Source organism: Notamacropus eugenii, chromosome 2 (assembly GCF_028372415.1).
Source record: "Notamacropus eugenii isolate mMacEug1 chromosome 2, mMacEug1.pri_v2, whole genome shotgun sequence".
Classification (NCBI taxonomy): Eukaryota; Metazoa; Chordata; class Mammalia; order Diprotodontia; family Macropodidae; genus Notamacropus; species Notamacropus eugenii.
In genome coordinates this window covers 288,665,373-288,809,551 of record NC_092873.1, presented here as the reverse complement: position 1 = coordinate 288,809,551, position 144,179 = coordinate 288,665,373, and the positions used below count along the sequence as shown (strand labels likewise).

The window sequence follows — 144,179 nt, the reverse complement described above, 5'->3', positions numbered from 1 at the left end:
GGTCAGGTCAGTCAGGCCTACACTCTAGTCCCTGGACACAGAACAGGCCTTTTACTTATTTTGTCCCACTCCTGATGTCTCAGTGGAACCCTGTGATAGCTGTTGTCATTGTCACATGGGGTCAGAAACAACCCCCAAATCCTCTGTAGGGGCACAGTAAGAGCTGGAGAGGAGCTGCTATAAGTATAGGCAGACTGAGTGGGCACCTATGTGCTTTAATAGCAGAGGCTCTAATATGACACCTGCCAAAGCACATACCTTTCTACCCAGGTGCCAGTGGTGCCTGAAATTTCATCATTAGAAAGTCATTCCTTTTGGCTAAGTATTTCCGTCTTTTAAAATGCTCATGCCCCTGGGAATTGATTCACTAAGACTAAGTGTTAATTTTTGTAAGATGTTAGGGATGGAAGGGACCATGATGGTCTAGTCTAACTGTGTTTCAGATAGGAAAACTTAAACACATGCCCAGGACTGCAAAGCCAGTCTATGGCAGAGCCAGTATTAGAATCCTGGTCTCCTGACTCAAAAAAGGAGCCTTCCCATTATACCGCACTGCCTCTAATCACCTACAGCTTAGGAGGTCCAGGTAAAATTAAAACCATTGGGTGCTTGGGAGAGGTGTGCAGGGATGACAGGAGAAAAAGACTGGAGAAAGGGGAAGTAGGAAGTACCAAGGACAAATTGGACCACCTTCACAATTTGGACAGGACTAGTCTGTTCCAATGACCTTCCACTGATCTGCTATGGATGCTAGTGGGCACCACAGTGCACAGGGAACTGGGTCTGGAGTCTGGAAGAGTCGAGTTCAAATCTATCCTCAAATCCTTATAAGCTGTGTGACCCTGGGCAAGTCACTTAACTTCTGTTGGCTTCAGTTTCCTCATCTGTAAAATGACAATAGTGATAGCACCTATCTCCCAGGATCACTGTGAGCATCAATAATTGTCAAAGCACTCAGTATAGGGGCTGGCACATAGTAGGTACAGTCATTGTTTGTTCTTTGTGCTAGAAGAGGACCCAAATGACATCATGATGTGTCAGGATCCATGCACAGTGTGTCTGGCTGTGGCTGATCATACTGATACAAGCTCGGAAGGCTCTACCACAGGTTGGGCACAAATAGTTTGTATGACCATTTGGGAGGGAGATGTCTCTAAATCTGTGCAGCTCATGTTTCTTTTGAGCTGGCAAGTGCTATCTAAATATTAGCTGCTTCTGCTACTCTGTATGACTTTGGCAGATCATTTAAACTTTGACCTCAGGTTTATCATCTATAAAGATAAATTTGAGAATAATAACCGCCAAACCGATGATCTCACAGCATTATCTTAAGGGTCACATTAGAGGGTTACTATGAAAGCAACTGGAAGAATGTCAAGAATTATATAGCTGGTTTGCCCATAAAAGTGGCCTTATCTTGGCCTGATCTGTGTTTTGCATACCACGGTCCATGGTGCCTAAAACTCTACCAGTAGAGACTTATTCCTTTGGGTCAAACACTGGGGAAGAGGGAGGCAACATACAGTTACTTGCATCTTAGTATAAATGAGTGTTTCAGACCCCCTGTCTGAGAAGGGGCAGCATAAGAACCCAGACACCTGGGGCTTAGAATGATTCAGGTGGATTAAAAGTTCCAGAAATAGCCCCCCTCAGTCCAGCCCATCTGGTATATCTGCTGGAAAGAATACAGAAAATTCTTGGTGCAGAAGCAACTCAGGATCTGTATCATCAGAGGTTGCAAAGCAATCTCTGGCCTGAATGAGAGGGTTGCTAGAGAGAAGGTCTGCACAGACTTGGGCTGCATCTTTCCCTGGTGAAGGAGTGAGACTATCTACTTCTAAAGAATACAACCAATGAAATCCACAAAGCATTCCTGCATGGCATAAAATCTGGCACCCAAATGACAAAACCAGCTCAGTTTAGTTCAGTTGGTCAAGGTCAGATATTATGAGTCAGCCTGCTATCAAGAGAGGGCAGCTAGGTGGCATAGTGGATAGAGTGACAGGCCCAGAGTCAGGAAGACTATCTTCCTGACTTCAAATCTAGTTTCAGATGATTACTGGCTGGGTGACCCTGGACAAGTCACTTTACCTTGTTTGCCTCAGTTTCTTCATCTATAAAATGAGCTAGAGAAGGAAACGTCAAACTACTCCATTATCTTCGCCAAGAAAAACCCCAAACGTGATCACAAAAAATTGGACGCAACTGAGAACTACTGTTCAGCAACACTATCAACAGAAAAACAAAGGTATCATTATTTGTCCTAAGTAGTTTGCACATGGAGACTATATCTTAAGAATAGGTGGGGACCTATTGTATCTTTGTGTGTTTAACATTGTGTTAACAATGTACAAAGCTACTTAATATTGTGTTAACAATGTACAAAGCTACTTAAAAATATTGTGTTAACAATGTACAAAGCTACTTAAAAATATTTGCTTGACTTGTGAGGGTCTGCCATGCTTCTAGTCTGGGAGAGATAAGGAGATTCAGTCTTCAAATATATGTACACACATATATGTGTACATAATATAATAATTATCATAATATGCATATATATTTGGCATATAATTTGAGGTACTATAATATGATATGCATGTGTGTACATGCACACACACATACACACACACACATATATATACAGTGTGTGTGTCTGTGTGTGTATACAGACACACAAATATTTAAATGTCTGTTGAGAGAACGGGGGGAGGAGGATTAGATAGGATAGAAATTTAAGTATTATAAAGTGGTGAAGGTAACCTGGAAAAGAAAGGCAGCATAGACAGAGGGAAACAGATGTTAGAGGTAATCATAACAACAGTTCATACCTGCTTGTCCTTTGCTCTGTTGCGGAACCTTCTTCTATGTGTTGGCTCCTGCATTAGGATATAAACTCCTTGAAGACAAGAACAGTCCCATTTTTGCATCTGTATCCTCAGGACTTAGCACAGGGCTTGGCACATAGTAAGCACTTGATAAATTTTTCATTCATAATAACAAAAAAATCCTACACAATGTAAAAGGAGAATAGCCAACCCGATTCTTCCTTCCTTCCTTTGAATTTTCTCCTAATTTCCATTGAGAAGTACAGATTCCATATATATAATTCAGAGCATGAAAAAAATTGCAGAGCATGAAGATGAAACAAAACCCAAGTGATTCTATAGGGATATAAATGCATCCTGAGAAGATAAGATAGCAGAATCCACACTGCAGCCCTTTTGGACCTTCTTAAGTATGTATATAATATACATACATCGTTGTGTTGTTCAGTTGTGTCTGATTCTTCATTCCCCCATAGATCATAGCCTGCCAGCTGTCCATGGGGTTTTCTTGACAAAGATACGGGAGTGGTTTGCCATTTCCTTCTCCAGCAGATTAAGGCAAACAGAAATTAAGTGACTTGCCCAGGCTCACACAGCTGGTAAGTTTCCGAGGCCAGATTTAAAGTCAGGTCTTCCTGACTCCAAGCCCAATGCTCTATCCACGGAGCCACCTAGTTGCCTAACATAGATTTAGAATTGTCTAATTGCTGTTAGAGTAGCCCTTTGCCCCATGGTTGTAGTTATTATGTGTACTGACCTTTTGGTGGCAGCCTGATTCTTTTACCACCCAGGGAAGCCTTCCCTAACTGTTTTCAGCCTGTAAGGGGTATACTGGGAAATGCCCTACCACCAGCCAGGCTACCTACCTGTCCATCCACACCTCTGTGAATGACTTCCATCATATGGAGATGTGGAACCAGTCAGGTAAGGGAAACAGTTGGTGTTCAATGGCTGTATTGGTTATGTAAACAGAGGTTGTTGCTTTGTTTCCCCCTCAGGAGGCTGGATGACTTGCTTTGTTTGGAAAAGGATCAGAAAGCTGCACTGAACACTGGACAAGGGAAGCTAGGTGTTTAGAAGCAGCGAAAATGGCAAACAAAGCCTGGGGAAAAGTTTTAAAGTGAAAGAACATTTTGTTTTACAAAATAGACATATTTGTGAGGGGAGTCAGACTTCATCAAGTTTCATGTTACAGCCAGGGAAACTGAGACCAGAAAGATTAAGTAACTTGCTTGAAGAGTAAGTAGGAGAACTGGACAAGAATCCAGGTCACCTGACTACTGCAATGCACTTTCTACTTTGTTATAGCTTGTCTGTCTTTGGTGAAGACTTGCATTTGGAAAATGAACTAGAAGGGAGGACTGGGAACCAAGAAAAGAATCCTTTCTGCAAAGAATGTAGGGGAAAACAGTAGGAGCTGTCCCTAAAACTAGATTCTGTGCCCCAAATCTAGAGTCTGGAACTTGGAGTCAGAAAGACCTGGGTTTGAATCCCCCATTGAATATTTCCTATGTGAAACCTGAACTAGTCACAGTGCCTTAAACTGTGGCACCCACTGTGCCCCAAACAGAGCTCAGGGTTTTCCTCCTCCTTCAAACCTCCTACCCCATCGTTGAACATCCCTGTGTTTTTGGAGGTTGTCATCCAGGTTGGAAACCTCAAGGTCAGTGTTGGTTCTTCACTGTCTGTCCCTCAACCCTCATGTCCAATCATTTGCCAAGTCCTATTGATTCTATTTCCATGAATCTCCTGAATCTTTCTTCTTTCAACTCACGGAACTGGCTGCCTCTTTAGGTCAGGACCTCATTATTTCTCTCCTGGACTATTGGAACAGAATTCTAATTGGTCCCTCTGCTCCTTGTGTCTCCCCTCTCCAATCCACTCTATTCACAGATATCAAAATAATCTTTCCCAGGCCTGGGTCTGATCATTTCACTCCCCTAACACCCTGAGGAGGGACTACAAGCTTCTCAACCTTGACTTTGAAACCCTTTACAGTCTGATCCCAGAGTGTCCCCAAAGTCCTACTGCACTTTCAAGCTTTACTGGCTTAAAATTAGGAGAATTTTATTTACTGTGATAAAGTACTTTAGCACTCTAGTGACCTTGTATTTCACATAGTTCTAAACGGGCTTTTTGCTATTCCCCAACTCAGTGCCTTTTTGTGGATTGTCCGCCCCCCAACCCATGCTGGTAAAAATAGCCCCTCTTTTTTATTTTATTTTATTTATTAATTTACTTGTTTTCAGTTTTTTACAATCACTTCCGTAAGTCTTAGATCTTTCTCCCCCTCCTTTTCCCCTCCCTTCCTGAGATGGCATGCAATTTTATATGGGTTCTACACATATATTCTTATTAAACACATTTTCACATTAGTCATATTGCATAGAAGAATTAAAATAAATGGGAGAAACCACGAGAAAAGCCAAAACAAAAGAAAAAATATTCTATTTCATTCTGCGATCCAATTCCGTAGTTCTTTCTCTGGGGATACCCATCAATTGAGGAATGGGTGAACAAGTTGTGGTATATGAATGTAATAGAATACTATTGGGCTATAAGAAATGACGAACAGGAAGACTTCAGAGAAGCCTAGAAGGACTTATATGAGCTGATGCTGAGTGAAAGGAGCCGAACCAGGAGAACTTTGTACACAGCAACAACCACAGTGTGTGAGGAATTTTTCTGGTAGACTTAGCCCTTCACAACAATGCAAGGCCCTAAAATATTCCCAATGAACTCTTGAGGTAAAATGCCATCATCAACATCCATAAAAATAGTCCCTCTTCCGCTCACCTCTTACATTCTCTCTCTTCAAGATCCACTCAAATCCTACTTCTTTTGAGGAGTTTTTCTTACATGTCTCCTTCAACCCCCAATTGTTATTATCCTTTTCTTCCTCAAACTACCTTAAAATTTTTTTGTTTGTGTACATGATATATCCTCCAGTAGAACAAATGCTCCTTGAGGGTAGGAACTGTTAAACAGTTGGTCCACAGTAGCTGTCTCATAGCAGATGCTTTATAAGAGTTCCCATTCACATACACTTTGTGTATATTTTCTTGTTTTGATTTTATAGATGAAGAAATAGAGGTTCAGAGGGGCTGTGACTAGTGCAGGTTTCACTTGGGAAAAATCTGATGACGGATTCAAACCCAGGTCTTTCTGACTCCGAGTCCAGGACTTTATTTTTTTAGGCTAGGCTGGCTCCTTCTTTGTTGAATTGGGTTTTATGTTCTTGTGACAGCTTGACTTGTTCATAACCTATTCCTGCATTGACTTCAGAGACCATGGCTAAGTAGTTAGTCTGGCGCTCAGATAAATGGGATGTCCAGTTACTCAGAGGAGGCAAGCAGAAGATTGGGGGTTATTTTCCAATTAGCCATACATCATACAAGAGCTACTGCAAACACTAAGGTAGAAAAAGAGCCAGGGCCTTCCCTCTGTTGATTATCTCCAATGTATGCTGCTAAATCCTGCTTGTACATAGCTGTTTGCATGTGGTCTCCCCATTAATTCATGAGCCCCTCAAGAGCAGGGACTGTCTTTTTGCCTTTTTTTTGTATTCCCAGAGCTTAGCACAGTGCCTGGCATACAGTAGGTGCTTAATAAATGCTTATTGACTTGACAGGAAAGTCAGAGAACATACTTGCTTAGAATTACAACACCCGAAGCTCTCAGACACATTTTTATAATACTTTCTTCCTCCTTGGTCATCCTCTCCTCTGTTCACTAAGGTCAGTTACCTCTATTTCCACTCTCCACCTTTCTAGTCATATGCTGATGGATAGCAGTATATAACTGTTCACCTTTATAAATTCATATTGAGCTACATATGGCTGGCCTGGTAGAGTGCACCACATCTGAAATCAAAGAACTGGGGTGTGAATTCCACTTCCGTTACTTCTTACAAGTGTAACTTTGGTCAAGTCACTTGGCTTTTCAAGGCTTTGGTCTATAAAATGAAGGGATGGAACTGGATGGATGATGTTGAGAGCCATTTTCCTCCAATTCTATATAGTCCTTTAAGTTCTTCAATGAGCATTCCTTATATACACACTGGAAACTCAATACTACAGATATTCTTATCACTGTTTTGTGGAAAAAAAGAGGCTCAGAAAAAATTAAATGACTGTCTCAACGTCACACAGATAATGCGTGTAAGAGAGCCAAGACCAGAACTCAGATCCTCTGGTTTCTCTGGTCTTCTGGTCCTATGATTCCAGTGCTTTTTCTACCATAAAGGAGAACAATTTGGAATGAGTTGGGGATATTTCTCAGACAGACCAAAGTTACCCAACTACCAGTTAGGATACAAGTGTTAATTGTGGATTCAGAGACAAAGAGTCAGTTTAAGGAGGCAAATGTCAGCAGCATTCTGGACTAAAACCGCAAAGCACAGTTCTTGCAAAATGACTTCATTTTCCCCATTCACGGTTCTGACATCATCAGACTCCAACAGTCAGTCACCTCTGCCATGATTTCATAGAGTTACTAACCTCTGAATAAAGAAGAACCATTGAAGGAAGCCAACAGAATGGATCTGTCAAACAAAGAAGGATTTGTAAATGACAGGGGCATGTTGTTCCACCAAGGGAACATGGCCTTGCCCAAATGGGGGTACAATTATTTTCAGCTCCATCACAAGCACCTGCCCTTTCCCTTTTATTTTATTTTATTTTTGCTTTTCCACTGGGATTCAGTGAGTGATTGAGATAATTTACCATTTAATGTGGGCAGATGGCTTAATTAAGCTAAATGAGAAGGAATGCACAGTGGCAAGGCTATCTTGGTGATGAGACCACTGCATTAGATGGGGGCTGTTTCTACCAGAATGCAGGGGAGTAGAGTCCAAAGTGTCTTCCAGTCCAGCCTCATTAGCTTCAGCAGAGTCATCCCAACATTTTCACCTTGTTCTGTCTGTGCCAGGGAGATATTCTATGATGTTTTGAGCTGGGACAGAAAAGACAAGACAGCAACCTCTTATGGAATCATATGATCCAGATCAGTAGAGATCACCCTCTCATTTTACAGATGAGAAAACTAAGGCCCTGGAGATGAGGTTAATTGCCAGGCACAAAGGCATTTAGTGACAGAAGGTGGACTGGAACCTGCCTGCTTTGATTTCAATGTAATATTTTCTTTTTCACCTCACTCCACTGCCTCTCAAGGTCATTTGGTAGGCTCTGGGAGGCATTCAAGAATTTCCTCTTGGAGCGTGTGTGTGTGTGTGTGTGTGTGTGTGTGTGTGTGTGTGTGTGTGTGTGTGTGTGTGTGTGACAGAGAGAGAGAGAGAGAGAGAGAGAGAGAGAGAGAGAGAGAGAGAGAGAGAGAGAGAGAGAGAGAGAGAGAGAGAGAGAGAGAGACACTCTGGCTCATAGCTAAGAGCACCAAGGGTTGGTCCAGGATCGATCACTTAAAGACCTCTCATCAAAAAGTAAAATGTAGGAAAAAAGTGAGCTGCAGGAGACTTCAGCAGATGGATTCTTCCAGATGAACTTCCTGAGATGATAAATGAGAAAGGAGATTTCTGTTATCTGCCTGGAAGTGATGAGGAGAAAGAGAGGGAAAAGGATCTCCACTAATTCTCAGGCCAGCACCAGCCTGAAGAAAGCCTGACAACACTTACAACCCTACAGAGAGATGGGAATCTCAAATCTAAGGGAAGCCTGAGATCTGTAGTCCCCCTTCTCTCAGCTTTCTCAACTGTGCTGCTTGTCATCCCAGCTTTGGTAGGTTCAATGATATTAGGAGTAATAAGCAGTATGTCTGTCTTATCATTGGATATTTCCCAAGTGTTTTCACACATGTAATTTTATTTTATTCCTTCCACAGCAGAAATATTATCTCCATTTGATAGATGAAAAAATTGAGGCAGGAAGGCTAAATGAGCAAGGGAGAGAAAAAGTTGGGTCTAGAGCTCAAGTCTAGGTTCTAGACCAAAATGATTATACAATATTATAGTGTAAAGGGGACCTCAGAGGACATACTCATCCTGAAAGCATGAATTCCTTCTGTAACATTCTCAAAGAAATGGTTATCTTATTTTCATGTGAAGACTCCAAGTGATTAGGAAACCCATTACCAAATGTGGGAGCACATCCCACTTCCCGACAGATCTTTTTCAGAAGATTTTCCTTATTTTGAGTCAAAATTTTCCTTCCAATAACTTTTACTCTCTGGAGAAGGAAATGGCAAACTATTCCAGTGTCTTTGCCAAGAAAACCCCAAATGGGGTCATGAAGAGTCAGACATGACTGAAACAACTGAACGGCAAAAGAACCACTCATCAGTCCTAGTCTGGGTCCTCCTCTCTAGCACTAAGAATAAGCCCCTCTTCTCTAATGTGATCTTTCAAAATGTAATGACATGTTCCCTCTAACTCTCCTCTTCTCCAGGCTCAATACCATAAGATCTTTCAACTAATTCTCTAATGGCATGATGTGCTTCTTAAAATGTGGTATCTGGAACTGAATAGTTCAAGCCTTCAGCTCCTCTCACCTAGACACACAAGGAGATCTCAGCCTCTCTGTCTCTGTCTCTCTCTTTCTCCATCTCTGTCTCTGTCTCTCTCTTGTCTCTCTCTGTCTCTTTCTCTCTCTCTTCTCTCTCATACAGACTCTCCTGTGTCCCAGAAGTCCATCCCCTTTATATGTCTGTCAAAATTATATTCCTAAGGCACAAGGTCTGACCATAACACTTCCTTGCTCAAATATTTTCAACATTTCCCTATTGCCTCTAGAATAAAAACAAATTCTTTAGGCTGGCATTTAAGATTCTCCACAGTCTGGTTTCACTTTACCCTTTCAGTCTTATTTCACATTACTTCCTTTCATGAATTCTATGTTCCAGCCAAGCTAGATGATTGGGCATCAATCTTATCAGTTTAGGCAGGAGTATTTGCTTTTCTAAAATCAGAATTATTGATTGTTTACCTAATAGAAATCTTTGTAAACAGGCTCGCCACAATGTGAAATTTTCCTAACATTCTTATTTTTTTCCATCTTGCTTTTCTGGAGGATAATGAAAAAGTCTATGAAATTTCCCTGACGTTTATATTTTTTCAGCCTTGCTTTTCTGGAGGATATAACTCTAACCATCCTTTAGATGTATTTGTTATTCTTATTATTCTTTGTGCATTGTTCAAAAGGGACTTTTGGTCTTAATATCTTTTCCCACCATAGGAGACACCGCTGCCCCAGTGCTGAAACCCATAGTCATGCTTCATGATGGTGTGTGGTTGTCCTGTTCCCATTAAGACTACAGTTCTATTTAGGGTTCCCTACTTACATCCCACACTTTCCCATTCCTGTGCATTTATATAGACATATCCCATGTCTAGAATATGTTCTCTCCCCACCTAAAATGCTTCAAAGCTCATCTCAGGTGGCATCTCCTCCATGAAGTCTCCTCTTGTTCTATGAGCTGAAAATTATCTCTCTTTCCACAAAATTATCTGTTTGGCAACTGCCTCTCCTGAACCATTACTGCAGGAAAACCCCAGCCACCATGCCTGAGCACCAACACTTCACTCCCTTCTCCCCAGACATTACCTGTTTATCATCACCAACCACTTTGACACCCTGGAGAAACTTCTCTGTTCATTGGGACCAATACTCCCAGATCATCATTTCAAGAAAGATCCAGCCTCCATGCATCACTTCACCCCCTAATCTCCAACCATCAGCCAGTGGTCATTGGTCATCTCTTAGTAGACTGCAGCCATCTTCTTCCTCAAACTGCCAACCTCCTTGCCTCTCCACTCTGCCCCCCCGCCCAGTTTTGGAACCATAGAGGATGATCAAATCAATGAAAGTATTCCTCTGTGGTTGTTTTTTGTAGCCCCCGCCCCAACTCCTTATGATTGTCTCCCCCATTAGAATATAAACTCCTTGAGAGCAGGGACTCTCTTTTCTTCAAATGCTTTCTTATTTATTCAACCATTCCACGAGAAGGAATTTAATAAATTTTTGTTGAATTGGATTATGGATTGCTGAATCATACAGACATATGTAGTTCCCTTTACACTACACCTCTCTGCAGATTATATATGCAAGGGGATGGGACACGAATCAGCTGCTTTCTCATTTTTCCTTCCCTTCCCTGCCCCTTGGGGAACCTCCTCTTCTTTGCCAGTTCCATGGGTTTTCCTGCCAGAATACTGACCCCACTTCCCTATCAGACCCCTTCCCAATGCCCAGAACCCTTCCCTACTCCCCTCAAAGGAATAGACCCAGAGCACATTGGGAAAGCACCATGGGGGATTCCCAACTTCAGGACCCAAGTAAATTCTTAATTCTTAGTTCATTAGTCTATTTATTTGCTATTGGAAGGTAACAAAGAGAAAAAGACCCCTCCTCCATTTCCAATTCCCACCACCATCTCCTGGTCACCATATACCTACACCTCGAAAAATATTTGATTTGGTCTAAATTCAGGACATTGATGAAGTTTTCCAAACCACTAAGCAACACTTCTTAGCTCATTAGCCTAATTACTCTCCCAGCCCAGAAAACTCATCTCCATCCACCTCCACACCTATGCCCGGGGCCCATATCCTCCCAGTCTGATTGCCTGGCAAGGATTTGGCTCAAACTAAGGAAGGAAAGAGGTTTAGTGTCATATCAACACACAACAGCTGCTTATATTTGTGGGTCCTGGCCCTAATTAGGAAGGCTGAATCGCAGCCAGGACACCACAGTAAGGGATTGACTTAGCAGGTCCTGAGTATCCAGTTGGCTCAGAATTTGAAGGATAGTAGGGTTGTCCACCTATGCTCCATCCCCCATTCCCCTAGACCTCTAATAAACCTTCAGTCATGTGTATTTCCCTGGATGGGGTGTCTCTATCCCCAGTTCTGAAGGAACAGGTATTTCGGAACAGACAAGCCACACTGGAGTGAAAAGAACTCTGCAACCAGTTTGAAAACCCAAAATTGCTGCCTAGGTCTGCTGCTGTCTCAGGAGATAAGAGCTGACATTAACATCACTTTTTAAGGTTTCCACTTTAGAAACATTGTCAAAAGCCGTTTCACTCTCTGAGCCTCAGTTTCCTCATCTGTAAAATGAGGGGGTTGGGCTAGATGACTTCTAAGGGACCTTTCAATTCTAAATTTCATGATATTATTATATGTATGTAAGATTGTAGCTGTGGTCCTGACAAATGAAAGAAAGAAAGGAGAAGTGACTGATGCCTGGTCAGAGATACACTGGGTGAAGCCCAGGGTGGGGGGAAGGATGGGGCCATTGCGGAGACAGTGATAGACAAATGAAAATTCATTTCAGCATTTATTAAGTGCTCACTATATGCAAAGAGCTGCCAGAAAACAAAGATAGAAATCACACGGAATTTCCTCTCAAGGAATTTATAATCTAATGGATTTGGAAAAGTCATAATAGCTTGCTTGCATTTAGTGCTTTGGAGTTTGTGAAACACTTAACACATTCAAACAACAACCCTGGGAGATAGGTGCTATTATTATCCTCATTTTACAGATAGGAAAACTGAAGCAGACAAAAGTTAAGTGACTTGCCCAGGGTCACTCAGATAATAAGTGTCTGAGGCTCAAGTCTTCCTGAATGCAGCTATCTATTCAAAGCAACACCTCACTGCTGGAGGAAGAGAAGGATTTATGGAGGTGCCACTGCCAAAGTCTGGCCTTGAAAGAGGAGAGACACTTCAAAAGATAGAGATGGGGGAGGTGGCATGTCTGTTGTACCATGCATATAGAGATTGAGACAGGAGAGGGCAGTGTAAAAACAGGGGGTACTGCAATTGTGCTGGTATGTAGTGTATACAAAGGAAAGTCCTACAAAAGAAGGTTAGACACATTGGTTGGAATCAGAGTATGGAGAGCTTTGAATTCCAGAGAAAGGATGTATCCCTTTACCCAAGGTCCTCCTGACCAGGAATGCCATCCTTGTTGATAGGCTGCTGCCAAATGGTAGTAGTCAACAAGCATTTATAAAGTGCCTACTATGTGCTCAGTATTGTGCTAAGCACTAGGGTTACAAAAAAGGACAGAAACAAGTGATAACAGGTAAAAGTGGTACAATAGCAAGTGGTAGAGGACTCCAGGCCTACTGGCAATATTTATTGCTTATTTAGCTAGCATTTATGAGACAGCTTCTATGTGCCAAGTACTGTTCTAGGTGCCAGATAACACAGAGATAAAAAGTAACAGCCTTGCACTCAAGGAGCTTACATTCTGCTGGGGAAACTCTCTATTTATCCATCCATCCATCCATCCATCTATCTATGTATCTATCACCTACCTACTCTCTCTATTTGCACATTATAATTTTTATACATGGTTTTATATATGTATGTGTATGTATATATATCAGCTGTATATTTGTTTAGCTTTGGAAAATGTTAAGATGAATTGCTCCTCCCCTCTGCTCTCTCCCTGCCCTGAGAGCTCTGTGTCTGGGTTCCTTTGTACCCCTAAGTCCCATTCAAGCTCTTCTTTATCTTTACCTGTTAACTTCTGTACCCTGATGCAGCCAGGAGTTCCAATTGGCTTAGGCCAGAATGACACGTGATCCATAAGATTTAGGGCCAGAACTAGTCTTAGAGATCTCCTGGTCCCACCCCCTCTGTTTGCAGATGAGGAAACTTCTTGGCAGCCAAAAACACTAATTTAATTTTAGGATGCATTAAGAAATCCATCACATCCCAGGCCAGAGAAGTGCTCATCTCAATGTACTTTGCCGTGGTCAAATCCCATGTGGCACACTGTGTTTGGTTTTGGATGCTCCCTTTTAGGAAAGCCAGACAGGGTTGAACCAGAAAGAGAAGAACTTAGAGATCCTGCCACTTCTGAGCACTGGAGATACTTAGCCTGAAGGAAAGAAGACTGAGAAGGGAGAGGGGGTGGGAGGGAGCATGCTATCTGTCCTCAAGTAGCTGACAGATTGTAAGGTGGAAGAGCTATCTGGCTTGTTCTTCTTGGCCCTAGAGGGCCCTGACAAGGAATGATGGGTGCAGTTGTAGGCTTGAAATAAGGGGAAATTGTCAAATCACTACAATTATTCAAAAATGGAACAGGCTGTCGAGAGGGAGTGGGGTCCCTTCACCCTCACTCCAGGTCTTCAGGAAAAGCTAGAAGACCACTTGTTATGTATGGTATAGAGCAGTGGTGCCACATTCAAATAGAAATTAAAGTTTTGTGTCTATAGCTCTACCTACCTGTCTATCTATCTATCATCAATCTATCTATCTATCTGTCTGTCTGTGTTTGTCTATCTGGCTGTCTGTACTTATTAACATTGGGAATACATTGGGAAATTTGGGGATACATTTTTTGGTTCTAACCTCACTCATAGACTGCAATAAGATGATCAGGTCACTATTTGACTTCTCTGGAGTAGAGGAAATTTCTGGTTAGGTATAGGTTGAACTAAATGGACACTCAGCTCCCTTCCAAACTGAGATTCTGTGATTCTATGAAACTGGTAATAATAGCTAGCTTTTATATAACACTTTAAGCTTTATAAATATTACCTCATATTCTCTTCCCAACAACCCTGGGAGGCATGTGCTCCATTTTACAGATGAGGAAACTGAGACAGACAGAGGTTAAGTGATTTACCTATTGCTGGACATCTTGTAGGCTAGATTTGAAATCGGATCTTCCTGATTCCAGGTCTGACACTATTTGCTGTATCACCTAGCCGGCCTCTGTGAAGCCCACAGAAGGGAACATGATTTACTCAAGATGCTGTAGATAAGAAATAACTGAGGTGGAATTTGATTCCTGGTCTTGTGCTTTTTTCCTTGGGGTGGTCTCCTATATACTCAGGCTGCTTTAGCCTCAGCTACCCCTCAATAGCTCATTTCTCTCCTCTACTTAACAGAATCCTAGAGGTGGAAGGAACTTCAGAGGCCATCTACTCCAACCTGTATCTAAAAAGGAACTCCTCCCTGCTTCCTTGTTTTATCTATGACATTGAAATATCTGAGAGAAATGTCCATGAGCAAAAACCAGATTTTAGGGGATAAATATAGGCAATGTATGAAGACAGCCTATGCCATGATATCTGCCAACCTTCATAGGGGATACAGATAATACAATACCCCTTCAAGCTCTGTCTTCACAATTAAGCTCTAGGTCTCTCTCCAGCACAGAGCTTAGAGAATGAAATATCTTTAGAACCAAGTCATCAATGAAAAGGTGACAATGTTCTGGCACTTGAAAATGTTAACATGGAATGATGAACCAAAAGCTGAATCTGGAAGTCAGGAAGACATACCACCTTCTACATTTGTGAGCTCTGTCAATCTGGGACAAGTCATGGCATCCTTTCTGAGCCTCAGATCTGCAAATTGGGAACTCATGGTGCAATGGATGGAGAATTTGTCTCAGAGCCAGGAGGACCTGACTTTAAGTCTTACCTCTGGCACTACTTTTTGCGTGATGCTGGGTAAGTCATTCTACTTCTTAGTATTTTAGGCAGCTGCCTATCTGCATTGGCAGAGGGTTTGACCTCATCTTAGAGTTCTCTATACCGATGAAATCATCTGTCCAGTTCCTTTCCCTTCTCCCTAAAATGGGAATACTAATAGCCCCTACGCACAGAAAATCACATGAAATGTCATTTGTAATGCACTTTGCAAAGCCTCCAGCCCTGTGTCATGTAACATAAAGAAAGGCACATAAGCCTGTAATTCGTGGAAGACTGGGCTGTTTCCCTTGCATGTGGTTGGACCTGTGCAGAGTGTATGGGAGGGCAGAGCCCACTGTAGGCAGCAATTTCCCAGCAATAAAATTAGGCAGGCTTTGCTATCTCCACCATCTCCAGACCTTTCCTGTCCTGGCTGCTACCCGACAATTGCCTGAGTTACGGGACTCCAAGGCCCAGGAGCGCTGCTTGGCCTTGCATGACAGACACTGTAGTCCATGAAACAGGAAGGGGAGGAAAGGGTGAGGGTCTGTCTGCAACCCTTCCTTGGGTAATAACCACTCAGAGCTCCCTTAACAGATGAGCTATTTTAGGGACTGAGAAAGCAATGTAATAAGGAGAACCATGACAGGCTAGTTCACAAATGGTTTCTAATTTTCTTTTTTTCTTTCTTAAAAAGAACAGCCCACAGCTAATTTGCTTGTACTCAGTTGCCCACGGCATAGGAAGGGGAACTGGGAGGGTGTAACATTACAGGTTCTATTAACTCCCCGATGCCAGTCAGAACCTGCCCTGGCCAAACTCTCTCACGTTTCAAGCTAAAAGTAAGCAATTTCAAAGACATTCTGCTGGCCCTTGGGAATGTTTTTTAATGATGTGTGTTCTTTGTTGCCTTCCCTTATAATATCACCCTTATCAAGCGAGCCTGAGTTGCTTTGATACTCAGAATACATGCAGAAAAGAGGCTAAAGTTAGAATGGGGGGTAGGGTGGGGGAACTAATGCCCCCAAATGGAAAGGGAAGCAGAGAGGATGTTGTATATTGTGTAGACTTTGGCAATTTAGAAAAACTTGGAGTATCAACGAAAAGTTGTGTAAAGTATATGCATATATATTTTTTGTTGTCCTTGGTGCTCAAAGAGGACCAAAATGGCATCACCATGTTGGAATCAATGTACTGTGTGTTCAATTGTGGTTGATCAGACCAAAAGGAGCTCAGAAGGCTTTGCCATAGTTTGGGTACAAATCGTCCGTATGAACATTATGAATGGAGATGTCTCTAAATTTGCGCATCTTGTGTTTGTTTTGAGCTACTGCAATTCCAATTTTCTCATAGAGTACAGCGTCTTTTTTGACGTGTGCACTCCATGCTAGGTGGTCCTTTGACAGTGTCTCCCACGTCTCACATTCAATTCCAAAGTTCTTCAGAAAGACATATGTATGTGTATGTATTTATGCATATATGTGTGTATAACTATGTATGTTTGTATGGGTGTGTTTGAATATATGCACATGTATGTGTATATGTGCATGTATATGTATATGTAAAACCCCTGGTCCCCTGGATTTGGAGTAAGAACACTGAGGTTTGAGTCCCTGTTTTGTTACTAACTGGCTAGGCCACTGTAGGTAAGTCACTTAATTTCTTGGCCCAAGTCACCATTTCCTCATCAGTAAAATGGGCATAGTAGGATCACTGTAGATTTATTAGAAAATATCTGGTCTAATCCCTTTGGTTTTTTGTTTTTTTTTTAACATGAAGAAACAGAGTTCCAGAGAGCTTAAGTGATGTGCCCTGATGTCTCACTGGTCAGAATGTGAACCCAAATCATCTAACTCCAGTTCTCTGTCCCATGTACTACTGCTTTGCAATACTACATTATACCATTCAACTGCCATTCTTATGCTAATCAATCAATACATATTTGTTAATGATTGTTGTGGGCTGAACATTTTTACTAAGTACTGAAGATACAAAGTGATATTTACAGGAAAACTGTTCATTCTCAATTCATATCTGTTATTCCCCTCTCAATCCCCCAAAGGCTTATAACCTGTCCACTTTCCTTTTGAAAAAAAAGATATCCTAAAGTCCTTTTTTTGCTATTTCCTTTTTAATAGTTCTTTACTTTTTTCCTGATTACTTAAGACAATTTTTAGCATCCATTTTTACAAGACTTTGAGTTACAAATTTTTCTCTCCCCCTCTTCTGAAAGTGATAGGCAATTTGATATAGGTTATATGTGTGCTATCATGTGAAACATATTTCCATATTGGTCACAGTTGTAAAAGAAGAGACAGCTCAAAGAAAAAAACATGAAAAAGAATAAAGTAAGTGAAAAAATATTCTTCAGTCTGCATTCAGAGTCCATCAGTTCTTTATCTGGATGTGGATAGCATTTTCCTTTGTGTGTCCTTTGTACTTGTCTTGGATCATTGTGTTGCTGAGAAGAGCTGAGCCATTCATAGTTGATCATTACACAATACTGCTGATACAGTGTGCAATGTTTTTCTTTGCATTTCACTTTGGATCAGTTCAAACAAGTCTTCCCAGGTTTTTCTGATATCTGCCTGTTCATCATTTTTTATAGCACAATAGTAATCCACTACATTCATATACCACAGCTTGTTCAACCATTCCCCAATTGATGGGCATCTCCTCAATTTCCAATATTTTGACACCACAAAAAGAGTTACTATAAATATTTTTGTTCATGTAGGTCTTTTTCCCTTTTTAAATAATCTCTTTGGGATGCAGACCTAGCAGAGGTATTGCTGGATCAAAGAGTCTACACAGTTTGGTCCTAGACTACTTTAAGGTTATGAAACACTTGCTTCATAGCAGCTCTGTGAGATACCCAGTGCAAGTGTTAACATCATCCTTTTATCATAAAGGACATAGACGAGAAATGAAGTGACCCCATAGTCGCATAGCTACTGTGGTAAAGGAGGGAGTCAACCTGAAGGCTTCTGAGTCCAAGACTCTTAGGTGTTTCCCACTACAGTATCCTGCTGGGCTAGGACAGCTGTTGGGATCTTCGGATGTTTGTTATACCCACAACATTTTCTCCACTTCACCTTACTGATTCATTGTCAGTGTTTTTTAGAATTGGGGATGGATTTGTTGAAACAGAACCAAGCTAGGATCAAACCCATAGCTCTGGCCATAAGAGCAAAGGCCTTTACTCAACCAGCTGAGTTGACTAGCCTTTCATGCCCTGTGACCAACAAAGGACATACTTCATGAAAGTTGTTCAGGGACAATGTGATATCTTTGAAATGGTTGCTTTTCTGTGGAACAGGCTGTGATGGAAAGATCCTTCTCATACTCTGGGAGTCATAGAATCTAGGAGCTGTGAGGTACTTCATAGACCATTCAGAACAAACTGTGAACAGATACAGTATGTACTCTCACTGGATTGTGTAGATGTAGGGTATCTGTAGTATAAGTACGGAATATAAGCTTCTTGAGGGCAGAGATAGCTTTTTGTTTTGTCTTTTTATCTCCAACGCTTAACATAGCACCTTGCATACTTTAGAGATTCTTAATAGATATCTGTTGAGTTGAATTGGATCAGACTGGATTGAACTAGACATGGAGTTCTAAGGGCTGACTGGAGAGAGTAGAATACCTCTGAGCGATAGTGTCTTCAGCTACCAGTGTTGTTGCTGGGGCTATTTTATTTTTAAGCCAACCTGAATTGCAACTGCAGAATTGAAAATTCCTGGCCCAAATGTCAATCTTAATGGGTTCATTCATTCTCCCAAGAGGTATCTGAGCATAGGTCAGGGACAAATTATATCATTCATTTGTTCATTCAGTAAACCTTGATTACTCTGTGGAGGAGGAGCAGGTGTATGTGAGTTAAGGGGAGGAGGGGATGTGACTGGACTCAGAAGCACTGGTCACTGGCAATCAATCCTTCCTCATTTACTCCTCCCATCTGAGGAAGTGCTCAGACTAGCCATTATACTCTTTTAAACCCAGAGCAGATGTCATCAGATCACCTTGCCTTGCCCATTTTGTTTTTGAGTTTCGATTTTTATTTGTGGTCTTCCCCCACTGGAATGGAAGCACTTAGGGATGGGGATCACCTCCGTTTTGTTTTGTTTTTTTTTTAATTTGTATTCATATTCTCAGAGCTCAGAGCTTAATACAGTGCCTGGCATGTTGTAAATGCTCTATCTGTTTATCCTGTCTCCCTTTGCCCTTGGTTTCTCTTACATTACACATTCTTTGGATCTTCAAATTTTTTTTCCCCCTTTACTGGCTTTCCTTCCTCTTCCCAACCCCTAAGTATTGGTGTCCCCAAGAATCTCTCCTTGGTTCTCTTCTTTGCCCCTCTATCCCCTGATAATCAATCAATCTCTCTCTCTCCCTCTCTCCCTCTCTCTCTCTCTTTCTACCTCACGCCCCCCCTCCCCTCCCCGCTAATAAGTATCAAGTGTATTTGAATTCAGATCCTCCTGACCCCGGGGCGGGTACTCTATCCACTACGACCACTAGTTGCCCCAATAATCTCATTCTCTCAGATGGTTTCTGTTTTCCCCTTTATGCACAGGAATCCCATATCTCTACCTCCAGCCTCACCTCTCCTCACTCCCCCAGAGAGCATAGAATCTGGGGCTGGAAGCTTAGAATTCAATCCTCTTATAAACAATCTGTGGCCAGTTACAGGGTTGTAAGGATTAAATTAGATCATAAAAGGCATCTTCAGGTAGGTAGTCTAGGAGTCAGGAAGATCTGGATTCATGGGACCATCCCTACTGGTTGTGTGGCCTTGGGTAAGTGATCTACCTTTTCAGTGCCTCTGACAATTTCATACAACTAGAAACTGCAAAAGAGCTGTCAGAGGTTGATTCACTAGAAAGTCCCTGTATCAATTAAATCACATTTCTAAAATAAGTGAAGTGTTTCTAAAGGTATGCTCTGTAGGGAATGTATAGAGAGCCAACCTTGGAGTCATTGAGAATCTAGTTCCAGGCCTGCTTCTGACACATACTGTCTAGGTGACTCTGGGCAAGTTACTAAACCTCTCTCTGCTCTAGGTAGCTCTCTAAGAGTTTCAGCTACAGACAAAGTGAGGACCTGTATTGGTAAGGGGAATTTCCTCATCCGAGAGGTCCCTATATCATTGTTCTCCCCAGTACAGTTCCTATCCCTAAATGTCAATCACCCCTAAAAGTGATGAAGAGAGAATGTCTTTTTTTTGTTGTTGTTAAGCATCATCTTGCAGAGGCACAGAATCCAGTAACAGGGAGACTCCAGGAGCCTTGGATAAGCTCAACCCATATTTCTGCCTGCTGGCAGGTCTATGCTTGAATTCTTTCAAAAAGAAGACTCTTCAGGGAAAGCTTTGGAGCTGAGTTATACAGACCACTTCTTTCCTCTATAACCCATTTTATTGCCTAATACCTGTAAGCAAGGATCTACAGGTCTGACTCCCAGATGTTTTGACAAGTTACAAACCAGCGACACTAATAATAATCTCTAACATTTAGATGGACTCTAAGGTTTACAAAGAGCTTTACAAATATCTTATTTGATCCTTGTAACAGCACTAACCCAGTGGTGAGGCTGGTACCCAAACCATTCCCTCTCCCCCCATCCTCACCTTCTTTCCACTTAGGATCATAGATTCAGACCTGTAAGGGGACTTTGAGATCATCTCATCCAACTCCTATTTTACAGATGAGGAAACTGAGGCCCAGAGAAGTGAAGTGACTTATTCAATGTCACACAAGTGGGATCTTGAGAGAGCTGGGATTTGAATCCAAACTTCAGATCTGTCAGTCAGACCCCAGATTGCCTGACCCTCAATCCAATGATCTTTCCTTCTTGTTTATTAAGTTACCAGATTATTCAGCCTTTACTAAGACCGTGATTGAGCCGTGTGTTCTTGGGATGCTTTGTACTCATACTTATCTTTAAGATTTATTGCATATACCTCTTCCCGCAGGAAGCCTTTCCTGATTCCCACAGCTGCCAGTTTGCTCTCCCTTCTCAAGTTTTCTTCTAATGACTTCTCTGTTTAGATGTTGGAACCAAGGAGCTATGTTTTTTTCTTTGCATTCCTAGAAGGCTGGGGTACAAACAGGAAGATCTGAGTTCAGGTCATTCCTCTGATTGATGCTGGATGTGGGATCATGGGCAAATCACTTAACCCTTCAGAGCCCCAGACGATTCTCTAAGACCTTAAGTTGCAGAAGAATTGTAGCTCTATGTGGATGGACATTAAAGACACCCTCCCTCTGCTTCCAGTTACCCCACACCAGTGAAATCACAGGACAAAAAAGTTCCCCAGTGCCAAAAACAGCATTTTGAATATAGTAGGTTTAACATAAACATGTATCAAATTGCTAGACTGAAAGCTTCATTAAGGCTCTTATTTTTCTCCTGCAGTCTTAGAACAGTGGTCTGCACAGGGTAGACAGTCAAAAAACATTTATAAAGCACTTAACATTTAATAATCACTGGTGATACAAAATAAAGGCCTCACCACCCTCCCCCTCAAAAAACCCAGTCCCTGCCCTCAAGAGGAGTACATTCTAAGGGAGGAGGCAGCTAGGTAGCACAATGGATAGAGTACTCACCCTGGAGTCAGGATTTTGGGCAAGTCACTTAACCTTGTTTGCCTTGGTTTCCTTATCTGTAAAATGAGCTGGAGAAGGAAATGGCAAACCTCTCCAGTATCTCTGCCAAGAAAACCCCAAATGGAGTCAAGAAGAGTTGGACACAACTGAAAACTACTGAACGACAACACATACCAGAGACATACAAAGTAGATGAGGGAAATCGGATAGGGAAAGGCATTAGCAGCTGGGGGAAGGAAATGTCTTGCAGAAGGTAGAGTTTGAGCTGTCTTAAAGGAAGCCAGGAAAAGTGAAGAGACAAAGGTGAGGAGGTAGAGCATTCCAAGCATGGCAGACAGCTGCTACAAAAACATGGAGTCAGAAAGCTGGAGAAGGACAGTGGGACTGGATCCTAGAGGGCTGGGAAAGAAACAAGGGATAAAAAGCCTGGGGAGGTGGGAAGGAGTCAGGTTGGGAAGAGCTTTAAATATTCAACAGGGGATTTTGTATTTGATTCTGGTCATAATAGGGATCCAATGGAGCTTACTGAGCAAAACAAAGAAGGGTGGGGTGGCTGACATGGACAGAAAACTTTAGAAAATCATTTTGGCAGCGAGTGAAGGACTGATTGGAGTTGGGGAGAGACCAGAGGTCGGGAACCCCACTGGATGGCCATGACAGTCATCCATTCGAGAAGTGACAAAGGTCTGAAGGAAAATTGTGGCTGGATGAGTGGACAAAAAAAGATGCAGAGGAGAGATATAACAAAGGCAGGAATGGTTATTGTTGATTAAATGTTTGGTAAATTTATTGTTGCTTCATTCTTTCCAATACTCTGATGATTTCCACTTCTGAATGTTACCTAAGGTCCTCAGAATTCAGAAGATTGGTTAGGACTGGGAATAATGTCATCAATTGGACCCCCAAATTCCTGGGTTTTCTTTTAATCTCTAAGGTAGAGGGGAAAAATCCTCTCCCTTTATTCAGAAAGCTATGTGTGGAAGTCTGTGTTTCATACAATAGCTCTGGCCTTTGCGTTTACACAACGCTGAACTTACTGGCTCTTTAATTCAACTGCCTTTTAAAAAATTTTCCCATCACAGCTGAAGCCCCCTAGATTGGCTCCCAGCCAGACTGCTTCTGAATGGGCCTTTTACCCTGGCCTTCAAAGAATTTCTTACCCAGCTGCTCACCAGTATCCAGATCTTCTCAGCAGGGGGCCCTTCCCATCCATAGATGGTCTCATTGTCCCCAGAATGCTCCTAATCAAAGGTTGGAAGACCTTTAGACCAGTCAGAGGCAATGAAAGCCTCTTTGTGATGGGCTTTCTAAGCCAATGGTTCTCAAACATTTTTGTTTCAGAATCTCTTTACACTCTTAAAAATTGTTGAGGACTCTCCTCAGAAGAGCTTTTGTTTATGTGCGATACATCTCTATCTATTTATTTATCTATCTATCTGTCTATCTGTCTATCTATTCATCCATCCATTATTAGAAATTAAAACTGATAGATTATTAAAATATTTAATTTATTTAAAATAACAGTAACAAACCCATTTCATGTTAACATATATATTTTTGAAAAATGACTATATTTTCCAAAAAAAAAATTAATGAGAAGAGTACATTGTTTTTACATATTTTTGCAAATCTCTTTAATGTCTAGCTTAACAGATTTGATTGCTGGATTCTCCTATCTACTTCAGTTTTGATGTTTTCTTTTGGTTGAAGTATATGAAGGAAATCCAACCTCACTCAGATATGTAGTTGGAAAAGAGAAGACTATTTTAATAGACAAATGATGTCTTAGTATAATTATGAAAATAATTTTCACCTCCTGGATCCCCTAAAAGAGTCTTGGGGTCCATAGACCACACTTTCAGAACAGCTGTTAAAAGCTATGGATTCAGATTGTCCTGTACTCCAGGGCACCCAGCCTTTGCTGCTCTGACTGAAGGCTTCTTAACACTCAGTGGCTGAGCTCCAGGTACAAAGTCAGTCTCTCGCTTAAGGAAGTAGTAGGCCTCTGGAAGTCCTGTTGGAGCCCAGTCTAGATCTCTGCCTGTATCTCTTCTCTCCTTGGCTCTTAGCTCTTTTCTATCAGGATTTTCCTGCCTGTCTTTTTTCCCCTTCTTTCTGGCTTGCAATCCATCCCATCTCTCCTAAGAAGTACGCCCATCACACTGCTAGCCTCTCAAGGGATTCCCATTGAATGGACTGAAACAAGATCACCAGCCTATTAGGCTGCCTCAGTCCCAGCCTCTGCAAGGTTATCTGGGCCTTTTAATTCATCTCAGTGGTTTTGATTTACAGCTTTCCAGGCTTTCCAGTGGCCTTTAATAGCATTTCTCTCTCTCTCTCCCTCTGTGTATCTCTGCCTCTCTCATTCTCTCAGTCTCTCTGTACCTACCCTTCCTCCTTCTCTCTCTTTCTGCTAGTTTCTGTCTCTGTGTTTCTGTGTGTCTCTACCTCTCTTTCTCTCTGTCACCATATCTATGTGTCTTTTCTCCCTCTCTTCCTCCTCCTCTTTCTCTGTGTCTCTGTTTCTGTCTTTATCTCTCTTTCTGTCTCTCTGTGTCTCTGTCTCTCCTCACCATCTATCTCTCTCCCTCTTTCTCTCTCTCTCTCAGTCTTTTCCCCTTCCCCTTTCCACCAATGACTTTCAAATCTCTCCCTTTCTATAGCTTCATTGTTGGGAAACAGGAAAAATGAAGCCATCTGGTCACACTGAACCACAAAGTAGGAAGCAGAAGGGATGCCAGGGTCATCTAGTCCAGCTCATTTTATAGATGAGATACTGAGACCCTCAGGAAGGATAGATGGGCTACCCAAATTCACCCAGGTTGTAGTAGGTGTAGTAGTAGAACTCAAGATCTAACTCCAAATCCTTTCCACCAAGGAATTTCCACAACAAGTGGACATCCAGCCTCCAAGCTTTCCGGTGATGAAGGTGGAAGAGGACCCAGAACCTTCTGAGACAGTCAAGCCAGCCCATTGTGCTGGGGACAGCTCCAAGCTCTAGAAAGTTTGTCCTGACATGAAACCTAAATTTACCTCTCTAAAATTTGCATCTGGCTTTGCTGTCTGGTGTCAGATGGAACCATGAAATTTCTCCATGACAGTTCTTCAAATGCTTAGAAACAGCACCATATATATATATATATATATATCTCCCCTCAGTCTAACGTCCTTCATTCCTCCAGCCAGCCTTATGTGGCATGAACTTAAGGCCATTTTCTCTCCTCATTTCCCTCTTTTGAATGCTCTCTAGCTTATCTTATCTGCTTAAATGATTGTGCCCAGAACTGAGTACAATCTGTTAAATGGGTTTGCACCAGACCAGAGCAGAGAGGGACTGTCAGTTCCATATCCCTAGAAGCCTTACCTTCCAAAGCAGCCACACAGATTTTTTCTTTTTCTTTAAGCTGCCCCATCACACAGGTGACTCATATCCAAGCTGTAGTTTACCAAAACCCCAGATCTTTTTCAGACAAATTGTTTTCTAACCATGTACCCCCTCATTTTGTAATTTAAAACCAAAATGTCAGCCTTTATATTCATCCCTGTTGAGTTTCATCTTAGATTATAGGACAGTTGCCAGAAAAGGGTTAGAAGCAGAGCTCTCTTTAATTTAACAAAAGAATATTAAGTATCTATTATGAGTTAGGCCTTTGGGATTAAAAAAATAGATATGATGCAAACCCTCCTCTCAAGAAGTTTATAATCTAAAGGGGTTAGGCAAAGGACAAAATAGGAAAACAGGCAACATGGTGACTGCAGAGAGCCTGGATTTGGAGTCAGAGGACCTTCACAGTCTGAATTCTTACTCTGCTACTGACTCCATGTGGGCCTGACCTAGGGTACATTATTCAAATGCTCTGGGTCTTGGCTTCCTTATTGATAAAATGAAGGGTTTGGATCAGATGGCCTCGGGATCCTTCCCAGCTCTAAATATCATGTTCCTGTGATTAAAAGGCACAAAAGAGAGCAGGGACTGGGATTATTTTTTCTTCATTTTGCACAATGACTAACTTTATAAATGCTTAGTGACTTGCTGAGGGCAGCTTGGTGGCTCAGTGCTGGTCCTAAAATCAGGAAGACTCATCTTTCTGAGTTTAAATCTGGCCTGACACTCATTAGCTGTGTGGCCCTGGGCAAGTCACTTAATCCTGTTGGCCTCAGTTTCCTCATCTGTAAAAGTGAGCTGGAGAAGGAAATGGAAAACCACTCTAGGATGTCTGCCAAGAAAATCGTGAAGACTGAACATCAACAATTGATTAATATGGCAGCTAGATGGTGCCATAGTGCATAGAGCTCTGGGACTGGAGTCAGTCAGACTCATCTTCCTGCGTTCAAATCTGGCCTCAGACACTTACTAGCTGTGTGACCTTGGGCAAGTCACTTTACCTGTTAGCCTCAGTTTCCTCATCTGCAAAATAAGCTGTAGAAGAAGCAGCAAACTACTCCAGTATCTTTGCCAAGAAAAAGCCAGGTGGGGTCACATACATGACTAAAATGAATGAACAACAGAACAAAATTGATTAATTAATCAAAGTGAGAATGTCATCAAGGCTGTGTGCTTTGACTTGAAATTTGAGAGGGAAGAGATTTCTTTCTCTTGGGAGTAATGGAGGGTTCTATGGAGACAGTGTCATTTGAGGTGGGACTTGAAAGGAGGGACACAGGAAAGGAGGTGGGTTGGGGGGAGGAGTCCATTCCAGGCATTGATGAGATGGAGCAGTCATTCTTATTCTCTCATTTTCATAAGTGGAGAAACTGAGGCTTATAGGATGACAGCTCTTAGAACTGGAAAGGACCACAGAAACTATTTAGCCCACCTTCAACCCCAATTAACAGATGAGAAAACTGAGGCCCACAGAAGACTAAGAGATATATATGACCCAGGGACATGTAACTGGTAAGTGCTGAAGCTGGAGGATTTGAATCCTGGTCTTCTGACTTTGGTTCAGTGAATGCATTTTTTCCCTCTTGGCCCCCCTCCCACCTCCCATTCTTGCCTTCTGTCCAAGTGTCCACTTGCTAGACACCCACTCGGGTATACTATTCTACCCCTTCTCATCTCTCCTTTGCTCCAGGAGTGCAAACAGCATCTCTGCAGCTGCCTTCAGCAAAAACAAACTGTAGCCACGGGCTGGCACTGGTATTTAGCAAATAGCCAGCTGAGAGATCTTGAAGGAAAGATCCCTTTGGGGAAAGAAAAGGCTGTTGCTTGTTTGTGTTTGTGGCTGCTGGCTGCTGGGGAGGAGGGGCTATGATTGGGGTTGGTGGTAACCCCCTCCCTCCGATTCCCACACTGCCTAGGGTGTGAGGGGGACATGTCTAAGGCTGAGGCTCAGGCCAGGGCAGAGGAACCCTGTAAGAGGCCATGAAAGTCATTGCGTTTGAGCTCTCTCCTCCTGGGCCTTGGTGGGATGGTGTTTGCTATTTATGCTTCTGTTGCTATCAAGAGGCTTTCTGAAGACTCTGCTGCCAGGTTTCTAAGTAAATTCTTGGCTCTGTTTCTCTCTGTTTCTCTCTCACATCAGCTGCTCACAGCCCAGCTCAGCCCAGCCCGCTTTCAGATCTCCAACCCTGCTCCCTACACCTTCCTTTTGACACAAAAGTTCAAAGTCTCCTTGTCTGTTCCAGCAAAAGGGTGGGACCCTTCTTACCAGGCAGCATCTTTGTCAAGATGGGGAGGGTGGCCTCTACAATGGGCTGGTGGGCTCTGAGGTTCTAAGGTGGGCTCTGAGATGGTTCTTCACTTTCAGAAATCTTTCACAGCAGCAGCTCCTTCTCTTGGAGCAGGGGTGGCCCTTTAGATCGTCAAGTGCAGCCCTTTGTCCAAATCCAAACTTGGGCCATACTTGAGGACTTAGAGGGTCATATATGACCTCGAGGCCACAGGTTCCTCAACCTTGCTAGAGCATGCCTTAACTGCCACCTTTATCGAGTCCTGGAGTCTGTGTTAGTTTTAGTTTTAGTTCATTTTTAAGGTTATTTTTTTTTTAATTTAGAAACTCACCAAGACTTTTTGGAAATCTTGTTTGGACACATGTCAATTTTAAATTATATATTTGGTAATATATACTACAGGATATAATATACTAGAATATACTAGAGGATATAATTATATACATAAATATGTTGCATATCTATATTTTACAGGCACTTCTTGTCTCCTCCTGTGATAATAGAACCATAGTCTATTACATCAGGAATTGTTTAATCCTTTGAACTTGTCTCTGCAACACCTAACACAATGCCTGGCACCTAGTAGGGGCTTAATAAAAACTTGTTGATTGATGTCAATTGTCACAGAGGAGACTGTAAACTAGTGAGAACAGAAAAGGTCTGAGTCCAGAAGCAAGGAGCATCGTGTTTAAGGGACAACAAAAGCCAGCAGAAGAGAATAAGAGGGAAAAAATCAGAAAAGTGGAAGGATAGCGTTGTGGAGAAGAGCTGTGTTGAGCACATCAGTGTTATTTTCATAAGATTAGTCTTCTGTCTGTATTATGGATTGGAGATGGCAGAGATTGGAAGAAGGGAAACCAATTAGGAAACTATTATAATTGTCCAACAACGAGCATTTCAAGAGCGAAGTCCCTGGAACAGGCATTTAACTTTGTCACATCTGTACTTTTCCACAGGCTGTAGCCTCTCCCTGGCATGCCCTCTTTACCCCTTCGGACTTATCTGAATTCTTCCTTCAAACCCCAGTTCAAATCGGTCCTCCTAGAAGACTTTGTCCATGGCCACCTCGGCACACCATGATTTCTTCTTCTGAATGCTTTAAATGGGAGGCTAGGTTATTCTGTATGAACTCCTTTGCTAGAATTCCTAGAGAATGTTCTCACTCTCCCCACTGCCTCCCTTTTTCCCACACTCAAAGTGTCTTCCTTTTTAGGACCCTGGCAACCTTCCTTCCTAGCCTCCTCGAATGTATGAATCTGCCACATCTCATCATAGAATCTGCTGCATATCAGATTTCATCAGGATATGGAATGATACCCATGCATTTATAGATGTCTGTCTGTCTCCCTGTCTAGCCCAGACATGCTCATTCCCATCCTTCAGTAATCCTTTCTGGATGGAGTGTGCCAAGGTAAATGTCACTCATTCCACCCAGTGCACCCAGCAACAGTCTCATACAGCCCAAGGAAATGTCAACCCCAGGAAATAAACAGCCTTAATATTAACCCAGACATGCGGCTGTGTTCCTCAGCAGGTGTGGAAGAAAACTTACATTCTCATTTATTTTTAAAGCACGTCTCATGCCCTAACCCCCAGGATGTCACTAAATGTATCTTGTCCCAGGACTGCAATTATTACTGTAACTCACACCCAGGGTCTGAGATGGCATCCAATGCTCAGGCTCCTGCTTGGCTGGGACCTCCTATCCAGTTCTTCCAGACCTGGGGGTGGGGTGGGGAGGACTTCCCGAGTCAGGGGATTCAGACTAGATTCAGAAACAACCAAGCAGAATTTTCAGGGCTAGCATCATGGTTCCAGCTCCTGGCTCTTCTTCCTCTTCATCCTCTTGCATCTATTCTCTTGTGTCTAGTCACAAGACCATTGTCCAGTTCAGAAGTTTATTGCCTCTTGCCCAGACTATTGCACTAGCCTGATAATTGGTCTCCCTGTCTCAAGCAACTCCTCACATAAACTCATTCTCTCCATGGCTGCCCATGCGATTTTCCTAAATCACGGTTCTGACCATGTAGCCCTTCTACTCAGTAGACTCCAGTGGTTTTCTCTGTCCTCTAGAATCAAATAGAAACTCCTTGGTTTGGCATTGAAAGCTTGTCACAATCTGACCTCACCCTTCTTATCTTTTCCAGCCTTATTCCTCCCCTCTCTGCACTCTATGGACCTGCCACTTTGTTCTTTCTATTGTTTCTCACATACAATACTCCATCTCCCTTTCCATGCCTTGTTATTGGTAGTCTTCCATGCTTCAAATGTTCTCCTTCCTCACCCCCATGTCTTGGAACCCATGGTTTCTTTCAAGATGCTGCTCCAGTACAACTTTCTGTAGGGCCTTTCCTGGTCCCCTCAGCTGTTTAGTGCCTATCCCTCCAAGGTTACCTGTATTTGTTTGGTATGTGTTTTGTAAATATGTACACATATGTAATACATACATACATATATACGTATATATACACATACAGACATCTTCCCCATTAAAGCATAAGCTCATTGAGGGCAGAAAATACTTCTTTTTTTTTTCTTTTTTGGTCTTTGTATCCTTGGTAATTAATAAAGTGCCTGGCACATAGAAAGCATTTAATTTGCTGATTAATTGACTGATATAATTTTTATTCATTGCCAAAGCAAAAGAAACAAAACCAATAATTAAAACAGTGGTCAAGGGGACCGTGCACCTTTGCTGTTCATAAAACCAGTCTATAATCAGGTCTTCAACTCAGGAATTCCAGGAACACAGTTCAGATTCTTAGATTCTTATCTCTCTCCAGGAGTTAGAAAGGGTCCTCCATTTGCTTTTCCATCCATAGTCTCCTGAAAGGCCAGTGTCTTACACTGACTTTTACTCTGGACACTCTGCATTTACCATTGTTTTTAGTTGGCTGGGATGTCTTAGCCATTCATTCCCCTAAATCATGTCTACTAATATCTGATCAGCTCTTGCTGCCTGCTTGTCATAAATGGAACTAGTAGAGTAGAGTCAAGGTATAGGACAGACATGGATGAATGGCATCCATTCTTCCCTTTCATCCCAAAGCTGACAGTTCTCCAAAATTCTGGGTATATCCCCAGTCTGTTTATAACACTCACTCTCTAGTTTCTCACCCTTACCCTTATCCCAGCATTCTCCCATGTGCAGAACCCAAGAAGAGGAGGAGGGGGCACTCAATAGTGGGGAGGGAGGGGATTTACATCAACACAGAATTCTCTGTTGCTCTCTGTTCTGTTTCCCATTTTCTTCTTTCCCAAGTCTATTTTTTAAAATAGATTTTTTATTGAAGTCTTTTCGAATAATAATAATAGCTACCATTTCTATGGCACTTTAAGGTTTATAAAGCATGTTAACTCATTTGATTCTCACAACAATCTTATGAGGTGGGTGCTACTATAATTCCCATTTTCCAGATAAGGAAGCTAAGACAAGGAAAATATATTGTCACACAGCTATTCAATATCTGAAGTAGGATTCCAACTCAGGTTTTTCCTGATTCTGAGTCCCATGCTTTACCCATTGCACCACCTAACTGTCTGTCTAATAAATAAGAACAGCTAGATGCCCAACAAGTATTAGGGGTCAAAAGTAGGATGTGAACACAGGTTTTCTGGCATTTTTTTCCCACTGTGCCATCTGTCTAAGAAGCATGACTAAGAGGTCATGAATGTAAGGTTCAAGATAGAATACGGTAATGGCCAAAGGAAGGTTCAAAGTGCAATGAAAATTTGAGGAGGGAGAGATCAGTTTCTGAAAGAAAGCTTTCTGGGAGAGGTGACTGAGCTTGAAGAAATGAATCTGAAAAGGCAGAGATGCAGAGATAGTGGGGAATAGGAGATGGCCTGCCAAGGGCGGAGAGATTAGGAAAAGAGAGAGGAGAATATTAGGAGAATAGTTAATAGTACCAATTTGTCTGGAATATAGAACGCATGAAAGAGGGCAATGTGAAATAAGGATAGAAAGATTCGCATGATTCTAGAGGATCAATGATGGATACTTACCCACCTTTTGACAGAGAGATGATGGACTCATGATGAAGAATGAAACATATTTTTGGGCAAAGGAAAATAGGAATTTGTTTTGCCTGACTATGCATATCTGTTATGAAGGTTTGTTTTTTCTTCTTCTTTAGTGGTATGAAAAGGAGAGGAAAATAAATGCCTTGTTAATTGAAAATAAAAGCTAAAAAATAAAGGTAGACTGGAGCTAGAGTATGGAAGAAAGTCTTAAATAAAAGACTAAGAAATACGTAGCTTCTGATAGGGAGACACTGATGACTGGAACTGATGTGGTTGGACCAATACCATTGAAAGGTCATTTGGGCATTATGGTGCAGTGGAAAAAAGAGCTGGCTATGCCCCTGATCCTTAGTATTCATGTGAGCATGGATGATTTCCCTGGGCCTTTCTTCATCTATAAAATAAGAAGCTGGATTAGATGGTCTCTGACATCCTGCCCAACTTTGGACCAATATATCTACAGTCCTACAACATGTCACATCTATGGCCAGCCCTCAGTGTTCTCAGTTGTATGATGAGGAATTTGCAAGAACAAGCTCTGAGATTTCCAGCTCTAGATGGTAGCTATGGGAAGGATGGACTGCAGAGGAAAGAGACCAGTTAGGCACTTATTACAAAAGTCTGGGTGAGAAACGATAAAAGACCAAGTTCAGTGACAGGATGATAGGGGAGGAGATAGAAGCAAGATATAATGGGGAGGGAGAAAGGACAAGAATGCAACTGATCCAACGCAGAAGGAGAAGAGGATTCTCATGTTTCATACCTTCGGATAATTTGCAAGATAGGAACATGACCAACAAGAGGGAAGTTGAGGACAGTTGGGATTATTCCAGGTGCAAAGCAGCAGAGAAGAGAAAATATAAACCCTGAGTTTTTGTTATTTAGTCTTTTTAGTTGTGTCTGACTCTTCATAACCCTTTTTGGGATCTTCTTTTATAAAGATACTAGAGTGGGTCACCATTTCCTTTTCCAGTTCATTTTACAGATGAGGAAACTGAGGCAAACAGGATTAGGTGACTTGCCCAGAGTCACACAGCTAGTAAGTATCTGAGGCTGGATTTGAACTCATAAAGATGAATCTTCCTGACTCTGGTCCTAGCTCTCTGTCCACTGGACCACCTAGTTGTCCCCCCAAAAACCCTATGTTAAGGATCAATAAATAGGTCAAATTGGCTATAGGGAGAAATATCAGTGGCAGATAAAAATAGTCTATGTAGCAGTGTTAAGGTCTATGAAGGACTTTACTTTGCCCTGTGGGGTAGAAATTAGCAATGACATTTTAAGGTTTGCGAAACATTTTACCTACATGATCTCAACGGAACCTCACAATACTACAAAGCAAGAACTACAGACATTGTGAACCCCATTTTACCAAGAAAGAAACTTGGAAGTTATGGAAGAGCTATAAGGTTAGTTGGGGGTAAGTAGAGTCAGGAAGGCCCGAATTCCAATCCAACACTTGCTAGCTGTGTAACCCTGGGAAAATCACTTAGCCTCTCTCTGCCTCTGTTTCTTCAACTGTGAAGCAGGGATAATAATTTCACTACCTTCCAGAGCTGTTGTGAGGGTAAAATGAGATAATATGTGTAAAGTATTTTGCAAATCTTAAAGTGTTATATAACTATATATAGCTATTATTATTGTCCTCTTTACAGATGAGAAAACTGAATCTCAGAGATGTTAGTAATAATAATATTAATATAGTGCTTATTATACCCCAGCATTGTGTTGAGTGCTTTACAGTTATTATCTTATTTCATCCTCACAACATCCCTGGGAGGTGTGCTATTATTACTCCCATTTCATAAATGAGGAAATTGAGGCAGAGAGAGGTTAAGAGACTTGCTCAGGGTTACACAGCTAGGAAATATCTGAGGCTGGATTTGAACTCAGGTCTTCCTGACTCCAGACCCAGCACTCTTTCCACTGTGCCACCTAATTGCTCCCAAGGTTGTTCAGTCCTCCAACTTTGGTCATACAGCTAGACAAGTGCTGAAGAACCAGTCTTCAGGTTTTTCCACTCTACAGTGCAAGGGTGAGAGAGACAACTCCCAGCAGCTCTTTTTCTTTAACAGGAATCTTCACTGCCCTGAATATCTCCTTTACCTCTGTGCTACCTCAGTTTCTTCAACTGTAAAATGGAGAGACTAGCACTTACCTTCTAAACTTGTTGTGAGGATCAAATCAATTAATATGTATAAAGTGCTTAGCACAGTGCCTGGCACATAGTAGGCACTTAGTAAATGCTTCTTCCTTCCTTCCTCCCTCTCTCTCTCTCTCTCTCTCTCTTTCTCTCTTCCTTCCTTCCTTCCTTCCTTCCTTTCCCTCCTCCTCTTTACAGAGATGCATACAAGGGTAAGGGATCTTTGGGAAAAGCTCCAGCCTCCACTCTTCCTGATGCTCCCCTGGGGTTTGAGATCCCAAATCCTCTGTGGATGACCTCACAAGTGGTTGCTGTGGAGACCATGATGTCATTGGAAGCATTACTGAGAAGGGAAAGGCAGCCAGGGCCAGGGGAAGGAGGGGGACAGAACAGCAGGGATGCACCAGTCCCGGGAAATCAAGCTCCTACTTCTGTGCATAAGTGCCAAAGGAAAAATGTGGGGAAATGGAAATCTCTTTGGGACACTTTAATAAACAAAATAATAGAATTCTAGAGCTTAGAAAGGAATTTTGAGGATCACTTAGTTCAGTTCCTTCCTTTTTTTCCAGAGAAGGAAATGTACTTCTGGAAAGGTTAAGCCAATTACCTCAGATCACACAGAAAGTTAGTGGCCATGTGTGAGTGCTGAATTCAGAGTCAATAATCATTATCATCAGGACGGACTGACCAAGCCTCTCCTGTGTGCAATACCCCTGTGCTAAGTAAGCTCTAGGAAGGCCTCAAAGAGAAGATCTCAGGGAGTTCTATTTTACTGGTAACAATAATAGCTCATTTAGGTGGGCTTTAAGACTTTTCAGAGTGCTATATCCCATCTGACCTGGGTTTAGACACGTTTTTTCATGTATGAATGAATGAAAAACCATTAAGAAATTACTATGTGTTGAGCACTATGCTAAGCCCTGAAGATACAAATAGAAAAGCTTAGCTAGTTCCTTCCCTCAAGAAGATTACATTCCTATAGGGAGTCAACATGTCTATAGGAGTAATGGCTAGGGAGGGATTCTTTGGCTTGGAAAGTGATACAGATGGCAATTGGAGTTGATTCACATATCCTTTCCAGGAGCAATGACTGGAGTTGATTTGATTACAGTTCCAAAACCAGAAATGAGGACAAAAGAAAAGAGGAACAAAGACTTTGGTCAAGAAGATCTTGTGGCTGGCGAGGACTCCCAGGTGCCCATGACTAGAAGTTTGTAAGAAGTTTACATAATGTAGTATCAGTAAGAAGGGAGTGCTAACAAGGGGGTAGAGCTGGGAATCAGGAAAGGCTTCATGTTGGAGATGGCACAGAAGCTGTTCCTCTAACCCAGCATTCTTTCCACAACACTGTCAATTGACCTGCTTCCAATTCTGTTCATTTGTAGTTTGAATACCTATAACCAAGTATGGAAGGCTGTTGGTGATGGCCAACTGCAGACACAGTTCACTGTCTGGCTTGCTGACTCTTTAGCCAACTCCCCTCATCTGACCTGGTACAAAGCCCTCCCCACACTTTCACCTGGAAAATTTATAGCTGACCTGAGGCCTCATATTTTTCCTATTATATCCACAAGAGAGTAACTTATCTCTCATGGTGGATAGAGGAGGTAATGGCTGCAAAATAGGTGGCATTGAAGTGTATACAGAGCTCTGGACCTGGAATTAGAAGATCTGAGTTCACATTTTGGCTTTGACCTACAGCAGCTCTCCGACCCCGAGCAAGTAATTGTCTCTAAGCCTCAGTTTCCTCACCTATAAAATAAGTATGTAATACTTGTACTGCCCACATCCTACAGAGCTATTGTGGGGAAAGGACTTTATAGACCTTAGAGAGGTATATGCAATATATGAAAACCCTAACACCTCTTTAAGGGATGGAACATTACAATTTCTGAAGAATTGAAGGTGGGGATTTCCCAAAGGTCAATGGAGAGGCATTTGGTGGCTAGAATAGGCTTGAAACTCATCACAAGTGAAATTATGATGGGGAAGGACATAAAGGAAGTCATCAAAGAAGTTTATGACTATAGAAAGGTGGGCCATTCAATCAAGAGGAAGCAAGCAAGAGGTAACGGATGAACAGCCTCTGTATAGCTTTCCTTATATCTGGAAGAGATAGTTTGAAGCCCCTGTGTCAAACTGAAGAGAGGAGAGGGAAGAAAGCTCTGCAGGAGATACAGGCAAGGATGGGTTTTGATCTGCAATGCTAGAGGGATTACGCAAACAGTGAAATCACAGATCCATATTGAAATAAGCTATACAGATTTCTATTATTATTTTTATTGCTACTAGACCCCTCATGCACCATTCTGCTTCTCATCCCTCAATCCCATATCACTAATGTTTCAGAAAAAGAAGGGGAAAAAGCAAGGGTTTCTAGGTTTGGGAGCATCACTCAGCACCAGGGTGTTCCCCAGCCAAGACATACTTTCCTGCTGGTCACAGTCTCTGCAGGAAATAAGAACCAAATCATGTGTAGAGTTTTGAATGACAGAATAGTAGAGTTGGAAGGGACTTTAGTGATAGCCTACTCCAGTTCTCCATTTTACAGAGTGTTATCTGAGGTCATAGAAGGTGAGTTACTTGTCCAAGGCCACCTAGTTGGTGAGGGGCAGAGCCAGGACTAGAACCCAGAGCTCTAACTTCCATCCTAGTGATTTTTCCATAACACCCTCCTTTCCCAATAGTCAATTTCTAACACAAACCTCCCCCCTCCCCCGGACAGCACAGGAGAATAATGGAGGTCTCATTGGTTTATGAAATATATTCCTGATTCTGCTAGAAGGCTTGGGGTGATTCAACCTCAATTTAGTAAGTGCGATATGGTAGACTCTGGCCCTATTCTCTCAGGACTAGGTATTGCCCTGAGGAGGTGTTTCAAGTGTCTGTCTTCTCTGTCATTGGTCTGAGCCCTTCCTGGTTGTTTTCCTCCCGTTGTTAATGACTAGTGACTGGTGCCCCATATCACCGGTTCCCTCTAACCAGTTAATGTTGGATAACTTTTGCAAAGGAACGTTTACTTTGGAGATACAGCCAGAACCAAGTGCAAGCCTTTCCCACAATGCCTGGAGGGCATAAGCCCCCTTATACCCTCTGGGTCTCTTGGGGGAATTAGGCTTGAAATTTGGTTCAATTCCTACAGAAGCTGCTGGCTTCTGCTAGGTTGGAGGTCTGGATCCTTGCTTCTCAGGGTATAGATGCTGGGCTGGCTGCAACACCTGGCCTGGATTCCTGAATTCCCAGAGCCCCATGGCTTGAGCTCCCAGTCTAGATTGGAGACTCCATTCCATGTACTTAGAACAGAAAACAATGAAAAACTCAAGGATTCTTAAAAGTCATTTGACAGCAAAGAGGTAAGGCTCTGTGGAGCTTCCTCATAAAGCTTGATTTTCTCCCCAGAAGCCTTTAATAATGGAGTCACAGAGCTCCCTCAATCACTAATGCAACAAAAGCCATGACCAATACCAATTCAGGCTCTTTTGAAGACTTCAACAGTGTATATAGCCAACTATAAGAGGCTCCTCCCAATCCTATGGTAGATAGGCCAAGACAAACCAGCTAAAGAATGTCCATGAATATCCCAGTCCTCACAATTATCCCCCTGAAACAGTTCCCTAATATCCTCCATGGGATAAAAGCCATCTTAGTTAACTGCCATGGTATCTGCCATGGGAAGAAGCCTTAGCAGACAGGATCTGTGCATGGTCCAGACCCCTATTACATAAGCACTGTTCTAAATACTCAGATAAAAATACGAAAATAGAGAAGTAGCCTCTGTCTCAAGGAACTCATTGATCGATTGATCTACTTGAAGCCTTATCCCACTTTCCCTTCCTATCTCTTGCTTTGGAGCCTAGATTCTAATAGGGGCCTATATGGGGCAAGTGGTGGTCAGAGAAGGGTATTTTAGTCTGGTGAGTCCCATGGATGGTGAGTTGATCCATAGGAAAATCAATTTCCTGCCCTTTCTAGAAGCAACAGTATTATTGATTTGATTACTATATCCAAAGCAAGAGACAAAAAGAGAAACTGAGCTAAGGCTTCAAGCAGATCTATCAATCAGTGAGGTGAATCAAGAGCTTACCATGTAGGGTGGTCTGATGAATGAGAAGTGAAAGTGAAAGAAGACTCTACAGTTCAGGGCCAGCTAGATGAAGGAGTAGACTAAGTGGGCTAGTGTATGCTCATTAAGCAAGATGGCTGGACAGAAAGTTCCAAAGTACACTGTGAGTCTCACCAGTAGAATGATCCTTTGAGCAATAAATGGGCCACTACAATAGAGTCAGGACTTTGATCCCAGTCCTAGCAGGTTGAGCTGTATGAATTTTATTTTTAAAGACTTTTCTGTTACAAAGGTCCTATAATCCATATCTTTAACTTCCCATAGGTCTTCCCAGGACCACCGATGAGTATGTAAAGGTTCCTTCTTGTCCTTGATTCACAAAACAAGGACACTGAAAAGAGTCCTGATTCATAAATAACAGGAGCCAGCTGTGAATTACTTGGGGATTAGAGCCAAATGCCTAGACTCGTTCTTGGAGCCCTGTCGTCCACCTCCTGTTACAACTAGCTGGGCTTCAAGTTATTTCAGGCCTAGGCCCAGCCAGTCCCAAAGGGGATATGTCTTTCAGTAAATGAGCAGTCTATATGGGGGAGGTTATGTGTCCCTGAGATGCTTTCAGACAGGAGGTGGCTATATGTGTTTGCTGGGGGAAAGAAGGCTTTATACAAATAAATGCTTCTCAATCTCCTTAGAGTTCAGAACCTTATGCTTGTTTGAATGCTCCTAATAATGCCCAGTCAAGTCAACCAGCATGTATTAAGGGCCTACTATGTGCCAGACACTGTGCTAAACACTGGAGATACCAAAAACAGTCCCTGTTTTCAAGTATAATGGAGAAGATAGCATACAAACTATTATGCACAAACAATATATGTATATATTTATGTATATATGTCAAAATATGTATATAATATATAATATATGCATATAATATGTATATTGAAGTATATAAAATGTATATGTATACATATATAAATATATGTATGTTTATATATAAAATGTGTATGTGTATATATATGTATATAAATACATATACACACGCACACATACACACACACACACACAAGATAAAATGAAGATAATGAACAGAGAGTAAACACTAAGATTAAGGACCAGGAAAGGCCTGTTGAAGTGGCATTTTAGCTGAGACAGAGATGAGGAGGGAAAGAGTTCCAGGCAGGTAAGGGGAACTGCCAGTGAAAATGCCTGCAGTCAGGAGAGGAAGTGTCTTATACTAGGAGCAGAAAGGAGACCCATGTCACTGGATCAAAGAGGAAAAGGAAGCAGGCAAGATGTAAGGGGCCTTGAAAGGTAGGAGCGGGCTGGATTATGGAGGACTTCAAAAGACAAATAGAGGATTTTATACTTCATCCTGGAGGTAATGGGGGACCACTGGAGTTTCTTGAATAGGAAGGTGAAGTGGTCAGTGAGGTGTTTTTGGAAGAGCAATTGGACAGGTGAGTGAAAGCTAGGTTGAAGTGGGAAGAGGTGAGGCAGGGAGACCAAGCAGAAGGTTTTTAACTAGTACAGGCACGAGTTCACCAAGATGATGGCAGCGTTGGAAAGAAGGGAGACATACAAGAAATGGGACAAAGGAAGAAACAATTGCCATTGATTGTATATGGGGGGGGAGTGAGATTGAGGATGACCCATTTTACAAATGAGGAAATATGCTCACAGAGGTGCCTTATCTGGCCAGGGTCACAGAGCTAGGAAGTCTGGAAGCAGATTTAAACTCAGATCTTCCAAAATATAAGTCTAGCCCTCTAGCCATTGAGCTATGTAGCTGCTCAGAGTATATGCTACCTCCTCTTAAGACTACTTAGGAGCATGCATTTTAATTCATTGTAATTTAAGAACTTTTTGAGAACTTTGTGACACCCTGGAGAACACCGATGACTCCCTCGGGACAGTCTTCCTTATTCTCAGCAGAGTAGTCAGGGCTCTCCACGTTCAGTCATTTTTCAGTCCTGTATGACTCTTCGTGACCCCATTTAGGGTTTTCTTGGCAAAGATACTGGAGTGGTGTGTCATTTCCTTCTCCAGATCATTTTTAAAGATGAGGAAATTGAGGCAGACAGGGTCATGAAGCTATTAAGTGTCTGAGGTCTTCCTGACTCCAGACCCAGCACTCTATTCACAGAGCCACTGGGCTGCCCCCAGTGCCCTCCCTAAGGAAATATAAATTCCTCGAGGACAGGCCTCTCCACGACCTAGCATACGGTAAACATTTGATAAATATTTGAAGTAGCAAGGTATTTAGAATCTGCTTGGTGAATTGGGAAAAGCGTCCAGGGATGGGGAACCTGCAGCCTCAAGGCCACATGTAGCCCTCTAGGTCCTCAAGTGTAGCCCTTTGACTGAAATGGAACAGCTGACCAAATACAAACAGTTAAAGGACCACACTTGAGCACCTCGAGGGCCACATGTGGCCTTGAGGCTGCAGGTTCCCTACTCCTGCTTAGACCAGGAAGAATCATGTCTAGTCCCACTTTCAACACTTACTGCATTATGACTCAGTCACTTAAGAGCCTGGAGCCTCACTTTCTTCATCTCCTAAAATGAAAATATCAGCGTCTTCCCTCCCTTATACGGCCATTGGGAGGATCAAATGAAGTCATGTACGTGGGAGTAGTCCACTCATGTCAGGTGGTATTTGTTGAATGAAGGTCCTGGGACAGTGCACTCAGCCATCTGAAATGTTACCAGTAAAGATACTCTTCTTTAGTTGTTAATATCTTTCTTCAAGGTCCAGTTTCGGGAGCATTTGTTCTAGGGAGATTTCTGGGATTTACATAGTTGAAAATTCTTTCTCCCTCTCCAAAATGAGTTTACATCGAATGTTCCCCCACCTCTAGGGGTAGACTGGCAAAATGTTTAACAACCAGCTCTCCAAAGGAAAAAAAATACCCAATACATATTTAAATTTTGTCTGAGCTATTAACATTTTCAAAATCATTTTCTAATGTCTAAACAATCAACAAGAGCAAAACATGAAACCCTGGTTTGTAGTGCTGATTTCTAAGGTGTAAAAGCTCATTGAAACAATCTACTCTCTGAATTTTCACCTCTCTACTAGGTTGAGGAAGGGTAGGTATTTAATTCTCTTTAGAGCTTTTTACACTTTAATTTCTTTGTTTTGATAATTCTTCCCAATTAGATTATAAGCACCTTAAGGGTAGACCCTCTATTTGTTATTTTTCATCCTGTTATCTCTGATATAATAGGTATTTAATAAATATTTGTTGAATTTGTTCCTTTGGATTGAAGCATTGATTTTTCCTGGTAAGCCTCTTTTAACCCCTGAGAAAGGGTTCTCCCTTTCCCTCTCCCTCTCCCTCTCCCTCTCTTTCTCCCTCTCCCTCTCTCTCTCTCCCTCTCTTTTTCTCTCTCTCTCTCCCTCTCCCTTTCTCTCTGTCTCTCTCTCTCTCTCCCCCCCTCTCCCCCTCTCTCTCAGCCTTTCTCTCTCTCTCTCTCCATTAAATTATTATTATTAAGTTACTATTAACATCTAGATTAATTTATTGGTTCACTTCAAGAAGGGGTAGGGGCTGGGCTATACCAGCAGAATGGAGAACCTGGGGGAAAGAGAATGGGAGAGGGGCCCTAAGACCTAAGATGGGAAATTAAAAAGCAGAGATTTAAAAAAAAGGTTCTGACTTCTCAGTAAGGTCCTGTATCTTTGGTTGTCCCAAAACCATATAAAGACCTCATGGATAGCTTTAAGAAAAAGAAAAAGGACTGACAGAAGCCCTACCATGTGATTTTTCCTAGACCTCACACGAATGAGTTAACGGATTCTGCCATTTGTATCCCCGCAAGAGCCCCTGTTGCTTAGTGGCTCTGCAAGCTTCCTCCTTCTAACCTGCTTCTTTCGCCAGGTGTGGGCTTCCATGGCAAGGAGGAAGGAAAGTCTCATGCTCTTTTGATTGTGATACAGCAGAAAGAAATTAGATTTGGAGCAGAAGTACTCTGGTTCAAATCACAGCTCTGTCTCAAGTAGATCCTTAGCCCAAGCCCTTTTCCATTCAACTGCCAAAGCTATTTTCCTAAATCTAGGGTCTGATCATGTCTTTTCCCCTATGTAAGAAATTCCTGTGGTTCCCTGGAGTTACAAATAAGAAATCCTCTTGGTTTTAAAAAGCCTTTCACAATGTGGCCCTTTCTAGTCTTTTAGATTTCCTTTATCTACTCTGGCTATATCTTTTATCTACATGGTTATTTACTTGTGGTCATCTTGTCTTCCCCATTCAGATGAGAACTCCTCAAGAAAAGGTTTCATATTTTGTCTTTATATCCCCAGTATTTAATACAATGCCTGGAAGAAAGTAAGTATCTGATAAATGCTTGTTGATTGACTGCTACTTACTACTTATATGACCTTATACAAGTCATTTAACTTCTGTGGGCCTCATCAGTAAAAGGAAAGGAGTTGGCCCCTTTAAGGCCTCTTCCAGATGGAAATCTATGATCCAATAAACCTATAAAGGTCTCTCCCCAAGCTACTACGGCCCGCTGCTGTCGCGTAACTAACCCTCAAACAGTTGTAAGGTAGCAGATGGCATCAGTGCCTTCTCGAACCAATAGATGAAAGCCAAATGTCCCTGGTTCCTACCTCTACTCTCACCCCTTAGCCTGACTCCTTAGATAGTTGTCCTAATTCTTCCACCCCACCCATGCTGGGCATCCAGGGCTTTCAGATTGTCATTTGCCTCATGAAGAGGAAGCCACCAAACTCCCTCAGGCTCCTGGGCTTCCCATTGGTCCATCTCTCTACCTGTGCAGTTGCTTCCTGACAGGAAGTTCTGTTGCCCTGGTGCTGGGTCTCCATGGCAACTCCTGCTTTTGAGACACTCAATGGAAACTGCTGGCATGGGGAGGCCGGTAGCAGAATACTGATTTGCCCAAGTGTCTGTAACACTGGCTGCATCTTAATACCTTTTCAGATACCCAATGGGCTAAAAATATAACCAGACTTGGACTCTGGCTGGAGACCCAGAGTAACACTGCGGCTGACTAGCCCTATGACAAGGAAGATGCAGCTAAAATTAGTCATCGGCCAAAACTTGGGTGGAGATGTAATGTTCTAGGCACCCTCAGAGGGGTTTTTGTTGAGTTGGGGAGTAGGAGAAGAAATGATAGATAAATGACGAGGATAGATGTTTCTATAGCACGAAACTCTTGTGAGGTGACTAGTCAAAGTGTAATTATGACCACATGATCATAAATATAAACTACAGGAGACCTTAGAAGTCACCTAATCTAATTTCCCTATTTTACAGGTGAAGAAACTGAGTCCTAGACAGGTGATGACCTTTTCAAGGTCACACAGGTAGGTCACAGAAGTAGCTTAGGAAATTGAGGGTCAAAGAGATTAAGCAGGTCATGCTGTAAATGCTATAACTAGGATTAATGGGTATTAAGTAGTTTCTAAGTAACACAAACTCAGGACACAAAGGCAGACTCTGAAGGGTTTCTGCCAATACCTTCTACTGGATTGAAACCCAGGTCCTCTGACTTCAGGTTGAAGGACTCAGGAATGGGATACCTCTTTCAGCTCTGGGGTGGGCTTCCCTGGACCAAGAAAGAAGAGAATTCCTTAGGATGGGGAGTGGGGAAGGGTTAGGAGAGCTTGAGAGAGGAGAGCTGGACTAGGAATCTGGTCTAGCCATAATTTGTGATTCTCTTGTTTTTCCAACAGAGGCAGGCAGCCCTCTTCTCTATGGCTCCCAAGAGCTCTGGTTGGGACTAAAAAATGTTCTCTGGAGCTGAGAGGGATTCTATTAGGAAGAGAGAAATGACACCTCCACTTATATCTTCTAAGGGAACTCAGTGCAAAGTGACAGGCTCAATGAATTCCTATTCTCCTTGGCAGGATCCACTGATTTTTTTCCTTCTCTTTCCCGTAATCAGACCCATGTCATTCAATTAATTCTGCATTTCCTAGGGCAGGAAGTAATAGTGGGGTTCTGAGGCAATGCCAGGGCTCCTGCTATTTATTGCTACTCACCTGTCTCTACTAGCTGTAGTCTTCTCAGCAATATGTATCATCCACACAACGGATAAAGGAGAGTAGACTACCATTTTTAGGTTGTCAAAGTACACACAGTGAGGTCCATGTAGGTTCATCCAAATTAATTCAGTTCTGGGAATTTTAGGGTACTGTAGGTTTAAGATGAGTCAACATTGTAACATAGCTAGGAAAGAAGTCAGTGCTGTCCTGGGCTGCTTTAATAGAGGCATGGGTCCAGCCCTAAGGAGGTAATAATCCCACTTCACTCTGTTCTAGTCAGATGACATTTGGGATCCCTGTTCAATTCTGGGCACCATATTTTAGGAAGGCCATGGACAAATTGGAGTATACAAAAAGGATTATAGTCATGAGGGTGAGAAAACTAGAGGACTGGCTTGTTAACTTCTTTCCCTTCTCCAACCAACCCTTACTGCTTTATTACCCAGTTTCCACCAGGTACAGGATGCTTGGAGTCAGCTGAACACTGACCTCCCTCCCATTTCCTTACCTCTGATGGAGGTAACCCACAGCCCCACTCTAACACTTGCACCTACTATCCTCTTGGGTACCATCTTCTGCCTGACCCTTATTCCCTGAAGTCCCTGGAGCCTTCCCATCTGCCCTGCTACTTTCTCTGCCTACTACTTGGCCTCTCGGTGAGTTGACCATAAACATGAACCCTCCCCCAGTTAGAATGGGAACTCCTGGAGGGTAAAGATTGTTTTGGTTTTCTGTTTGTATCCCCAGTGCTTCCAGCAGAGTGAATGATGAATAAACACTTTTCCATCCTGTGTTGTGGAGAGGTTTCCTGCATAGGTACAAGTTGAACTAGATGGCCTCCGGGGTCCCTCCCAACTCTGCCATGTGAATTCAATTCAACAAGATTAATTAAGTACCCACTAGGCCCATAGCACTACGGAGGCGTGCTGTGGATACAAATGATGAAGAGGAGATTGCTTGAACTCTGCAAACCCATTTGTGGCCCATCTAAATGAAAACAGGACCCGGTGGCAGGGGATGCCTCCAATGGAATACCCTGATGGAGAGTTTTAGAAGGAGGAAGGGAGAGCGCTTGGGGACCCTCCTATGGGAATGCAGAGAGGGCAAATTTAGATGATGTGAGCAGCAATGCTTAAAGCAAGACGGTAGCTTTAATCCCTGGATGAGCCTGTAACTTTGATTAGGGAAAAGCCTTATGCCACAGGCAGGCAGTCTGGTCTTGCAGTCACAAAGGAAAAGGTGGGAGACCTGATTCTGGCAAACCAAGGCAGTCTCTACGGGTGGGAGGAAGCATGATGGGGGAGGGAATCATGATAGCACAGGTGATGTACATGGGGATCCTGGAGGAAACGGAGGAAAGCCTGCAGTCACCTTCCAGGATCATTTATTCCTACTTTCTAGAAGTGGGGAGCACATCCGCCTGTTTTCATTTATCTTTGTGCTCTGGGCAGTGATCACCCAAAGAGAGAGAGCCCGATATTGGTCACCTGCTCCCCCTGCTGGCTGCTTTCTGTACATTGGGTGTGGAATGTCATGGAATCTCCGAGAGGAGACTGGGACAGGGTCTCTGCACACTCTCAAATGCACTTGGACCAGTTGCTTCCACCAGACCTAGAGTTACTGAACTATCCGAATGTTCCATAGCAGGGCCGGCCAATGAGTCTCCTGACCATGAGACCCATGGCTCCCTACGTTTAACAGCTGTCCCCTTCAGGTCAAGGGGATGCCGGATATTGATGAAAAACTTGTCATGGTGGTGCATGCCTGGAATGCCTGCTCCTGAGGGAGGCTGAAGCTGGTGAATCATTGGGCTTAGGAATTCTGAGCCTCACTAGGGTTAAAACTCATCTCATGTCCTCACTAAGTCTGGCATCATTATGGTGAGCCCTGAGAGTGAGAGAGCACGGTAACATAGGGTTGACTCCCTAAGTACAGGTAAATAGGTCCAGGTCAGAAATGGAGCAGGTCAGAAGTGAGATTGGCACAAGAGTGGGAGATGGGGAGATCTAGTCTCCAAAAAAATGGAAAAGGAAAAGGAGAGGTGAAGAGGGAGGAGGGGAGGAGAGAGGGAGAGAGAAGAGGGGACAGAAGGGAGGAGGGGAGAAGAGATATATGGTCACTGGGCTGGAACCAGTTACCAAATTTTGCATATAATAACTGAAATAGTGTTATTTGCTGTACTTCGGTATACTCAGAGGACTTGGGTTTCAGGTGCAGCTTGTGTGACTCCAAGTAAGTCATTTAAGCCAGAATTCCTCATTTATATGATTTACTGAATGTGAGATAAACCTGCATTTCTAATCATCAGTGATCTGGAGCAGTTTTTTCATATGGTCACTAAGTTTATAATTCTTCTTTTGAAAACTGTTTATTCCTATCAATCTATCATTTAGCTTTTTAGGGAATAAGCTCTTTGTCATATATTTGTGTTAATTCCCTACATCCCAGAGTTATAAGCTGCTTATCTCACTACCTATTCTCTTAGGATTTTTACATCTGGGATATTAGAGAAAGGACCTTACAGGAGGTCTAGCTCATAAGATCACAGGATCACAGAGTGAGAGCCAGAAGAGATCTTAAAAGTAATCTAGTTCCACCCATTCCTTTTTGTTACTGATGAGGAAAATGAGATTCAGTTGTCTTCATTTGTTCATTCAACAGGCTTAGTTCTTAAGTCCATCCCTCTTTCCACCTTATCAAGTTGTTGCTTATAATATTAATCACACTTTCATATTCTCTCATTATACTATCTGGATATGAATCACTTATCACAATAACTGGAGAAGAGTTACAATTGATGATGGACCTAATGGCTAATGAAGAGATATCTAATGGATGTTCACAGGCTATATAGCATTCTTCCAGTGATGACTTGAAGAGAAATAATAATTTGGGTACAGTGTAGGAAGTATATCGGTAGGCTGGGGAGTGTCCAAAAAAGGGAAGTCATGCGATCAGGCCATCTGAGGATCATCTGAAGGACCAGGAGATTTTTAGCCTGAAGAAAAGACTCATGGGGAACTTGATCGCTGTCTTCAAATATTTTAAGAGATATCACGGGGCAGAGGGATTAGATTATTCCATATGGCCCTAGAAGTCAAAACTAGAAGTAATAAATAGATGATCTCAAAGGACCCTTCTAATTTTAAGACTCTAAGAGAAGTTATAATGAGTTACTAAAGGGTGTTTGGGGATCTCTTTCTTCAGTGAAGCTAACCTGGGCTCAACCTTGTCCTCAATGAGTTTCTAATCTATTTGTTGGAGGCAAAGTTCAGCATACCACATAAACATATTCATATTCAAAGGACAGCTCACAAATCAAGAGGAAAAAATTCTAATTGCTAAAGCTGAAAAGGACTTCAGAGGACATTTAATTCAGCCCCTCATTTTACACACAAGGGAACTGAAGCACAGGTACATGAGTGTTTGTGTGTGGGGAGGGAGGAGGAGGGAGTCCTAGTTTCTCTTCTCAATGTTGCCTCATGTCCCTCTACGACTTAAATAAACATCTTCCAAATGTGCAGAAATCTAGATCCTTAAATGCCCTAAGATTCTGCGTCCTAGAAAAAGTATGAAAGGCATTCTAGTCCTTGTAATCCTATCCATTCACAAGTCTAGAAGATCTGAGATCTCCAGCCTATCAAGGGGCAACATATTGCTTGCCAAAGCATCACTCTCATGGGATCATTCTCTTGCTCCATGATTTACCATGTTTCCCCATGATCTACTCTAGCTTTTTGCCTATTTCCCTCCCACCCCACCCCCCTTCAGTCAAACTGATCTCTTCACTGTTTACTGGGTGTATCATATGTTCATTTCTGGCTCTACTATATGTCCCAAGCTGTTTTCCCAATATGGAATACTGACTTTCCCCTCATCAAACCATAAAACTAGAGTGCTGGCTTTGAGTCAGGAAGACCTAGGGTTAAATCCCAACTCCAGCATTTACTAGGTGTGTGACCATGGGCAAGTCACAGCATCTTTAAGCCTGTTTTCTCATCTGTAGTTATGGGATGATAATACTTGGAGATCATACTTCACAGGGCTGTGGAAAAGATCAGCTGAGGTCAAGGTGAGATTTAGAGCTGGAAGATGTAGATGTCATCCAAACCAATCTTGTCATTTTATAGGTGAGGAAACCTGAGTTCTAGAGATATTAAGTGACCTGTCCAGGGTCATGCAGCTAGTTAGTATCTGAAGTGAGGTCTGAATCTAGGTTTTCCCTACTCCAGTCTCAGCTCCTACTGCTTCAAGGATAATGTATTTAAACATCAGGGCAGGGCATGGCCCCTTTAATGAGGTCAAGAAAAACAAAGACATCCAGCTGGGTGAGAAACAGCAACAGTTACTCCTGATAACGACTGTAAAGCTAGGAGGGTCCAGGAGCCCTTGGCAAGGGCGTCGTGGAGTCCCAGTTTCAGAGTGTAGTAGGTTTAAGGTTTTGGGAGAGGACAGGGGAAGGGAAGGAGAAGGGAGAGAAGGGGAGGGGAGGGGAGGGGAGGGAAGGGAAGGGAAGGGAAGGAGGCAGTAAAACCCAGGTCAACTGGGCAGCTTTTGGCCATCCAAATTTACTTTAGTTTGGAGAGGAGAAGGAAGGGGAGGGGAAGGAGGGAGAGAAGGAGGTGAGGTACCCAGCTAGCATTTAGCCAGCTGCATGTCACAGGATCGTGTTCGTCCTTCGTTGCCAAAGAAGACCATGCCATCAGAGAAATGATGACATGACTTACACTTGACTTTGTTTTGAGTGAGGGAGGGCTGTGCAGGTCACCAGCCTCACTTCTCCTCCAGAGCCATCTGAATCCAGTGACCAGATATTCATCAGGATGACTGGAGATGATCCAGGATGCAATGGGAGAACTTGGGCCCTTTAGGCCAAGGTCTTTGCAGGCACTCACTTAGGGTGAGGCAATGCCCATTCGTTGAACTAAGGTAAATTTGGATGGTCAAAAGCTGCCCAGTTGACCTGGGTTTTACTGCCTCCTTCCCTTCCCTTCCCTCCCCTCCCCTCCCCTCCCCTCCCCTTCTCTCCCCTCCCCTTCCCTTCCCCTGTCCTCTCCCAAAACCTTAAACCTACTACACTCTGAAACTGGGATTCAAAGGGGCCTTTGCTAAGGGCTCTTGGACCCCCCCTAGCTTTACAGTCGTTATCAGTAATAACTGTTGCTGTTTCCCACCTAGCTGGATGTCTTTGTTTTTCTTGACTTCATTAAAGGGGCCATGCCTTGGCTACTTCTTAAACAGGCCTATTCAATGAATGGGGAGGAACATCTGGTCACTGGACTCAGATGACTCTGGAGGAGAAGTGAGGCTGGTGACCTGCACAATCCTCCTTCACTCAAAACAAAGTCAAGTGCAAGTCATGGCATCATTTCTCTGATGCCGAAGCAACAAAGGATGAACACGATTCAAACATCAGAGTGGTCTAATGGCTAGTGTTAGATTTGGATCTGAGTTCAAATCCTGCCTCAGATACCTCCTGGCTGTGAGACTTGGGTCACACAAGTTACTTAATCTTTCTCAGCCTCAGTTTGCTCATCTGTAAAACAGGGCTAATGATAGTACCCACCTCCTAGTGTTGTTATGATAATAGGTGAAGCTCTTTGCAAACCTTAGAAGCACAATATAAATGTCAGTTATCAATGATAATTATCTTATTTGAGTTGCTTTTCCATCAGCAGGAACATACTGGGGATGATTTATCCAATATCATTCCCTTTTCCGATAGGTCAGAATGACAGACTGAGGTCAGGGGTCTCTTCTGTGGCTCCAGCAGAGCAGAACGAAGTTAACAGGTTCTCCATGGGAACGGTGGGGACCTCAGCCCCGTTGGAGCATTGCTCTCATAAGCACTTTGCACTCACCAGCCTGGACCATAGAAACCCCAGCAGAGAGGCGCTGTCTGCAGACTCTACGCCATCCCCTTCCCCCAAGTCCAGCAGGCAGAGATTAAAGCAGAAAATGGCCACTCCATTACTGCAGCCAAGACAGAAGGCAAGCCTTCTGAGAGGGTTCTCAGCAGCCAGAAACCAAGTCTTCATTTCATTTCTTTGCTGGAATTTTAGTTTGATCGATTTCTTTGTGGGTGTCGCACTGAGTCACCAGTAACTGGACCTCGCCCACCTGCTCTGTGTCATCCTCTGGTCATTCAGCCCACCTCCACCTAATGCCTAGTAAGGTACAAGTTTCCACTATTAAAAGGAAATAGACATTTCCCAAGAATGCCTGGCTCTGGAGAGTGCTGAGGGCTGCTGAATGTACTCCTCGGCAGACTCACCATCTCTAGGTTAAGCACTGCATCTTTCTAAAGGAGGGAAGGTCTGATTTCAATCCTGCTAGAAGAAATGTGAAGACAGTCCTTCCTTTCCTTCCCATCTCTAACTCCGCTTTCTCCTCTTAGAGTCTGACCCCCAAATGGTGAATCCAACAGCCATGTTATAGGGATGGCCCTACAAGAAATTTTCCACTATAGTTCTTACCCTCTCCTGCTTATCCAGGGGGGACGTGGGGTGGAAATGTCAGTCAACAAAGATTTCATAAGTGCTTGTTATGTTCCAAGCTGGGGGTACAAAGAAGGGCAAAAACACAGTAGCTGTCTTCACATTCTAATGTAGGAGACAATATAAATAACCATGCATACAAGATATATGCAGAATAGGCAGGAAGTAGGGGATTGGAACTCCTGAAGAAGATGAAGTTTTGAAGGAAGTCAAAGAAATTAAGAGGTGAGGATGAGGAGGAAGAGCATTCCAGGTGTGGAGGACAGCTATTGCCAATGAGATGAGACATGGAGTAAGGTGTGAGAAGAAAAGGAAGAAAGCCAGCAGTTGGATCCTAGAGTGTGAGAAGAGGAATTCAAGTGTAGGACTGGAAAGGTAGAAAGGGACCAGATTGTGAAGGGCTTTAAGTGACAGAGTTTATATTTGATTCTGGTAGTAGTAGGGAATCACTGTAGTTTGTTAAATTGGATGGTGACATATATCTATATTACAAGAGAAAACGACTTTGGCAACTGATAGGAGGATGGTTTGAAGTGGGAAGCGATAAATTAGACTTTTGCAACAGTCTGGGTTCAGTGTTGAAGGCTTCAATAAGGTTGGTGGCTGTGTTAATGGAGAGGAGGCACATATGAAAGATGTAAAGGCAGAAACAAGATTTAGCAATGGATTAAATATGTAGGGTGAGTGAAAGTGAGGAATAAGGGATGATTCCCATCCAGGTCATGAGCCTGGGTGACCAGGACAATAGTGATGCCCTTGACGGTAATAGGGAAATTGGGGAGAAGGGAGGGTTTAAGGGACTCTGGTTTGAACTTGTAGTTGGAAGGGTGGGAGTCATTTATGTCCAACACTTCATGCCCAGGTAACAGACCTAGATCACATTGACATCTGAATGCTCTAGAAATAATTAGGTCAGAGTGATCCTCTAATTTATCCCTCCCCCTTCTAGACTATGTCAGAGTGAACTCCCAATTTCTCTGGACTGGGTTAAGGTGACCTCTTGCTCTTGAGTATTCTAACAGGGTACAAATTTGGGGAATGTTGTTGAGTGGACCTCTGCATAGAACGGGAGGGGAGGTTAGACTAGATATTTTTTAAGGCCTTTTCCAAGTGTAAGTATCTGTGATTTCAGGCTTAGGAGCGAAGTCCTCTCCCCAGTAAGATTTTCTTTCTCAGTTTCATCCCTTTAGGGATGCAAAAGTATAGGGCTTTGATCCTCATTAAAATGCAGATCTCCCTGGGAAAGTATGATAGGATCAATGTCTACCAGGATTTCTCCCACCCCAACCCTGTCTTAGACACACAAATCTAACCCTGTAGGTTAGTCTAATTTTTTTTTTTTCCTAAAATCAGCTCCAGGACTTGACTGGCCCAGTGGATTAAGGCAAAAGCCAGGTTTCCTGTCCTGTTGGCCTCAGTCCATGTTAATATAGCTTCCTGATCACCTAAAGACATAAAGAGGTCTGCCTATGGGGAGTGGGGTTGCAGGGCAGGGGGCTTTCAGACTTGGTGAATGCCACAAGGCCATAGAAATCACCACATTCTGCCCTGTCAGCCTGACCTATTTTGGTATGGTAGCCAACATGGATAACGTCTAGCTGAGTTAAATGCTGTATCCTTGTTGACTCTCCTTTCTGTGTTATGGCTATGAATAACCTACAAGTGTCTTATTTCATTCCCATATTGTACCTAAACAGAAGATCAGCCTGAGCCAGGCCTTTCCTATTGTAGAAAGGTTACACTGTGAGCTGTGGACTTTTTGCCTCAGTGGAAATAAGGTAAAGCCTAAGGACAGTTTTTTTTTTTAATGGGGAGGAGGGGGAGTTAGGGGTGGGAGATGAAGCAGAGGAGAGTTTGCACAAGAGTCTACATCTTAAAAAAATTTTTTTTCAATGAATAAAGTCCATTTTCCTTCTCACTTCCTATTCTTCACCCATTAACAAAAGAAAAACAAAACCCTTGTAACAAATATGCATAGTTAAGCAAAACAGATTCTTATGCTGGCCATACCCCAAAACATATGTCTCATTCTACACCCTGAGTGCATCCCCATTCTGCCAGAAGGTGGATAGCATGCCTCTAAAATTGTGGTTGTTCATTGTATTGATCAGGGATTATGAGCCTTTGAAATGTACATATAGTCTTTAATTGTAGGTATAGTTTCAGAGAAACCTGGGAAGACTTATATGAACTGATACAGCACAAAGTGAACAGAACAAGAACAATTCATATGGTAACGTTTTAAAGTCTTTGGGCTCGTAAGTTTTCTATCCTCAATAGGAAAGGCTGGAGACAACAAAAGTAAATTTCTGCCGTCTTCACAGCTTTGCCCTCTCCCTGGATATATGCCTATTTTTTTTTTTCTTGCTGTAATGTGAGACATGGAAAAGATCTTAGAGATCATGTGGCCTAGCCCTTTCCTTTTATAGCAGAGGAACCAAAGAACTAGAGAAGGTGAGCTATATTGGCCCAAAGTCATAAGTAGCAGAGTTGGAATTTGGATCTCAATCCAACTCTCTTTCCACCCACTGTGTGATCCCTTCTCTAGGAAAGCCACTGGGCCTGAAAACTGTGACTTTAGTAATATATGAAGAAAATGGTGTTCTGTGAGGCTTGCCTTAGAATCACATAGCCAAGTGACAGAACCAGAAAGTGAGCTCAGGTTTCTTGATCCCAAGTTTTACACTCTTTCCATACATCTCCAGCACTGAGTAGATGCTTTATCCTTCTATATACCGCCTAACTCCAGCAGGAACAATCACAGAACCTCAAAGTGGGAAGTGTACTAGGGACATTCCCTCCCTTCAGATGTGATGAGCACCCCTTCCCTACCCCCCAAAAGCTATCTTTTATTAAAGTATTAAAATATCCTTATTTATTTGTTTACTTTTTACTAGTCATTCAGAGGACACAGTTAGAAACAAAGGCATTTTAATGAAATAGCACAGAAAGAAAACTAGTAGGACATTTTCCCCATATACTCAAGATACATTCTTGGACAAATATACATGTTGTCCATGGGAAGAGTGCCTATGGATGTGCACACAGGTAAGAATCAGATGTGGCCAGGGCATATGTATGTGAAGAAGCATGCCTCTGATGCTTCAGGGTTGCTGGTGTCTTCTGATGATGTTGTCATGCTGTTCTCTGCTGGTATCTCTGAGTGTGTAGTCTCTGCCAAGCAGTGCCCCAGAGGCTTTATGGTCACTGATAGGAATGACTCTACTAGACATACGCTTGTGGAGTATCTCTCTACTTCCACGTTCAGCTGGAGTCCTCAACTGGTTTGCTGCCTCTTCACCATAAGAGCAAGAATAGGTTTTCTCTTTTAACCTAGAGCCCAGAGGATTAAACTTCAGTACTTTTTCAACCCTTCATATTCCCAATATTATACCACAGAAAAGTTTACGACTGCTTTTCTTCCCATAAAGAAAGGGAAATCTATTGGTTCCTAGAGTCTTAGCTAAGAATGACTATTCTCTCTGGAAGGAGAGTTTTTGCCTCCATTGTCTGAGCCTTTGGGGAATGCAGTACAGTCAGCCAGTTAAAACCTCACAGTCATTTAATCTGTCTTTGAACCCACTGGAGTTGAAGAGCAGAGCATTGTGCCAGACCACTGTTTGACTTAGGGTTAGAAGTTCCTTCTTATATATTGTAAGTCATATCTGTCCTCTCCCACATTAAGTTGTAAGCACTTTGATGTTAGAGATTGTTTTTTCCTTTTCTTTGTAGCCCTAGTGCTTAGTACATAGTGCTTAATAAACACTTATTGATTGTATCTCCTGCTGATTAATTGATTGTTACTCCTAATTCCATTATGAGAATCATGTGTGTCCCTAAACCCACTTCAACGAGAATTCTACCAAAGTAATTCTACAAAAATTATGGGTTTGGTACATTGGTTTTCCCCTCAGCACAGAACTTTTTGTGTATCCCATACAAATTAAAAAAAGGAGGGACAGAAAACGAAAAGATCCAAGTAGAACCAAGCTTTTGCTTTACTTTTTGCCGTAATCTTTTGCTGCAGATTCCTATAGCTTTTATTGTATAGCTTTGGTTTTCCTTGCTTTCAAGGGAAAGATAAAGAAAGAGCATTGACTGTGTGGATAGTGCTAAGAGCTTTTAAAAAACATTGTTTCACTTGATCCTCACTCCAGACAACCCTGGGAGGTAGCTGCTGTTATTATTTCCATTTCATAGTTGAAGAACGAAGACGGAAGTTAAGCGATTTGACTGGGGTCACCCAGCAAGTGGTACTAGAAGTAAGACTTGAAGTCAGGTCTTCTTCTCTATTCCATGATAACTACCCATTTTGCAGATGAAAAACTGAGGCCAGGGTCACATAGCTCATTTGATCCTCACAATAACCCTGGAAGATAGTTGCTATTATTATATCCATTTTACAGGTGAAGGAACTGAGGCAGATAGAAGTTAAGGCACTTGCCCAGGGTCACACAGCTGGTAAGTGTCTGAGACTGGATTTGAGCTCCGTTGTCCTGATTCCTGGCCCAGAGTTCCATGCACTGTGGCACCCCTAGTTGTTCTAGTGGGTTCCTCAGAAGAGACCTCAGTGGAGATCTAGTTCAAAGCACACCAGAAGCCCCTTTTACAACATCTAGTCTTTGCACGAAGACTTCCTATGGAGAAAAACCCACTGTTTCTCAAAGTAGCCCTTTCTACTTTGGGACATCTTTAACTGTCTCTCTTTTTTAACTTTTCCCTCTTCTCAAATCTAAATTTGCCTCTTTGCAATTTCCATCCATTGCTACTGATCCTGCCCTCTGGGTCCAAGCAGGTGTCAAGCCTTCAGATCCTAGAAGATGCCACCAAACCCTCCCTGATCACCCTCAAGGCTTATCTGGATGAATATACCCAGTTTCTCCACCAATTCCCAGATGTCATGAAAAGCTTCAGGACCTTCATCCCATCCTAACTACCCTCCTGTGCACTTTCTCTAATTTATATTATATTATTATATTTTATATTACCTATAGTTTATATTATGGCATAATTTATATACTATTATTGTCCTATATATTATATAATATATAACTATATATACATTACTATATATTATACATTATAGATTATATTATACTATAGTTTATCTAATTTATGTACACCAATGAGGTGGCTCAGTAAAAAGAATGCTGGGCTTGGAGTCAGGAAGACTCATCTTTGTGAGCTCAGCTGTATGATCCTGGGTTAGTCACTTAACCTCTGTTTGCCTCAGTTTGCCCATGTGTAAGATTGGGATGATAACAGTACCTACCTCCCAGGTGGTAGTTAGGATCAAATGAATGAAATAAAGCACCCATCGCTTGGCTCATAGTAGGTGCTTAATCAAATGCTTGCTCTTTTATCCTTTCCCTTCCTTAAACAGGACCTGTCCTATCACAGCTCTAGTCTCGGACATTATGTGACTCAATGCACCCTAGGACTGGTAAAGTTTTTCTGGTTACCATGTCACTGTCGATTCATATGGAGTCCATCAAAATCTTTTTTCAGTTGAACTGTTATACAGTTATCCCTCCCCATATTGAATTTTTGAAGTTTATTTTTTTAACCCTAGAGTAAGGGTCTACATTTGTTCTTATTAGCTCCAGTGCTGGTGAATTTTGGCTAACATTCTAGACACTCAAGGTCTTTTTGAATCCTGTCTATATCACCTAGTATGTAAGCTCTCCCTCCCAACTTTGTGTCATCTGCCAGTTGGATAAGCATGTCATCTATACTTTTATCCAAATCATTGATAAAAGTATTAAACAGCTCAAAATAAAATAAAACACAGATAATGTTAATATATGTTTTTAAGTCAATATGCACCTGATGGCATCTTTATATATGGTTTATTTGAATTTGACATCATTAATCTACTGGATAGCTTGTTGGAAGACCAGAGTTCAGCTACTGACTTTGATACTTGTTATGTTAGGATAGGCAAGTCAGAGAATTACTAAGCTCCAGAGTTGGGAGGAACCTTGGTGGTGATCTAGTCCAACCAATACCTAAAAAAGAATTCCCACGGCATCATACCAGGAATGTTTTTCTTAAAGACCTTTGATAGTTTCAATTCTCTGAGCCATAATTTCCTCATTTGTAAAATTGGGCTAATAATGCTTTCACTTCCTATACCTTAGTTTTATTGTAGGGTTTAAATGAGATAATGTATGAAAAGCATCTGGCAAAGTGCTACATAAATCTAAGTTTTTATTATCGATCCCTTTGATTCAATTCAGTTTCAACAAGAATTTATTAATTTGTCAGGCATTTATTATCTGAATGACCAGAATTATGGATTCAAAAGTCATGAAGGATGGATTGGTGTGGGGGTCGGAGAGGAAGAGGATAGTTGTCATTAGTCCTAACCGAGCCCCTGGGGCACTCAGATTCCCCCAGTAATCTCCAGGACTAGGCAGAAACCTCTTCTACTAATTACAAATAAATGAGTTACAAACATTTGCAATTGTCAGGTTTACTAAGGCATAGAGATATTGGGTTGTCTCTACTAGATGCCCTGTTCAGTCCAATTACCTTCTTTCTTCTCCCTCCCCTGTTTCTAGTTGTACCAGATGGATGCTCCCTCTCCTTCCTTCCCCCTAAACAAATAGGAATAGGAAGCTAGAAAATGGAAATTGTCATGGTGCCATCTGTGGAAACCCTGAGTTCTTCATAAAAATCACAAAATTCCATTTTGTGGAGGAGTCAAAGTTGACCTGTTTTGGTTTTCCTCCTGGCTCTATGTCAGACTCCCTCTGGACTTCACAGCTCTGCCTTTCATCTTCTAGTAGCCTCAGCACCTAGCACTGAAGGTTTCCTTCCTGCTTTTGTGCCACTCATTGATCCTGGTACTTCCCTCTGGGGCCAAGCAAAACAAGTCTAACCCCCTGACTCAAATCAACTTTAGGTTAAACATGCCCAGTCCAAAGCTCTTTACCATTGTTGTTGTCCTGCTCTGCACACGATCGGGTTTATCAGTGTCCTTCTTAAACTTTGGTACCCAGAACTAAACACTCCAGCTGAGTGAGATCTGACAAGGGCAGAGGGCAGTGGAACTCTCACCTTCCTATTCCTAGGAGCTATGCCTCTCCTATTGCAGTCCAAGGCCACTTCAGTTTTTTTTGGTTGCCATACTACACTGATGATTCAGATTAAGCTTCTGGTCCATTGAAACCTCCAGCTCCTTTTCAGAACAACTTCTGTTTACCCATCCTTCCTCCACCAGTTACTTTTGTGCAGTTGACTTCTTTTTTGTACTCAAATGTAAGACTTTACATTTATCTATGGAAGTTTATTTTTTTTATTACATTCAGCCCAGTGCTTGAATCTGTCAAAATCGTTTTAGATCTTGACTCTAACTTCAAAAATCAACTGATTTTTTTTTTTTTGGAGTGAAGGGAAAGATAAATGGGGAGAGAAAGGTGGAGAGGAGAGAGGAGGGGAGGAAAAAAAGAAGGAAAAAAGAGGGGAGGAGAGAAACAGAAGAGAGGGAAGGGAAGAAACCTGAGAAAAGCCCTTTCTTTCCAAGGTTTAGCCTACAGTTGATTTAAAAAGGGAACGCCTTCTCTACTGAAAGTAAGTGTATATGTTCCTTTGGTGAGGATTTACTGTGCAATTCTACTGCAAGGCATTTGATGTACAAGTTGGCTGATAAGGGTTCCTATCCCTGTGGTGGCCTCTGGGGCTATAAAAAGGGCCCCGGCTCTGCTTTTCTTATGAACCATAAGTCTTTTCATTCACTTACAATTCTATTGAACTGAATGGCCCCTAGCACGGTGCTTTGCAAATAGTGTGTTTAATATATAGTTATCGAATGAGGCATAAATGAATAGCTCTCCTTTCTTAGTCAAATTATTTCCACCTTGGGCTTTAGCTGTTACATCTCCCTGGAATGCCTTTACTCCATCTGTGCCCGTCAAAATGCTAGCCATTCCTCCAAACCCAGATGGAATGCTACAGCTCTTCTATAATTATGCCTTGACTAATGCAGGTTAACTATGGGCTTTCCTTCCTCTGACACTCACCTTTAGTTGGAAGATATCTCTCAAGGCACTTGTCCTATTTTGATAGCTATTTGTGCAAAACTGAACAGACAATCATCCCCCCTACAGAATCTGCCCCTCCTCCAAACTTCTCTATTTCTGTTGGCAACACCATCCTCCCACTCACCCAATTGCTTTACCTGGTGAATCATCCTTGACTTTTCTCTCTCCTTCACCTCCCGACAACCAAATAGTTGCTATGTCCTGTCTGTCCACCTCAGGATTCTTTCCCATTATTCACTTTACCCCTTTAGCTGAAAATTACCTCTCCCTCCTAAAATTCTTCCGAACATTTTTGAGGAGCTCTACTTTGCATTAGTTATGGTCTCCCTTGTATCATAGTCACTTGTTTATATATCATTCCCCCTACTTATTAGGTCAGCTTCTCAAGAGCAGGGTTTGCATCAAATGTGTTTATATTCTCTATACCTAGCATAATCCTTTGAATGGAGCAGCCACTTGATAAATGTTTGTAGACCTGAATTATCATATCCTCCTACTAAACTGTAGGCTGCTTGAGGATAGAGACTAATATTTTTTTCATATCTGTATCCCCAGGACACCCAGCACAAGACCCATACTGTAATAGGCAGGCACACAGTAATTATGTGTTGAATTGAACCATAAAGAAGAATGGTAAGGGTTATTAGGCCAGAGGGCTATGAATTCTCCAGGGTCTCCAGGTATCAGGAGGTAAGTAGACCTAGGCAAGAGGACAAGGATATTCTCAGAACAGTTGAGCTTTTAGTGCTGAGAATTTCTCAAGGGGTAGAGGAAAATGATCTCTTTAAACTTGCATATCAGTGAACTCCAATATAACTCCAGGGTCTTCTTGAAAAAACATCACTCCAAAATTCCACCATCAGAGTTTCATTCCATGGAGCTACTAACCTCCTCTTTTAAAATATAAATATCCTTAAAAAGGGATAGTATATTAAGCTCACTCTTAGAGATCCCCATCTTACTGGCAAATTAGTTTGGTCAGATGCTTTGCTCTGAAACAATCAACTAACATTAGGTTCTTAAGGGATGGGAATTTTGTAAAATGTTAAGGGAAAAGCATTTTTAGAGCATGGGAACTGTCCTGAAGAATGGGCTTATGTGAGAAATTGCAGGGTGGGCGAGGGCAGTAGACTGAACAACCAAGGGTGCTTGGGGTACCTAGTACCTGGGAAATGGAAGAGAAGAGGGGCTGGTTGGGGGTGGTCTAAACCTGTAATCCTTGCTACAAGGGAACTGAAAGTGGTGGAACACTTAAACTAGGGAGTCATGAACTGAAGTAGTAAACCAGTAGTAAACCAGAAGTCTACGCTAAGTCTGGTACCAATACAGTGAGTCCCTCAAAGTGGTGTCACCATATTGCCTAAAGATAAGTGAACAAGACAAAGTTTCCATGCCAATCAGTGGTGGAATCAGGCCCATGAGTGGCTGTTGTAATTTTCAACCTGAGTGAGATAGGGAGACCCAGTCTCAAAAAAAAGGAGAGGGGTGGAGTGGGAAGGATGCCAAAGACAAACTTCTCCTACTCTTCCATGCTTCAGAGGAAATCTGCTGAGGCTATTAGGTGGTGTTCCCAGGCACTTAAGACACTGACCCTTCCTCCCTTAGAGAAATCCAACCAGAAGTCACAGTTGCTCATTGGGTCATCCAAAACTGCTGAGGATCACCAAATTTCCATCCTAGAGAGGGTCAGAATTCATCCATCTCTACCTTCGTTTTCAGTAAGACAAAAAATTTTAGCGATATTTTAGTTTTCCTTTCCCTTCCTCAGGCACCTCTCTCAGGATAGATCCCCTGAGCACTCCTTCTCTAGGGTTTTTGGAATCAGAAGCCAAGGTGCCACAGGCATCGTGGCCGTTTGGTAGAGCAGAAACAGCACTGACCATGGAGAAGACTTTGGATTCAAATCCTGGCTCCAAGACTTACCAGCTTGGTGACCTGGGGTAAGGCACATCACTTCTCCAAGAGGCTGCTTCCTCATCTGCAATGTGAAGGATTTGGATTAGAGTATGTAAATATACTTGCAAACCTTAATGAGGTGCCCACTAAGTGGAGAGCATGGCCCTAAGTGTGGAGAAAGATTCTAAAGCTAAATAAGTCTTACTCTCTGTGCTCAAGGAGTGTCTAGCTAACTATATAACATTCACTAGAACAAAACAAACAACTCTCTGAGACTCTAAATTACAGATCTGCATTGGCAGAAGGGTTTCCTCACCAGAAGTCCCCTATACCCATGAAATCACAGGTCTTATTAGGAAAGGGATCATCATCATCATCATGTTTGTCCTTCGTTGCCTAAGAAGATCAAGCCATCAGAGAAATGATGACATGACTTGCACTTGACTTTGTTTTAAGTGAGGGAGAGCTGTGCAAGGTCACCAGCCTCATTTCTCCTCCAGAGCCATCTGGATCCAGTGACCAGATATCATCAGGATGACTGGAGATGGCTCGGGATGCACTGGGAGACCTTGGGCTTTTAGGCCAAGGTCTTTGCAGGTACTCACTTAGGGTGAGGTAACGTCAGTTCATTGCATAGGCTTGTTTAAGAAGCAGCCAGGGCATGGCCCCTTTAATGAAGTCAAGAAAAACAAAGACATCAGGATGGGTGGGAAACAGCAACAGTTACTGTTGATAATCACTCTAAAGCTAGGGGGGTCCAGGAGTCCTTGGCAGGGGCCCCTTGGAGTCCCAGTTTCAGAGGTTTAAGGTTTTGGGAGAGGACAGAGGAAAGAGAAGGGAAGGGAAGGGAAGGAAAAGGAAGGAAAGGGAAAAAGGAAAGGGGAAGGGAAAGGAGGCAGTAAAACCCAGGCCAACTGGGCAACTTTTGGCCATCCAAATTTACCTTCCTTTGGAGAGAAGAAGGGGAGGGAGAGGCAGACAGGAAAGGAGGAGGTGAGGTACCAGCTAACATTCAGCCAGCTTCATCTACTCACAGGAACATTCATTTTCATCAACAAACATTTACTGGGACCCCAGTGGGCCCCTGCCAAGGTCTCCTGGACCCCCCTAGCTTTAGAGTGATTATCAACAGTAACTGTTGCTGTTTCCCACCCATCCTGATGTCTTTGTTTTTCTTGACCTCATTAAAGGGGCCATGCCCTGGCTGCTTCTTAAACAGGCCTATTCAATGAATGGACGTTGCCTCACCCTACGTGAGTAACTGCAAAGACCTTGGCCTAAAGGGCCCAAGGTCTCCCAGTGCATCCTGGGCCATCTCCAGTCATCTTGATGATATCTGGTCACTGGATTCAGATGGTTCTGGAGGAGAAGTGAAGCTGGTGACCTTGTACAGCCCTCCCTCACTCAAAACAAAGTCAAGTGCAAGTCATGTCATCACTTCTCTGATGGCATGGTCTTCTTTGGCAACGAAGGACAAACATGAGTAGGAAATGGAAGGGAAGAGAGAAGAGATGGAGAGGGAAAGGGAGGAGAGGAAGAGAGAAAGAAGAGGAGAGAGGAAGAGGGAATAGAGAGGGAAGAAAGATGGGAAAGAGAAATGGAAAGGACAAGGAAAGGAAAAGAAGGGGAAAAGGAAGAGTAAGGGAAGGGGAAGAGGAGGAGGAGAGAAGAGAGGAGAGAGGAGGGAAGGGAAAGGAAAGGAGAAAAGGAGAAAAAAGAAATATATAAAACAAAGTGTTGTGCAGTTGGAGGGGGAGGAGGTTGTCTCCTAGAGGGTGAAAGGGAAAAGACTTTCTAAAGAAGATGTCATTTGAGTGATGCTCTAAAGGATAGGTATGAATTGATGAGGTAAAGAGAAGGAGGGAGGGTATTTAGGGCATAGGGAGCAATGATCTCTAAAGTCACTTCCAGCTATAATATTCTGAGAAAGTTATGAAGTCATAATAATAGTTCTTTACAGAATATTTCATGTAGGCCTTTAAAGAGAAGTTTTCATGGGTTTAGTGGAAAAGCTGGCCTTGTGGGTGATAGTATTAATATCATTTTTGGACTTTTATAGGGCCAGAGCTTGAATTAATCAATCAGAAGAGCCTGGATTGAACAGTCTCTTTGTTCTTTGAAGTAAACTCAGAGAATACCTCTTCTCATATCAACAAGGCCAGAGGGGCCTGACTTCGCATACTTTGTGAGACCCTTAACCTGAGACACTATCTTGAATAATAGGACTTTTTCTGTATTTTAATATTTTGTGAACATATACCATGTTATGGTGTGTTCATCCTTCATTGCCGAAGAAGACCATGCCATCAGAGAAATGATGACACGACTTGCACTTGACTTTGTTTTGAGTGAGGGAGGGCTGTGCAGGTCACCAGCCTCACTTCTCCTCCAGAGTCATCTGAATCCAGTGACCTGATATTCATCAGAATTACTGGAGATGACCCAGAATGAGGCAACTGGGGTTAAGTGACTTGCCCAAGGTCACAGAGCTAGTGAGTGTCAAGTGTCTGAGGTGAGATTTGAACTCAGGTCCTCCTGACTCCTGCACTGGTGTTTTATCCACTGCACCACCTAGCTGCCCCTACCATGTTATGGTATGTTAATAGTAAAGATATCCTGGGTTGTAATTTCAATTGACACTTTGTAAGCTCTCATCTTATTGTATTTACAACCTATTCAATTAAGAAGATTCCTTTCTCATGGTATAGTTAAACACATAGAGACAATAAATCTGAGGGACACAGACATCCTTGGATTGTCCTAAAACAGATTTAAGCCTGGTCATTCCTGTAACAGTCAGTCGGAGATTTCCTTCTGGCTCCATGGCCATGTACCTGCTAGCTTTAAGGGAATAAACAACAATGAATTTAGCCTGTTTGCCTTTTTAAACCAAACTTTCAGGTCTATATGAGTCAGAAAGACCAGAGTCTGAGTTCTTCCTCTGACTGCATGACCTTAGTCAAGTCACTTAACTTTACTCATCCTTATTTTTCTCATCTGTAAAAGGGTGATAATAATAGCACCTACCTTAGGAGTTGCTGGGAGGATGAAACATGCATGAAATGTTTGGCAAACTTTAAGATGCTATATAAATATTAGTATTTACAAGTACATACAAAATACTGCCCCTGACTGTGAGTAGGAGTGAGAAGAGTCACTAAAAGCTGCGAGGGATCAAGAAAGACCTCATGCAAGTGTTGATGTATGAACTGAGCTTTGAAGGAATCTAGGAATTCTAAGAGTCCAAGGTCAAAGGATAAGTACATTTGTGCATTCCAGTCATGACAGACAACCTGTTCAAAGGTGCAGAGGTAGGAATGTTCTATGTCCTCACAATAGCAGACTAAATGGTCTCCAAGTTCCCCCCAGTGTCATCACACATTAATTACTCTGGGATTCTACAGCAGCATCCCTCTCATCTCTTCTACATTTCCATTTCTGTTCTTTGAAACACATTTCTGATAATTATAGAAGGTGTGTTAGCTATGAATAGCTTGAATATTTGTGTTTTCAAAGGTGACTCCAAAAGATGGAAAAACCTCGAGGCATCCTGGAAGGGGGAAGTCCTCAGAGAATCCTAGAGCTGGCAGAGACCTTAGATACCATCTAGTCTCTCATTTAACAGATAAGGAAACCAAGGCCCTTAGACTTGTCCAAGCTCACAGAGCATATAAAGTGAAGCACTGGGATTTGGATTTAGATTTCCTAACTTCAAGTCCAGGGCAAATTTTAGCAGAGTTTAATCTATAGAATCATTAGCTTTGATGCTCTGGAAGCACCTCGTCCAAAACGTTTCATTAAAGTTTGCCTCTCGCCCTCACCATGCTAACAGCGTCAGAGGCTAAGTTTAGAGACATATTCCAGGGTTGGAATGAAACTCAGAGAACCGAGCCTCAAGCCAAAGCATGAATCCCCTCTATGCCCTACCTGATGAACGGTTATTTAGCCATCCTTTAAAAATTCTTTAGTGATGGTGAACTCACTGCCTCAAAAGTCTGTCTTATTTTTGAATAGCTCTAATTATTAAAAAGTTCCTCCATAAAGACATATGTGAACTGATGTAAAATTAAGTGAGCAGAAACAGGAGAACACTGTACACCGTAACGTCAATATGGTAAGGATGATCAACTGTGAAAGACAGCTACTCTCATCAAGACAGTGATCCAAAATAATCCAAAAGACCCATGATGAAAAATGTTATCCACTTCCAGAGAGAAACCTGATGAACTCCGAATGAATGCAGATTGAAGCGTACTTTTCAAACTTCCTCTCTTTTCTTTTTTGTCTGTTTCCTTCTGCAACATGACTAATATGGAAATATATATTGCATGAAACCAAACATATAATCAATATCAAATTGTTTGCCTGCTCAAGGAGGTGAAAAGGATGGGAGATAAGGAGAGAATTTGGAATTCAAAATGTTAAAAAATGAATGTTAACTTTTTTTACATGTTATTAGGAAATATTTAATGAAATAACAATATTTTTTAAAAGTTCTTCCATATGTTGATTGATAGATTGTAAATCAAGACCTTAGAGGCAGCTAGAGAGTGTGATGGATAGACTGGGCCTGGAGTCAAGGAAACCTGAGTTAAAATCCAGCCTCAGATACTTACTAGCTGTGTGACCCTGGAAAGTCACTTAATTTCTGTCTCTCTTTTTTTTCTCATTTGTAAAGTAGAGATAACAATAACATCTACTTCAAAGGGTTTTTATGAAAAGAAAATGAGATGCTATTTGTAAAATGTATCAAAAACACTATATAGAGGCTAGCTATTAGATCCTTCTCATTTCTATGGGTGAATGAACCAAGGACCAGGAAGATTAAGTATCCCGCCAACATTACACAGCTAATATTTGAGGATGGATTTAAAACCAAATTTTCTGGCTCCAAAATATGGTGCTCTTTTATTATCCTAGGAGTGCCTCCTTATAGCACCTCTAAAAATAGAGCAAATAATTCTCAGACTGTAAACTCCATGAGGTCAGCAATCCTGCCTTATCTCAACTTTTCCTGTCCCTTGGCATCATGTTGTGCACTTAGTAAGGTTTTAATAAGTGAATGCTCAATTGAAATTAACACAGCAACTTTCTAAACCATTGCGTTTTCATGTCAATCTCTATTGGTTTGGGCTCCCTAGTATTGCTCTCTTCCATTGTGGAATCTTAGACTTAGAAATATCTCAGATAATCTATACTCCTACTTCCTGCAGGAAGTCCCTCTACACATCCTTGCATCCTTGAGATGTGACCCCAGCAGCCTAGCTTCTGAAGTAATACTTCCAGTGACCAAAAGTAGTCCTCTTAAGGCGGAAGGCCTGTTCTATTGTTGGACAGCTCCATGTGTTGTCAAATTCTTCATCACATTGAACTAAATAATCTAGCCTTTTAGAAGTCTAAACGGTTTCTTTCTTTTCTCTTCTCTTCTTTTCTTTTCTTCTCTTTTTTAGGTTAGAAATGGAATGTAGACCCATATCTAGACCATTCAAATGTATCTGCCAGGGGAAGAAGGTTCTTTTCTACTCATAAGCAGAGAGTCCAGTTCCTGGGCTCAGTTTTTACTTCTTTTGAATAATAAAACTTCAGGAGCAAAAGTGATGTGTGTGTGTATGTGTGTGTATGTGTGTGTGTGTATGTGTATGTATGTGTGTGTGTGTGTGTGTGTGCGTGTGTGTGTGTGAGAGAGAGAGAGAGAGAGAGAGAGAGAGAGAGAGAGAGAGAGAGAGAGAGAGAGAGGAGGCAGAAGTGGAGGGAGGGAAAGAGAGAAGGCTAATGTACTTTTTCACTTTTAGAACAGCCAAATTTGCATGGCACAGGGAGAAAGTTAAACCGAAGACATTCTCATTCCCTCATGATCCCAGATAGGTGGGCATATATGGAGAGGACTCAGAAAACCTAGGCAGACTGCATCTTAAAAATTTTAACATAGCTGCACCTGGAGTCTTCTCCATCTCCCCCATCTTCTGGATATCAGCATGGTGATAGCTCAAGATGCCCTTGAAAATGTTTAGGTGCTTCCTTTCCTCCCTACTCATTCTTCAGACATATGTCTCTGGGGTATTGGGTGAGGAGAGTAGGGTGTTCTTTTGCAAACTTTGTCCTAGAGGTCTATCTTAGGCTACTGACCACAGGCATTTGTTTATGAGAACTTCATGTCTTGGGGCCTCAGTCCTCCTCTATCTTTCATTGCTTATCCTCAAATAACCCATGAATGGGGAGTGGTTGATACCTAAAAATATCTTTGTCCCATATCAAATTATACACCTAATACCCAAACCCACAGTGAGGCGACAAGGTAGCCTCTGGGGCCAGCATAGAAAGAAGTCTCATTTTAGTCACAGATCAGGGCTTTGGGGCTGGCTCAGGTTGGAGAGGATGGAGTGAGGTTTTTTCTACCCATCTATCGACGATTCAGTGGCTGACACTCAGTTAGCATTTGGGGTCAAATGGAAAAAAGTAACAGCAGGGTTTCTGGCCCAGCCACTGCCTAGATCAGGCAAGAAAGGACATACTGGCCTGTTACTTGTCAGGAGTCATGATAACAACTCAGCTTTGATTTCTTTTGCCCTTTACATCCAAGAAGCTCAGAGCACTTTATAGACATTCCTCCAGACATTACCTCCCTGACTCCCTGCAAATGGACAGGTCAGATGGGGACAAATTCAGATCTCCTAGTGGACATTCCATCTCCCTTAATTGCCCCAAATTCTCATTCCTCCCAATTTTGGGGGAAAGGTAACACAGTTTCTCCCTTTGTAGAATGAGAGTGTAATGATCTCTAAGATCTATTCTAGCTCTAAATCCCCTGACCAGGGGGCAGGGGAATTCACATGCTCAAAGGAAAGGAGTTTGATGTCTCTTTCTCATTCCACCAGGAAAAATTAAAGCAGAGATAAAACCTATTTGAGCTCTGGGGAAAAAAAACCAGGGAGTAGATCACAGTGAAGAGGGAGGAGTGGGGTGGAAATAAGGGGAAAGAGATTATTTGATAATCTGCATCTCTCTAGGATGAACTAGGAAGCCAGGGTGAAAGGTGTCCCAGATTGAACTTTCTAATGAATAATTAGATCTTGATTGATCAATTTAAGGAAGCAGAGGAACTCTGGGGTCCTAATTGCCACAAAGAGTTATATAATAACTAAACACATCATTAATCATCCTAACCAGAACAGGAGGACTTATCTAATCAACTTGGGGACAGCACTCCTCCTTAATTCCAACACTCTTTGGAATGAATTGATAACCAATTAGGGCTCCATGGAGCTGTGTTCTGATGTACTATTGTTGGGGAGATGGGACAATTCCCCAGAGCAGCAGAGTGAAACAAGATGGAACCACATCATAGGGCAAGGGAAAGACAGAATGTAATGTAAAGTCAGAAGAGGCTGGATTCAAGACAGGGTCACTTATGTGACTTTGAACAATTCGCTTGATTACTCTGGATCCCAGTTCCCTCATCTTGGTATCATCAATGGGGTGTTTGGACTGGATGCTCTCTAACGTCCCTTACAGGTCTAAATTTTTAATCTTATGAGAAGCCTGCCTCTAAAACTTACTAGCTGTGTGATCTTGGGCAGATGACCGTCTTAGCCTCCCTGAGTTTTCAGTTCCTTATCTATAAAACAGTGATAATAATAGCAACTTATACCACAGGGTGGTTGTGAGGATCAAATGAGAGAATGTATATAAAGTTCTTTGCAAACTTGAAGTACTATATAAATACAAAGAATAATGATGACGATGATAACTCAGGACACTTGTCTTCCTTAGCCAGTTAGGAGAGAAAGCTTCCCAGATCATAGATGAAAATGAAAACTTGGGCTATTCACTAAAAATGTAAAATTATCTGGATAGTTGGCATTGACTACCATGGTTTTAGTTACCACCACTCAATGTTAGGTAATATGATAGAAGGGAAAATAATTGGGCTAAGATTTAGGATATTAGGACATTAGTCCCAGCTCTGAGACCAACTCTCTGGATGACTTTGAGCAAGTCACTTCTACTCTCTGAGACTTTATTCATTTGTAAAATTAAGGGATTGGACTGGATTATTGAATTGGAAAAGGAGATAAAACATTCCAGTATCTTTGCCAAGAAAATCCCAAATGGGGTCATGAAGAGTCGGACATGACTGAAATGACGGAACAACAACTTCCAGAACTTAACTCATTATTATTCCACCCAAATTCATCCCTCTTCCTAATTTCCCTATTACTGTCCAGGGTAGCACTATCCTCCTAGCCATGTGTGCTTACAATCTAGGTGTCATCCTTGACTCCTAATTCTCTCTGGTGGCACAGTAGACAGAGTACTGAGACTGGGGTCAAGAAGATCTGAGTTCAAATCCTGCCTCAGATACTTACTAACTGTGTGATCCTGGTCACTTGACTCTGTTTGGCCCAGTTTCCTCATCTGTAAAATGAACTGCAGAAGGAAATGGCAAACCACTATAGTATCTTTGCCAAGAAAACCCCCAAATGGGGTCATGAAGAGTCAGACACAACAGAAATGACTGAAACAACAACAGACTGGCTGCAGCCTACAGTTCCATACTTATTATATATTACTCCCCTTCACACACTCTCTGGTTCAGCCAAACTGGCATTCTTGCTGTTGCTCCCATGACATTCCATCTTCCATATGTATAACTTCTCACATTCCACATTCCTGGAATGCCACCCTTCCTGACGTTTATCTCTTAGAATCTGTAGTCTCTTCTGAAAACTTAGCTCAAATGCTACTTTCTACTATATATGAGGCTTTTCCTGATAATCTCCCCCAGATGCTAGTGTCCCCCTTGCCAAAATGCCTCATAATTATTTTGTATGTTGTGATATACATGTATATATAGATGGAATACAAGAATGTGTGTATATATATCTATGTATGTATATATACGCACATATACACATACCTATAATCTCCCTCAATAAAATCTAAGCTTCTTGAGAGCAGGGACTATTTTGTTTTTGTCTTTTGTAACCGCAACATCCAACACAATTCCTAGGACACAACAGGTACTTAATAAATGATTATTTATTGATTGCTTTTTATTAGAGGCAGGACCACCCAAACTCACCACACCCTTTCTCTTCATTTCCTCTCACTTACTGTGGAAAGGACTTGGCTTTCTCCTCCCAATCTAAATCTGTTCTCCAGCGCCAGAAATCCTGGAGCCAAACCTTGTACCTGGACAGATATCCAAGCTGAAAGCCAGCTGTTTTTATATAAGGGGAACAAGCATGATACTAAGCATTCCACAGCTGGATTGAGAAAGTCTCCTATGATCATCTGACAACCTTGTTTGTCAAGACCTGTCCTGATCCTAGATCCATAAATGGTGAATTTTGTATGGAAGGCAAGTAGCATGAAACATGCCTTCAATTTATTTCATGTTGGGTGGTGGGGTAGTGATGGAAAACTAGGCACCCTAGGAAACTACTATCATGCATGGGGAAGAAGTCAAGGGAAGGGCAGACCAAAAAGGAGTTTATCTGGGGTATGGTCATCAGGAAAATATTCTAGTAGTTTCCTATTTTAACTAATTGCTATTGCTAACTGGGTTCTAGGTTAGGTCTATCTAAGTTGCTGAAGTACTGTTAATACTCTGAAAATTTTTACATCGAGGGTGAATCTTAGGTGGCCTGGTCTAGTTATGGTTTATGATTTCCACACCAAAGGTCAACAAGCTGTTTATTTCCAAAGGCCTTAAGTGAAACTAAGCAAGATCTGTGGCAGCTACTGGCAGGATTAGGGCATAAGTAGAGGAGAAGGGGAAAAAAACAGAAAGATATGGAAGAAGGGGAGAAAAAATGAGATGCTTCTGGTGGAAAGTGTGTGTGTGTGAGAGAGAGAGAGAGAGAGAGAGAGAGAGAGAGAGAGAGAGAGAGAGAGAGAGAGAGAGAGAGAGAGGGAGAAAGGGAGAGAGAGAAAGGGAGAGAGATCTATCAGCAGTTGCCTTGGGTACCACTCGGTGGCACCCTCTGTTGCAGATTGTAGACTGTCCTTGTGCATTTTTGCTAAATCTACCAACATTTGGAAAGCTGCAATTAGATTCTCCACTTAGAATCAATAGCAATAAAGTTTAGAGGAAAAATATCTAACCCTTTCATCTCAAATCTCACACCAGTCAATGTCAGAAAGTGGTACTAGGGAGTGGAGGTCCCAAGTAAGAGAAGATATGGGAATCAAGGTGTCAAGTGTTGTAATTAAATATAGTATTTCCAAGACAGAGTATTTCTCTAAGATATAAGTGGTTGGTTGGATGGTTGTTGTCCTTTGTTCTCGAAGAGGACCAAAATGACATCACCATGATAAAGTGAAGTTTCGGTGTGTCCAACTGTGGCTGATCAGATTCAGACGAGCTCGGAGTGCTCTACCACAGGTCGGGCACAGATAGTCCATGTGACAAAAGACATCACCCAAGATATAAGTATGGAGCAGTGAAAAAGGGCTCTGGATTTGGAGCAAAGGGACGCAGGTCCAAATATTAACAGCTGTGCGGTACGTTATAGTGACTAGTGTGCTGAAGATGGAATCAGGGAGAACTGAGCTCACAGTCTGCATGTGATACTCTATAGCTGTGTGACCACAGGAAAGTCACTTAGCTCCTCTAAAGGTTAGTCTGTAAAAACAGGAATAGAAACATTTATAATAATGATACTATTAGCATGATGCTGAGACTCAAATGCCTGAAAAGGGCTTTAATAGTTAGCATTTATTAAAAACAAAAACAAAAAACTTCACAAACGTTATCTTCTTTTTCACAGCCCTGGGAGGTAGGTGCTATTATTATCCCCATTTTACAGATGAGGAAAGTTTCCTCAGTGACAGGCGACAGACCTAAGTGACTTTCCAGAGTCACATAGCTAAAAAGTGTTTGAGGCTGGATTTGGACTCCCTTCTTCCTCACTCAGGCTTTAGCATTTTATCCACTATGCCACCTAGCTGCCTTATAACTTTACAAACTTAAAAGTGCTATTTAAACATTATTTATTATTGTTATTTATGTGAGAGGCCACATGGTGTAGTGCAATGGTATTAAACTCAAATAGAAATGGATCTCCAGGGCTGCATATTAAGTTAGAAAACTACAAATGAGCATTATCTATGTTTTATTGTATTCTTAGTCAGCTAGATGTTGTCATAGTGCATAGAGTGCTGGGTCTGGCATCAGGAAGACTCATCTTCATGAGTTCAAATCCAGCCTCAGACACTTACTAGGTTGTGACCCTGGGCAAGTCATTTAACCCTGTTTACCTCAATTTCATCAACTGTAAAATGAGCTGGAGAAGGAAATACTCCAGTATCTCTGCCAAGAAAACTCCAAATGGGGTCATGAAGAGTTGGACACTGAAAACAACTGAACAACAACAAAAATTGTATTTTATTTTGTTCAATATTTCCCAATGACGTTTTAAACTGGAGTTTTATGAAAGTTTTGACACCTCTGGATGGAGAGCTGACCTCAGGGCTGAATGCAGATGAGCAGACATTGAAGTTAGGAAGACAAGGGCTCAGTTTCCCTCCCCTTCCCCCCAACACACTCTGACTCGGTGACCCCGGCCAAGTGACCTTTTACTGTTTCTCAAACAAAAAACTCCATCTTCCAGTTCTGGCCATGTTCACTGACTGACCCCCACGCCTGGAATGCTCTCCCTCCCCAACTCCATCTCCTGACTTCTCTGGCTTTCTTTGAGTCTCAGCTAAAATCCTACCTTCTACTGAAGGAAATCTTTCCTCCCTAGGTAATTCTAAGATTCTAAGCTGATCTGCGCAGGTGGAGGATGTTTCTGCTCTAAATCAGATCTCTTTTGGAACTAGAATGAAACTCCTCCCTACCTGGCCTGACCTACCTATAAGGAAAAACAACCCTTTTTGCTAACCTGTCCTATTCCCATACAAGCTCAGCTCAGCAGACACCCAAACAGAGCCAGGCTTATGCCCAGCTCTTCTATTTTGGGCAAGTGCAGTTAATTTTGAGGCTTCACTGCCTCTGCCTCAGTCCCACCACCCCGCTCCCTCTGCCTCGGTGCTGGTCTCCTTGGCTGTTGCTTCTCCCTCCTCCTGTTCTGGATTTCTTTGAAGTCTCTCTGCCTGAGTTTCCTTTCCCCTCATTGTTTCTCTCCTCTCTGTTCTCTTGCAGGTGCCAGGGTTTTTCTTGGCTGTTGAGATCATTTGCTCACAGGTGTGTTTGGAAATAAAATCAGAAGATGTATTCCATAACCATCACATTCCTTTCCCCTCCTTTTCTCTCTCTTCCTTTCCTAGTTCCTACCTGTGAGTGATGAAAGAGGCATGAGTGAGGCTCCAAACGCATTCATCCCTGTGTTTCCTCCTCTACCTCCTTCTCTTCCTCCTGAGTTCCCTATTTCACAGTTGGAAAAATGAAGGGTAGATCAGAAGATGTGGGTTTGTATCTTAGCTCTGCTACTAGATGTGTTGATGATCCACAGGTCAAGGTAGATGATTACTTTTTCCAAGTCATTTCCTTTCCCTCCAAGTCTCAGTTTTTCCAACCATAAAATCATGGGTTTGGAATAGGACACTTTTAAGGTTCCCATCAGTGATCAATCTATAGCAAAAACAATTCATATTTATACAGTTCTTTAAGGTTTACAAAGCACTTTCCTCATACCTAGCAGGAGTACTGGACTTGTAGTCAGAAACACCTGGTTCAAGTCCCTCTTCTGATACTTACAAGCTGTATAAGTATGGGCAGGTCCCTGCACCTGTTTCTTCAGTTGTAAGATCAGTCAATGAGTTAGAGGAAACAGGCTAGGTATTGGGGATACAAAAAATGGCAAAAGATAGTCCCTGCTCTCAAGTAGCTCACAGTCAAGTAGAGATGTTGTGTAAGTAACTATGTGCAAATAAATTATATACAAGATAAATGGGAAATAATACAGAGAAGAAACTAGAACCACGGGGAGTGCGGCAGGGAGGAAAGATTTCCTTCAGTAGAAGGTAGGATTTTAGCTGAGACTCAAAGAAAGCCAGAGAAGTCAGGAGATGGAGTTGGGGAGGGAGAGCATTCCAGGCGTGGGGGTCAGTCAGTGAACATGGCCAGAACTGGAAGATGGAGTTTTTTGTTTGAGAAACAGTAAAAGGTCAACGTTACTGGATCACAAGGTGAGCATAGGACGGGGGTTAGGTGGGATTAGAACTCAGGACTAACCACTTACTATCAGGTTAATTTTAATATATTCTCTAAAAACAGATTGTATATAGTAGAGAGTCACAATTTCACACATAATACTTACTAAGTCCCTGTTTGTTGGTGTTGATTAAACTCATCAAAAAGAAAAATTGAAAGAAAAACATTGATTATGAGATTATGATAATGAAAAGAAAAACCCTGAAAAAAATGGAAGATAACAGACATTTTAATAGTATTTTATAGCGTATAAAGTACTCTATGGACATTGTCTCACTGAAGCCTCATGCCAACACTACGTAGTAGGTAGTATTTTTAACTCCATTTTACAGACTGGGAAACAAAATGGGGAAATGATGAAGGGCGCACCATTAGGAAGTAGAAAGAGCAGAATTTCAACTCAGTTCTCACAGCAGCAAATCCTGTGATTTTCCCTCTGCTCAGGCACTTGCGTGCCCATGTGTACATACACACACACACACACACACACACACACGCTTTGATTTTATATAGTGCCTCAGGGTTTATAAAGGATTTTCTTCATAACAACCTTATGAGGTAAGCAGAAAAGGTATCATTACTATTTCCACTTTACAGATGGGGAAATAAATATTCCAAGTTGTTCAATGATTTGCCTGGGTCACACAATTAGTATACAATCAAGTGCTGCAGCTGAGGTTCAAACACAAGTCTTGTTCCGATTCTGCTATACCACAGTTCCATCCTTCCTCCCTCCAAATATTTATCAAGCACCTAAAATGTGCCAGGTCTTGTGATAAATGATGGGGATACAAAGCAAAGCAAAAACAAACCCTTCCCTCAAGGAGCTAATGGGGAAGGCAATGTGCAAACAGCTAGGTAATGACAAGGTATTTACAGGGTAAATGGCAGAAAATCTTAAGAGGGAAGCAGCGGGAGTCGGGGAGGGGGGGACGCCAGGAAAGTCCTCTTAGAGAAGGAAGGATTTGACCTCAGTCTTTCATGAAACCAGAGGAGTCAGGAGGTGGATATGAGAAGCTAGAGCATTCCAGGCTTAGGGGAAAGCCAATGAAAATGCCCAGAGTTGGGAGACTGAATGTTGCCTACAAGGGATTGTCTTGAAGGATCAAGAGTACATGGAAAAGGGCCAGGCTGTGAAGAGTTTTAAAAATCAAATGGGAGATTTTTTTATTTGATCCTGGAGGTGACAGGTAGCCACTGGAGTTTATTGAGATAGGTAGCATCCGCACCAAGACAAACGCTTTCAAGGTAGATTTAAATTAGTGAGACTGGAAGGATGGACCCAGGGACTGTACCCAGTCCTTGGTACTGGGGGTCATCTACACAAAAGTACTGGGAGAGTGAGAACCAGTTCAGTTGAGGTGCTTGGCAGGAGGACACCTGAAGCATTGACTAAGAATCTATATTACCAAACACGGATGTCACTGATTTTTCCTACTTCTGTTCCTCCATGAACTTGAAGGCAGATGATCTAAGTTCACATCCCAACCCAACTACCTATGTGATGATCAAATCAAATGGCTTCTCAGGCCCTCAGTTTCCTTGTCTAGAAAATGAGGGGGTTGGGCTAAGTGATTTCCTCTGAGCCTCCCCAGAACTTCCATTGGAGCCCCCATTTCTGGTCTCCTCCCATGACTTGTACACATAGCGTAGGAGAGAAGATGAAGAGATTCCACACACAACATTAGCAGGAGCAGTACTGGGAATCAGCCTAACAATGGTACCCCTAAGCTGTCCCATGGTTCACAGATATAGAACCAGGTGGACCTCAGAGATGATCTAGTTCAGACCTGCATGACCTGCAGCCTCGGAGCTTACACCCCCCAGCCCACTAGCAGCATACCAAAGGATTTAGGGTGGCTTGCAGAAAAATGTAGAGGCCTGAATGTAAAAATGTTAATTGTGCTGGCCTAATCTAGCTGAATAACTTCATTTACAAATGAGAAAACTGAAACCCAAAGAGGACAGGTGATTTATGATCACATGTGTAGAGCTGAGAGAGACTTTAGAGGTCATCTTATCCAACTCCTTCATTTTAGAGGTGAGGAAGTTGAGACCCAGGGACATTAAGTGACTTGCCCCAAGTCATACACATAGTGTATGGGGCAGAACTGGATTAGAATTCTGATCCTTTGAGTTGTTATTTCACTTTCCCCTGCATTGTGTTGCCTGGCATTTACTAGACTCCCGGGCAAGGACCCAGAAACAGAGAGAAAATTCTGGCCCACTCCCACCTCCCACCCCCCAGCTGGGATTTAGTTGCCACCTCTAGCTTGGGCCCGGAGGGACTATGCTGGTAATTGACTAGAATACAGAAAACAGAGATTCCCATGAGTTGGTGAGTTTCTAGGGGCCAGAAGTCAGAATGTGTGCATGTGTGTGTGTGGTGCATGTGTGTGTGTGTGTGTGCGTGTGCATGTGTGGTGTACGTGTGTGGGTGCCTCAGGAACTAACTCCAGAATGGCCCTGAGAAGCTTTGGCATTTTGAGGCTGGCAGCAAGAGGTGCCCTCCCTAGCCAGCTTAGAGAGGGTTAAAGATCCCCAGGGGAGCTATCCGGGGCTCTTCAGCCGTGCTTGAGAGCTCTCCATAGCAACTCGGGTGCAGCCACGGCAGGGAAGAAAGGCCGCTATAGCAACAGCCTCGGATGGCTACTTTTCTTCTCGGGGCCTCTGGATAGATGGCACTGAACCACAGTCCCTGGTCTTGGGATGAAAGGACACACAGAGAGAACAGCCCCCACATTTTTCATCTTGAAGTTGAACTGAGGGAGTTATCCTAGTTTTAAAGCCCAGGGCCAAGCCTCAGGGTCTGGAGCAGGCATCCCAGGAAAGGAATGATGATGACCTTGGCCTGCAGGGTGGGAATGGAGAGGGGACATATAAAGATCAATCCATTTTTTTTTTTCCTCATTTGAATCAGGGGAAAATGCTGTCAGACTAAGGGTGTGTGTGTTGGAGGGATGTTCTTCTAAACACTAGGAGAGTGAGCTAAGTGTCTTAGGGGAAGGAGAGACAGTAGAAGTGTTCAGAATATCTTGACACTCAATGACTTCTTAGGGGATGTGCTGATGTCCCAGGAATGACAAAAGATGTGTGAGTACAGTAGCATCTTTCTACCTTCCTTCCTTCCTTCCTTCCTTCCTTCCTTCCTTCCTTCCTTCTTTCCTTCCTTCCTTCCTTCCTTCCTTCCTTCCTTCCTTCCTTCCTTCCTTCCTTCCTTCCTTCCTTCTTTCCTTCCTTTCTTTCTTTTTCTTCTATGTCTCTGTCTGTCTGTCTGTCTGTCTCTCTCTCTCTCCCCTATCTCACCCACGCTGGAAGTACAGGACACAGTTTCACTCTTATCTTATCAGCTTAGGGAACTTTTGCCTACTCCTCTTCCAACCCAGCCAAGCTCCCTCCTCTTTGGGCAACCCTCAGCTCCCACAGGGTCACCACATTAGTGGTGACCTTAGCACCAACACCTGATGTACTTGGTCCACTTCATCTCAGAACTCCTAAACCCAAGGTATCTGCCAGTCTCAGCTTTCCTAATAGCAGAGAGTGCACTTTTGAAGTTAAACTAACTAGTGAGCCCACAGTGATGGACTTGGGGCTGGATATAGTGAGGCATAGGGGAAAGTTTGTTGGAATGAGAGAATCTGGGTTCAAATCTAGCTCTTTTAGTTACAACCACGGTAACCTTGTATAAGTCACTCAGCCTCTTCTGGCCTTGCTTTCTTCATCTGTAAAATGAAGGGGACTGGCCTCTAAGGTCCCTTCTAACTCAAAACTGTAATTACTCATCCTACATGTAAAGATAAACAGAGACCAAGATTAGTTGACTTGACCAAAGTCACATTGACAGATTTGAACGTAGACCTTCTGATTCCAAAACTATCTTTTTTTTTTTTTTCCAATTTATCAGGTTGCATCTTTGAACATGAGGCTTGGAGGTTAGTATGAACTCAGGAGAACCTCTAGCCATTCAGTCCCCTGTCAGGCTCTCCAGACCAATGAGAGGAGCTTATGAGATACAGACATTTCAATTCAGCAAGCATTAATTAAAAGCTTGCTGCGTGCAGAACATTGTACTAGGTTTAGGGGAGACAGAAAATTTAAATAGGGCACTATGCATGTCTTCACGAACCTCCTTGGATTTGATTCCATGGCCCATTCTGGCCCTCAAGGAGAGGTGTTGATCCAGACCAGAGATGATTACTGGGGTCTCTGGAATCTGGTTAATGATTCAGCCTCTTTCCTCCCCCACAACACTAAGCCACAATGAGCAGGGGGTATAATGAATCCCCCCCAAACTCAATGCCACATTCAACTTGGGTCCTATTCAGAGAAACCAATCAGGATATCCTCAGTGTTTTGGAGTGGGAAGGCAGTGTTTGGAGGGACTAAGGGACTTAATGTTGAAATTAGAAAATCAAATTTTTTCTTTCACTTTTCCCAGTCCTCACCCTCCTACCCGCTTTTCCTCCTTATTGCTCTATTCTCCTCTTTCTCTGTTTTTCTCTTATTATTCCCCCCCTCTTATAGACCTCCTTCTCTTTTCTCCTCCTGTTTTGGGGATCACAGATAGAAGGGACTTCTGAACACATCTGATATAAGAACCCCCCACTCATTCCAACATACACAACAAGTGGTCACCCAGCTTCAACTTCAAGACCTGCAGAGAAGGAAAACCTGCTCTTTCCTGAGGCAGCCCACTCTACTTTTGGGTAGACTTTATTTTAGGAAGTTTTTCCTTATACAGAACATAAAATCTGCCTCTTTGCAGCTCCCACCCATTGCTTCTAGTTCTGCCTTCTGTGACCAAGCAGTACAAATTTAATTCCTCTTCCACTCAATACTCCTTCCAATATTTGAAGGCATTTTTCATGCCCCATACCTGCTATATGTTTTCTTTTCTTTGGCTAAACATTCTTAATTCCTTCAACTGATCTTCCTACGACATGAACTCAACAACTTCTTCAGCTTTCCTTCCCTCCCTCCTTTCTTCCCCTTCCTCTGTCTTGGTCCTCTTTACTGCCTCACTTTCTCCCCCTTTCCATCCCCTTTTTCTTTCTTCCTCACTCCCATCCAGTTTTCACAACAAGAAATTAGAGAATCGAGACAAAAGGCATTTCTCTTTAGTGCCTGAGTACTTCTAGGAATGCCTTAATGGTGAACAGATTGAGAGACAGATCTTTCACTTTTATATAATGCTGTTACGGTACAAAGTGCTTTCCTCACAACAATTCCAAAGTATTATTATCTCCATTTCACGGAGGAAAAAACTGAGACTCTGCAAGAGGTTAAATGATTAGATTCAGAGCTGAAGAGAAGTAAAAAGGGATGTGGAAAGATGTCAACCATTGGCTCCTGGTTCATCTCTCCCACCCACTGAGAGTCAGCATGGCTTCATCAAGCCTGGTCATGCCAGACTAACCTCATTTCTTTTTCTGACAGGATTACTAGATTGATGTATCAGGGAAATGCTGTAGATACAGATGCCTAGATTTCAGCAAATTCTCTCATCCTGTCTTTGTGAACAAGATGGAGAGATGGGAACTGGATGATGGTACTGTTAGGGGGATTTTGAATTAATAGAATGACCCCAAGCAAAGAAAAGAATCATCACTAAGGAGCTGTTATGAACTTGGAGGGAGGTCTTAAACAAAGTGCCTCAGGGTAGGGTGTATTTGGTCCTGTGCTATTTTGGATTTTTATCATGACTTGGATAAAGGAATGGAAAGCATGCTCATTAAATTTCCCAATGGCACAAAGTTGGGAGGGATAAGTTAACACATTGAAAGAATCAGCATCCAAAAAAAGGTCTTGATAGAATATTACAATGGACTAGATCTAATAACAATGAAATTTCAAAGGGATAAATGTTGTCTACACTTGGACAAAAAAACACTTTCACAAATGTACAAAAATCAACTTTACCGTATTCAGGAATTAGAGTCAGATGACCTGTGTTCAAATTCTTGCTCTGCAACTTAACAACTTGTGTGATATTGGACAAGTCAAGTAAGCTCTCTGAGCCTCAGTTTACTCATATGTAAAATGAAGGAATTAGATAAGATAGAGTTGGAGTAAACTGATGCTGTTCAAACTACTGGCATAGCCTAGCCAACTAACTTTGGTCTTGCCACTATGTAGACACTACCAGGAAATACCTGGAGAGTTTCTTCCTCAAATGGCTTTGACTTCCTGGAGTCTTGATCAGGAAGGGGATCCCCTATGGTTCCACTGAACATTCTGTACTGATGTCTCTGACTCCTTTATACCTAAATTTCTAACTCTAAATCTACAGTTCCTATGATCTGAGAGGTATGTTGGACCTCAAACTCAAAACATGTCAAATACTGTGACCTGGAGATCAAAGGTGGTAACCTAATCTGATATTAAGTAACACAATGGACAGAGCTCTGGGCCTGCAAGGGGCCAGAGCTGAGTTCAAAAGTAGCTTCAGATAGTTATTAACTGTGTGACCCTGGGCAATGCACGCTCTCTACCTCAGTTTCCTAATCTGGAAAATGAAGATTGAAATAAAGAAACCTCCCAGGGAAATTGAGAGATCCATTGCAAAGTGCTTTGCAAATCTCAAAGCCCCATATAAATGTTATTCATTAGTATTATACTGCTTCAAGAGAAAACTTAGTGTCCTGAACAAGGGAGGCAATCATCTTGTGTTCTTCCCTCCAGCTCACTTAGATCATTTATATTTATAGGATATTTATAAGCTAGTATATCATGAGGACAGTGGACTGATATGGTAAGAGACATAGCATATGCAGATGGACTGAAAGAACTAGGGATGAAAGGGGAGACATGACAGATATCTTTTAAAAAAGTAATCAACCAAAACTAATTTTGGTGTTGGTCATATTAATATATGTGCACCTATCTATCCATCTATCTCTCTATCTATCTCTATCCATCTTTCTGTCTGTCTCTATCTCTCTTTATCTCGGTCTATCTATCCATCCGTCTATCTCTATATTTCTCTTTATATCTGTCTATGTCTCTCTTAATCTATCTCTATGTGTCTATCTCTATCTCTCTATATCTCTCTTCATCCATTTCTATTTGCCTGTCTATATCTATCCATCTCTATCTATCTATGTCACAATTAATCCGTACCCTGAGTCCCCCACCTCTCTGTCAGGAGAGGAGTAGTGTTTTTCAGCATGGATCCTCTGCAATCATGGTCGGTCACTGCTTGGATCAGAGTCCTTAAGGCTTTCAAAGCTGTTTTGTCTTTACCGCTCTGCTGTTGTATGAATTGTTCTCCTGGTCCACTCACTTCACTTTGCCTCTGTCCATACAAGTCTTCCGTCCTCATACAAGTCTTTCCCTGAAACCATCCCCTTCTTAGTTTCTTACAGCATGATAATATTCCATCCCACTCATGTCTCATCATTTGTTCAGCCATCCCTTAATTGATGAGAACCTCCTCCGTTTCCGGTTCTTTGACACTACACAAGATAGAAATCTTAAAATATTTTAAGGGAAGCCATGTGGAAATAAATATTAGCTTTCCTGAGTAACACTGTGGTGTAGTGGATAGCATGCTAGATCTGTAGTCAAGACCTGAGTTCAGGACCCATTGTGACTCTCACTAGTTATATGACTGTAAGCAAGTTATAGAAATGCTCTGAACTTTGGTGTCTTTATCTAGAATAGGAATTGGCAAACTATGGCTGGGGGGTGGGGAACCAAATCCAGCCCACTACTTGTTTATAAGCCTATGAGTAAGAATGAATTCTGAAATGAAACTTTATTTTAAAACATAAAATCCGTTCTTAGTTTGCAGTACAAAGATAGGTTCAGGCAGATTTGGCTCATGGGCCAGTTTGTAGACACCTTAACACGCATAATAATACCTCCAATATCTGCCTCCCCTTTCCGAGCCTCAGTTTCCACAGCTGTAAAATGGGAATGACAATTCTTCTAGTACCTACCTTCCAGGGCTGCTGAAACGAGATAATGAATATGAAGCTCCTTACAAACCTTAAAGGACTACATTAACAGTAATTATGACTCTTATTCAGAGGACAGAATAGGGAGCAATAGATGAAAACCGCAGAGAGGTTGGTTGAGCCTTAATGCAAGAAAAAAAACTTTCTAAGGGATCTGTCTGCATGTGGAATGGGCAGATTCTTAGGAGCGGAGGTCCCCTTTCCTGGGAGTTTTCAACTAAGAAATGCACAACTATTGATCAGGAAACTGTAGGAAGAACTGTTATTCAGGTATGACTTTTGAGGTCCCTTCCAATTGTGAGATTTTGTGTGACTTTGCACGAGTCATTGAACCTCTGTCCTCAGTTTCCATATCTGTAAAACAAGGGTGTTGGACTCCTTGACCTCAATAGTCCCTTGCAACTTTAAATCTAGCAGGCAAGATGCCAATAATAATAATAACAGTAATAAAAAATAATAGCTAGCATTTCTACAGCATGCATTATGTGCCAGACCCTGTGCTAAGTACTTTACAAATATTATCTCATTGGATCCTCACAACTCTGAGACATTAGGTGCGATTATTATCCCCATGTTACAATTGAGGAAACAGAGGTAGACGGAGATGAAGTGACTTGCCCAAGATCCCACAGATAGGAAGCATCTAAAGCTGGATTTGAACAGAGCTCTTCCTAACTCCAGGTTCAATACCTACTGGGCCACCTAGCTGTAAAGGACCTCAACCTCCTTTCTGTTATGTTAGGTCTGAGTCTCAGCTTCCTATGGCTCTATATGGAGAGCTTCTATGACCAAAACCCATTTTAGGGACAGCTTTACTCTACATCTACAATCACCTCCTTTTGACTGTTACCCTGAGAAGATCCTGTTGATAAAGGGTAGACTCTGGGGATTAGCCTTGGTCAAGGGATCCAGATCTCGAACTGTGTGTATAGAGCATGGTGACTGATACTCTTGGGAGACAGATGGTTTGACAGGTATTCCCTGTCATGATTGTCTCCGTTCGGCACCACCCAGGGCTCAGAAATGGGAGCAAGGGTGTGACCAGAACCACAGAAATGAGGAGGAGAGAAGACCTTCAGGGCCTCATCTGGGTTTGAGTCACGGACTAGCCTCCCTCCTTTCCCCACTCCATCCCTTCATCCAGTGAAGACCCAGATGAGGTATATGTCCCAGAGCATGCCATGGGTTTGTAGTAGCCTGCAGAGTGATGCTGGGTAGTCCAGAGGTATCAGAGTCATCAGAACATAGATGCAGATCTGCAAGGATCTCAGAAACCTTCTTGTCCAACCCCATTTTACAAATGAGAAAACTGACGCTCAGACAAGTGGTTTAATAATAACAGCAAGTACTTCCAGGTTTGCAAAGCTCTGCACACGTTGTTTCATTTGATTTGATCAAGGTCACACAGATGCCAAGTTGCAGGCCGTGTGTGTGTGTGTGTGTGTGTGTGTGTGTGTGTGTGTGTGTGCATGTGTGTGTGTGCAGGGGTGTGTGTGTGTGTGTGTGTGTGTATCTGGGGACTCCTGTATGGAACATGTTAGATGGGAGCTCAATGGACAAGCATCCATATGTGTGCATGTGTTCACCCGTGCTTATATGTTTATACTATCAAGCTTGGTAAGGGTCTTGTACGTCATCTTGGGAAAAGAAGGTGAATGTTTTTTGCCATTCTTTACAATGGGAAGAGGGTCTGACATACATCATTGCCCCTATTTTAGAGATGGAGAGGCACCCCATTCCCCAAAGTCATTCATTAGCCAATCAGTATCTAGATGTTATAAACATCTCATCTGTGTTGGGGGATGGGGTGGAGTAGTGAGGAGGGGTAATTATGATGAGTGTGTGCCCTCAGGTAGGAAGGTTTATGAAGAAATTCCAGCCCAAAGACTTAGCGTGTTAGAATCACTATCCCAAGAAGGGTAGTACGTCTCTAAAAAGGTACAAGTGGAAGGAGCATCATCTAGATCAGCAGTCAGGAAAATTGGGTTCTAATCACATTTCCTTTACTAACTAGTTGTGTGACCTTAGACACACTGAACTTCAATTTCCTTATATATAAATTGGGGTTATAATTCATGCTCTGATAACCTAACAAGGATGTGGCTGTAAGGTTCAAATAAGATGTCTGTTCTTAATGATGTAAAAACACAAAGAACTGATCTTCCTAATGGCCTTTCCCCCTCCACTCCCATCAGAGAAATGGGTCTCTCTGATAGCCCAGTCCTAAGATCAATTGATCCCCTAGGAAGAGGAGTTGGTTTGCCAAATCAAATATGGCACCTGGGGCTAGAGTGAATTGTTGCCTTTCAAATCAGCATCAGTATAGCCTGGCCTTCCTAACCAGCTCTGGTCTCTCTATGCACAGACCTAGAAATGCCTGAAGAGTTTCCTCCTTGGATAGACTGAGCTACCTGTGACCTCAGTCAGAAAGGGAAGCTCCTGGATGTCCCCCTAAACATTCTGCTCCACTCTCTCCAGCCCCATAGGCTTGAAACAGCCAGGGATTTGTTGCTGGGGTGTCTGCCCACAAGGCCCAGAGAGACCTGCTCTAGATCCCAGCAATAACTCTTAGGTCCTACTCCAGCATCAGGTGCCCTGAGCCTGCTGGGTTCTCAGCCCCAATAAGAAAATAGTTCTGCATCGATCAGCGAAAACCAGCAGCAATTTTGGACGTGGGCCCTGACGCTTAATATCATTATGAAGCCAGCAATGCATCCAATCCCATTATCAGCCCGCTTGTGCAGCTCCAAGCCAAACCCAGTTGCAAATGGCCTTTTCTTGTCTGAGAGGGCCAGAGTCTTCTGTGGCTGAGAGGAGAGATTTTATCTTTAATTGACAACTGGCTGTCTGCCATCTCCTGGAGGCTGGCCTGGGCTGTGAGCCTGGCTTTTCTCTTTCATTTCAGGAATAGGCCTTTCCCTTAATCCTGTCCTCTCAGCCCTTCCCTGACACTGTCCCCTCAGCCCCAACGTGACATCATCCCTTCAGACCCTTCCTGCCACAACCCCCTGCCTACTCTCCTCTGACCCATGCTGATCAGGCCGGTTCTAATCAGCCATTGGTGTTATTCAGTCCTTCTCTCATGTGATCCTGTCCCAAGAGGTTCCAGGACTGAGTGCCATGGCCTGGTACCCACAGCATTAGTGGGTAAGTAAAGCAGGAGAAGCAAGCAGCAGAGAGGGGGTGATGGACACCATGCTGGGCCTGAAGTCAGGAAAACTTCAGTTCTAATGCTTTGTCTAATTTGTGCTAGCTGTGTGTTGGACGCTGGCTGAAAACATCACTTAAGTGTGCTCAACCTCAGTTTCTTCATCTGTAAAATGGGGATAATAATAGTTCCTACTTTATAGGACAGTTGTGAAGATCAAAGGAATTAATAAATGTCATGTATTTTTGCAAACCTTAAAAGTGTTCTATAAATGCTGACAATTATTATTAGCTGTTATGAATACAGTGTGTGTGTGTGTGTGTGTGTGTGTGTGTGTGTGTGTGTTGGGAGTGAGGTGCAAAGAAAGCCAAGGCAAGGGGGAGGGATTGAGAGTTGGGGTGTCAAACAAAACTCAGCTTCGGGCCCTCCGTGCAGGGGGCTCCCTTAGTCGGCCCCTTGCTTTCCATTCCCCTCCATCCCCAGCAGAGGGGATTGTCACTTTTCCCTGGCTGTTTGCGTTTTGGTTCAGAGAGCCATCTGTGTGCTCTGTCCTCGTTGTCAACCCTACCTACGTAGGCATGGTGTGATTCAGGGGGGCCAGGAAGGCCCCCTGCTCAAAATAGTGCCTCCCCCTCCTACTGCCTGATGCCTGTGTTTCTTTTAATAGAGGAGGGACAAAACCTTTGATTCCACAATTACAATACGCTGTAGTGAGGGGGCAGCAAGGTTTCATGAAACAGATAAAGCTGTGCCATCCTGGGGGCTGGGAGAACAGAGGTCTAGTTCCAACCTGGCCATTAGCTAGCTGAGTTACCTTGGGCTACTCCCATTACTCACCTCTTGAACCTCAGTTTCCTCATTTGTAAAATGTTGGAATGATACTACTTCAGTTTTATTTCACTTCAAAATAAGGTTTTAAAAAAAATTCCCTTGATATCACTGAGGTTTAGGATTCTTGAGGGGGCTCACAAGTATGAAAGAAAAGAAGGAAGGAAGGAGAGAAAGGGGAAGGAAGGAAGGAGGATAAGAGGGGATGAATGAAAGAAAAAAGGAGGCAAAGAGAGAGGGTGGAAGGAGGGAAGAGAAGAATGACAGAAAAAGATAAAGAAAAGAGAGAAAGAAGAAAGGAAGATAAGAGAAAATTAAAGAAAGGAAGGAAGGAAAGAGAAAGGAGAGGAAGGAGAGAGAGATAAAGGAAAGAGAAAGAAGGAAGGAGGACAGAAAGAATAAAAAATGGAAACAAGGAAGATAAGAGAGAACAAAGGAAAGAAAGAGTAGGGAGAAAGGAGAGAAAGAGAAGAAAGGAGAGAAAGAAGAAAGGAGGAAAGAAGGAATGACAGGAAGGAAAGGGATGCCTACTATGTACCAGGAACTGTATTAAGTATTTTACAAATACTGTACCATTTAATCTTCACACTAAGGTAGCTGCTATTATTACCCCCATTTTAGAGTTGAATAAACTGAGGCAGAGATCAAGTGACTTGCCCAAGGTCACACAGCTAGTAAGTTTCAGAGGCCAGATTAGAACTGAGGTCTTCCTGACTCTTAAGTCCCACGTTTCATCCACTGCATTCTCCAGTTTTCTCTCTAGGGAGAGACAAATTTCACTGTCACTTAGACGCTCTAAGTCTCCCATCTTAAAAATGAGGACAATCCCCCTTGTAGTACTTGCCTCACCGGATTATATGCTTTCCAAGCTTTAAAGCTTGAATTTTCCCTCCCTCCCCACCCCTGAAGTTAGAGGGCAAGAGTTGAAAGGCAGAGGAGGAAGCGATGTTAGAATTCATAGACAGAGCCAGAAGGACCATCAGGGACAATCTAGTCCAATTTATTCCTTTTATGGTAGAGGAAGCTCAGGGAGACAGGCAGTAAATTTCAGAGGTGGGATCCGAACCCAGATCCTTTGACTCTGGAGCCAGAGCTCTTCCTTCTGTCCATACTGCCTCCCTATAGGATACTGTTGTATATTAATGTGTGAGGAAGAAGTTGACTTAATGGAGTTGTTTCTTCCAGTTTTAAAATTCAAGTAAACAAACATCTATTCTGCGCCTATAGACTCATACTCAAATGGACCTCTGATCTCATCAACTTGGATGGTCCTTTCAACCATATAGATAGCCACCCATTCATGTCCACCTCGAAAAAGGTGATAGAAGACTGGCTTGCAGCCACACTAGAGTGCATTAGGGAGAAGTTCTGGAGGCAGTTCTGAGGAGAACACTTGGTTCATAAAATGGTTGAGGAGAAAATATCATGAGATAGAGGACAAACTCTGTCATGGGATTATCGACCTATAAAATGCCTCAGAATACATCCAGTCCACCAGTTTATTAGGTGAGGAAACTGAGTCCCAAGGAGGTTAAGTTGCCTAAGGTCATGTAGTATCATAGATAGGATTTGAAACCAGTCCTTGGACTCCAGTCAATGTTCTCTCCTCCTTTATGATTATCTGAGCCTGACCCTCTTTGTGTATGTCAAGCTTTGGATTGTAAACTCCCAGAGGTGAGGTCCTAGGTCCCAATCCAGCTGTACATGTGCCAAGGGTATGAGTCAAGGCATTCCCCCGCTACTGCAAAAAGGAAAGGGAGAAGCCCATTCACACAACAAGGGCATGGAGACAGCTCCAAATCTCTTTATTGGGGCTTGACCACAGTATAACCGCCAGAGGCATGCGGACGGACCAGCAGCTCCTGGCCGGAGTATTGCCTTGGACACAGGGAGAGGTAACAGTTTTAGAAAAGTGCTGACAGACACCGGGGAAGAAAGATTAGGGGAGAGGGGAAGGGGCATTGGGATGAGGGGCAGAGACCAAGGCAGAAGAGGCAACCCTGGCTCTGCTATTGCGCGTGTCCCCTGGCCCAAGGTCAGGAAGTAGAGTATTGCAACTCAATCTCATTTCATCCCGAGGTTTCCATGGGTCCTCGGACCCCTGAGCCAGACGGACAGACAGACACCCTGCCCCATGAGTCCGCCTGGCAACATCTTTGAAAACAAATGGAGAGGGAGACAATACACAGAAACACAATAACAAAATGACCCCTGTCTGTGGGGCAGATGGGTCAGGAGAGGGACATGGGCAGGGGATCCTTATGCCCTTCCGCTGGCCAGGACCGCACTGACCACAAGCCATAGGGGTAGGAGTCATGGGTTCTGTTTGAAGGGGATCCAGGGGTGAGGGGGCCTGGCAGTTGGAATTTCTGTCAGGCCCTGCCTCCCCCAATACATGTTGGTCAGGATAGGAGAACAGATGGACACAGAGTGAATGGCTAAACCCGAGTCAAACCTGAAGCAGGAACCACACCAGTCAACCATCCAGTTTACACTTAGAATTCTACTGGTAGGTTCTGGACACTTCAGAAAAATAAATGTGGAACTGGGAACAAGAAAGGAGATTTGGGATTGGTGGGGAAGAGGAGGGGTAGCAGAGGCTGACACAAAAGACAGACCACCAAGCAACACATGCACTACAAACAGGGGTACAGCATGTAAGAATATAGAATATATATGTATATATATGCATATAGATCTTTTAATGTACAATAGAATAAACCATCAGACCCATCCTGGGCCATAGAGTGTGTGCGTGCGTGCGTATTTTTTCCAACAGTCCTGCACAAACAAGGATTTCCAATTTTTTCCCAGTGAGAGATCCTTGCCTGGTTTCCAGGGTTTTCCCTAAGCCTCCCGCATTGTCTCTCTCCATGCTCCCGGCCTCCACGTGAGCCAAACTTTAAGAGAAGGTGAGGACCTCGGCCTGGGCATAATTGGACGAGAGGACGTCTTGGCAGGTCTCTGTGTTTAAAGAGCACAGGTGTGAGTCACTGGTATGCACACTTTCCCATCGACATTGCCTTCTTTGGGGAAAGGGTGAAGGGCAAGAACAAATTAGAAGGGAGAAACCCATAACCCACAGGTGATGGGGCCAGTGGAGAGCATCCAGAAGTCTAGTTGTATGTAGTTGACAAATGGCCTTCTGCACCTGGGCTGAAGGATTTGGGAGGAACTGTCAGCAATTAAATATTAAACCATCATCCCTTTCCTCCTTTCCTTATTGCCTCTTCTTTTTTTCTACCCACACATCTCTCATGGCTGACCCTGCCCAGGTCCACTTGGTCTGCATACAAGGGGCTGGGAATATAAGGTTGAAATTCAGCACATCTCTGCCCTCAAGTTGCTTACAGTCTACCTACTAAGGGACAATCTGATGTGTATGCAGATGAGATAAGATACAGTAGAGAATGATAAAAAGGACAGACACAAAGTGCTCTTGGAAAATTTGTTAAGGGAGGGAAAAGTTCCCTACCACCAGATCTGTTCAGCACCTATATCTGGAAGGTCCCCTCGTCCCTCTAACCATGGACAGCTCCTAAGAAGATGAGGGCACAGTTTGGCAGACTTAATCATTGGAGTTATTGGGATGGCCTTGGAGCTCCTACCATCCTCAGGAGAGTTGTCGTACAGTGTGCCCTGACCCTATATACAGTCTGCTGTGTCCTGCCAGCCTCACCTCTAACCCTAGCTGGTGCACGAGGGGAGTATATGCAAGTTACTTATTTCTTACAAGAGACTGGGAACTAAAAAACAAAACAAAACAATGAATGTCCTGCCTACTTTTCCTGTCAGTGCATGAGGGCCAAAAGCTAATGAGGAACTAGGCAGATATCTTGTGAGTTGGAGAAGTGACCAATTTAGGCTTTGGGTAGCCCCATCCATACCTCCTTCCAGTTTTCGGGACCTTCCCTGCAATTCATCTCCCATTAATGTCCTAGGAACTGTTTGAATCCAGAAGACCAAAGGTGGATCCAAGATGAATCTTGGAGATTGCTTCCTCCTGCTCTCAATCAACATTTCTTGAGGGCTAGGGGGTAGGCCCTTGCCTTGCCCTGTACCTATCTACAAAGGTCCTGCACAAAGTTGGGCAGTAAGCCAAAGGTTTACAAAGTTCTTTCCTCACAACAGCACTATGAGGTAGGCAGTGTAGATATTATTATTCCCCCTTCACAGAGGAGGAAACAGGTTCTGAGAGCTTAAGGGATTTTCCCATACAGTGATGTTGTACTAGAGATTAGAACCCAGTTCTCTTCTAACTCCTGTGTCTAATGCACTTTCCACTAGGAGATGCTATTTCTCCAGTCATTCAAAGACATGCCTCATTGTACAGGACCCCATGCCTAGTATTCCTATCCTAGGATCCAAGCCATCTTCAGGTCACCAGGTGCCCAAGTCCCTTCTCCTTGTCCCAGGCACCAGGAAGACAGTGTGGCTCAGAGAAAAGAGTAAAAAACTTGAAGTCATCCCGGATTTGTTTTTTCTTACCTGGGTAGGACCTTGAGCAAGTAACAAGCTGTCTGGGGGTTGGACTGGCTGGCTTCTAAGATCCCTTTCAGCTCCAGATCCCTTCATGGAATCATAGTTCCAGAAGGGATCTCCTATCCCTTCATTTTATAAATGAGGCTCAGGGCATTTGCTTAAGTGACTTACCCAAGGTCACACAGGTAAAGGCCAAAAGAGGGATTTGCACCAACATTCTCTAACTACATCACAAGTATTCTTTCCACCGTACAGTGAAAGGACAACAAATCCCAATTCAGCTAGTCCAAAGCAGGTTCCTCCTCCTGTCAGGCATAAAAGGGATTGAGGAATGCCTTCCACCCTACTCCCAACTCTGCCTCCAAAGTCTGTTGTACTATCATATCCCTTCTCTCATCTAATACCACAGCCCAATGCCATGGGGAAACCACCTGGGGCCAGCCGTTAGGTTTTAGGAGGGGATAAATGAAGAGACTCCCATTGCACTCCCAAGGCAAGGCTGTGGGAAAGATAAAAGGAAGCAACTGAGCTAGGCTAAAGGGAGGGAGGGAGCTGGGGAATGGAGAGAAATAAGATCTGGAAGGAAGGATCCAGGCTGGAAGCCTGGCTTTGTTACTACCAGGGTGACTTTCAGCAAGGACCTCTCTGAGCCCCAGGTTCTTCATTTGTAAAATGAGGAGAGTTGGACCAGATGGCTTTAGGGTCCCCTGTGTAACCCTTCTGGATCTCATCTGTAAAATGTAGGAGTTGGACCAAAAGGTCTCTTCCAGCCATAGATCCTATGGTCTAGTGCCCCCAAAAGATCCCACTTTTGGGAAATCATCACCTGCCCCCATCCCCATGATTCTTCCTCTGGGCTATCTGATAGAGTACAAGGGTACTTATGATGTCCCTTAAAACAGGGAACCCCCATTTTGGTAGCTTTGCCTGCCTAGTCGACTTTCCAGAAATGAGGAATGAGCTAAGTGAATAGAAGCAGAGAGAGAACTGGATCCTCCCTAGAAGCATTGTTCCTTGTCCTTCCTGGACACAATGAAAGTCAACAACGTATTGTTGGTGTACCGGCACTGGTCCTGGTGCCCTATTCAGCCTTGCTCTGTCTTCTGGATCACTGGTCTATATTCCTGGAAATAATTCTTGACCAGGGGCATGGCCAACCCTGGACCCATACCACTTTCCTCTCTGGCTTCAGCAATGCACCACAGGGAGATAGCTTTTAAAATTGTAGGGCTCTGTCCTGCCCTAGGGCTGCCTCTCTCAACAAGATAGAGGATCCCAAAAAGGTCCCCTTCTCCTCATGCTAACCCTAGTACTTTGGTCCCAAAGGCAAAGCTCATCCTGAGACCCCACCTATCCTCATATTGGGATTAGAGAGCCTCCTGTCAAATCCCCAAATTGGAGGAAACAAATTCTGCACCCAAGAGAGATCAGAATATTAATGGCCAGCCCCAGATGGGTAGGTAACTGGCTGAAGACACTGAGTCCCGAATCCAAGAAAGGCTGAAAGGCTAATGACCAATCCAGATGGGTAGATGGGACAAAGCCGAACAATCTCTCCTCCTATCTGCAGGGCCACACCCCAAACCCTAGTGATCCTAGCACTCTAACAGACTGTAGGTAAAGCCCTTTCTAGGCTGCTCCACACAGGGGATGCACTCTGTAGACTTTGCATACAGTCAGCACTCAATAGGTGCTTGGAAGCTAATTCATTCCCTTCCCCCACCACTAACGCCCCAACGATGTTTTATTAAAGATAAATTTCAATATAACAAACATTAATTATGTGCCTGCTGAACCCAGGGCATTGTACGCTGGGGGAGGCACAAAGTTTGGGTAAGACTCTGTCCTTGCCCCCCAGAGCTCACTATTTAATGGAAGACATGCAACACATGTCACTGTCCAATTTACAATGTATAAGCAAAGAAAGCGCCTCCTATTATTTGAAGAGGGAAAGATTTTTTTCTGATGAGGGACTGCTTCATAGAGGTAGTGTTATAGCAGGGTATTAAGGTGAAGCTGGTATTTCTACAGAAGCAGAGACAGTGGGACAACCAGCCGTAATTAGGTCTCTTACCTTAGTGCAGGCCGACCTCTGTTCCTCCCCTGACCCTGCCATGAAAGCCCCTGCCTATCTTGGAAGTGGACAGAGGGAAGAGATGGTACAGACACCTTGAGTCCTTACCTAACCATGAGTGAGGTGCAATTATGAAAGGGCCAGGAGGAAAAATCTGAGAGCCAGCCTCAGCTCAGCAGCAGCCCACACCAGGCTGCCTGGGGCCGGCTGGATCCATGACAAGGGCAGTTTGCACAAGGGTAGTGCCCCCATAGGAGCAGAGGGGATGGGGGGGAGGACTTTGGAAACTTGGGCTCCTGACAGCTCCTGAGGTCGCCACAGAATAGCCAGCTCAATTCTCTGAAACAGAGAGTTGGAGGAGAAAATAGCTCTGCTTGGATAGGGATTACTGTGTGCTCTCAGCTCACGCTGCCCCAGGACAGGGCCAAATTAGCCCCCTGGTGCCCTTGGCTTCCCTGCCCCCCTCCCAGGGGACTCTCTGCATGCTCTCAGACTGCCTGCCTTGTTTCTCTGGTAGCTCACTGGTTCTTCTTCCTCCTCAGGGCATTCCTTCCTATCTCTGGGGGACTCGTGGATGGGTACACTCTCAATCACTTTGGGAATCTTAAAGTGTGGTGTAAATGTTGGCTATTATTATTATTTCTGAGAACCCCACTGGGAAAAGCATTCTTTGGCTGCCTCCCCTTTATCCTTCTAGGGAGTATCATACTCTGGGGGGCAGGGGCAAGAAAGGTACAGGCACTAGCATCCTCCAAGAACCTAGGCCATCCCATAGCAGCTAACACAAGGCTCATCTTAAACAGAGCATCTAAAGCAGGAACCCCCTGGGCAGAGGCCTCATTCTTCCCAAGAAGGAAAGTCCCCCCCCTTCACCCCCAAGGTCTATCTTCCAAAGCTTCACAACTATTACTGCTGCTCTACTGCCAGAACCTGCTCCGTTGCTGTAACTTCGTCTCTGCCAACTCTGGAAGGAGCAGAGATGGATGGTTAGTCATTCCCACTAAGTTGCATAACGCCAATTCTAAAAATTGCCAAGCACATAGCTCCACTGTCAGATCTAATCCCCGTCAGGTAGATCATGAAGTGTCTCCACTGAGAAGTTTCTTAGGTCTCTCAGAAGGCCCAGGTACTAGACTAGAGCGCAGGAGCTCCAAGGGTCAGGAGGACCCGAGCGAGTTGGCAAGACTTACATGCTCCCTGTGGGGGGGCACTACTGCAGAGGCCTGGCCCTGAAAGGATAATGCTGTCCTTGGCAAAGTGGCAAGTAGGGACCAGGCGGGAAATCAATTGTCTCCTGTCTCCTTCAACTGCGACTGAGGCACACACATGCTTACTTAGTGACTCACAAACCTGTTGTGCTCCTAGATCGGGATCGTTAGGTAAATGAATACACTTAATTATAGAAATTAGATGAGTCTCTGCTTCTGGCAGAAATAGAGAGTGGAGAGGCTGGGTGGGAACAGTAGGTGACTCAGAGGCAGGCAAGGCGGGGAATTTGGCAGGAGAGGAGGGGTTTGAGGAGGGGGGGAAGTATCAGAAAGGGAAACACAGACATTAACATAGGAATTAGATGAAAACAGAGGGATGGATGGGATTCTGATTATTGCTCTATGACCTGGCCTGTGAACCCAGCAAAGGGGTAGGTGGGGGGTGCGAAGGGGGTTTCCTGGAACAGTCAGGCAGAAGGGAGGCAGAAGGGGGGGACCATATGAAAGCTGTGCTTTCTATAGCACATAGTCGTTCTCCCTTGAGTCATCAGTCAGCAGAGGTCAGGGTGGAGAGCTCCGGAGGGTAGCCCACTCCTCCTCCATTACCACAGGGTCCTGTCCCTGGTCTAGCCCTTCAGGATAGAAAACAACATGACTGAGGGTAAAGTAAAGGCTTCTAGGCCTCCCCCACACTCATCCTACCTCAGAGAGAGAGAAGAGAGAGGAGCAGAGAGAGAGAGAAGAGAAAGGAAGGAAGGGAATGGAAGGGAAGAGAGGAGAGAGAGAAGAGAAAGGAAGGGAAAGGAAGAAAGGAGAGAGGAGGATGAGGAGGAAGAGGGAGAGAGAGAGAAAGAGAGAAAGAGAGAGAGAGAGAGAGAGAGAGAGAGAGAGAGAGAGAGAGAGAGAGAGAAGGATCTGGGGAGATGGGGAGAAGAGAGGTGAATGAAAGCCCATTTATGGCAAGAATGTAGTTTTAAGTGGGCCCAAACCCTTGCAGTAGATAGACAGACAAAGACATCCTTGTATGGACTATTTCATTACCAGCTAAAGGCAGCATGGAAATGGAATGTATTTGTTGCAATTAAAAAAATAAATGTCTAAGGTAAGAAAGGTGCTAAGGCCCCAGCACAGTTCAGCAGGCTCTAGGATGGTTGTGTGTGGGTACTGCCTGCTACATACCCATATAGCACTGCCCAAAATGAAGACAGCAGGGAAGGGCAGGGAGAGAGGGAGCCCTGAGACAGATGAGGGCCAGGGGTTGGAAGAGTCTTGCTCTTTGTTCTCTCAGGATGAACCTAGAGATCTGAGGGGAGCAGCAGAGTGGAATGCTTTGCTTTTGGTCAATGACTCCAGAGCTGGGAATTCTGAAGAGCTGGATGTTGTTGGAGTAAGGAGCTCCAAGCAGGCCAAAGTTTGCAGGCTGTGATGCCTGAGCAGGGGAGGAGTGGGGCTTAGAAGAGATAGTGTAGGGGGCTGGGAAGCATCAACATGGGCAGCATGAGTCATGGCGAGGAGAAGGGGAGAGGCAGGCATGGGAGAGGCAGAGGATGGGCCAGGAGGATGAGGGTGAGCTGGAGCAGCCTTGATGCACGGTGGCGCTGGAGACGGGTTGGTTAAGGAGCAGCGTGTCCATGTGTCGGGCCCGTTAGAGAATGGAAGGGGTGGGAGAGCAGGAGCTTTCTTGGAGGGTAGGGTGAGCTGTAGCGCGATGTGAGTGGAGAGAGCCCCAGACTTGTTCCTGTTGCTCCGGATATGTTGTTTAGGCTTCGGGACTTTTCACAGCCTTGGTGAAGAAAAGGCAGACGCGTGATGAGAGAGAGGCTTCCTTGTCCACTTAGGCTATGCAGTATTTTCACCAAAGGGCACAGAAAGGGAACTTCCAAGGTCAAATGCCCCTTGGTTTACCAGCTCTCATCTCCTACCTGGGAACAGATCCTTCCCCTCCTGGGGAAAAATGTACGGGATAAATCTTTCTCACATAGAGATCTTGGCCTGACATGATTCCCACACTCACTAACCCCCTAGCTCACCTCACCCCACCTCTGTCACAACTTCATTCCTAGATAGGCCTCCCCTGGCCTTGAGCATCCCTCACTCAAATCACCTTCCTCCTTTTCTAGTAGTGGGGGTGGGGTGATGGAGGCAGATCACTAGGGAGCACTGAGTGGCATCTCTGCTGAGGGCTTCTCGTGAAGTCAGCTTGCTTAACGCTATGGGCCAGGCCCCAAGGCTGCTCCCCGTGATGCTGTTTCCAAACTGGGCTCAGGTACGAGGTTCAGGGAAAGTTGCCGAGCGTTGGGGGCTCGAGCATGCTAATTGCCACGCTTGCTTAGCAGGGCCTGTTTCCCAGCAACCCACCTGTTCCCTCATGAAGGTCACTCTAATTGGCTAAGCAACGTAATTGTTACCAAGGAGCTGTGTAGAGGCATCTCACAAACACGGTGGCTGGGCCCAGTGGGTACCCCAGAGGGCTCTTCTCCCTGAGGCACAGGCTGTGTTGGCAGCAGGAGGCAGGTTTTCCCTTCTTCACAAACACATACACACATGGAGCACTCGCTTCTACTACATGCCAACATGTGGACACCCCCAGAGCCAGATGCCACTCCTCCAGCTTTTGTCCTCTCTGCCCGCATCCTGGCCACCTCCCCATCCACTGATGCAACCTTGAAACACATACTCTTTCTAATACCCTTCCATGTATGCTATTGAAACAGAAGCCCCCGGAAGACCTGTTTCTTCTGCTGATATCACTCACACACACACACACACACACACACACACACACACACACATGCACGCACACACACACACATGGGGATCACATATGCTGCAGAAAGCACATGTTTGAATACATCCATACACATAAACTTATATGCAGTAAGGCATTCACTGGCTCCCATACTCCCTGGTGCTTGGGGCAGTACTCTCTCCTTGAGGAAAGGTATAAAATCATATGATCGTGGGTATACGACTGGTATACAACTTGGGAGGCTATTTCTATTTCTCATTTTATAGAACAGGAAACTGAGGCCCATAGGAATAAAATGACTCACCCAAGGTCACAGAAGTGATAAGTGTCAGAAGCAGGCTTTGAACCCAGGTCTGTTTTTTATACTGAAACCTAGGCCCTCACCATTGGGATGAGGGGAGAGAAGAGTAGAAAACCTTGTCTGGCAGTGGGCTCATTTCACCCTTGAGTACAAAGTCACTAAGGATGGGGACAGGGATAGGAGAAGCTGGACCAACTGACTCAGGTGGAAAGAGGAAGGACCCATCTGCCCATACAATATTTAGCCATTGAACTGTACCTAAGAATACTTCCTTCATGTGGACAGAACCCCTCAGGTTTCTTCTTTCTCTCATACAAAGATCAGCCACCTGATTATACCCCAGCCCCCAATCTTCTCTTTATTCTCTGACCGGGAAGGAGACACCTGGGCCCCTGAAGCAGAGCAGGAGCTAAGGAACAATTTTGAGAACCTATCCCTCACTGCCAAGAGCTCAGGGCTGATTCCTAATGGGCATAATTGTCAACCCCAGGACTCTAGGACTAGGCTCATGTAGACCTCATCACTCTCAGTACATTGCAGACCACTGTTTTTGGTCCCTGTTTCACAGAAACAGTCACCAAGGCAAAGAAACAGCAAGTTATTCCCCCTAGGCTGATCTAACAATTCATTCTGGTGCCAAAAATGAATGTCTGATCTGGGTACCAACTGGTACTCCTTTCTTACATAGGGGCCAGGGTGTCCTCCAGTCTAACTAAGTAGGCATGTTGCCCAAGGGAGTTGAGTACGGGAATCAAATAAAGCTACAATATCCTCCCCACCCCCAGAGTCTGATTATTATTAATTCAGCCTTAGAATTTCTTCTCTGAGTAGGGCTAAGAGTTTGAAACTGAAAGCATATACCATCCTGTCACTATTAACTTGTTCCATGAAAAGATGACTTTGGGAAAAACAGTGTTACTGTGGGGCCATTAGCTTAATACTCATGAAATATTCTTACATACGGAAAGTAATTTCCTAGAAGGCTGGGTGAAAGGAGCTGGTAGTCACCTGGGCAGAGTTAATAGTATGGTCCCAGAGAGGAAAAGGTGCAGACAGACTAAGGAAAAGTATTGGGACTGAATGAGGAAGAATCAGGGACTGGGTACTTTGGGGCCCTTGGCTGGAGAGGGAAGGATAGGGAAGGAATGATTGAGAAGAGGGGTTTGGACAATTTTGCTGACCAGGGATAAATGTTCAGGGTTGAGCTGGGCGTAATAAAAACTAGGGCAGGAGGGCTGGAGGTCAGAGGCATGGAGAATGTGGGGTACAAGGTGAAGGGAATAGCTAGATGAGCAAGGAGAAAGAGGAGAGGTCCAAGACAGAAGGCATATAAGAAATACTCCAGCTTAGAACATACAGCCACCCCCCAGGCAGAATGACTAGCTAGGCTCAGGTGTGCAGGATATAAGTGCAAGGGTGCAAGATGGGTTATTCCTAGGCCTAGGGTCAGAAACTGAACTGCATCTTCAGCATTAACAAAGGGGTTGATAACATTTAAAGTGAGGATTTGGTCATGATGTAGAAGCAATTGTATTGTCAGGTGCCATCGACAGAGGTAGCTTTTAGATGCCTTACATCCATGGTTACTTAGATCCCCTAATTTGTCTGTTTGAATCCCCAGAGGCCTGGAGCTGAGTTTGCTGTCCCAGGATGACCTAAGAAATCCAGGGAAATGATGATGGTGAAGAAGATATCTAAGTATCAAACCTAGTCCAAGGTTACAAGCGTCAGAGATGAAATTCGAATCCAGGTCCTCACCACAGTCAATGCTCTGTGCTGGCAGGTATCAGGTACAGGTTGCCCCGGCCTAGCACTGAAGACACTGGCAGGCTGAGGAAGACCTCCTCAATGGCTTTTTCCTTTCTCCTTGACCTTTCCAAACTATGGGGAATTTGACCTTCTGGGCTAGCCTGAGTCCAAGGTCTTATCCTTATCCAGAAGTGGAACCTGAGCTCTAGAATCCAATTTTAGATTCTTTTTTTAAATTCTTCCCTCATCCAGGGTTATCTAGCAGTCCTGTCTTTAGAACAGCTGTGGCTTTTTCTTCTAGAGGGGGTTATCTAGGAGAAAATGGCCCAGAAAATCCCAGCAGATTGAAGAGACATTTCAGGGGTCCTGAAGCATCTCATGCCCAGACCAAACCTAGTTCAGAGCACCAAAAATGAACTGCAACCTGACTAGACCCCTTAAGAAAGGAAAGGCTCAGAGCTCAGGAGCAGAAGAGAAGGGCCGGGTGGTGAGAGGTCAGAGGTGAGCGCCAGTGGAGAGAGAGATGAATGAGGAAAGCAGGGCTCTGCTTATGGGGATGAGGGTGAACTGAACTGAACTTAAGCTGTGGGTACCTGGAAGGGTCAAACAGCCAGTCAACAGGCCAAGAAGTGAAAAATGGAGGAAGAAAGAAGACATTTAAATTGAGATTTATAGAGAGGAGATACATCCCTGGAAGAACAGGCTTAGCGTGGGATACTGGTGGTCAGTCTAAAGGGGTGGAGGAGAAGGGGGCAGGAACAGCCACAAACAGAAGGGGTGGGGGCAGAGAAGTCTGATCCTACTTCAGAGCCTTGGAGATGGAACTATCATATTGAGAAGATATTGTAAAGAACCCCACCCTGGGACTCTGGCTCACCTGCCCCTAGATGCCCTCCTTCCCACCTCACACTGGACAGCAGAGCCTTCCTTACCTTTTCGGACACTGCCGTCAGCACAAGCATAGTCTCCAGCGCTGAGTAGAAAACAAGTGGCTGCTTTCTTGTTCTTGTCCCTGGTGCTGGAACGGCGCATGGCCCTTCGCTCCTCCGAGGCTGAGGCCAGGGGCTGGGTAAGGCAGGCCCCCTCCTCATCTGACAGCACTACATTTGCATCTCCATTTTGCTTGGAATCTGTTAAGAGCAAGGAGGAGAGGGGAAATGCAGTATGGATTAGGTCTGCACCCATAGGGGAGGAAGGGAGCTGATGCTTCTTTTGCTTGAGGTGCGTCAGTTCTGGATTCTGTTGCTGCCTGGTGGACCCCTCCTCTTGGGGGCTTGTTCTTCTTTCCTGCCACCTCAGATCCAATTCTCCTGTTCCTTCATCTCATGATGAAGATCAAGGGAGATGGCCTGGAACAAGTGGATCAGGGGCCTTTTAGCTCTGGATATGGATGCCACATCCCCTCTTTCCTATCCATAGAAGCCTCTCATTGTGGAGAGAAAGGTCATTTTAGAGATGGCATAGTATAGCAGATAAACACAGGAAAATCTGGGTTTGGATCCTACCTCAAACACTTACTAGCTGTATGACTCTTGGTAACTCACTTAAAATCTGTAGATTTGGGTTTTCTTATCTGCAAAATGAAAACTGGACGTGATGATGTCTAAGTTCCCCAGTGTCTCTAAGTCTATGAGATGATGAAGATGAACTCATGACCTTCACCATACACCCAGGGACACAGGGCCTGACCTTCTTTCCAGACCCCTAAAGCTGGTGCTAGCTTTTCTGCTTGGCTGGTGCTTCCTCATCTTCTATCACCTTCCATGGATGAGAAATCATGGCACAAATGAACTAAAGAATGAGATGAGCTCTTTGTGACTTGAGAATGTCTCATGCAATTTGCTTCCAGGTGAGCCCCTCTTCCTAATGATATGCCCCTTTTCTTTAGACCTTCATTCCAACTTCTCCCTCCTTGACATTCTGGTGAGTTCCAGCATATAGGCAGGGCTACCTACCTCCCAGATTGCTCACAAGGCTCAAGGGAGATACTGGATGGAAAAGTGCTTTGGAAAGGTTCAGCCTCTTTATCGATGTAGGGGATTGTCATCATTATTACTCTTAAGAGCTTCTATTACCTCTCAGTCAAATTTACACTACATGTCTTCTATACGTTTGAATATAATTGGATAGATAGATAGATGGATAGGTAGAGAGATGGATGGATGGTTATACAGATGGATAGATGTATGGATAGAGAAATAGATGGATAGATAGAAAGACAGCTAGAGAGACAGATGGATATATAGAAAGATGGATGGCTAGATTGGTAGGCAGAAGAAAGAAAGAAAAAGGAAGAAAGAAAGAAGGAAAGAAAGAAAGAAAGAAAGAAAGAAAGAAAGAAAGAAAGAAAGAAAGAAAGAATATAAGGTCCTTGAAGGCAGAGGCTACTCCTTTTAGTCTTTGTATCCTTAAAACCCTGCACAGTGCTTTCAACCAAACCAATCCATCAACCAAATAAGCATTTAATAAAAATAGATATTAGCTATAATTTATATTGCACCATAATGTTTATAAAGTACTTTATATATGTTCTCTCATTTATCTTCACAACAACCTTGTGAGGTACTTGTTACTACCTTTCCTGTTGTGCACTTACAAGGTGTCTACTGTGTGTCAGCTTCCACACATATAAGCACTTAATAGATGCCTGCTCAATGGTTAGTTGATTGACAAGAGAGATCAGGGAAGCTTTTATTTTACAGCACTGTAAAAAAAGCGAAATGTTTCTTTCCAATTGTTATATAGTGTGGAGTTTCTTTTTTAGCTTTTTATAAATTTAGTTTTCTTATTTTTTTCAATTAACAGACACTTATTTTCTCTACCTCCCACTTCTGCTATACCTTAACTGAACACACACACACAAAGAAAACCCTTGCAATACATATCCACAGCTAAGCAAAGCAAATTCCCTCAAGTGAGGGCTGTCTTAAGACCTAATCAGTAAGGTAGTCTGTAGGTAAATTGGGGTAGCTTCCATCATGCTTGGCCTGGATCAAGCCTCCACAGGAGTCTTAAAGTGAGTTTATTTTCCTGAGCAAACACCTCTGATGGGTGGTAGAAGATTGTAGTCAGGGGCACTGCAAGCATGGAGAACCAGCCTAGGGTTAAACATCCGGGTCCTTTTTATGTCTCAAATTCTCTGATTGAATAATGGAGGGCTAAGTCTATTCTACACAAGAATCCAAACTGGATACCAGGGTCTTCCAAGACAAATGCTTCTTCAGTATGGGTCTCCCCTGTTATAGCTGGAAATCCATTAGAGAAACCACCTGGAGACTCAGATTTCAGCCTTCCTGTGCCATGCCTAACTCTGGGCTTTCTGGTTCCTTGCCAACCACAAGCTCTGGACCAGCCCTCCATGCTTCAGCCTTACTAGCTTTCTTGGGAATATGGCAGCCAAAATCTAGCCAGGTCTAGGACTGCTGCAACTCCTTTAGGTTAGTGCCAGTCAGGACCTCCAGGAAAGGTAGCCCAGTGGATAGAAGAGTCATGGAGACCTGAGTTCAAAGCCTGCCCCAGACATTAGCTGTGTGACTCTGGGCAAGTCAGTCAACCTCTGTCTCAGTTTCCTCAACTGAAAAATGAGAATGATTATAACAGTAGCTACTTATCATGGTTGTTGAAATAATATTTGTGAAGCTAAAATGAGATTGTAGATATAAAAGTGCTTTTAAAAGGTTAAATCAATTTAAGGGACTGTCATTATTATTTTTAGGAGCTGCTATTACGTCCCTGATAATTTTATATTGTATTTCTCTTGTATATGCCTTAAATGTAATTAGATAGATACATAGAATATAATCTCCTCAAGGACAGGGATGGTTCATTTTTTGTCTGTGTCCTTAGCACTTAACACAATGTTTTGGCAGTGCCTGGTATACCCTGGCGGCTAAACAATGATTGTTTCCTTCCTTCTAGTCTTTTGGACTCTGGAACTATTATTCTCACCATCTTTTGTCTGTTCACAAGCTCCAGACAGTATTATGAGATGTCTAGCAGCATAACTAATTAAGTTTTAAACCAGGTAGCACCTTGGATAGCACCTGTGTCTTCTCCTCATTCTATAGACAAGAAAACAGCTCTAGAAATGTATGATTTGCCCAAGGTCAAAATGAGTCAGGATTGGAACCTAGGGTAACTTTCCACCAAACCACACTCCACCTAGACTGAATGTGATCAAAATGATGATGATAAAATACCACAGCTGATCCACATCCAGAACTCCATAGAGTCTGAATGCAAATTGAAACATACTATTTTCTTTTTCTTTCTCGTGGTTTTTCCCTTTTGTTCTGATCTTCCTTTCATAATATGACTAACATGAAAATATGTTTAATATGATTGTACATGTATAGCTTATATCAGATTCCATGCCATCTTGATGAGAGAAAGGGAATGGAGGAGGGAAAATTTGGAACTCAAAATTGCGTAAAAGTGAATGGTGAAAACTAAAAATAAATTTTAAAAAATACAGTATCAGAGATGGAAAATACCCTAGAGATCAGGATTCTTCAGGGTGGGGATGAGGACCTGATAGTAGCAAGAAAACTTAATCATATACCAGCTGTTATTTTATCACCTGTGTGACCTTGGGCAAGTTCCTCTACCTTCTTATCTTTAAATCTTAAGGCATCAGATTGGTGATTCTCACTCAAAGGTACAATGTCAGGAATACCCTCTGAAGCTGCCAGACACTAAGTTGATGATAAAGGTGTGGCTACAATGCCACACACAACAATGAAGGACTAGCCTTAGGGACTACAAATTTTTCTTTGAGCTCCTGACAGTTTAAAGTGCTCTGATATCTTGGGATGTGGGGTTAAGATCAAGGATTAAGAAGTGAGGAAGTGAGATGGGTGAAGGACAGGGAAGGGACGCCTTAGGAATAGTCCTACTTCCTGAGGGAAGACAGAGCCAGCAGGGCCCACTTACAAACTCAAAAGTCCTTATAAGTGGGGATTGTTTCATTCATTGTGTTTGTCACCCCAGTGACCGGTACAGTTACTGGCACATAGTAGGTACTTAATAAATGCTTGTTGATTAAATTACCTCAGGCAGCCCAACTTCTAGCACATACCACAGACAAAGGCCCTTAGGTCACAGTCTCAGTTCCCTGCCTTGAAGGATTCTCCCTCCTAGACCAGAACCAAACCACTCATTTAGCCCAAAGACCAAAATTCTTGCCAACCCACCAGCCAATCCACCCTGTCCTCAGCAAACTAGAGACTTGAGTTTCATTATCTCCTTTAGAAATATACTCAAACAATTAATGGTCAAGAACAGTTTTTTGTAGCCAAACCTGAATCCATCTTGTATTGAGTTTTCTCTTTCAATGCTAAGCAGAGGCAGGAACCAACTATTAAAACAGCCTTTTCCATCTTTGAAGAACTTGAAGGCTATCCTTGGCCTTCTCTTTCCAGGTCACATGAAGCCATTTCCTCTAACTTTTCTTCACTTTCTTTGGTATTCTCATCCATTTCCTTTAACTATCAACATATTACATGAACCTGACCTCTCTTCCATTTTTCTCCATTCAAACTCGAGGCTAAATCTGAACTCAGGACCCCCTGAAGGCTTGGCTCAGGTTAAGCATAATGGAAGGAAGCCTTGAGCTATCCTTAAAGAACCTTATTGATTAGGTTTTGAGATGCCCCAGGAAATATTTGGAAGCAAGTGTTTCTTTTTGTAATATACCTGTAAGGTCAGTGATCTCCCCTTAAGGAATAGATAATAGCTGTTGTTTATATAGCACTATCAGGCTTACAAAGTATTCTATATACATCATCTTATTTGTACCTCATAAAATCCTGTTGTTGTCATTTTAGAGATGAGAAAATGAAGTCTCAGAACGGTGAACTGATCTGTCCACAACTAGGGAGTTTCCAAGGGGAGATTCAAACCCAGATCATCCCAATAACAAATCTGGCCATCTATTCACTCCATCATTCTGCCTTACTAATCCCTTACTCTATAAAGTGGTTTTAACTTCTCAAATCTCCTTCATTTCTATTATCTCATTATATCCTTGCTATCGTCTGGGATATAGAGGACAGATATTTTGCAGATGAAAAGAGTGAAACCCAGAAGCAGTAAGTCACTAGGGAAGGATGTAAATCCTGCCAGAGTTTAGGCTACAGTAGAATAATACAGGGAGGAAAGCATTGATTTAGGGGACCTGGGCTCAGTTTCCTTAGCTATAAAAATAAGGGGATTGGGGGGGAAATAAAATAAAGAGTGCACAATAGACAACAAAAGGAAACTTAGAAAGAAGCAGTGAAAATCTGGGTAGCTTTGAAAACAATGTATAGTATTTATTACATAGGTTTTTTTTAAAAAAGTAAACAGTTTGAAATAGAAATTTATTATTTCATATTGAATCCTCTCTATGTTCTGCTGTGTATATGGAAATGTCCTTTTTTTCTTTTCTCATTTTGTATATAAGTTTAATATGAATAACTTTTTTAAATGAGGGGATTGGTCTAGATGGCTTCTGAGCCCCCTTCTAAATTGAAGAGCTGATGTATCAGGTCACCAGGCAGTTTCTCTTTATGCTCTTTCTACCACACATCGTTGCTTCTCCTTGTCTATATATACATTGTCTCCCTCATTAAAATGTAAGTTCCTTGAGGGCAGGAACTGTTTTCATTTTTATCTTTATATCTCCAGTGTTCTGAATGATTGTTCTTTTAGATAACCTTCACTTACCCTGTTTATGTCTTCTATAAACATAGTTATTTCTACATTTTCCCCCTGATTGGAATGTGAGCTCCTTAAAGGAGGGACCTTTTCGTTTCCCCCTTTCTTTGTATCCCTAACACTCAGCACAATGTCTGACATATACATTCTTGTTGACTGGCTGATGGTGACAGGCACTAAATAAAATGCTCCTGGAATTGAGTAGCTGGTGGAGGAGTACCTGCAGTGAACTCTAGGGAACTCACTCCAAGTCTCCCAGAGTGGCAGGCAGTCATATGACATGGGGCAATCTGATGCCAATATTTTCCCTTCCAAAAAAGTGCAACTCATAGTCTGGTAAATACAGAATCAAGAATCAACAACCCTAGAAGGACCTATGCCAGAGCCATCCTTTCAGTCCCCTTAAAGCTGTGGCCCAGGTCCCAAATCAGGAGATTCATCTGAAGGCCTTAACTTCACCCCACCAGCATCCCCCATATAAGCCTCACCTGCCCGTTTCCTCTCCACCATGCCTTCTTCCCCCACTGGGGGGCTGGAGTCACTGAAGATGCTATCTCGGGGTGATGTCTCTTCTGACTTGCAATAGGCTGGCGACTCGAGCTGCGGGGGTCGGGGCACATGTTTCTTCCTCTTCTTGGGCAACTTCTGTTTGGCCATGGCGAGGGAGTAGTACATGCCAAAGTTGTTGACAATGACAGGGACAGGCATGGCAATGGTGAGTACCCCAGCCAATGCACACAGTGCCCCCACCAACATCCCTGACCATGTCTTAGGATACATGTCTCCATAGCCCAGTGTTGTCATGGTGACCACAGCCCACCAGAAGCCAATAGGGATATTTTTGAAGTCAGTGTGGTCATTGCCTCTTGGGTCAGATGGCTTGGCCCCAATCCGCTCCGCATAGTAGATCATGGTGGCAAAGATGAGGACACCTAGGGCCAGGAAGATGATTAGCAACAGGAACTCATTGGTGCTGGCGCGGAGGGTGTGGCCTAAGACTCGAAGGCCCACGAAGTGTCGGGTGAGCTTGAAGATACGTAGAATTCGGACGAAACGGACCACACGCAAGAAGCCCAGCACATCCCGGGCTGCCTTGGAGGACAGTCCACTCAGCCCCACCTCTAGATAGAAGGGGAGGATGGCCACAAAGTCTATGATGTTCAGCAGATTCTTGACAAAGTCCAGCGTGTCTGGGCAGCAGATGATTCGCACCAGGAACTCCAGAGTGAACCAAAGGACGCAGACGCCTTCAATGTAGGTCAGGATAGGTTCTGTCTCCACCTCCCTCCGGAAGCGCACACTGGTGATGTTCCCCACTCGGTGGATCTCTGTCACATTGCGGTCAATGTTGAAGGCCTCATGCGTCTCCAGGCAGAAAGTGGTGATGGAGACAAGGATAAAAAATAGAGAAGCAAAGGCCACAACCTGCAGGGCAGGGAAGGAGACAAAGCAAAGGGGGAGGGAGGCACCGCGTTATATCACTTTGACTGGTTCTGGTGGGGTTAGGGCAAATGAGAGGAAGTTGTACTTCCCTGTACTGGACATGGTGAAGGGGGCAATGTATGTAGACTGACAAAGAGGGGCAAGAGAAGGATCCCAGGATGGGTGATGGAGTAGGGGTGCCAAGTGCTCATCTCAGGAGATCTCTCTGGGCATTAAAATCCAATCTGCGTGGGGCACTGAAGATACAAAGACAAAATATAAATAGACCCTGCCCCCAGGGAGTTTATATTCTACTTCAACCAACTTTCCTACTCAATTTCACATTACCCTCTTCATGCACATGACATGATGCTCCAGTCCAACTGGATTCTACTGTCTGTTCCATGATTTGGACATACCACTGTCAATCAATAATCAACAAGCATTTATTAACTTGATATTATGTGCCAGGCACTGTGCTCGGCGCAGATACACAGAAAAAGTGCCTGCCCTCAAAGGGCAATCATGAATAAACATAAGAAAAAAATGCCTTCTAAAAAGGGAAGGCATTTTCCTGTTTCTCTGAATTTGTACAAGCTGTATGCCATGCTTGGGATATACTTCTTTCTCATGTCTACTTTTCAGAAGCCTTATCATTGTTATAGGTTCAGGTACTGGCATCTCCAGGAAATCTTCCCTGACTCCCCCACCCATTCTTAGTAGCATTTCCTTCCAAATATTCCCAAGACACTTTGTCCCATGTGTCTCTTGCCCCCCTCCACACCCTTGCTATTATATATCTGTATCTATCTATAGATATATATTATATATAGTATTATATCTATCTCTATGTGCAATTACATCCCCATTAGATGTAAGCTCTTTGAAGGCAAGAAAGTCTTGTTTTTGTTTTTGTACTCTTTATTACCTAGTACAGTGCCTTGTAAAATGTGCTTAATTAACGTTTGGAGAACCAAATGCAAACTGCAACGAACACGAAATGCTTGCTGTGTACAGTTCCACTGTCCTAGGTGCTGGAGAAAAGACAACATTTAATTAAGACAGGGTCCCTATTCTCAAGCAACTTTAAATAAATAATATAAGGGGATAAGGTATCTAGAATGCTTAAACATTCTGCTCAGAAGTGGATGGATGGAACAAATGAGCCTTCTGTTTTTTCTTGTATGAGGAGTCTGTTTCCTATACACAGACCCTGCTATGATCCCACTGACTTCAGTCTTTCTCATCATGTCCTCTTGTTCCAGATATTGACCTGAACCCCCACTGAAGAATAAAGAGGTAACCTCTGAAGGATGGGAAGTGAGCAAGGAAGGGGACGGAGGAGAGGAGATAGTATGATCACTCTTGCCCCAAAGTCCTCTGGGAAGTTCAGTTTATGAGGGTGGGCTGAGGTAGAGAGGGGCACACCAAAGGCTCTGCCCAGTGACAATGGATGATACATGCGGCTGCCAGAATGATGAGAGCAGGGTTCTGCTGAGTAACTACTGGATTTAAGTGTCCAATCATTATGAATGGAGATGAAATGCATGTGTAATCCCACCAATTATGGAACCTTTCTCCGTTATTCATGTGGCTGCCATCCACCACCGGTCAGGATCCCAGATGCTGGAGGCCAGCCAGCTTCTTCACTCTCACGTCCCTACTCCCCTTTCCTCCAAAACTCTTCTACCTCCACCAGCCTGCGATTATGCTTCACCCATTTCCCTACCTCAGCCCCATCCAGTCCTGGATGAAGAAGAAATCTTCATTCGGAGACTCCTCAATAGTAGTAACAGCTGCCTTTTTAAAAAATAAACCATTCTATAGTTTATAAAGTGCTTTACATAAGTTATCTCATTTGAACCTAACCATAAATCTGGGAGGAGAGACAGGGCAAGTATTATTATTGCCAATTTGGGGAAGGGTCTAAATCTGTGATTATATTAGTGTAGAGAACTCTTAGTGAGGAAATTTCCCCCACCAATGAAGATAAGAAATTGCTCAAAAACTTAGGGTTTAGAGAGTTCCTGGGGGTAGGGGTGAGGGACTGAGAGCTTAAATGATTGGTCCAGGATCATTCATTCAGCCAGTAGGTGTTAGATGTAGGACTCGGAGACACATGTTTCTAACTCTAAGGTTGGCTCTCTATCCATTATGTGGATCCTATATTCTTATCCCTATTTTACAGATAAGGAAATGGAAGTTCAACTCAATTCACTTCAATAAACATCTAGGTGCCTTCAACGTGCCAAGCACCATGCTAAGTTAAATGACTTCCCTCCCCTCTCCCAATCGCAAAGGTGATTTGAAGTGGAAAAACAAGAATGTGAATCCAGATCATGTAGCATTTTGAACTGAGACCTTTAAAGCTCATAAAATTGAGAGCTCAAAGGGACCTTAGAGCTCATCCAGCCTATAGATGAGGGTACAGCAGCCCAAGAAAGGGATTTGACTGGCCCAGGGTTATACAGTCATTCCAACTCAGGTCTTTTGAGTTCCAATCAAACATTCTTTCTATTGCCTCCCAATTGAGAGACAGGAGCTTGGGGATGAGAAGCACCTTTTGAGATGGCAGAAGGGGAAGGTCTATGATAAGAAGGAAGAAGAATCACAGACTATTGAGACTGTGAGACATAAGATGCCTTGGACCACAAAGAATAATGAAAGGCCATTTGCTGCAGCCTCCTGTCCCTGGACTAGATCCCTAGGGACTCGGCTTTCCTTCAAGCCAGAGTGAGAAGCAAGTGAGAAGCTTCAGGGATTCCAGTATCACAATCTACCCCTCTGGCATAAGTTCTCATACTGGGCAATGACTTCTCCCTCTGTCCTGAAGAGAAGCCAGTCTGGCGCCTGTGGGTCAATTTTTTTCTAAAACAGGACTGATTATCTTTATCCCTAAACCCTGCCCTCTTCTGAACTTTTCTCTTACTGTCAGGGGCACTACCATCCTTACAGTCACTCAGGTTCAAAGCCTTGGTGTCACCTTCAACATCTTGGAATCAGCCCACAGATCCAGTCAGTTGTAAATCTTATAATTTCTTGCTCTACATTTTGTACACTCACCCCCTTCCCTTTCCTCATAAAGCTATGCCCTAGTCCATTACCTCTTTCCTAAACTATTGCTCTATCCTCCTCTTTGGTCTCCCTTTCTCAAGTCTCTCCCCACCCTAATACATCATCTCTTCAGTTGGCAGTGATTTTCCTAAAGCACAGGGCCGACCATGTTACTCTCCTGCTCAATAAATTCTATTGCCCCTGGATCAAATATAAAGTCTTCTGTTTGCCATTTAACTCATTACAACCTGACCCCTTCTTACCCTTCCAATCTTCTTACATTCTTCCCCCTCCATGCATGCTGTGATCAATCATCTAGACTTCACTGCTGTTCGTCACACAGGATGCCCCACCTCCTGTCTCTCTGCTTTGGTGCTGGCCATTCTCCATGCCTGAAATGTTCTCCTTCCTAACCTTCGTCTCTTAGAACCTTTAGTACCTTTCCACTGTCAGCCTGGAGGCCACTTCTCTGTAGATACTCTTGGTCCCATCCCTGCCCCAGCCCCTGCTGTCCTCCCTTCTAAGGTTCTCTCCATCTACTCTGTAGATGACTCATTTGTGTTGTCTCTTCCCCATTAGAATGGAAACTCCTTGGAGTCAGGGGCTGCTTTTTCTTTTTCTCTGTATCTCCTGTGCTTAGTACTGTGGCCTGGCATAATCAATGTTTATTGACTAATTCTATACACAGTTGGGATGCGGTTTGACAGGCAGGGAAAGTACAGGATACTGGCTGGGCTGTGTCTCCTCTAACCCCCAAGGACACCTTGAGTTCATCACATGGTGATGTGATCAGAAGGAAAGTGGAGACCCAGGAGCATTTGTGCAGGGGACCCACACCTCCTGGAAATGAGGTACTCACTCTCTCCCAGAGGACAGGTGCAAGTGTTGGTCAAGATAAGGAACGGTATTGTTTCCAAGGCTTTACAAGTGAGCAGGATGAGCAGTGGCCAAGAGGTACAATTCCAGGGGTGTGAGGGAGTCCTGCTACCAGAATACCTTTGTGCTGCTACTCACTGATAAATGAAATTTCAGAGTCACACTTCTGTCTTGAAATCTATTCTCTTGCTATAATGCAAATGTTCATAGGTTTCAAACTCCTTGAGGGCAGGGACTATCTTTGGCCCCATTTTGTATCATCAGCATTTAGTGCCTGGCACATGGTAGACATTCAATAGTGTTTACCAATCGATGAGGGATCATATATTTCGAGCAGGAGGGGATCTCCTAGGTCAGCTAATCTAACTCCCTCATTAGACAAATGAGGAAACTAAACCCCAGAGAGGTTCTGATTTGCCTCTCAGGTAGTAAGTAGCAGAGTTGGTATTTGGACTGGATTGCTCTAGACTCTAAGACAAGTACTCACTACCTCACCTTACTCCTGGGGAAGGATAATTGTATGACTTTTCATTTATTTATAATGATCTACTTGTACTTTCCTAAAAGCAGGTTTTACTCCTGGGAAGGGAGAGAAAGAACACAAGAGGCCCCACCAGATTGTTATGTATATGTGTGTGGAGAAAGGGAGAGGGGATAGCCACCACAGGCAGAGAAAGAGTCAGAAGAACCTGCTTCTGTTTTACCTAAAGTTGACATGAGCTTCTGGCTCTGTCCACATGAGGCTCAAGTTTCTTTCCCGGGTCTCACTTTGCTCACTGGAAAAATGGGCAGAAAACATGAAAGCTGGACTTTTGGTGATGGCTGAGTAGAGGCTGAGCTTCTCTCTGTGAACACTGCACAGCTACAGGGACAAATGGGTGATGAGGATAATGCTGCTTCCTGAGTGGGGAAGTTGGCCCATCTGGGAGCAAAAGCTTTAAGTTAATTAGTAATTTGGAAAAAAACAAGTTCAGATAGAGGAGCCAAGAGGCTGAGTTCAGCATAAAGCAAGGGGGAAGCAAGGAAAAGAAAGAGGTGTCCTGTGCTTTCTTATGCCTCAGTTTCCTTATAGGGACAAAGACAAACCTTCTCTGCTTCTGAACAGAGCTGGGTCATTATCAAACAGAACTTGCAAAGCGCAAACTACCAAAATTACAGGGAATGGCCAAGGCTTGCCCAGGATTCTGAGAATTACTTTTTCTAGCCTAATGAAATCTTGTTGTTCAGTTGTTTTCAATCCTATCTGACTGTGTGATCTCATTTAGGGTTTTCTTGGTAGAGATACTGGATCTGTTTGCCATTTCCTTCTCCAGCTCATTTTACAGATGAGGAAACTGAGGCAAGCGGGGTTAAATGATTTGCCCAGGGTCACACAGCTAGTAAGTGTCTGAGGCCGGATTTAAACTCAGGTCTCCCTGATACCAGGCCTGGTGCTCTACCCACTGTGACACCTGGCTGCCCAGTTTGTATTATCACTGGTATACAACCTTTAGCTTTTTGGGTTTTTTCCAAAGCACTTCCTCATTTAATCATTTCTTCTAAGCCTCACAATAATGCCCGTGAAAGTAAGCTGGGCATCTTACTGTATCCATTTTACAGCTGAAGTAACTGAGGCACCCAGAGGTTAGGTGACTTGCCTAGAGTCATGAAGCAGTTAAGGTTTGAAATTCAAGTTTCTCATTCCAACTCATAGGTTTTTTTCTTTCTTCTACTAAACCACTCTTCTATCTTAGGGACCTCAATGGTTCAACAAGGGAAATCTCTCCAACTACTCTAATCCCAAGGCAAAAGAATATACTCCACTCCCTACCAGAGCTTTTCTCTCATCCGCCACTTCCTCTCCCCCTAGCAACATAATCCGTTGTTCTCCTCCTTAGCCTGAGCACTTTCGTTCATTTCTGAGCAATGATCATCTTCTGGTCTGCGGGCGTCTGAGGGACCTGGAGTCAGGAAGCCTGGAGACCTCAGCTCTGCTGCAGGTTAGGGCTGAAGCCCTGGCACAGTCAGAGACCTCTTCAGAGCGGGTTTCCTCAGCTGTCACATGAGGGCAGTGGTTCTTGCTCTGCCTTACAGGGTTCTTGGGAGGAAAAGCACCATGGAAATGCAACTTCTTAGTTTGATATCACTGTGCAACAAAGCATCATAGATTGGATAAAATGCATTTGTTCACATGCTTTACCTTGTCTGATCCTCACCAAAACACCACGAGAGTGGCAGCTGTCATATCTCCACCATCCTTTCATAGGACGATGAAGCTCTCTCTGATGAATGGAAATTTCTTGAGGACAGCCATGGTTTCATTATCTTTGTGCCCTTACTCCTAACATTTTTGTGGGTAGATAGTAGTCTGAACCTGGAATTTCATCATAGTATGGAAACCTCTAACCCTCTTCATCTCAGGCATCCCATGTTGTAATTAGACTCTAGAGGACTGAATCTTACCTCAGACCCTTCCTTACTAGCTGTGTGACTCTGGGCAAGTTACTGAACTCCTCTGAGCTTCAATTTCCTCATCTGTAAAATAGAGATAATAACAGTACCTAGGTTTGTTGCAAAGATCAAATGAGATATGTATGCACTTTGTAGACCTTACAGCACTGCATAAATGTTACCTATTAGTAGTAGTAGTAGTAGTAGTAGTAGTAATATTACTGTGTTCTCTTTAACCTGTAGTCTCAGAGAGCTGAACTGGATCCACTGAGGGGTTAAGTGATTTGCTCTCGGACCACCAGCTGATGTATGGAAGAGGCTGGACCTGAAGCTAGGGCTTTGTGCTTCCAAGGTTAGCTGGTCCTCCCATTGTAGATATTTAATAAAGGTTGAATTAAATCACAGAGAAGGAAATGGAAGCTCAAAAAGATGGAAGTAACTTGTCCAAGGGATAAAGTAGTTGGTGAAAGTAGGACTCCAATTCAGGTCTTCTGCCCCCAAGGCTGGTCTCTTTCCCAGTGCCCATCTCTGCCTCTTTGGGGTTTCAAAAAACCCTCACATCATACCCATAGTCCAGTGTCCAGCATGCCCCATTATGTCTTCATATTGACTGTTTCTCATGCAAGGCTGACCTGGTACTTTTATTTTTTTAAAATGAATGAGTGATTTTGTACTTAGCTTCATGTACAGTGGTAAAGATTCCACTTAATTTACAGCCCAAGGGGTGTTTTTGGCTGCACCTCCACTCTCCTCCAGAATCAGTCCATACATCCTGGACAGGAGGGCCTCTGAGGCTGCTGGGAAGCAGGGTTGGTTTAAAAACCAAAACCCTTTATCTCTGTCTGTCCTTCAGTTAGGAACAGCCCCATGCTGAGTGATATGTTCCTCCTCCCCTCTATCTTCTCTGTTTCCTAGCTCATCGGCCAAGGTGCTGGACAAATGATGCTTCCAGGCACAAATAACTAGGTCTCTTCCAGTTCCCCTACTTTGCCCTCAAAGGCATTGATGGGAACCAGAAAAGTCAGACTTGGAAGGGTGTTGGGAATTCTAACCTGACCTTTTCTGATCTTGAAGAATTGTGATAGGGTGAGATAAGGGGAAGACCCTTCTCCTATTTCCTGAAAGGCTTTAAAAAGTGAGTTAGATGGTGTGTGTGCATGGATCTGTGTGTGTGTGTGTGTGTGTGAAGTTTCTACCAGACCACTCTATCCAAATCTCTCTTTGGAAGTCATTAGGCTCATAACCTGTACTATGGTTATGGTGCCCCTGTCTTATCTCCCACATGGTGCTATTGTAAGCTCCCTGAGGGTAAGCATTGATTCTCATTTATCTTTACAGTCAGTTTCATACCTTGCATATAGGAGATGTTTTTAATAGATACTTATCAGGCTAAAGACAAAAGAATCCCAGAGTGAGAGAAGTGATTATCTCTCTCACTTTATGTGATATATATGAAATACACATATATATATAAAAATATATATAAATACATGCTCATAGAAATGTATGTATATACAATATATATGTACATACACAGAGATAAATAAATAATTTATACATGTTATAAATTTTTACTTATTTGAGACTATTTTGCTATGCTGGAAATGGAGAGTCTACTCATGGCCCAGCCCCATTTCTGACCAGCTTTGACCTGCTTCTGGTCCTTGGGCAGCCCAGTGACCTCCTACTCATTGATAGAAGGAGGGAGCAGAAAAGGAGGTAGGATGCAGACAGGGCTCACCATATTGGTGCTAGAGTTAGTATGCACAATCAATCAGCTTTAGTCCTTTGCTGCAACTCAGAACTCCCAAACTTAATCCATCCACCAGCCTTGGCCTCCCTGGGCTAGCAGGAACCACAGGTGCGGGTCACCACACCTGGCCCAATCCCCTTATTTTATAGACAAGGGAAGGCAGCCCAGAGGGATGAACTAACTTGCCATAAGGTCACATAAAGAGTTAGTGGAGTTAGTGAGTCGTCCCTCCGCAAAAAAAGGTTAGTGGTGAACACACTGACGTCTGACTCAGTATGATTTTTATTACCAGGCCACAGGTTGCTGTAAACTCAAACTGAGTCAGAAATACCTACTGATGCTCCTTATATTGGCTTCCTTGTCAGATAGGAAAGGTAAGAAATAGAACCTCATTTCCTAGGACTCCAGGGGATGGGGGGGATAGAGGGGATAGGGCAGTTCAGCTTTAGAATGAGACAATGTCTGAACATTGAGCTTCTTTTCTGTCTGCAGATCCCACATAAACAGTCATTTGCAACATTTAGATAGGTGCTGATGGACTTGAAATAGGTTACGCTAAATTTCTGCCAGAAACCCCTGAAGGCAGACATTCCAGCAGGTAAACAAGTATAGATTTCCAGTCACCAGGTCTGTATTCTTCAGTTTCCCCTTCTGGTTTAAAGCAGCTGACAGAACCTTTTCACCCTAATCTAAATCTTGCATGTCCCCGGGCTTCCTGACTGTGCCCAAGTACCCAACATGGGGACAGAGCTAGGCAGGGAGGAAACACGAAGAGAATCATAGGATTATAACATTTGGAGTTGAAAGCTACCTTAAAAATCGTTAGTCCAACCAAATTATCTTGCAGATGAGGAAACTGAGACCCAAGATATTGGCCTAATTCTCCTTCGAACTTGGGACCCTTGATCTTTAGACTAACTCTGATACAATTGTTCCTAGTGAAGGTCATTTGCCTATGCCATGGAAAATAAAAACTAATATTGAGTGTCTAAGTGTCCTTTGGTCCAAGGAGAGAGTCAGTCAGTCAAGGCCAGACAAAAGGCCTTTCTATCTGAGACTCTGGTAGACTGGTCTCCCCTCCAGTGACTCACAGTATCCACTGGAACCTCAGAACAGAAAACAGTCCATGGGAAAACTGGGTCTGGGACTCAAGAGAAAGATTGCTCTCAGATACCAGGGTTCCATTAGCAGCTGTGCTCCAGGGTGATCTTCGGTGTGAAATTCCAGCCCTCTGTCATCATTCCTGAACAGCCCAGAGAAGGGGCTACATCTGTCCATGCTTAGCTTGGCATCTTGTCCAAGGCTGGCATTAGGGACAGGACAGTCCATGACAGGCTGGACCCTGAGCAGATTCAATGAAAAGTGTCAACACTCCAAAGGCCCCAAGTCAGATCAGGTCATGGTCTTTACCACTTACCCCTGAAAAATCCCAGAGGCTGAGCCTCCTTGGGGTCAGCCAATGCTTTGATCATTCTAAGAATGACCACCTGTGCAGGGGTAGCAGTAGCTGGGAAAGGCTACCAAGAGGCTAGATGCCAACTGGCTTGTTTTGTATTTTGAAGTCCAAAAGTGGTGCACCAGGACTCAGGTCCGAGTTACTCTCCTCTTCCCCCATCTCCACTCAGGGAAGGTAAGGGGCAAGGGGAGTGAAGGCCACAAAGACCTAGATTATAGCTCCACCTTTTCTGTACTCTCCACTTTCCAAAATAGCACAAGTTTATTTTCTCCCAACCCCTCCAAAAGGCCCTCAGAAAAACCCCAAAACAACACAAACATCTCATTGTCCCAGAAACAAGATGTTCAAAAGTGAATGTTCATCTGCTTAGAGAAAGGAGACAAAAAATACCCCAGAAGACTTGACTAGGAAATTGCTTCAGGGCAAGGAGTCTGGAACTTAGAATGTAGGTTTCTTCCCTTGCCTTAAGGGACCTAGGAGATCTGGCTACTATTTCCCTCCCCTCATGGGGATGACTGGCTCAGAGCAGAAGGCACATCTTTCAGGGTTTTGGTTTTTCTGGCAAAGACTGGGCAGCTACCAAAATCCCAGGAGGGTCAAGGACCAGGTTCAAATCTGTCAGGTCTGTGTCATGAAGCAGATCCCTGAATCTTAGAGGCAACCCTCTAAGAAGAACAGGTCTTCTTGGGGCAAGATTGAGGGCTTTAAGGTGGGCACACAAATGACATTCCAATTACTTCTTAGAATGATTTTATTTTATTCCACTTCTTTTGAGAATAAAAGCCGCCCCTGGGCACCCTTTGGAGCTCTTTTTGTCACCTCCCCTCCCCATACCTCCCATCTCTATCCTTCTTCCTGTCTCTAGTCGGAGCTCAGGTTGTGCCTTGGCCTTGTAGGAGGCAACTTTGGGAGCTAAGTTGGCAGGGAGAGAGGGGCATAGGGAACTGAATAACAATGATCTTGGAAAGGGACTGGAGAAGAGACAAGGATGAAAAGACCCACTTCTCTGACTCTTTCTGGCCACTTATGAGAAGCCACATGGGCAGGGGAAAGCCAAGCATTAAATTATAGCCCCGAGTAGCAGAACCACCCCCCATCTCTGCCTGGGTAAATGTTAGTGCCTTCAAAGTGGCACCTTGGACTTGACCCTATCAGCTTTCCTCACACGAGAGCTCTGGGGTGGTAGAACCCAACCAGAGTTCTGCCAGGGCCACCCAGTCTGGCCCTGCCATTGTCCTCCTTTCTTCTGGCTGGGAAACATAACCAGCCCTGCCAATGCTACCTGGGTGAAGTCAGTGCCCACCCTGAGGCTATGATATCTACTGGAAAAACAGGAGAGAGACCCCACTAACAATTTTCCCAGGGCCAGAAATATCGAGGAATAAGCTGAAACTCCTTCATTCTTCTACCCTCTTCAAAAGGGGCTCATTATACCTGTCCAGAAGGGCTTATTCAGAAATCAGCACAGCTTAAAGAAAAAAAAGGAGCAAGGTGGGATGGTGAGAAGTCAAGAGATATAGGATGTAATCCTTGTGCTACAAATTGACTAGTGACCTTGGGAAAGTCATTTGACCTCTGTATTTCAGTCTGGATTAGATGACCTCTAAATTTCCTTCCTTTCACTAGAAATTCTAGTCCTTGTCCTAGGGCAAACAAAACATCTTGAATAATCCTTCAGGTCCCCAGTGGCTCTGACATTCTATTCTTCTGTGACTTTATAAAGCCCCACAGAAAAGTGGATGCAGTTATTTTTGGCTCCGAGGAGGGGGTTCTGATTACTTAGCTAAGTCAAAATCACCATTAATCTAACTCTGGTCCCGAAGCCACACCAGGAAATACCCTTACCTGCTGAGCAGGCAGGGATGTGGCAGCCCCCACCAAGGGCCAGATCCTTATTGTTACCAGAGCAGTTTGTTGCCGGGAATATTGGCAGGCAGGAGCTGAGACAATTCCAGTGTTCTCAAGCTAGACTCTAGAAGCACTTTCAAGGCAATAGATCTCCAAAATGAGGCACCTACCTGGATTTGAACTTATATGGGGCCCCTGCCAGGCTTGTAGTTAAGCAACAGGCTCCTCTAACCAGCTTTGTTCAATTTTCATTTATTTCTCTTTTGCGGCTGTTATAAACCACTTCTCAAATGACTGAACTGCTTGGCTGCTTTCTGGGAGAAATGCCCCGGGGTCTGAGTGGCCCTTCTCCTCTCCTAGTTAGTCCTGGGCTCTTGACTTTTTCTCCATAAGTCCCCACATTAGGCCTGATTTCTGCCCTACGTTTCCTAACTCAAGGTCAGAGCCTGAACACCAATGCTAAGAAATGAATTTAGGAATAGGATGTTCGCACTTCCCTCCCTTGGCAGCTAGGTGGCCCAGTGCTCTCTCCACTAGAGTCCCAACGACCTGAATTCAAATCTCACCCCTAAGGCACTTATAAGCTCTGTGGCCCTGGGCAAGTCACTTTACCTCTGCCTGCCTCAGTTTTCTCAACTGTAAAATGGAGACAATAACAGCACCTGCCTTATAGAGTTGTTGTGACGATCAAATGAGATAACATTAGAGGCAGGTAGGTGGCACAATGGATAGAGCTCCTCGAATCAGGAGGACTTGAGTTCAAATCTGGTCTCAAACACTAGCTGTATGACCCTGGGCTGGTTAATTAATCCCAGTTGCCTCCTACAAAAATAAGATAATATTTGTAAAGTGCTTAGCCTAGTCCCTGGCACATAGTAGGTGCATAATAAATACTTGTGCTGCCCTTCTTTTCCCCCAGCATACCTTCAGTGGTTTTGAACTCCTAAAGGGGTAACATTTATTGAATTCTTCCAAGCATGGAATAGTGAAAGGAGCAATAGATTTGGAGACAGAAGTCATGTATCTGAATTCTGGATTTTCCATTTAACTTGTGTAACCTTGGGTAAGTTACTTAACTTTTCTGGGACTCATTTCTCACACCTGTAAAATGGGCAATTGTACTGGATGAGTTCTAGGTCCCTTCCAGCCAGGATCATCCCATTTTACAGATACAGCCACTAAGGCTTAGAATATTACCCAAGGTCACACAGGTAGGACATGACAGGCCTTCTAACTTGCAAGTCCAGTACCGAGGTCTGTTCCAGCTCTGAATGATCTACAATTATGCTTTTCCCACTACGGTGGTGTAGATGCAAGAATCCAAGGCCTCCCTTGCTGAAGATCTAATTTTGGAAGGGTTTTTCACTTCCCTCTTTCTCTTAGGACATTCCCATCTCAGTGAGATAATATATGCAAAGTGCTTTGCAAGCTTTAAAGAACTTTTTAATGTCAGTAATTAATTTGCAAGAAAGGGGTCACTGCCTATAAGCTAGGTCCCCAGGGGCATCCTCGTTCCAGTTAGGATACCTAAGCCTCAGACATGTTCAAGTTTTGGATCAATGTTGATGGACCCCACTATAGTACCGTTCTAGGTCATGCCCATGACTATCTACAGTACTTAGTTTTGCTTTAGGATCCTTGAGAAATTCAGAGGAGGTATCTCAAGCTCAGCTCTTGTACAGAAAACCCTATGACTGGGCCCAGACTGGAGACTCTGCTCAAACAAGAGGTCTGGTCCAAGTACTTGGGAGGCAGATATTGCCACAGGGAAAGAGAGGGATGAGTAAGAACCCCCCCAAAGTCTTCAGCTGGCTGGAAAACAAGGCATCTTGGTTGTTAAAGAATGGGCTGAACCTAGAACCCTTTCTTCAGATCACCAGTTTCTTGACTCCTAGGCTGCCCCCCTCCCACTTCAGCCAGAGCTAGTGTCCCATCACTCATAATCCTCTTGCCTGTTCCTCTCTACTTCTGGATCCTGAACCAAATGGAGGCTACTGGGAGGATTATCTTACTTTGTGGTGTCATCCTTGCCCTTGCCTCTCATCATTAGTACAGGTGATTGACCTAACTGTAATGTCCTGATGCCTTACTCAAGGAACTTGTGTAATCAGCTGTGAGGAAGAATTCCAGAGGTCAGGCTGGAGGAATAGGCAGTCCCAAAGACCCCAGAAATACCCATATACCATCAATAAATGTTCCTCCCTTAATCCTGGGCTCCAGATTGCTTAAGGAAAAAACCAACACACACCACACTTGAATTTGTCTTAGTTCATAGCAAGGGCCAAGAGTCCTTGCTATCCAGGTTGGTGTATACTAAGGTGCATAACACTCACACAGGATGGGAGACTCTTGCCCTGGCCCTCCCTTCCTTCTGAGTAAGGACATTCTTTTTCTATTAAGAATGCCAGCTCAACCCCACCCACTCATTACCTTCAGTTCCATCTCCTACCCTGCTCATTTCTGCTCTGCTCTCTTCTCCCCAGAGTGGGGAAATGGAACTTTTCAGTGATTGGGTTGAGGTCTAGAATGGGAGGTACCGGGCATGGGGTGCAGTGGGGGAGAGTCACTGCCTTACAAGACTCATTAATAAGGTAACTTGGGATTTCTAAGGTGACCTACCACTCCCAGAAGGAAGCATTTTGCTTTTCCCCAATTCAAGTCATCAGGCAGTTAAAAATCCACTCCCTATATACAAGGCATAATGCCCTGTGCCAGAGTGAGGGGTCAGGGTTGGAGGATAACCACTAGTACTTTATACAGAACCACAGCTGAGGAAACCCTAGGCCAAGGTTATAGTTGGCTGGGTAAGGGTCCCTGCCCCATAGCTAACTCCAGTTATTTTAAGGGACAAACTCCATCCTACTGCTATTTTAAAAATTTTAGTCATATAAACATAATGGTGTGGGTAGGAGTCTTACCCTCTTTTTCCCTCTAGGTTGAGTGTGTGTGTGCGTGTGTGTGTGTGTGTGTGTGTGTGTGTGTGTGTGTGTGTGTGTGTGTAGAGAATGGGATCATTTCTCCCCTCCCTACCCCTAGCCTTGGTAGGAGAATGGTAGTATTCACTCAGACTATCCTGGTTCCTCTTTCTCTCTCTCTCTCATACACACACACACACACACACGCACGCACGCACGCACGCACGCACACACACATACAGGAATGAAGAGGTACAGTCACAAGAGCTACAAGCAAATTTTCTGCCTAACTTCCCTAGTCATCTGGGGCCAAGGAAAGTGGGCACTCTTCCTGTCTAACCCCCAAATGAGGTCAAGACCAGGGAAGTCTGAGGTCAATGAGACTTCAGCTTAAGTACAGACTTGATTTGGAACTCTAGGTTTATCTGTGATTCTTCCTTAACCTGTCCAAAGACAAGTGGGACCAAACCTAGCCCACCTCCTCTCTACCCCACCTTCAACCCTGCCTTGCCCTTGTTTTCCCACTCCTTCCTAGCCTATGAAGAAATAAGTCATGATATAGCTGTCCAGCAGCATCTGTCATCTCCTATGTATATGGGAATTGTAAAGAGAGTATGTGTGTATTAATCAGGTGGAGAAATTTTGTACTAAAGGAGTTATAGGGCACATCTGCAGGCTTCTATTTGGGGACAGGCCAAGGAAACATCCTCAAATGGGCTCAGAATGGGGAGTAGGCCAGGACAAGCAGGTAGGATGGGGACACAGTTACTTTTAGGGATTAGGTGAGGGTGGGGAAGAGAGTTAATAATATCCAGGGTCAAATATGGGAAAGAAAATGTACTGGTGCAAATCTTCTGAGCAAGTGTGTATATAGGTGAATAAGCTGTTCAGAAAGTGAGGCCCCAGGAGGAGAGAGAAGAAGTAAAAAGCCACAGGGTGGCCCACGGGGCAGAAGGTCCAGGCCTTAGTCCCAAATCCAACTTCTCTTACATCACACCTCAATACTGGGTTAAGACATGACCTCCCTGATATCTCTGGCAGGGGGTTGGGGGTGGAGGGAAGGGGGTGGGTGGGGGTGGGGGTATCGATCTGAAGAGAAGTGGTGAGGGATCTACTCACCCTGGCAGCCCGAGACGAATAGGGATCCTCAAAGAGCGCCCACATCCGAGGCTGCCATCCTTTGCAGGCCCCTGCTCCCCCAGTGCCAGCTCCACTGCCACCCTCGTGAGGGCCCAGCCTCTGCAGGGCCAGCTCCCGCTCGTCTTCCCCGGCCTCATCTCCGGCTGCAGGGCCGCCGTCGGGGCTCTCGAAGATGTCCAGTGCCTCCTCGGCATCTCGGTGCTGGCGGTAGGTCATCCAGCAGCAGGGCTCCACGTCGGTCTCATCGATGCCCCAGAAGGTGAGCTCCTCCTCGAACAGCGGGCCGCACACGTCGGCGGGGCAGTGCAGTTTGCCGGTGCGGTAGTAGTTGAGGACGTAGGCGAAGACGCCCGGGTGTCGGTCAAAGAAAAACTCGCTGCCACTGCCACCGTAACTACTGCTGCTCCCCACACGGCCGCCGCCCCCATTCTGCTCCTGCCGTCCCCCTCCATCGGGGTCCGCCAGCCAGGCGAGCCGAGTGCCAGGCAGGGTCCGCAGGGTGCTGCGGTAGGTCTCATGTCGCGTGCCGCCCACGTTGATAATGATCTTCTCCGACGCCTCGCCCTTGGCCATCTCTTCCTTCAGACATGTTTTGGACGGAGGCTTGTTCCCAGACTTACGCCCGCGGTAGGAGGATACACACACCGAGCTGATCATAAGAAGCGCTGCGGGGCTCCGGCTTGGGGCGGCCGCTGCCCTCTAAACACCCTTCCCGAGGAGGCAGCGTCAGACCGAGGGTGGGGGAGCGGAGGAGAGGAGGGGGAACGGGGGGTGCAGGAAAGGGAGGAGGAGGAAGAGGCAGGTAGCCCCCCTCCCTGCGGTGTGCCTCTCTCTGCCTGCCCCCACCCAGCCCCCTAGGGCACAACTCCCCTAGGCTCCAAGGAAAGGAGTTAGGTTTCTGAGATGCACAGGTGGTTGGGGCTTTGGGGAGGCAGAGCAGCCAGGGAGAGAGGGAGAGGGAAAGAGGGAGGGAGGGAGAGAGATAGGAGAGAAGGGAGGGGGAGCCAGGCAGCGGGAGGGGGAAGCGGGAAGAGGAAAAGTGAGGGCCAAAATAAGGGACACAGAGAGCCAGGGGCACGCGCGCGCACGTACACACACACACACACACAGACACACACACACTCCCTACCGGGGCACACTCACACACACACCCTCTTTCCCCTACCCCGCAGGGACACACTCAAACACACAAGCGCGCGCATACATACACACACACGCACACACGAACGCCCGGCCAGACTTGCAGGGAACCGCGACACCCCTCCACCCCCACCACTCTGCAAAGGACAGAGAAGCGTCCAAAGCCGCACCAGCTAGGGCCTGGGACGCGCGCACACACAGCCCCGCGAAGCTTCCCTCCAGGAGCCTGACCCTCACGCCCGCAGCTCCGCGCAGCAGAAGCCGCAACTCTCCCAGCCAGCCCCGGACCCAGCCCCGGGAGCTCCTCCTTCCAAGCTAGGAGCAGTAACGCGGGAGACCGCGGTGGCGACAGGGGTAGCAGGGGCAGCAGGGGCAGCGGTAGCGCAGCAGCAACAAGTCCTCGCAGCACAGGCTGCCGGGGCAGGGTCGATGCTCTCACGGCAGCGGTTCCTCCAGCCGGAGCTGCTCTTGGTCAACGCGAGGCAGCAGCAGCAGCAGTCCGGGCGGTGGCGGCATGTGGCCTCTGCCCCCCATTCATAAATCCAGCGCAGAGAGGGGGGAGGGGCTGGAGGAGGGGCTGCGCTGGGCGAGGCGGCGGCGCCTGCAGAAGGAAAACAAGCCGGTGCGGGTAGGACCGGGGGAGGCTCTGGTCCCTGGGTCCCTGGCGCGGACTGCGAGCGGGATTCCGGGAGGTGGCGTCTGGGTGCAGCGTTGCGGGGGCTGGACTGGGGCGGGCGGGGGAATCCGACGGGGCGTCCTGCGCCTCTCTGAGCCAAGGGGCGGGGCAGCAGCGTTGACCCGAGCTGTTGGCGCTCTTAGCGAATTATCCGGGTAGATCTAGGGGATACTGGAGCGCTGGCACCTGAGCGCTTCTAGAGCTGGAGGACTGCGCCGGGGGTGGCCTCAGCGGAGCGCCCCTGCGCCGGGGCCCTGGGATCCAGCCGCATTGGGGGCCTTGCCATCCAAGCTTCTGCCCATGTCGGGGGTGGGGGTAAACCACGTTTCGCTCGGAGAGAAAGTGTGGGGGGGGGGGGGAGATTGACCGAGCCGAAGGGAGGGTGAGACCGAAGTGAGGGTGGTCCGAGGAAGTCGCCTCTCTAGGTGGAGGCTCTGAGAGGATCACTGATGCTACGGCTTGGGCTTGGGACCCAGGCGTCCGAGAACCTTCTTTTCTTTTGCCAGGGATCAGGCTGCGGACTCCCACCTCCGGAGGTTTTTCCTGATGGCTCCGCCTTGCCCAGGCGGGCCCTTAGTGGGGTGGGGTGGGCGGGGCGCGGGGCGCTGCGCCTGGACCAGGCGGGAGGATGAGGTGCCCGGGCGCGGCAACTCCGGGTTTGAGGGCTGACTCTCTCGGGGCCCAGCCTGAGCCTGCAGCTGCGCCTGGCCGAGTAACCCTGTCGATGCCGGCGCTCAGCCCGGCGTACAGCCTCTGCTCGCCTCCCTCCCTCCTCGTCACCCTTCGGGAGCTGGCTCTGTAATCGGCAGCTCCGCCCATTGCAGCCCCGGGGACCGAGAAAAAGGAGCTTTTGACCCCTGACTTATCCCCCTCCTCCCTCAGTCTCTGGTGTCTCCCTAGGCAGGGCCCTCTAACTGCCCCTCCCCCCCAACCCATTAACTGTACTGTTGGTGTTTCGTGGTTACTGAAGGTATTCCCCAATGGTTGGAACTGGAAAGAGAGGCTGTCTTGAGTGAGCCATCCATAAGATATTACAGAAAAAGAGATCCTTTGCACTATGAGCTTTGGCTACTCACAGCCCAACCCAGAAATCTGAGTTCAGGAAAGGAGCGTCTCTGAGGTGTTTATATGTTTTGTTGAGAGCCTGATGCAACAGTCACCAGCAGTCATCGCAGGGACTGAATCAGGACATTGAGGAGACGTCTCCTGCTGTTCTTGGAGTTTGCGATTTGGAGCAGGGTCTCTTGAGTCCCTTTAGCCTTGGGTAAATGGGCTCCCCGCTGGTGGAACAAAGTGAGAGTTCTGGAGCTGTCCAGGGTAGTGTCAGAGTTTGGGAGACCTTAAGAGAACACAGTGTGTGGAGAAGGAAAGAAGCAGAAAGAATGAGGCATGTCTTTTGGGGAGACAGGACTCGAGGTCTGTTCGCTGAGATTTGCTAACAGACTGAAGCCAGGTCCATTCTTGCGTCATTTATTCCCTTCTCCCTCTCCCTTGCCCGAGGTCTTTGTAATAAAAGGAGTTTATGCAGCCAGAATGTGTGACTAGCTGTAGGCCCATTCCATAACAAAATTCTTCACTGTGCCCCCCATAAAGGAAGCACTCATGCACTTCCTGGTGGCAGCTCTTAACATTGTCTTGACATTGTCTCCCTCGCTATTTATGACTTATATGGCTATTTAATTTTTCATGCATTTATGTCTTTTCTACCCAAGCTAGACTGTAAGCTCTTTCAAGGCAGGGAGAACACATTCTTTTTTATTTGTTTTCCTCACAGCTCTTGGCACAGTGCTGGGCCCATAGCAAGCTCAATAAATATTTATTGAATATTTAAAATATAAGCCTCACCAAAAGTTTCAGTCACTTTCTTCTCCTATAGTCTCCCTATTTGGAATTTGTAAGGTAGACTTTGAAGAAATTACTTTACATTAAGAAGCAAAGTGTGACCTAACTGTAGCTGAGTTTGCCACAGTATTTCAATAGACCTGTGATTTTATCCATGAAGGTAACTTTTCCATTGGTGCAGACCTATTCACAACTTCTCATCGAGTGTGATTGTTTTTCCTATCCTTCCATAAATCTTCCAAAGAGAATTGACCCAACACAGTATAGGCCTTCCTCTAGGTCTTTGAACATTTTGCAGCTCCCAGCAAAAGCCTAGTGAAAGGCTGAAAAACACCTGTTGATTGCCTAAATCCATGGGTGACAACCAAGTGCAGTGTTGGAGCTGTCCATCTATAATCTCTGGGCCTTCTTTATTTCCAATTATATATGTCCCCGATGATATCTTTTAAGCCATTTCTTGAACACAAAACCACATTAGTGATATGAGACAACCTACTTATGCCCACTGTGCCTCTTTCCACTGTTCTTTGGTATCTACTGATTATTTGGAAACTGTTCCATGGGTCAAAGCCATGATATAGAAACATGGGGGAATATCAGTGTTTTTAAAAATGGGCTTTTGTGTCATGGAAGAACTTGGGATAGTGCTGAGCACTGCAAAGTTCACCAAATGCTATCCAGGTTCTCTTTTCTTCCTATTCATTATGGGTGTAGCTTATCGTTCACCTGCAGCGTCTGTACATGTAGACACTGCATTTTCAATATCAATGATAAAGTGAAGGCAGGGGAGAAAGGCTAAATGTTAGAGTTTCTTTAGAGAAGTTTAAACACAACACAATGGAAGATGTTAGTACTTTGTTATTTTCAGCATCTATGATTACCTTAATGTTGCTTCTTTTACTGATGCAGAGTCCAACTCTTTTGTAACTTAAAAGATGATCTTGGGGACTTATCGAGCTAAAAAAATGTCATCATTCTCTGGTCAGCCTAGGGATGAGCTTCCTCCACTTGGGCTGGCTTTCTGAGGATGAACCTATCATGAGGTATTGTCTCAAAGCCTTTCCAACGTGGTAGAAGTAGCCAAAGTTTGTATATGCCTGACAGTTTTATAGAAACCAAAGTCATAGTTTCATGACCATGTTGTAAAGAAGAGGCATTGGAATAGGACTTTCCTGTGAAGCTACATATTATCATCATGAGCAAAAAAAAGATTGAGACAGAAAACTGAAACCTATTTAAACTATCAGTTCTCCAAGAGGTAGATGCATAGATAATCCTCAATTCCCTGTGTACATTTAGACCTTAGAAAAGCTGCTTTGTACCTGTTAAATGTTACTACACTTGGAGATGTTACTCTAAAGTGACTTCTGACACTAATATCTTATGAGTCTATAAGATACAGGCTGATGCATGGTCACAGAGACCTTACTGCCCCTAGCTCAATCTGACTAAGCATTCAAAATTTCATATTTTGAATGAACTCAAAATATGGGTTCATATTTTGGAGCTGAATGGAATTGCAGAGATTATCTATCCCAATTCCCTTCTTTTACAGATAAACTAATACCTAAGGAAGTTACCCCCTAGTCCGATAGGTAATAATTATTAAAGGGGGGATTTAAAACTGGGTCTTCATATTTGAAAATTACTGCTCTGTCCACTGTACCATACTTCCTTACTAGTGTTTACCTGGTTTAGAGTCAAGAAGATTCTTCAACTTATATTTATGTGAAAACAGTACAGAAATGTCACAGGAAAGGAATAAGTCAAAAGGTGTGGGGAGCTAGAAGGGGTAATAGGGAAAGGGGAGCTTGATAGACCAGAGCAGATTAGATGGGCCACAAACTGCATAATTAAGAATTTATTTAAGTTAATAAATAAAATTGCCGTAATAGGAAAGGTAGTATCAGAGTTAGAGGTCTTATTCGTAGAACTTCAGGGAAAATGACCTAGAACACTCTCAGCCCTTAGAGTTACCCTTCTTATTACTCCAGAACCAACCTTTCATACCTCAAAAAGTCTTCAAAGAATAACTTCAAACCTATTCACAGGCTGGCTGTGACTATGCCCTTTCACAAACAAAGGAAACAGGAAAAGGAGAAAAATGAAAAGTGGTTAGAAATGGGAGGGAAACTAACTCTGCCTAGCTTGGTGGAGCCATCCAATACATCTGTGTTGTTTATAGAGCTGTAGCCTTAGCTCAGGCCCTCATCACCTCATGCCTGGCTGATGGCAATGAGTTTTCTAATTGGTCTCTCTGTCCCAAGTCTCTCCCTACTCCAATCTATCCTTTATATGCTTCCAAAGTGATTTTCTTAAAGCATGGGCTTGACTATGTCATTGTCCCCCTCAACTAACTCTTACTACCCCTGGAGTCAAGTCTAAACTTCTGTTTGGTATTTAAAATGCTTCTGCCATCTGGCTTTTCTCTGTCTTCCTAGTCTTCTCACATATTATTCTCCTCCATGGATTCTACGATCTTGCTATATTGTTCCACTTGTTTTTCCTTACACATAGAACTCCATCTCCCGTCTCTTTGCCTTTCTACAGACTGTCCCACATGCCTGGAATGTTGCCCCTCCTCACCTCCACCTCTTAGAATCCCTGTCTTCCTTCAAGACTCACCTCAAACACTACTCTCTAAGAGGTCTTGCCTAGTCCCCCTAAATACTGGTGCCTTTCCCTCTCAGGTTGCTCTGTACGTATCTCCTCTGTGCATATCTAGTTCAAAGGATCATTGGTGATATCGTCACTATAATGTGAGCTCTTTGGGGGCAAGGATTGTTTTTTTGCCTTTCTTTGTATCTCTATCACTTAGCCCAGTGTCTGTCATGTAGTAAATATTTAGAAAATGCTTGTTTGATGATTGATGATAGTGATTGTGGTGGTGGTGGTGGTAGTAGTTGTGATGATGAGCAGGGAGAAATAAAGGAGGAAATAATCAAGTAGGAAACTCCAAAGGTGCCAAAGAAGATATGCAAGTACAGAGAGAGGAAGAGATTATGTATCTAAGAATGGACAGAGTGAACAGGAAGAACAGAGAAAACAAAAGGAGAAGTCTCTTAAATAGAGGTGAAGCAGCCATGAAAATGGCAAAGTGAAGAAAACCATGGAAGATCAACTTTAGGGGTCAATCTGTTTATTCTGCTGCCCCTTCAGCTGCATAGTTCTAGCTTCATGCAGATGGGGATTCATTTCAGTCAAAAATCCTACCAGAGAAAGAGACAATAACCTCTATACGTTATTTTCTCTATTTATTTCTTAACTACCCTTAGTTCTAGACCCATCATTGTCACACCACCATCCCCCTCACCCAGTCCAGTCAAAGTGTTATTGCTATAAGTCTAACCCATCTTTTCTAGACAGATCCTCAGATGAGAAGTAAAGGGTTATAGTAGCATGAACTCTGCAGGGAGATGACTGAAGATGAGGAGAAGGCAAAGGGGACCAATAGGAGGGGGTGATGAAGAATGGAAGGTGGGAAGAAGGATGTGCTGAGAGCGACCTCTGGTGAGTAATATTAGTATAGTACTCCATTGTAAAGTTGACTTCAGAAGCGGAATTGTAGTACTGAAAGTAATCTTAGGTGGTATAGTCCAAACCTTACATTTTATATATGAAAATGTTGAATCCTACAAAGTGAAATGAGTTATTTGAAGGTACAGGTGAACTAATGTCAGACAAGTAAAAGAAATAGAAGGAAACATAAATTTCATTATGCTACTTTTAATACCTTTCTGCAAGATCAAACTACATCTCTCATTGGTAATAACATAATAACTAACTTACATCACTTTAAGGTTTGCAATGTGCTTTATGAATATCTCATTCTCTCTTTACAACAACTCTAAGTCGTAGGTGCTATTATTATCCTCATTTTGCAGATGAGGAAACTGGGGCAGAGAGAAGTGAAGTGACTTACCTGGGGCCTCATAGCTAGTAACTGTCTGAGGGTAGATTTGAACTCAGATTTTCTTGATTTTAGATCTGATGCTTTGTTTGCTGTTGATCCCCTTCTCTTATCACTCTGTGCTTTTTACCTTGGTGTGACTTTATCTATTCAGGTAGTTTTAATTATTACCTCTATGTAGATTATTTCCAGTTCTATACCTCTACCCTCAATCTCTACCCAAAGCTAAATTTCTGCTTTTTTCAAATGTATTTTAGATATTTCCACCTAGATTAGGAGGAAGGAAAGTATTTGGTAAGAGGAAGGATCTGGGGCCATGGTCCTGATGTAGAAGAAGGTTAGGAAAGGATTAAGAAAAGAGAGATGGGGGGGGGGGGACTGATTTGTGCTAGAAGGGAAGAAGATGTGAAGGAACAGAAGAGAAGTCATGCATTTCAGTGTGAGTGGAGACTAGAACAGGGAGCCAAAGTTTGATCCAGACTCCTTTGGGTTTGACAGATTAAAGGAAGAAGGGCATGGGGTTGCCCTAAACAGAGAAAGCAAAGAGAAAGGGAAGCCAAGGAAGAAAGCATAGGCTGTTGGAGGTACCATGTAGAAAAACCTTCTACTAGAGATGCACTTTGTAAAGTGCTTTGGCATCTTTGGCATCAGGAATAATTTGAAGAAGGCAGGTGGGGTTAAAGAGCTGAGAAAAATGAGGCAGAGGTGGGACAAGAAGAAATTAATATAAAGAAGAGGGAAAAGATATTCCCTTTCCTGTCACTGAATCAGAGACTGAATGAGCTGCAGTCAGGCTAGTGTCAGGTGGTGAGGTACATCCAGTTCTGATTCTATCACTGATTAGTTGTATGTTGTTGAGTCATTTCAGTTATGTCCAACACAGTTGTGACGCCATTTGAGATTTTTTTGGCACAGATACTAGAGTGGTTTGCCATTTCCTTCTCCAGTTCATTTTACAGATGAGGAAACTGAGACAGACAGGGTTAAGAGCCTTGCCCAGAGTCACACAGACAGTAAGTGTCTAAGGCTGTGTTTGAACTCAGGTCTTCCTGACTCCAGTTGTGTGATTTTGGGCAAGTCAGTTAGTCATTCTGGGTCTTAATCTCCTTATCTATAAAATAAGAACAGTAATATTTAGGGGTGTTTGTTTTTTGTTGTTAGTTTCTTTGCCTCAAGTTTCTCCCCATTTCAATCCACCCTCCACTCAGTGGTAAAAATGATCTTTCCAAAGGGCAGTTCTGGCCATGTTACCATCTTCTGTCCCATTCGGTTAGTTCCAGTATTTCCTTATTAGTCCAGGATAAAATATATAATTCTCTACTTGGTTTTTAAAGACCTTAATAACCTGGCCCCCTCCCACCTTTCCAGTTCTCTTATACTTTACTCCCCTTCACGTACTCTACCCTTTTGCTGCCTTGAGCAGGACATCACATCTCCTAACCTGAAGGTTTTTCACTGGATGTCTCTCATGCCTGGAATTCTCTCCATCTTCATCTCTCCTGGCTTCCTTGACTTTCTTCAAATCCCCGCTAATATTTAACCGTCTACAAGAAGCTTTTCCCATTCCCCATTAATGCTAATGCCTTCTCTCTGAGACTACCTCCAATTTATCCCATATGTATCTTATTTGTACATAATTGTTTGTGTATTGCTTCCTTCATTAGATTATAAACTTCTTGAGAGCAGGCATTATGTTTCCCTTTCTTTGTGTCCTCAGCCTCGGCATAGCACCTTGACACATTGAAGGTACTTAATAAGTACTTGGTGACTTGATGACTTTTTTTTAAAGTAGAAGGCAACTAATTACCATAAAACTTGTCAAAAACCACACATCTATTCATGTGTTGAATGTTTTCCTTTCGGATGACATCAAGGATGAAGTGGTAAGGAATGCATATCTCAATATTTCTGGACACACGTTCTCCTTTCTTTTTTCTTATTTAATAGATTATTTAACATATTAAATTTAATAATGTATTTTTCCTAATTACATGTAAAGACAATTTTCAGCATTCATTTTTTGAAAGGTTTTGAGTTTCAAATTTTTCTCTCCACCTCCCTCCCCTTCCCCTTCTCCAAGATGGCAAGTAATCTGATATAGATTATACAAGTGCAATATTATAGAACATATTTCCACATTAATCATGTTGTGAAAGAATAAACAGAACAAGGGGGAAAAACACAAAAAACAAAAACAAAGTGAAAATAGTATGTTTTGACCTGCATTCAAACTCCATGAATTCTTTCTCTGGATATGGACAGCACTTTCCATCACAAGTTTTTTGGAATGGTCTTAGATCATTGAATTGCTGCGAAGAGCGAAGTCATTCATAGCTGATCATCACACAATATTGCTGATACTGTATGTAATGTCCTCCTGATTCTGCTCATTTCACTCAGCATCAGATCATGTAGTCAGTTTCCACGTTTTTCTGAAATTGACCTGGTCATTATTTCTTTTTTTTCCTTTTATTTATTTGGTCCTCAGTTACATGTAAAAACAATTTCAACATTCATTTTTAAAACTTTGAGTTCCAAATTCTCTCCCCTCCTCCATTCCCACCCCCCTCATTGAGAAAGCAGGCAATAGGTTATACATGCGTAGTCATGCAAATCACTTTTGTATTAGTCATGTTGTAAAAGACAAGAGCCCCCCCAAAAAAAGCCTCAAGAAAAATAAAGTTTCAGATACCACCAGTTCTTTGTCTAGGGATGGATAGCATTTTTTATCATAAATCCTTTAGAGATGTCTTGTATCATTGTATTGCTGAAAATAGTTGTCATTCACAGCTGTTCATTGTTACTTTGTACACAGTACTTTTCACTTTGCATCAGCTCATATCAGTCTTTCCAGGTTTCTCTGAGAGCATCCTGCTCATCATTTCCTATAGTACAATGTTATTTCATCATAATCACATACCACAATTTGTTCAGCCATTCCCCAGTTGATGGGCATCCTTTCAATTTTCAGTTCTTTGCCCCCAGAAAAGAACTGCTATAAATATTTTTTGTATTTTTAATTTAATTTAATTTAATTTAATTTATTTCATTTGTATTTTTTATCCTTTTCCCTTATGTTTTTGTTTTTATCTCTTTTGGGATACAGACCTAGTAGTGGTATTGCTAGCCCAAAGGATATGCATGCTTTCCTAGCGCTTTGGGCATAGTTTCAAATTGTAATACGGACTGGTTGAATCAATTCACAGCTCCACCAACCATTAATGTCTCATTTTTCTCACATCCTCTCAAACATTTGTCATTTACCTTTGCTGTCCTGCTAGACAATCTAATAGGTATGAGAAAGCACCTCAGAATTGTTTTAATTTGCATTTCTCTAATCAATAATGAGTTAGAGTATTTTTTCATATGACTATATATAGCTTTGATTACTTCATCCAAAAACTGATCATATCTTTTGATCATTATTTCAACTGAGGAAGGACTTGAAATCTTATAAATCTGGCTCAGTTCTCAGAATGTTTGAGAAATGAGGCCTTTATCAGAGAAACTCACTTCAGAATTTTCACATTCTCCTTTCTTTGACCTTGTTACAAAACATTTCCCCTTAGGTCTCTTCAGCCACTTTCTTTCACAATGACTGGTCAGTAGTTAACTTCAATAGCTAGCAAAGAGGCAAATTTAGGCTTAATATCAGGAAAATCTTTTCCTAAGTAGGGCTATGTAATAGCGTAATGGGCTGCTTGTTGAGGCAGAGTCCCCTTTCACAGTGTCCTTCAGTAAGATACTGGGTGACCACTTACTGTGGATTGCCAGGCCTAGAGGCCTGTGGGCTACCCGAGTCTTCCCTTACCTCTATCGGAGGTCTTCGGTTGGCCAAACCGGATGCTCGTATGAGAGAAAGGACGTTCCAGAGTCGAACAAGGGTTGAGCTTTATTTCAGGGTCTAGTTACAAGTGCAGGGGAATTCTTCCTTAGGAGGGAGCGAAGAATCTCCCAAGGAGGCAAAGATCTTACAATAAGAGATTGGAAGTAGAAGTATAAGTGGGGAGAGAGGGGAAGGGGAGAGAGGAGAGAGGAAAAGCGGTGCCTTGTTGTCCTCACACGTGGCCCCTCCGCCAAAGAGAACTTTCAGGCTTTCCTGATCCTACTTAAGCTCTCCAGCCGCATAGTTTGCATCTGAATACCGTGCTGTTAGGTGTGCCCAGATCCAGGACAATCTCGAGGGTGGGGAGAGCTCTCTCCCATCACGTTTCTCACGGGAAGAGGCGGAAATACACGAGATACCTCGGTTCACCTCGATTCCCAGTCGTTTCCTGGGGGGGCCTCGTGAGAACTCTAAGATTTAGAAGTTCCCACCTTTACCCGCCGGAGACTGTCCACATGGAATTGAGCTTCCATCCCCAGCAGTGGATATGCTGTAGTGGAGGTCCCTTTTGTAGGGGTGGGGTGGGACTAGCTGGGAAAGGACTAAAATCCTTTCCAATTCCAAAATTCTGAAAAAATACAAGGATATGACATCATCTTGTTCATGTTTGGAGTTTAGTTTGGTTTTGAATGCTGTTTAACGTCATGTAAGTAATCATTACCGGGCATAAAAGAACATTTAACCTCATTTTCTTGGGTTCATAAGATAATTTAAAATTCATTATTTCAAAATTGCTGATCTCCCTTGCTTTTATTAAGGTACAAGCAAATACCTTTTTTAATATTTTAAATTCATTGATTCATAAATTCATTTATTAATTTATCAGGGGCTGCAACTAATGCTCACATACTTTTAGAGGGTGGGAAAGGAGTCTGATAATATCTTCCCTGCCTACATCAGAAGGTTGGGATAATCCAATGAGATTGAGACAATGGATATAAAAAGTACTTTGAATGATTACAACAATCTATAAATCCAAGATCTTTATGTATGTGAGCTGAAATTACCAGCTAACCTACACTTCCTGAATTTGAATTGGGGTAAGGGAACAGCTGTGATTAGATTTCCTGAAAACTCTGCCATGGAAGCCTAGAAATCATTTCCAGACATAATCCCTATAGCACATTGTTCAGAGTTGTTCCATTTTTCCTCATGTTACTACCAGCCCTCACCAGACTTGGAAGGGAATTCTCTTGCTCTTCATTCATTCTCTAGGCCTGGTCAGCAGCGGATTCTGTTCAACCTGGTAAACATTAAATAGCTTGACTGGAGAGTTAGGGAAAAGTAAAATAAAATCTTCCATTACCTTGTTTGGGAAGCTCAACCCCAAATCCTTTCTTATGAACTATGAATCATGAAAAAAAGGAGAATAATAGTTGGATGGTGGATTTAGAACTGGATGGGATGTTAGAGACCAGTCAGTCTGACTTCCTCATTTTATAAAAGAGAAATGTGAAACCTGGAAAAATTAAATGGCTTACCCTGGGTCACACATGTATAATAGTGACAGAAGTGGGATCCAAGGATTCCAAAGCAAGCATGCTTTTACACCCCCATTAAGCTACCTCCCAATTATAATCATTGCTTACACATGGATAATGTACTTTTTGTGTATAAGATGTGAAATAGTCAAGTAGATAGAATGCTCACCTTGCAGTCAAGACGACATGGATTTTCTGTTCTGCTTCTGACACTTATTCTCTGTTCAACCCTGGACAAATAAAAGCCTCTGTGTGACACAAGCAGCTCCCTGGGACTTATCTACAAAGTTATAGGTGACTCGTGCTCTACTTTGATGAAGGAAGCTTCTATACTGGGATTTTCACATTGACAAACTCACAGGCCCTTCATGAATTGCAATGCTTAGTCGAGCCGGTCCTACGTGGACTGATCAACAGACCATCCCTGGGTGACTCTCAAGGCCTTTCCAGCTTGGTTAGGCATAGCAGGGCTTGTAACTAGGCTGGAGGAATCACCTTCATGTGGCCTTTGAGACTCTAAGCTCAGAAGGGTTCCTTCCCCAAAGGTGAATTTGGAGGGGATGAGGTTTTCAGCTAGATCTTTTGATGACATTTGGAAAAGCAGAGGTCCAGGGTTGGTGAAAGAGCTTCTTCCAATCTTTACAAGTATCAAAGCATAAAATGCTTTAAGGTTTACCAAGTGCTTTCCTCATAAAAACACTGGGAGTGGGTAGTACAAGTATAGTCTTCCCCTAGTCTATAGAAAAGGAAACTGAAGCTTGGAGACATTCAATGATTTGCCCAGGTGTAGCAGGAAGCACCTCAGCATACACAGGAGGGCCTACTGCACAGGTTCTTAGATCTGCTTTTCTAAAAGGAAAGCAACTTTTGAGGGCTCAACAATCTACTTTAATCATAGTCACCAACAGAGAAAATAGAAGCAGAGAAATAGACCAACAGACAGGGCTTCCAAATATCTGACCATAAGCAATACATACATCACAGATCAATAGACAGATTCAACCATCTGACCATTATATACATGTATAGTTACCAGAGAGAGAGAAGCACCAACTCTGGGTTTTCAAATTTGGAGGGCTTCTTAACAGCTACCCAGAGTCTCATCTGGCACATGAACCTTCTTCCAAAGAGTAAGCCCCAGAGTAAATCCTCACCTCAGAGTATATATACACTTTTCAGCCACAGGGCATCACAACCCTTGTGACCAAATGCCTCATTAGAAATTAACAAAAGGTGTCTGAGGCTTATTAATGTGCAGGGAAAATCTTTAATTAACATTACACCAGGTCATCTGGCTAGTAATCCAAAAGTTAAATCCAGTAGTTAAATCCAAAAGGATCCATCAGTCCAATCCATGTTTAACTTTTCCCTCCAGGAGTCAGGATAATGATGATGCCTATAGAAAAAATAGCTGGCATTAGTGCTTTAAAGTATCCATAGCACTTTATATATGTTTTCTATATGAATTTGGTGATAAGTCTATGAGGTAAGTACTATTATTCCATTTTACAGTTGAGAAAACTGAGGCTCGAAGAAATTAAAATGACTTCCCAGAATCATACAGCAAGTAAATTCAAAAGGCAAAATTTGAACCAAACTGTTCCCAAGTCCGAACGGAACACTGTCCTCTCAAGAAAGGTACACTGCCTCTCAAGAAAGACAGTTTCCCTTCTCTTTATACATGCATTAATATATCAACAAAGATTGAAGAAAGAAAGTGCATAGGGCTTTGGGAAGCTCTCCAAGGCCAAATTCTGAAGACACAATGATAAGCAATTTCAGTGGCACAAATAAAAAGAGAGTTGTCCAAAGGGACCAATATAGATGACTCTTAAAATATATGTACAGAAGATGGAATTGAGGGCTGCTAATGGAGGATGAATACAAAAGCATGGAGTAGTTCTATATGAAAAGTGTAAGGAAGGCTGAAATCTAGATTGAGCTGAGGCTGGTAATGAGTTCTAAAGACAACAGAAGAATGTGTTAAGCTCTATCTGAGGAAAAGCAGAGGATCAAGGAAGATTTAAGATGAGAACTTGGACTAGATGATAATGAATGACAGAAAGAAGACAGAATTACTCAACTTTTACTTCATTTCTCATCTTTTATTCTCTGTTTAAGAGAACATTTTTTCTTTACAGGAAAGGACAGAACAAAAATGGCTAACATGGGGTTGAAAACAGAGGAGAGAGAAAATGAAAGCATCAAGCTGCCTTCAGACTTAAGTAATCAGACTCAGATGAATTTCATTCTCCAAAGCTGAAAGAAATGGGAGGTGTTAATGCAGAAGCACTATCAAGGAGGCAGGATCTAAACTGATATCTTCCTGATTTTTTCCGGCTTGCTATGTACTCCATGTACTATGTATGTATTAAAAGATCATTGAGATCAAAGTAACAAAAGTTATTTTATAGAGCTAGAAAAAAAATAAAAGGTCAAGAATATCAAGGGAATCGATGGAAAAAAATGTGAAGGAAGGTGGCCTAAGAGTAGCAGATCTCAAACTGTATTACAAATTAGTAATCATCAAAACAATTTGATATTGGCCAAGAAATAGAGTGGTGCATTAGTGGATTAGATTAGGTGAACAATATACAGTAGGAAATGACCGTAGTAATTTGTCAAACCCAAATATTTAAGCTTTGGGGACAAAAACTCATTATTTGACAAAAATTGCTAGGAAAATAGGAAAGTAGTTTGGAAGAAACTAGGTATGGAGCAACACCTCACACCATATACCAAGATAAGGTCAAAATGGGTACATCATTTAGATATAAAGGGTGATGTCATAAGCAAATTAGGGGAGCATGGAAAATTTACTTGTCAAATCTATAAAAAAATGGAAGAATCTATGACCAAATAAGAGATAGACAGGATTGCGGAATGTAAAATGGATAATTTTGGTTACATTAAATTAGAAAGGGTTTATACAAACACCAGTGTAGCCAAGATTTAGAAGAAAAGCAGGAAAATGGGGAATGTTTTTATAGCAAGTTTCTCTGATAAAGGCTTCATTTCTCCAGTAAAGACAGAACGGAGTCAAATTTATAAGAATATGAGTCATTTCCCAATTGATAAATGGTCAAAGGATATGAACTGGCAGTTTTCAGAGGAAAAAACCAGAGCTATCTATAGTCACATGAAAAAAATGCTCTAAATTACATTTGATTAGAGAAATGCAAATTAAAACATCTCTGAGATACCACCTCACACTTAACAAATTGGCTAATATGACAGAAAAGGAAAATGACAAATGTTGGAGGGGATGTGGAAAAATTAGGATACCAATTCACTGTTGGTGAAGCAGTAATTGAACTATTTTGGAGAGCATTTTGAAACTATGCCCAAAAGACTATAAAGCTATACATACACCCCTTTGACCCAGCAATACCACTGTTTGTATTCCAAAGAAATTCAAGGAAAAGGAAAAGGACTTATTTTTACAAAAATATTTATAGCAGCTCTTTTTATGGTGGCAAAGAATTGGAACCTGAGGGAACGGCTATCAATTGAGGAATGGATGAACAAGTTGTGGCATATGATTGTGATGGAATACTATTGTGTTATAAGAAATGATGAGCAGGATGGTTTCAGAAAAACCTGAGAAGACATATAAAATGCTGCAAAGTGAAGTGAGTACAACTAAGAGAATATTGTACACAGTAATGGCAATATTGCACAATGATCAACTGTGAATGATTTAGCTATTCTGATCCATAATACAATGATCCAAGACAATTCATAAAGACTTATGATGAAAAATTGATCCCTATCTCCAGAGTAGGAACTGGTATAATCTAAATGAAGATTGAAGAATAATTTTTTCACTTTATTTTTCTTGGGTTTTGATGGTTTTTTGGTCATCTGACTAACATGGAAATATGTTTCTCATGATTTCATATATATAATTGATATCACAATTATTGCCTTCACAATGGGTGGGAGAAGTGTGGAAGAGAGGGAGAAAATTCAGAAAAATTTTTTTCTTAATAATGAATATTAAAAATAAAATTTAAAATGCAATTAGAAAAAAATCATTTAGGGGAATGACTAGAAAACCCCCAGGACATATGAATATTATAGAATATTTTTGCATAGTAAGAATGAATGAATATGAAGAATTCAGAAAAACGTTGGAAAATTTGTATGAACTGATCTAGACTGAAGCAAGCAACACCAAGGAAATAATATGCCAAATGACTAAGATAATGTAAATTTAAAAATCGCTGAGAGGAAGATGAACTCTGGGTAACAGAAAAAATACAATTAAGGTCCCAGAGAAGAGATAATGAAATATATCCCTCTTCCCTTTTAGCAGAGTTACAAGAAACTACTAGGAGAGAATATCATATGTATATACATACATACATACATACATAGACATAGGCACATATACGCATACATCATCATCAGATGTGATCTCTGTAATGAGATGTGTTTTGCTTAGTTATTCTTTGCTTCAATGGCTGACCAACTCCCCCCCCCCCCCAAATTTGGGTTGGTCAATTAGGAAGAAATTCAACTAGGGTTATCCTTCCCATTACCTTCCCTTTACTCCTCCCTGAAGGAGCCCTAGGTCATACAGACCTTATCTGGGGCAGCCAATTAGGAAAACCATCATGGTTGTTGATAGCCCTAGGATGAGCTGTCAGTCATTATCTACAAATCTTACACTGGGATGGGGGATCACCAGACCCTGCTGCCATTTTTGAACACTGTTTTCTGACTAACTGGTGGACCCCTGGCCTTTAATATCTGCTGTACAGTTGCAAGCTTAAAATTTCTGGTGCAGAAAGCAAGTTGGTAGTAGGGTTGTTGTCCCTCATGCTCAAAGAGGACCATAATGACATCACCATGTCAGAGTCAAGGTACTATGTGCCCAACTGTGTCTGATCAGACCACTATGAACTCAGAAGCCCTTACCACAGGTTGGGTACAAGTAGTCCATATGAACATTTGAAGTGGAGATGTCTCTAATTTTGTGCATCTCTAAGCAAATGGAATCTATAGAGAAATCAGAAAGATAGGAGTTTGAATCCTGCCTCAGACATTCACTGGCTATGTAACTCTGGGCAAGTCATTTAGCCACTGACTGCCTCAGTTTCTTCATCTACAAAGTGGAGAGAATAATAGCACCTACCTCCCAGGGTTATTGTGAGTTTCAAATGAGATAGCAAATGCTCTGTGCTGTAGCAATAGTATATTGATATATCAATAGTAACTATATCAATATTAATAGATATATTAGGACTATATCAATAGTAACTCTTGTTCTGTGCCTTGACATCTTCCCTGAAGCTGCTCCTTTATATGTTGTCTCTCCCTATTAGGGTGCAAGCCCCTTGAGAGCAGGGGCTGACAATCTTGGTTTTTCTCTTCGCATTTCTTCTATTTAGCACAAGTCGTTGGCACATAGTAAGTGCCTGATAAATATTTTTTCTTTAGTTTTTTCCACTCATTCATTCAAATAGAGCCAGCAGGACTTTGTCACAAGCAAATCACTCATACTCATTTCTGTTTTTGGCAGAGTTTCTGGAGTGGTAGATCAAGAGACTGCTATAGCTATATTTTATTCTATTTGAGCAAAGCATTTGACAAAATCTCTGATGTAATACTTGTAGAGAAAAAAAGGGAATTGTAGCCTACCTAATAATACAATTAGATGGATTGTATTATTTTTCATCTGATTGAAGGGCTGGCTGCCTAGATTGTATTATTGATAGATTGTATTATTCATCTGGTCGAAAGACCAGGATAATAGGGGAGTCATTAATGGTTTGATGTTGACATGAAGTCTTTAGTGAGGTACCCGAGGGATCTGTCATTGATTCTGTGATATGTAGCATTTTTATCAAACACTTGAATCAGCATATACATAGCACTCTAATCAAATTTGCAAATGGACTGTGCTAAGAGGGGCATGCTGGGTGACAGAATTAGGATCCAAAAAGATGACAGATTAAAATGTAGAATACAAGATCTTTTGGCATAGCATCATTTACCCTTTCTGTCTTTGTATCCTCAGGGAGAGAAGATGGACAAGAGTTACACAGGACGAGAGGGCATGGATAGTGGCAATATGCATTATTGGAGGGTGTACCCTAGGGAACCCACTGTTTAGGACCCTCCCTTAGCACATAATATGGTATCTGAGACTCACCAGTACTTAATATATGTTTGCTGTTGGATTTCTTGAGTATTGGGCTGAATCAAATAAGGGGAAATGTAATAAGGATATTTGTGTAGGGTCTTAAACTTTTGTTCAGAAATTCCATTTCCTAAGTGGAAAATGGTTTGGCCAGAGAGCAATCTTCTATAAAGAATCTGGAGGTTTTAGTGGGCCAGGTGCTCCATATGCACCAATATGGCAAGCAAAAAGCTAATGAAATTTCAGACTGTCTTATGAGATATGGGTCCGGGACCCTACCCAGCTCCTGTCAGACCACATCTGGAGTAGTGTGCTCACTGGAAGGTGCCATATTTTCAGAAGAGTGTTGATAATTTGGAAAGTACCTGGGGAGAGCAAAGAGGATAATTAAAGGCCTTGCAATCATGCTACATGAGGACCCATTTTAGGTGTTGAATTGTTTGACTGAAAAAAGATAGTTTGGGAAGCTGGGTTCAAGTATTTGAAAGTTTGTTATATGAAATAGGAATTATAGGTTATAATGTCCCCTTAAGGACAGAATTAGGGCCAATGGGTGAAAATTGTGGGAAGGCCAATTTGAGATTGATAAAAGAAAAATTTTCTTGACAAGTTACACTATTGAAAAGTAGAATGAAATGCCTCTGAGAGAAGCAGGTTCTGTCTCATGGAGGTCTCAAAGTAAAAGCTAGATAGGAAGGGAGAATGGTGGATCCTTTGAGGGGCAAGGGCTGGACTAGACCTCTAAGGTGTCTTCCAACACTTAAATTCTGTGATTCTATTTCTGTGAATCACTCACTTAGCCCAACTCTAAGCAACAACTTACTGACTACGCGAAGCAACATGGTGTTGTGGTTCTCAAGTGACAGTCTTAGAGTCAGAAAGAGCTAAGTTCAGTTTTCAACTCTGATGTTCATTAGCTGTGTGACCATGAGCAAATCACTTACCTTCTTAGGTGTCTGTTTCCTCATATGTAAAATGGGGATGAACAAATCTGTCCATACCTCCGTAGGCTGCTGTGAATGAAAATATATGTAAAGTATGTTGCCAACTTTAAAACCTATGTAAATGTTTGGTATCATTATCTTTAACAAACCACTCATCAGCTCTGATCTTTAGTGATCATATCTGTAAAATGGGAATAGATAACAATTCTTATACTACCTACCATATTGAGTTGTGGAGAGTTGAAAAGTACAATAGAAATGTGAGCTAATCAAACATGGAGGGAACATACAGATAGGGAAAGGATAGAGAGACATATGGGCAGCAGACAAAAGCATGATGGAGGAGCATATGAGGAAGATAATAAGTAACTCCCAAGTGCCTACTATGTGTCAAGCACTATGCTAAGCACTTTTCAAAAATTTTCTCATTTGATCCTCACAGAGTGCAGTGGTACCCTTACAGGTACTAGTATTATCCCCCTTTTACCATTATTGATACAGCTATTGAGCTGCCCCATGGGAAGGACACAGAAGGGATAGACAGACAGATTTGGGTATAATCAGACATGGAGAGAATAGACAGACAGACATATGAACAGGGCAGGCAGACATGGAGAAGCAGCGGGGTGGCTCAGTGGATAGAGTACTGGACCCGGAGTCAAGAAGGTCTAAATTCAAATCCAACCTCAAACATTCACTAACAACATGACCCTTGGCCACTTACCCTCTGCCTGCCTCAGTTTCCTCTTATGCAAAAAATAAGCATTTATTACATGCCTACTAATGTGGCAGGCATGGTGCTATGTATTTCACAAATATCTCATTTAATGAGATTAAAATGAGGATAATTACTCCTTTCTCCCAGGGCTGTTATGAGGATCAAATCATATAAATACTACCTATGACTTTTAGGTAAAGTACATAATGTATTAACTTTACATTATGAACGCTTTCTTCAGGAAAAGATGCGATAATTGATGAATGTGTCAAGAGTTGAATAGTATCACCAAAAATGAAATTAATTAGATTTTAACAAGACAGGAAATGATTCTTACGATGTGGGTGTTCCTCGCTGAATCAGCTGCCTGAGTACAGTCAGACCAATGACTTCTTAGAGCAAAGATTAGAATTAATAAAAAGCTGAAAGAAAGAATTATGAGGAAAAAAAGGCACGACATGCCATTGAAACAGCTCAATCCTGAGCCATTTGAACAAGTTATTGCTCATGAAAAATGGGTAATTGACAGCAGAGATGACATCAACACTGATTATAATAACTCCGTGTAGAAGTTTAACCAATATGAATCAATCTGCCATAAAAAAGGAGATCAAAAGTGCCTAAAAATTGCCTTCGTCAGCAAACTCTCAACTCACTTGCTGAGCAGGGAGAAATGAAGGCCAAAGGCAACACTGGTTTAGAATACAAATTAACGTAAACTTGTTTGTAAAGTCTTATGGAAAAGGATGATGGATGGTTATAAGCAGCATGGCCTCATAAATCATAGCGAAGCAGTAGAGGGAGAAACCAGTTTAAAGAAAGCTTGGCAAGAGGGTCAACTAGGCAGAGTCATCTTTGATGGCATTTAAGCATGAAAATGGAAGAAAGACAACAAACAGCAGAGAACTGGGGAAAGATCTACAAAGATTTTTTAAAAAATAACAAATTATTCTTATCATCAAGGAAAACTGAGTCACAATGCTTGTATTCCACTTTCCCTGAATATTAACATAGACAGGAGTCCTGCAGGTGTGAATGGCAAGCATGGGTAACAATGAACATCATTGGAGGGAGTGTAAAAATTAATGCAATCACTTGGGGGATGGCTCTCTTCCTCCTTGGGGGAGGGGAGAGGCATAGAAAGAGTGGAGAAAGAAATAAAAGCCATTTCTTTGCATTGACATTTCCCCAACCTGAACCATGTAGTTCAGAGCCAAGGGCTAAATAATAAGGTAGTTCTGCTCAGAAATGGAAACTGGAGTAGGTGGGTGCTGCCTCCTAGAGGTACTGGGCAAGTTTGCTTGCTCACTTAAAACTTGGACGAGTGTCTAGGTCATGGAGACCAGAGCTGCCCTTCTCTGTGGACCAGAGATTTAAAGTTTGGGAAGTTTATCAATCCTTTGACCTCATTTATCTTCACCAACCAAACACTCTCAAGGACCTGTACTTCTGTGTTGGATTATCTTCCCCTTCTTTCTTCTCTATCTATTTTGGAGTGCACATGGGGTTTGAGGAAGGGGGTAAATTGAGGGGAGAGGTTGGAAGACAGAGAGACAAGAAGGAGAGAGACCTTGGAACTTTGGAAGCAAAGCCAATCTTGGAAAATTTTATTATTCCCATTTTACAAGTAGAGTAGCCCAGGACCATGGAACTAATAAAGTGTTGGGAACTACCTGTTAATTAAGTGGGTCTGAGACCAGTACCAAAATTTATTATTCCCATTTTACAGGTAGAGTGGCCCAGGATCACAGAGCTAGTAAGTGTTGGGAACTATCTCTTAATTAAGCGGGTCTGAGACCAGTACCATTAGCAGCAATGTGGTGCACTGGATGGAATATTAGACCCTGAATCAAAAGTTCTGAATTCAAGTCTAATCTTAGAGATTTACTAACTGTGTGACCTTGGACAAGTCTTTCAGCCTTTATTCTGCCTCTGTCTCATTAAGTAAAATGGTCATCGGAATGGCACCTACCTCCCAGGTTGGTTGTGAAAATCAAATAAGATAATGTTTGT

At 43.2% G+C, this 144,179-nt stretch overlaps 1 protein-coding gene and 1 long non-coding RNA gene across 6 annotated transcripts in view; both read right to left on the bottom strand.

Moving 5' to 3' along the window:
- LOC140527386 (uncharacterized) overlaps nt 1-3,748 on the bottom strand; it is a 22,173-nt gene extending 18,425 nt beyond the window's left edge. Inside the window, exon 1 of one of the 2 annotated variants that reach the window (XR_011974784.1) lies at nt 2,829-3,748. This is a non-coding gene — a long non-coding RNA (uncharacterized lncRNA). The remainder of the gene's footprint in view (nt 1-2,828) is intronic. The other variant, XR_011974785.1, reaches the window with a different exon arrangement.
- A 49,400-nt stretch (nt 3,749-53,148) lies between these two features.
- Nucleotides 53,149-123,724, bottom strand: KCNC4 (potassium voltage-gated channel subfamily C member 4). Of its 4 annotated transcripts, XM_072644280.1 has the most exons (6): nt 121,401-123,724; nt 105,016-105,952; nt 98,764-98,961; nt 72,456-72,545; nt 60,203-60,257; nt 53,149-53,567 (listed from the first exon to the last, which is right to left on the bottom strand). In XM_072644280.1, the coding sequence occupies exons 1-6, from the start codon at nt 122,076-122,078 to the stop codon at nt 53,339-53,341; spliced, it is 2,187 nt and encodes a 728-aa protein (XP_072500381.1). In that variant the 5' UTR covers nt 122,079-123,724; the 3' UTR covers nt 53,149-53,338. The 4 variants fall into 4 exon arrangements, with proteins under 4 accessions (XP_072500381.1, XP_072500382.1, XP_072500383.1 ...); XM_072644281.1 differs by lacking the exon at nt 72,456-72,545 and having other exon boundaries at nt 121,401-123,722; XM_072644282.1 differs by lacking the exons at nt 53,149-53,567; nt 60,203-60,257; nt 72,456-72,545 and adding an exon at nt 87,057-88,232 and having other exon boundaries at nt 121,401-123,721.
- Between the last annotated feature and the right edge of the window lie 20,455 nt (nt 123,725-144,179).

What these genes read in the sequence shown, in the direction of transcription:
- KCNC4 (XM_072644280.1), bottom strand. Translation starts at nt 122,078, where the DNA reads ATGATCAGCTCGGTGTGTGTATCCTCCTACCGCGGGCGTAAGTCTGGG. An exon ending in ATTCGTCTCGGGCTGCCAGG is followed by an intron (nt 105,953 to 121,400) that starts GTGAGTAGATCC and finishes CCTGCCCTGCAG; the next exon opens with GTTGTGGCCTTTGCTTCTCT. An exon ending in GGTGGAGAGGAAACGGGCAG is followed by an intron (nt 98,962 to 105,015) that starts GTGAGGCTTATA and finishes TGCTCTTAACAG; the next exon opens with ATTCCAAGCAAAATGGAGAT.